The 144179-nt window shown below is 41.5% G+C and overlaps 3 protein-coding genes across 7 annotated transcripts; 1 reads left to right on the top strand and 2 right to left on the bottom strand.

Moving 5' to 3' along the window:
- Window positions 1–25512: 25512 nt before the first annotated feature.
- LOC136164016 (uncharacterized) lies at window positions 25513–26109 on the bottom strand. Its single transcript, XM_065928833.1, has one exon. It carries the CDS (start codon window positions 26107–26109, stop codon window positions 25513–25515), a length of 597 nt encoding a protein of 198 aa, XP_065784905.1.
- On the top strand, window positions 25843–82764 carry TMEM178A (transmembrane protein 178A). Of its 3 annotated transcripts, none has more exons than XM_065929396.1 (4): window positions 25843–25861; window positions 68226–68339; window positions 71406–71543; window positions 81792–82764. In XM_065929396.1, exons 3-4 carry the CDS (start codon window positions 71438–71440, stop codon window positions 82031–82033), a joined length of 348 nt encoding a protein of 115 aa, XP_065785468.1. In that variant the 5' UTR covers window positions 25843–25861; window positions 68226–68339; window positions 71406–71437; the 3' UTR covers window positions 82034–82764. The 3 variants fall into 3 exon arrangements, with proteins under 3 accessions (XP_065785468.1, XP_065785466.1, XP_065785467.1); XM_065929394.1 differs by lacking the exon at window positions 25843–25861 and adding an exon at window positions 25950–26557; XM_065929395.1 differs by lacking the exon at window positions 25843–25861 and adding an exon at window positions 62884–62966.
- Window positions 82765–103077: 20313 nt separating this feature from the next.
- On the bottom strand, window positions 103078–141064 carry THUMPD2 (THUMP domain containing 2). Of its 3 annotated transcripts, XM_065929385.1 has the most exons (11): window positions 140935–141064; window positions 135228–135363; window positions 133492–133898; window positions 132510–132587; window positions 129743–129795; window positions 126473–126560; window positions 120098–120169; window positions 119475–119589; window positions 112817–112858; window positions 110868–110976; window positions 103078–104168 (listed from the first exon to the last, which is right to left on the bottom strand). In XM_065929385.1, exons 1-11 carry the CDS (start codon window positions 141058–141060, stop codon window positions 103808–103810), a joined length of 1587 nt encoding a protein of 528 aa, XP_065785457.1. In that variant the 5' UTR covers window positions 141061–141064; the 3' UTR covers window positions 103078–103807. The 3 variants fall into 3 exon arrangements, with proteins under 3 accessions (XP_065785457.1, XP_065785458.1, XP_065785459.1); XM_065929386.1 differs by lacking the exon at window positions 112817–112858; XM_065929387.1 differs by lacking the exons at window positions 112817–112858; window positions 119475–119589 and having other exon boundaries at window positions 104032–104168.
- Window positions 141065–144179: the final 3115 nt, after the last annotated feature.

Below are 144179 nucleotides of genomic sequence, written 5' to 3'. Positions count from 1 at the left end.
ATGGCAGGCAGAGCACGCCTGGAGGGAATGAGTGCTCAGCTGAGATAAAGGCTTGGAGAAAATGGGCGCCAGGATCTAAGGAAAATTGGCGAGACATTCACTCTCCAGCTGTTAGGAACTTTAATTGTCATGTCTGTTGGAATTCAGTAGACTCTTGGAACATGATCAAAGGGATAAGTGGGTCAGAGAAGAGGGAAAATAGTGGTGAATTGTGGGCTACCATCTTACAAAGAAAGCAATTTAAAATACTGGTGTTTGCCGTACATATTGCGGTGCTCCTATGTTGGGTGCATATATATTTATAATTGTTATATCTTCTTCTTGGATTGATCCTTTGATCATTATGTAGTGTCCTTCTTTGTCTCTTTTCACATCCTTTATTTGGAAGTCTATTTTATCTGATATGAGTATTGCGACTCCTGCTTTCTTTTGGTCTCCGTTTGCGTGAAATATTTTTTTCCAGCCCTTCACTTTCAGTCTGTATGTGTCCCTTGTTTTGAGGTGGGTCTCTTGTAGACAGCATATATAGGGGTCTTGTTTTTGTATCCATTCAGCCAAAGTACGGCAAACACTAACGAGTATGAAAGAGGAAATTAATAGTAACACAATAATAGTGGGAGACTTTAATACCCCACTCACAACCATGGATAGATCAACTAAACAGAAAATCAACAAGGAAACACAAACCTTAAACGATACAATGGACCAGCTAGACCTAATTGATATCTATAGGACATTTCACCCCAAAACAATCAACTTCACCTTTTTCTCAAGTGCACACGGAACCTTCTCCAGAATAGATCACATCCTGGGCCATAAATCTGGTCTCGGAAAATTCAAAAAAATTGAAATCATTCCAGTCATCTTTTCTGACCACAGTGCAGTAAGATTAGATCTCAATTACAGGAAAAAAATTGTTAAAAATTCTAACATATGGAGGCTAAATAACACGCTTCTGAATAACCAACAAATCATAGAAGAAATCAAAAAAGAAATCAAAGTATGTATAGAAATAAATGAAAATGAAAACACAACAACCCAAAACCTATGGGACACTGTAAAAGCAGTGCTAAGGGGAAGGTTCATAGCATTACAGGCACACATCAAGAAACAAGAAAAAAGCCAAATAAATAACCTAACTCTACACCTAAAGCAATTAGAGAAGGAAGAAATGAAGAACCCCAGGGTTAGCAGAAGGAAAGAAATCTTAAAAATTAGGGCAGAAATAAATGCGAAAGAAACTAAAGAGACCATAGCAAAAATCAACAAAGCTAAAAGCTGGTTTTTTGAAAAAATAAACAAAATTGACAAACCATTAGCAAGACTCATTAAGAAACAAAGAGAGAAGAACCAAATTAACAAAATAAGAAATGAAAAGGGTGAGATCACAACAGACAACACTGAAATACAAAGGATCATAAGAGACTACTACCAGCAGCTCTATGCCAATAAAATGGACAACTTGGATGAAATGGACAAATTCTTAGAAAAGTATAACTTTCCAAAACTGAACCAGGAAGAAATAGAAGATCTTAACAGAGTCATCACAAGCAAGGAAATCGAAACTGTAATCAGAAATCTTCCAGCAAACAAAAGCCCAGGACCAGATGGCTTCACAGCTGAATTCTACCAAAAATTTAGAGAAGAGCTAACACCTATCTTACTCAAACTCTTCCAGAAAATTGCAGAAGAAGGTAAACTTCCAAACTCATTCTATGAGGCCACCATCACCCTAATTCCAAAACCAGACAAAGATGCCACAAAAAAAGAAAACTACAGGCCAATATCACTGATGAACATAGATGCAAAAATCCTTAACAAAATTCTAGCAAACAGAATCCAACAACATATTAAAAAAATCATACACCATGACCAAGTGGGCTTTATCCCAGGAATGCAAGGATTCTTTAATATCCGCAAATCAATCAACGTAATACACCACATTAACAAATTGAAAGATAAAAACCATATGATTATCTCAATAGATGCAGAGAAAGCCTTTGACAAAATTCAACACTCATTTATGATTAAAACTCTCCAGAAAGCAGGAATAGAAGGAACATACCTCAACATAATAAAAGCTATATATGACAAACCCACAGCAAGCATCACCCTCAATGGTGAAAAATTGAAAGCATTTCCTCTGAAATCAGGAACAAGACAAGGATGCCCACTCTCACCACTACTATTCAACATAGTGTTGGAAGTTTTGGCCACAGCAATCAGAGCAGAAAAAGACATAAAAGGAATCCAGATAGGAAAAGAAGAAGTGAAACTCTCGCTGTTTGCAGATGACATGATCCTCTACATAGAAAACCCTAAAGACTCTTCCAGAAAATTACTAGAGCTAATCAATGAATATAGTAAAGTTGCAGGATATAAAATTAACACACAGAAATCCCTTGCATTCCTATACACTAACAATGAAAAAACAGAAAGAGAAATTAAGGAAACAATACCATTCACCATTGCAACAAAAAGAATAAAATACTTAGGAGTATATCTACCTAAAGAAACAAAAGACCTATACATAGAAAACTATAAAACACTGATGAAAGAAATCAAAGAGGACACAAACAGATGGAGAAACATACCGTGTTCATGGATTGGAAGAATCAATATTGTCAAAATGGCTATTCTACCCAAAGCAATCTATAGATTCAATGCAATGCCTATCAAGCTACCAACGGTATTTTTCACAGAACTAGAACAAATAATTTCACAATTTGTATGGAAATACAAAAAACCTCGAATAGCCAAAGTAATCTTGAGAAAGAAGAAAGGAACTGGAGGAATCAACCTGCCTGACTTCAGACTCTACTACAAAGCCACAGTCATCAAGACAGTATGGTACTGGCACAAAGACAGAAATATAGATCAATGGAACAGAATAGAAAGCCCAGAGATAAATCCACGAACCTATGGACACCTCATCTTTGACAAAGGAGGCAAGGATATACAATGGAAAAAAGACAATCTCTTTAACAAGTGGTGCTGGGAAAACTGGTCAACCACTTGTAAAAGAATGAAACTAGAACACTTTCTAACACCATACACAAAAATAAACTCAAAATGGATTAAAGATCTAAATGTAAGACCAGAAACTATAAAACTCCTAGAGGAGAACATAGGCAAAACACTCTCCGACATAAATCACAGCAAGATCTTCTATGACCCACCTCCCAGAATATTGGAAATAAAAGCAAAAATAAACAAATGGGACCTAATGAAAATTAAAAGCTTTTGCACAACAAAGGAAACTATTAGTAAGGTGAAAAGACAGCCCTCAGATTGGGAGAAAATAATAACAAATGAGGAAACAGACAAAGGATTAATCTCAAAAATATACAAGCAACTCCTGAAGCTCAATTCCAGAAAAATAAACGACCCAATCAAAAAATGGGCCAAAGAACTAAACAGACATTTCTCCAAAGAAGACATACAGATGGCTAACAAACACATGAAAAGATGCTCAACATCACTCATCATCAGAGAAATGCAAATCAAAACCACAATGAGGTACCATTACACGCCAGTCAGGATGGCTGCTATCCAAAAGTCTACAAGCAATAAATGCTGGAGAGGGTGTGGAGAAAAGGGAACCCTCCTACACTGTTGGTGGGAATGCAAACTAGTACAGCCACTATGGAAAACAGTGTGGAGATTTCTTAAAAAACTGGAAATAGAACTGCCATATGACCCAGCAATACCACTTCTAGGCATACACACTGAGGAATCCAGATCTGAAAGAGACACATGCACCCCAATGTTCATCGCAGCACTGTTTATAATAGCCAGGACATGGAAGCAACCCAGATGCCCATCAACAGATGAATGGATAAGGAAGCTGTGGTACATATACACCATGGAATATTACTCAGCCGTTAAAAAGAATTCATTTGAATCAGTTCTAATGAGATGGACGAAACTGGAGCCCATTATACAGAGTGAAGTAAGCCAGAAAGATAAAGAACATTACAGTATACTAACACATATATACGGAATTTAGATAGATGGTGGCGATAACCCTATATGCAAAACAGAAAAAGAGACACAGAAGTACAGAACAGACTTTTGAACTCTGGGGGAGAACGTGAGGGTGGGATGTTTTGAAAGAACAGCATGTATACTATCTATGGTGAAACGGACCACCAGCCCAGGTGGGATGCATGAATCAGGTGCTCTTGCCTGGTGCACTGGGAGGACCCTGAGGAGTCGGGTGGGGAGGGAGGTGGGAGGGGGGATCGGGATGGGGAATACGTGTAACTATATGGCTGATTCATGTCAATGTATGACAAAACCCACTGAAATGTTGTAAAGTGATTGGCCTCCAACTAATAAAATAATATTTAAAAAAAAAAAATAAAAAAAATAAAATACTGGTTTCCAATTGCTGCTATAACAAATTACCAACAATTTAAGAACTTAAGACAATTCATTACCTTACAGTTCTATAGGTCTGAAGCCCAAAGTTAGTCTCAGCAGGCTAAAGCCAAGGCGTCATCAGGGCTGCATTCTTTTCTAAAAGCTCTATAGAGACACAAATGTAGAGAACAAACATATAGACACCCAGAGGGAAGCAGGGATGAACTGGGAGATTGAGATTGATTTATATACACTATTGATACTATGTATAAAATAGACAACTAATGAGAACCTACTGTGTAGTTCAGGGAACCCCACTCAATGCTCTGTGGTGACCTAAATGAGAAGAAAATCTAAAAAAAGAGGGGAGATATATATACATATATATATATATATATATACATACACACACACACAAACACACACACACATACATATAGCTGATTCACTTTGCTATACAGTAGAAACTAACATAACATTGTAAAGCAACTACACTTCAATAAAAATTAAAGATAAACCTGAATACTGAAATAGTAAAAAAGAAAAAAAAAAGCTCTTGGGAAGAATCTGTTTCCTTACCTTTTCTAGCTTTGAGAGGTTTCCTACTTTTCCCAGCTTGTTGTTTACTTCGTCTATTTTCCATTTTCCACCTCTCTCTAATGGTACTCAGGAAAGGTTCTCTGGTTTTAGGAATGCATGGGATTAGCTTGGACCCACTGGAATAATCCAGGATAATCTCCCCATTTCAAGACCCTTAATTACATCTGCCAAGTTCCTTTTGCCATCTAAGGTGACATAGTCATAGGTTTTGGGAGTGGGATGGGCAGATTATTCTATCCTACCACAGCCACAAATGGAGAAGGAAATGGCAGTCCACTCCAGTATTCTTGCCTGGAGAATCCCATGGACTGTAGCCTGTTAGGCTCCTCTGTCCATGGGGTCACAAGAGTTGGATATGACTTAGCAACTAAACCACCACCACAACCACAGAGTTGATATCCTCACTGAGATAGAAAAGGGAAGCTTCTACCTTTAGACCTACCTTTTTTTCTGTCTCCTTTGGGTCTAATGGGCCTTCCCAGGTGGCTTAGTGTTAAAGAATCCATCTGCCCAGTGGAGATACTGGTTTGATCCCTGGGTCAGGAAGACCCCCTGGAGTGGGAAGTGGCAACCCACTCCAGTATTCTTGCCTGGGAAATCCCATGGACAGAGGAGCCTGATGGGCTACAGTCCACGGGGTGACCAAAGAGTCAGACCAGACGGTGCAGTGGTAAAGAATCCATCTGCCAATGCAGGAGATGCAGGAGACCGGAGTTTGCTCCTTGGGTTGGGAAGACCCCCAGGAAGAGGAAATGGCAACCCACTCCAGTATTCTTACCTGGAAAATTCCATGGACAGAGGAGACTGGTGGGCTACACTCCATGGGGTTGCAGAGTTGGACACAACTAAGCATGCATGCTGTGCTGAGACAACCACAGATTTTAAAAAATTCTCTATTTGACCAGTTAATCTATGATAAGTGAAATTTTATTATTGGCAAGCAATAATAATAATATTAATTCCATAATAATTTTCTTTATGCAAATTATTACTTTAATTTCAGTTTTGGGTGTAACTTTCATTTCTCCTCTCCATGTCACTCCTTTGAACACCCAGGAGCTTTCTCTGCCTTCAAAATCTTTAATCTTCCTGACCTCTCTAGCTATGGAATGATTCCTTCTACAGTTGACTGCCAAAGTTCTCTGACAGTTCATCAACATGTGTTACTGTTTTTTCACTCATCTTCTATCCATCCCTCAGATCCTAGAGGTTTGATTCTGGCCTTAACTCCTCTATTGATGATGAGTTGCCAAAGGTCCCAGGTATCATGTCACTGAGACCCTTTCTCACTCTTCTATCTGCTGCTAGATATTCCCATGGTTCTCAACACCCTTGACCAGGCCCTTCTTGAAACGCCCCATCCTTGGTTTGTGTGGCTCTCCTGACTCACTCACAACATGCTGCTAGGCCATGGTTCCTTGTCCTCCTCCCAGATCTAACCTTCAGACACAACCTCTGCTCTTCTACCCCAGTTAACCACGGACTCCTCAACATGTTTGCCTCTATGTAGATATCTGCCAAATCTGCTTTTCTGACTATCTGGCAGACATTTCTATACAGGTATCCTTCTGTCCTCTCATGTCCAAAAGTCCAGAGCTTAAATCTCCAAAATCTGTTCTCCCTCCTGTTTTATATACCCACTTACTTATATAAAGGTTGTTCATTTACTTTCGTCAACAGATCCATTATGGTCCTAGTCATCTTGGTTTGAACCTCCAGCATTGGTGTCTGACTCTTTTAATCCCCTCTAGTTGACTTATTCACTATTTTTATTCCTAATGTTTCTGGCATCTTTTCCTTTGCTTCCAGTACTGCCCTCCTGATTCTCATCACACATGCCTGGGTGATCTGAAGTCCTTCTTGGCACTTACTTCACCACCACTTGCTAGTTCAGTTCTTAATCTCTCTTCTTCCATTATGTCATCCTTCTTTTTTTCATTGCCTAAAATCTTAGTGCTGTTTGAACCCTCTACTCTCTAAATCTAATCAGTATTTCTACACTTATCTTAAACTTTTCATTACAAAAATTCTAGGAGGACCAGGGTGTTCATTGTGAGACTGTCACGGCTAACGCCATGACAGGCAGCCTAGATTAGGAGTAGGCCTGGTTTCCCGGGGTAACATAATTATCAGGCTACCTGGAGCCAGCCAATCAACATATGCCTAGCAAGAAAAAAGGGAACCTATCAGGCAAAAGCTGAAAGCCCCACGTTGGGCCAACAAAAATTACCTTGCAACTGTGTAACCAATTTGCTTGCGCCAACTACCCACTGTGTAACCAATCCGCTTGCTGCGCCAACTACCTGCTCCTTTTTTTGACCTAATAAATACCCGAGAGAACTGGGACTCGGGGTCTTTTCGTCCTCACACCCTTGGTGACGGCGGGAGGCCCTGGCTCGAGTCAGTAATAAATTCCCCTATTGCAAGTTGCATTGTTTCGAGGAGTCTTCTTTCCCGACCGGGGACTCGGACTACGGGCAGAACATTTCGGGGCTCGTCCTGGATCCCTTGACTGGGGAAGAACGCTCTTTGGAACAAAGGGGAAAAAGGACAGGTAATAGCACCGGTGCTCAGGCAGGTCTGGAAAAGCCCAGTGTAAATCCGAAGCCCTGCTAAAAGGCAGGAAGGTATCTGGCGTGAGGGAAAGCTTTCCATGAAGGAACGGATTGGCCATTCCAGCTGGCGTGAGGCCAAGGCCAGCGAGCTTGCTGGAAGGGAGCCAGCTCTGCAAGAAGGAGACCTCCTCTCCTAAGCCCGAATCTGGGGAACAGTGGACGCCATTCAGTAAGGTGACCCTTGTTCTAGAGGATCTGTGTTGTCGGCCGATGTGTGTCTGTCTATGTGTTTTTCTGTATAACTGCCGGCATTGTCTCCTGTCTCGTTGTTCTCTGGTGTGTTGTTGTCTACTTCTTCCTATAAAGCCTTGGAGCCTCATTTCTGTTTCTGAGAGTTTCAGTGAATAGGCAGACAGTTGTCGGGGCCACTGACGAGTCCTGGCCAGGGCTACTCCCTGGCGGATTCTGAAGGCCTCCCAACAAGTCAGCTCCAGTAACGGGAGCCTGAGAGGGTGAAACTCTTTCCTTTTTTCTTGTATTTTAAACCGAAAATCTGGCCAAATAAAAACCCATCTGTGTGGGCACGGGACAGGCACTTAAGAGCCGATAGGGCGCCTGCCACTGGAAGACCCCGTGAAAGGATAAGGGGGTCACAGAACGGGCTAGAAACCCTTAGGGTGCCCGCCCCCAACAAGAAAACTTCCGTGCAACGACGCAGGCACATAAGCAGTTCCAAAAGCATACCACAAGCCCAACCTCCTGGCCGCCACCACCCCCGATAGGATTTTTTGGTGGTAATTCTCGGTGACTTTCTTCTGACTCTCGCTATGGGGCAAGGAGAATCCACCCCACTCTCTCTCATGACTGATCATTTCTCAGATGTCAGGGCTAGAGCATATGATCTGTCGCTACTGGTTACCAAGAGTAAATTAATAACCTTTTGCTCTGCAGAGTGGCCCGCCTTCCAAGTTGGATGGCCTCCAGAGGGAACTTTTCAACCTTCTATTATTCGGGCGGTGAAAGAGAAAGTTATGGCTCCTGATCCCTGGGGCCACCCGGGCCAAGTCCCATATGTTATGGTCTGGCAAGATCTAGTAGAAGATCCACCCAAATGGTTAAAACCTTTTGTTCACAAACTCCTTGATTCTTCTAATGTACAGGCCCTGGTTATGGAAACTCCCACTCCCCCAGAGGAAGCCAAGAAGAATAAGGGCCCCAAACCGGTCTTGCAGGAATCCTTGTACCGGAACCTGATTGACTTGGAGATGGGAATTAGGCCTCCGCCATATGCCCCTCCTCCGTTGCAGGTTCCCCCGAGGGGAAGAGCCCCCCCACCCCGATGCACTCATAACCCCACCTGGGATGATTGTCAGCAGCTGTTGCAGGTGCTCTTCACTACGGAAGAATGGAGGCGAATCCTGGCAGAGGCGCAGAAATGGGTCCCGGGGGTCGACGGGAGACCAACCGCCCAGCCTCATCTCGTGGACGAGGGGTTTCCTCTGTTGCGGCCTAACTGGGATTTTGAGCAAATGGAAGGTAGGGAGCGTCTCCGAGTGTACCGCCAGACTCTAATGGCTGGCCTGCGGGCTGCAGCTAGGAAGCCGACAAATTTGGTGAAGGTAAATTTAGTAAGGCAAGAGCCCACTGAGAGCCCGTCAGCCTTCCTAGAGAGGCTAATAGAAGCCTTTAGGCAATATACACCCATGGACCCCCAGGCTGAGGAATCACGCGCTGCAGTTCTACTAGCATTTGTGAATCAGGCAGCCCCAGATATCAAGAGGGAATTACAAAAGATAGAGGGGTTAGGAGAACAGACAATACAAGACTTACTGAAAGCAGCTGAAAAGGAATTTAATAATAGGGAGACCCCAGAAGAAAGGGAGGAACGACTTCGTCGGGAGGAAAGGGAACTAGCTGAGAAGATCAGGAAAGAAGATAGGGAACATAGGGCAAAGGAAAACCAGAAGAACCAGAGAGAGCTAGCCAAGATTCTTTTTGCGGGGATGAAGGCCAAACAGAATTGAGGGAGCCTCGAGGCCCCCAGATGGGAGAAAAAGAGAGACCAAAAAGGCAGGCCCTAAAGAAAGATCAGTGCGCTTACTGCAAAGAATGGGGACACTGGAAAAATGAGTGCCCTAAGAGGGACCTGAAGAGAGGAACAACCCAGAGAGAGAAAGTTTCCCCTGGAACTCGAGTTCTATATGCGGGGGAAGACAGTGACTAGGGGAGTCAAGACTCGGCACCCCTCCCCGAGTTCTAGGTAACCATTCATGTGGAGGGGAAACCCGGTGGCTTCATGGTGGACACTGGCACCCAACACTCTGTTTTAAATTAAAAACTGGGACCAATGTCTAAAAAAACCAGCTTGGTGCAGGGAGCCACAGGGACAAAAAGATATTGTTGGACCACGGAACGGAAAGTAAATCTGGGGACCCACCAGGTGTCCCATTCGTTTTTGGTGATACCAGGATGCCCAGCCCCTCTACTTGGATGGGACTTGTTGACTAAAGTTAATGCTCAGATCCATTTTGACCCTGGGGGAATGTCAGTCACGGATGGACTTGGACAGCCGATACATGTCTTGTCTCTAGCTTTAAGAGATGAATACAGACTTTTTGTGCCTAAGCCCTCAGAGGTTATAGCACCAGTTATACAACCGTGGGTCCACAAATACCTGTTGGCATGGGCAGAAACAGCAGGAATGGGACTGGCTAAATAGAGACATCCGGTCGTCATCGAATTAAAAGCCGAGGCGACTCCTGTGAGGGTGAGGCAATACCGTATGAGCCAGGAGGCTCGGCGGGGGATCACTCCCCAGATTCGACGGCTCATGGATGCCAGAATTCTCAAGCGGTCCCAATCCCCTTGGAACACCCCCTTACTACCAGTGAAGAAGCCAGGGAGTACGGATTACAGACCTGTCCAGGACCTACGAGAAGTCAATAAGCGGGTGAGTGACATACACCCTACTGTCCCCAACCCGTATACCCTCCTGAGCAGTCTGCTGCCTGAGTACACTTGGTACACTGTGTTAGACTTGAAAGATGCTTTTTTCAGCCTACCCCTGGTGGCCCAGAGCCAGGAAATATTTGCCTTTGAGTAGACTGAGGGGGGAAGGCCAAGCAGTAGTACAACTAACTTGGACCCGCCTCCCACAGGGTTCAAAAAACTCCCCTACCTTGTTTAATGAGGCTTTGAGTGAGGACCTCTATGAATATCGGACTCACCACCCAGAGGTCATCCTGCTGCAATATGTGGACGACCTTATGTTGGCTGGAACCATAGAGGAGGCAAGCAGCCGTGCCACCGGTGACCTCTTACAGACTCTAGGCACCTTGGGATATCGTGCTAGCGCGAAGAAGGTGCAAATATCCTGGCAAGAGGTCACCTATTCAGGGTATAAGATCAGGCAGGGGCAAAGGTGGCTAACTCAGGCCATGAAGGAAACAATATTGCAGATACCAGAGCCCAAGACCCCCTGCCAGGTGAGAGAGTTTTGGGGGACTGTTAGATATTGTAGACTGTGGGTCATGGGGTTTGCTGAGAAGGCCTGGCCCTTGTATGAGAGAAGTAAAGAGACCCCAAACTGGACTTGGACTGAGCCAATGAAACAGGCTTTCCAGACACTCAGACAGGCGCTACTAGAAGCGGCCAGCTGGGACTACACCACCCCCATATTAGCCATGGGATTTCCACCTCTTGGTATGGGGGCTTTGCCGCCAGTCCCCGACTATTTCCTCCCTGACCTCGTTTGGATCAACGAGGATACCACCCTCCAGAAGGATGACAAAGATAGATGGTACCGAGATCAAAACAACAACCTGATATTACCTGCCATCTGGGTCATCACCTATGTGAACACCTGCACACAACTACACACTTGGGGGAGAAAAAGACCTTGACACTTCTCCAGATGGCCTGCCTGAGGTTCCCTCGACAAAATGCAACTGTACGAGAGATAATCAAGGCTTGCAAAGCGTGCCAGCTGATGAGGACAGGGAAAAAGCAGCACACGGGAACGAGGTACTGAGGGGAAGAGCCAGGGCAACACTGAGAGATAGATTTCACTGAGGTAAGACCAGGCAAGTATGGGTATCGCTGACTGTTGGTTCTAGTAGATACCTTCTCTGGGTGGGTAGAAGCCTTCCCCACTAAGGGAGAGACAGCAACAGTGGTTGCTAAAAAGATCTTAGAAGAGATAGTGCCTAGGTACGGGCTGCCAGTGACTATGGGCTCTGATAACGGACCTGCCTTTGTGAGCCAGATTGTACAAGGGCTGGCCCAAGCTCTGGGGACAAAATGGAAGTTACATTGTGAATATAATCCCCAGAGCTCAGGACAGGTTGAAAGAATGAATCGAACCCTAAAAGAAACTCTGACAAAGTTGGCAATAGAGACTGGCGGGGACTGGGTGACCCTCCTTCCCTTCTCGCTCTTTTGAGCGCGTAACACCCCTTATAAGCTGAATCTTACCCCTCTTGAGATTCTGTATGGAAAACCCCCTCCTGTGTGTCCTATATTCGAGGGAAAATGCCTACCACCCCCTACCTTGGGACAATTCCAGCAAACACTGATGGCATTAAGTAAGGTGCATAGCCATGTTTGGGAATTAATTCGAGAGATACACGAGGAAACAAGCAAGGGAACCACCCCCTCACATAATATTGGCCCGGGTGATTGGGTTTGGGTAAAACAACACCAATCTAAAGCATTAGAACCTAGATAGAAAGGCCCTTATGTTGTTCTCCTTACCACTCCTACTGCTGTTAAGGTCGACGGGATCGGGCTCTGGGTTCACTGCAATCACGTGCGGCAAACCACCCAGGAAGAACAAGAGAAGGCGCAAGCAGGATGAGAGGCAAGACCTCACCGGTCAAATCCTTTGAAACTGAAACTCGTACGACGGGAGCCCTCTTAGCTCTCCTGCTGATAACAGTTTTCATCGGCCCAGGAGCAACCAGCCACAACCCCCATCAGCCGGCTAACCTGACTTGGGTGATCTACAATCCTGAGACTGGAAAAGTGCTTAATTCGAGCTCCAACGTGGCCCACAAAGGAAAATGGTGGCCAGTACTGACCTTTGATTTGTGCGTGCTGGCGGCTGACGGTAATGGGTTTGGTCCCCACCAACTGACCAGGTTCTTTGCCCACGGCTCTTTCAGTGTGTTCACCCGTAACTGTGAGCGAAAAGGCCCACAGTACTACGAACAGGTGCCAGTCTATGTCAGCCCGGAAGGAGGAAGGGATCGGAACCAAATTGAAAAGTGTGGGGGAGTTGATTCTTTTTATTGCGCCGCTTGGGGTTGCGAAACCACGGGGACAGTCCATTGGCTCACTAACTCCGACAAGGACCTGATTCAGGACCAGCATTAGCAGTCCAAGGTCCATGCATTTTAAACCGTCTGGTCTCATTTATTAGGGAGCGCCTAAATACCATCCAAATTATGGTACTGAGACAACAATATCAGTCAATTTCACAGGGTAAAGAGAAAGATTCCTCTACAAAAGTACAAAGACAGGGGGGAAATGTGAGACTGTCACGGCTAACACCATGACAGGCAGCCTAGATTAGGAGTAGGCCTGGTTTCCCGGGGTAACATAATTATCAGGCCTCCTGGAGCCAGCCAATCAACATATGCATAGCAAGAAAAAAGGGAACCTATCAGGCAAAAGCTGAAAGCCCCACGTTGGGCCAACAAAAATTACCTTGCAACTGTGTAACCAATTCTCTTGCACCAACTACCCACTGTGTAACCAATCCGCTTGCGCCAACTACCTGCTGCTTTTTCTGACCTAATAAATACCTGAGAGAACTGGGGCTCTGGGCTTTTTCGTCCTCACACCCTTGGTGAGGGCGGGAGGCCCTGGCTCAAGTCAGTAATAAATTCCCCTATTGCAAGTTGCATTGTTTCGAGGAGTCTTCTTTCCCGACTGGGGACTCAGACTACGGGCAGAACACATTCTCCCATGAACATAACTTGTTCATTACTATCTCTGGGTTCACATGGTTTTCCATTCCTGAAATTCAATCTCTTTCTTCACTAGTTTACTCTCATAGACCTTTCAAAGCTCAAGCCTCAATTTCCCCATCAATACTTCTCTGGCCATCTCTGTTTTAAAGACTTTTTTCTTCCTCTGAACACATTCACATTTGCAGAGCACATTGCAAATCAGCAGAGAATTTCCATAAGGCACAGTCAACCACTTATCTGTCTTTCTGCAACTGTCACCATGTCCTAAATTCTTTCCACTGTTACTGTGGATGAACTCTGCAGGTATCTACCTAAGTCTCTCCACTTATCTACCAGATTCTACTTCAGCATTTCTGCTTCTCTTTTCTATATCAATTTATCCATCCCTCCTGGATAATTTCCAACAGTACCTAGCATGCTGTTATCGTCTCATTTTCAAAAAACCAAACAAACCCTCTCTTAATCCCACTTCTGCCTCTATTAATTTTTTTCTCTTTCCCTTTACAGCAAAACTCCTTGAAAAAGTAGTCTGTCTGCACTGCTCTTAACTTCTGTCTTACTGTTCTGTCCTGAATGCATTCCAGACGAGCTTGCATCCCCAATGATCTGTTGAAAATGCTGTTAGTAAGGTCACCAAAGACCTCTTTTTCTTAAATCCAATGCTCAATTCTTATTTCTCATCTTATTTGACCCATCAGAAATGATGCAACCTTGGTGACTTTCTTCTATTTGAAACACTGTTTCCACTGTTTCCGCTTGGCTTCCCAGACTTCACACACCCTTATCTCTCTGGCCATGCCCCTCTAGTCTTTTTGCTAGTTCTTACTCATCTCCAGGACTTCCTGATGGCTCAGACAGTAAAGCATCCGCCTACAATGCGGGAGACCTAGGTTCGATCCCTGCGTCAGGAAGATCCTCTGGAGAAAGAAATGGCAACCCACTCCAGTACTCTTGCCTGGAAAATCCCATGGATGGAGGAGTGTGATAGGCTATAGTCCATGGGGTTGCAAAGAGTCGGTCACGACTGAACGACTTCACTTTTATTCATCTCCTAGACCTCAACTTGTAACAGTTTTCTATGTCTCAGTCCTTGCCCCTCTTGTCTCATCTCGTCTCATGGTTTAAAGTACCATCTATAAGTGAATTCTGTTAGCCCCCAAATTTATAACTTTACCTGAACCTCTTCCCTGAGCCTTAATGTGTGTATCCAGTTGCTCATTCAGCATCTCCACTTAGACATCTAATAGGCATCTCAGTGCATCCCAAACCTAGCTACCAAAACTGTTACTGCTCCAACCTACACTTTCCATAGCCTCCCTGTGTCCATTGCTGATAACTCCACCCAGTCCCTTTCTTTCTCTCTCACTATACATTGTATACACTAGCAAATCCTCTAGGTACTGCTTTCAATATCGATCTGGAATCCAACCACTTATCATCATTCTACTATTATCACCCTGTTTAAAACACTGTCATCTCTCTGCTGCTGCTGTTGCTAAGTCACTTCAGTCGTGTCCGACTCTGTGCGACCCCATAGACGGCAGCACACCAGGCTCCTCTGTCCTCCCTGAGAATCTCCAGGCAAGAACACTGAAGTGGGTTGACATTTGCTTCTCCAAGTCATCTCTCTATGATGACACAGATAACAGGTAAGGGTGGAGGTCCTGGAGTCATAGCATGCAGGCTTCAGTCCAGGTTCTGCCACTTACTGAGGGTATGGTCTTGGGCAAGTTATTTACCCTTTCTGTGATTCAGTTTCCTTATTTGTAAAATAAGGATAATGATGATGATAATTGGTACAAGGTTAAGTGAAAAAAAATAATAAAGTGCTTAGAACAATGCCTGGCAAATAGAAGGTGATCAACACATGTCCGCTACATACCATTATGTATGTATTATCTATAAATCCATAAAAGCTCCATGACCATAGGTGGGAAATAGTAGGCAAGAAGACAAGGGGAACTGTCAAAATGGCCATTCTCCTAAGTATCAGCCATCCAAATCCTTAAATACCCAAACCCTTACTGAACTAGGCTGGGGGATAATTGTTCCCACATACTCTGTGGACTGTGCCTAATGCTTGATATATTGCTTATTTTGTGAAATTTTTACCTACAGATTTATAGAATAATGACATGTAGCGAACATCTGATCATGCTGTGCTATGCTTAACTGTTAGTTACTGTCACCTCTTTTACCTTTGTCTCGAGAGTACTTCCTATGCTACTCTTCTTCAAATCTCCTTTCAGTTCCCAGGAATCCCAGACAACCTTAGTTCTGATCCTGGCTCTATTCTGGGTTGACCTCCTCCTTTCAGGATTCTGTATGTAGTTTGCTGTCATTGCTACCAAATATAACATTTAAAAGCGTGTTCTATAAACCCAGTTAACAATGCTGCCCTGAGAGCCATTTTCAATTCTCATTTTATTGACACAAAGAACCTGGGCTTCTTTGCAAAAGTGGTTGATATGGAAAAGGCTGAACTGCTGAGTGAGGATGGAAAAAGCAAGTAATTCAAACTATGTCCATACTATTCAGGACCAAAAAAACCAGGTGGCTGTCAGAAAGGGAAATTGAGAAATGAAAGAATTCCCCTAAATATTCAGCAAGTCCTGAAGCAGGGATCAAACTTCACTGTTTAAAACTCCAGTTATTTCTTTTGGCTAAATTCCAAGATTCTTTGGCGAGAAGAATCTACTGTGTTTTTCTTTCAGTGGGCCTCATAAGGGCACATGGTGGCCTGGCTGGAAAACACTAAGCAACATCTCCCCCACCATCTGCCCCCTCCATGACTTGCCACTTGTTCAAGGCTCTTGATCACATGCAGATGGCAGACACCAAATAAATTAGGCAGATGGAGCTCATACATCAAAGCCACCTACCTGGACTCCTTTTTGGCCATTGGTGCCTTCTCTCTCTCTCTCTCTTTTTTTTCAATCAGCCTCATAAATCTGACACTGACAAGGTCTTACCTCTCCATACCAATAGTCAGAGGTGAAATGGTAATTTGTCCTCAGGCTTTCATCTGCTTCTCCACTTGAGTGACCATCAGTGCCATGTGATAGGTGGCTCAGTGGTAAAGAATCCACCTGCCAGTGTAGGAGACCCTGAAGATCGGGAAGATCCCTGGAAGGAGGAAATGACAACCCACACAGATTCTTACCTGGAAAATCCCATCAACAGAGGAGGTTGGTGGGCTACAGTCCATGGGGTCACAAGAGTCGGATGTAACTGAGCGTCCACAGACACCCATTTGTTACAGGGGCTCAGGTGTAGCTGTGCAGAGATGTGTGCCAAGTCCTGCCAAACTGGTGAGTCCTTCCAAAGGAATAGGATGGTTCTCCAAGCACTGTGCACATCTGATGATTACACTGCCAAGAGCTGTAAAGAACACGATACATTGTTATGTCTTCTTCAGAATATCTGCTTCGTAATAGCTCTTCATGTACTGGCTAATGATTACCTGGAGTCAAATAATTTTTCAAGAGGTTTATCCAAATCAAGGACTGAAGGAAAAAAAAAACAGAGTTATCCAGGGTGGTGACATTGCTCTCTGAGGGGAGGGGGACAACTGCCTCTGTGTTGAATTCACCATGTTCAGGGACATTTGACTCAATTTTTGTGCCCTGGTCTTGAGCCTGGGAATCTGGGATGTCAATTTTGATCATGTGGGCAAAGTTTAGATTCCTCATCACCTGTGGAGAGCTGCCTTCTGCCTTCTGGGAGCTGCATCTTGGCTGGGTCTTGGGTCATTTCTGAGTCTTTACCTTTTTCTGCCTGACCTTCTTAGAGGAGGCTGCATCTTTTTCTCCTCTCATCCAGATGCTATTTACATGTGGCTTATGTTCCCCTGTCCTCTCTGGGTTTCCCCAGCTCCTTGCATGGGGAAGGGACACCCAGGTTCTCCCTCTGCTCCTCTGATGTGATTTGTATCCATAAAAATGGGCAGCCATTTTCTACAGAGGCCTTTCTATCTAGTCCATTTTAGAGACCTTGAGGGTTGGAGATACCTTATCATACTCTGGCAGCTTATTTTGGCTATTTACAAAATACCATTAAACCTCTTTTACTGGTTCATAATAAAATAACCTATTGAAAGAGCATCATGCTTTCTCAAACTTTTGAATGCCCATCATTCCACCAATACTATGGATGATTTATGTTTGCTGGCACTTTATGGTAAACTCCAGGCTTTTCACTGGGCACAGTCCTTGGGAGAATAATGTTCTGTACCCCATGGAGACTGTGGCCTGCAGATGTGAACAGCCACCAGAAACTTGTGTTGGAGATGGTAAATAACAAGTCTTAAGTGCTGCCATATACATGGTGCATTTATTACAGGTCAGCCTTTTCATTCTCTATAAATTCATTACGTGTTTGGTTCTCATAGCAGCTCTAAGAAGGATATTATTACTCTGATCCCCATTTTACAGATGAGGAAACAAAGGCTTGGATATGCTAAGTAAATCCTGCTCCCCACGAAACAGAGGAGCCTGGCAGGCTACAGTCCATGGGGTCGCAAGGGTCCGACACGACTTAGCGACTAAACCACCACCACCACCACCACAAAACAATCACATAGAATTTGAACCCAAGTCCCTCTGACCTCACACCCTGGACTCCATATGTCTTGCTGCTATGTCATCAAAGCATATCACTAGACTCTCCTGGCTTGGCTTTGGGGACAAGAATTTTATTGGTTTCCTTCCTACCTTTCTTCGTGTTCTCCTCTGTGGCTCTTCCTCTCCTTGTGGAGCTTTCAATGCTTGAGAGTCTTAGACCTTGACCAGAACCTCCTAGTTTTCCTAGCTACACTCTCCCCTAAGCAATCTCACCTAGCTCTGTGAACTTAAATATCAACATGCATTTAACACCTATCTGCTGACATCTCTACAATCAAAACTTCCTTCCTTGACTCTCAGATTCATACATCCAACTGAGATTTCTAAATGGCACCTCAAACTTTTGTCATTATTCAATTGCTCAGTCATGTCCAACTCTTGGTGACCCCATGGACTGCAGCACGCCAGACTTCCCTGTCCTTCACTATCTCCCAGAGTTTGCTCAAACTCATGTCCATTGATGTCAATGATGCCACCCAACCGTTTCCTCCTCTGTTGCCCCCTTTTCCTCCTGCCCTCAATCTTTGCAACCATCAGAGTCTTTTCCAGTGAGTCAGCTCTTTGTATCAGGTAGTCAAAGTATTGGAGCTTCAGCATCAGACCTTCCAATGAATATTCATGGTTGATTTCCTTTAGGATTGACTGGTTTTATCTCCTTCCTCTCCAAGAGACTCTCCAGAGTCTTCTCCAATACCACAGTTCAAAAGCATCAATTCTTCAGCACTCAACCTTGTTTATGGTCCAACTCTCGCATCCATACATGACTATTGGAAAAACCACAGCTTTGACTATATGAAACTTTGTTGGCAAAGTGATGTCTCTGCTTTTTAATACACTATCTAGATTTGTCATAGCTTTTCTTCCAAGGGAGCAAGTGTCTTTTCATTTCATGGCTGCAGTCACCATCTGCAGTGATTTTGAAGCCCGAGAAAATAAAATCTGTCACAGTTCCCATTTTTTCCCCACCTAGTTGTCATGAAGTGATGGGACCAGATACCATGACCTTAGGTTTTTGAATGCTGAGTTTTAAGCCAGCTTTTTCATTCTCCTCTTTCATCTTCATCAAGAGGCTTTTTAGTTCCTTTTCACATTCTGCCATAAGCATGGTGTCATCTGCATATCTGAGGTTATTGATATTTCTCCCAGCTATCTTGATTCCAGCTTGTGCTTCATCCAGCCCAGCATTTTGCATGATGTACTCTGCATAGAAGTTAAATAAGCAGGGTGATAATATACAGCCTTGATGTACTCCTTTCCCAATTTTGAACCAGTCCACTGTTTCATGTCTGGTTCTAACTGTTGCTTCTTGACCTGCATACAGGTTTCTCAGGAGGCAGGTAATGTGGTATGGTATTCCCATCTCTTCAAGAATTTTCCACAGTTTGGAAATGGCAACCCACTCCAATATTCTTGCCTGGAAAATCCCATGGTCAGAGGAGCCTGGCAGGCTACAGTCCATGGGGTTGCAAAGAGTCGGACACAACTGAAGCATCCTAGCACACACACAGTCAAAGGCTAACATGCCCCAAATAGAATTTTTTATTTCCTTTCCAAGGACATCATACACCTCAATACATAATACCACCATGCAAACACTCAAACTGGTAGTATCTGCCTGGTTCTTGATTTCACCTTTTCTTCATCTAGACTCCCAGGAGTTCTGTGAGTTCAACCCTGACCCACTTTTCTTCCTCCACTGCTGTGTCTTTAAGCTACTAACATCCCTTGTCTGAACTATTGCCAATAGCCTCCTTTCCCTGGTTTCCCTGCTTTCATACTTGCCATCCCCAGCCCCAATTCATTTCCCACTTAATGATGTTTAAGATATGAACCAGGGGGTTCCCTGGTGGCATAGATAGTGGCTAGGGGTTCATGCTCCAAAGCAGGGGGCCAGGGTTTGATCCCTGGTCAGGGAACTGATCCTGTGTGCCACAACCGAAGATCCTTTTTGCCAGAACTAAGACCCAGCACAGCCAACCCAATGAATTTACTAAATATTTTTTTAAAAGAAAGAAGAAAAGGACTAATTACATATACCTGTAAGTCCAATATCGCCCATGGTCCACCAATTTCAAATAATAATAAATACAATTAAAACAAAATATAAATCAATTTGGGCCCCTCCCCTTGAAATTCTCCAAAGATTTTCTTTTGACTGAAGTCCAAACTCTATAGAATGTCCTTCAAGGCTATGTATGAACTGGTAGCTCACTAACTTTGCAACTGAATCTCATACCTCTCACTGCCTCATTCACTGCTCTTTAGCTACAGGGGTGTCTTTCCAGTTCCACAGTGATACAAAGCCCTTTCATGCCTCAGGACCTTTGCACTGGCAGTTCCCTCTCCTTGGAACGCTCTCTCCCTGGCCCACAGGTGCTCACTACATGTTAACTGAACAAATGAGAAGAGGATTGATAGATTGCCTCTCCTACAAGAATAAGATGAATAATAACATGGAAAAAATATGTCATTAATAATTTGTTTGGCTATTATTAGTATTTATGACATTTAAGTGATATGGGCTTAGTATGATTAGGCTATGGGTTTTCTGAAGCATGTTTTAGGGAGGAGTGGGAGGAAACATATTTAGTTTGTGTTAACGATGACTCATTAATCCTGAGAGGTAGATGCTGATATCCCTGTTTTTCAGAACTTGTGTGGCTCGGCGAGGTTAGGTAACTGGCTAAGTATGAGTGGGTGAGAAGCAGCGGGTCTGGAATTATAGGTGGTCTGACTCTAGTGCTTGTGTGTTCCCTGAATCCTGGTGCCTTTGGATGGGTAAAACTCAGAGAAGAGATTCGAGGTAAAGGAAAAGGAGAGACCCTGGAGACACTAGCTTTTCTTGTTCACCTGGACAGCCTCTCTAGCTGCTCTTTCTAGTCCAGAGAGACTAGGTATCTCTGCCTTGGTTGTCAGATATGGCCTGAGTGAGCTGAACTAGCCCTCAACTTAGAAACCCAGTAGCCATACACACAGATAAAGCAGGGAATTCAGTTAGGTATGGCAATTAATGAGCCACCATCTGCTAAAACATCACACTCTGAGTGGGACTTAACATGGTTATGGGTTTCTTTGAACGTGTTCCCCCCCCCACCACCATATGTGCTTAAAGACTCTAAAAAGGAAACAGCTTAATCCAGGAATGTGAAAAAGAATGGTGACATTCCGTGGTGTGTCAGTGAAATGAGAAATTTATCAGGCACCATCTATTTTGGGGCTTTGTGGTATTTTCTGGTTCCAGGCTTCCAGTTAGTGACAAAATGGCAAGATGAATTACCACATGTGTGGGGTAGGTAGAGAGGAGCACCATAGTAGGTGCTACTTCTAAAATTTTCTTTTGGCTTTGCCCTGGACTCAACTGACACATATACAGAAAATACCCTGTTTCCTCCAAGGCCTCTCTAAGATAGCATGTATTCCACTTGGCTTAACCATATTCTTCCCACTGAAAATGGATCTGTCTGTGCCAGATTTCCCTATTTGTCTGTGTTGAATATTGTTTGCACCTCTGTGATAGCACTCAGTCCAAGCATCTCTCTTTATAGCCTCTTGCGTTTCTCTCTTCCTCCTCGTCTACTGACCTAAAGCTCCCTGAGGGCACAGGCCATGCTTTTCATCATTTCAGCATAATCCAGTACGACCTGGCAAAATGACTTACACTGGGGGTGCTCAATAAATATTGAATTAAAATAAAGTTGTTACAGGGGAACAGTTTAGAATGATGACATTAATGTAAGATACCTCAATTATTTACAGAAATGACATATTGTAAATCAACAACTTATTGACTCTATCTTTACATTAAATGCTGGAAAAATGTCTGATAGTACCAAGAATAAACCCCTACTCATTATGAAAGCCAGTGTGTGGTTTTGGTTAAACTTCACAGTTTAAAATCTGTGGAATTGAAACGTTTGAGATGAGGAAAGATATTACTTTCGGTCTCAGCACTGGGACAGAAGGGCCTTTTAGAATATTCATAGTTATAACATGGTTAACTTAGCATGGGTATGTCAATAAATCATTGCCATAGCTCTGTGATGATTGGGTATCTCTCTCTCCCTGTGTGTATGTACATTTTTGTAAGAAAATTTAAGAACTTCCTGACTATATAGAGAAATGCCATGAACGTCATAAAGCACCTAGATATTATGATAAGTGTGAGAAGGCAAAAGTGTTTTGTTTTCTAAATATTTAAAGATGGCCAACACATCAGTTGGTATGTTTAAATGCTATGGGAATATTGACAGTAACAAAGAAGGCTCTAGAGTAATAGAGAGGATATTTCTTTGTAACCTAGAAAGGAGAGTTTGACACTGAAGAATGAAAGTCATGAAGACAATGCTGGAGGAAGATGCATTGGGCAACAGTGTCCAGGACAACTTCAGGAAGAGCTGCCCACGAACCCAGATGTTCTAGAATTATGGGAGCCAAGGAGGGAGCTGGAATGATAATCCATATGTGAATGATGAGGCACAGTTGATAGCAAGAGGTAGAAATGTAGAGGACAGATTGGCTAGAAAGTTGTTTCAAAGGAAGAATCCCTACCACTTTGTGAGTATGATAGAGAATTCTAAAATATCGCCTGATTTGTCAACACCAGAAAGAGGGATAAGTGAGGAGGGGCAGTTGAGCCACAGGGGAAATATAAGAACTGACCTTTGAATGTACTGAGTTCCACAGCACAGTGAGATGCCCAGGTGGAAATTCTCTAGCTCTGTCCCCGTCATTTTAGGATAGTGTTATTCTACAAGGGAGATACTGGTAATGACAAATCTGGAGATGGCAAAGGGAAATTTAAGACAAGTGAAGAACAAGCTAAGTTTGCAAGCACTGGGCACAGCACTGCCACAGCCAAGACATGCCTTGGTGTTCCAGTTGGATATTTGATCTCCCATCATTTTGACTCCCTGCTAGGCTAAATGCTCTCCTAAATTGGCTGTATTCTGGCTTAGGCTTCTGGGTAGGGTAGGCTTTTCCTGGTCTGCAACTACTTAGCTTGTGTTCAGGAATTAGAAGATGTCAACTTTATGATTTAAAAATGTAGAAAAATATCCTTCTTTTACAGTGGCCTCAAATATGGAAGCCTCCAAATCTTTCATGCAGATATATAAATCAGAATTATATTGTGGCCACAATGCCAGCATCTTTGATCTAGTCCTCCTGGCAAAGCTTAACATATCCTTTGAGAACTTACTCAGAAGTTACTACCTCTAAGTAACCTTCCTGACTCCCCCAGGCAGTTAGTCTTTTCATTGTCCACATTACCACACACTTCGTTCTGATTTCTATACTAGAGGGCATAGAAAAAGCTGTGTGTCTCTCTCACTACTAGTCTGGGAGCATCCAGAAGATGGGAACCATTGATTCATCTTTGTATTTCCCACTTCCCCAGCAGAGTGGGCCTAGTGGATGATAGTTCATTGTTGGAAATATCCAAAAGAGAAATTTTAAGAACATAGATGGAGCGATACTCAGTTACTGTAGCGAAACCTGTGTACACATCACATGTCACATTCCCGCTGATGCCGTTAATGCTGCACCAGCAGAAGCAGCGCTCTCATTACATGCTGCTGGCCCATATTTGTAATGTGTGACATTTTTTATGAAATACTGTCAAGGGTAATCCATCATATAGTAACCTTTGGATTATATGCTGAGACTGGTCTTAAACATAGACATAAATGAACTTCAAGGATAATGCTGTTTTTGGAGAAGGGTATGATCAAAGGGTTCTGGCTAGGAAAATGAAGCAGAACATTATTTTCTTTTAAGTGAAACAGAAGTGCCTAAGAAAGAGTTTTCCTTCTGTTGGCTCCAGGTGGGGACAGGGTTATTGTGTGAAGATAATCGGGTGACTCTGAAATGTGGCAGAATATTTATTTGTTGGAGTACATCAGGATTTGTAAAGGGAGGGAAGAGTTGCTTAAGGTTTGACTATCCTTGGGACTTGCAAGGTTTGTAATATCTTGATCTCAAGAGGCATTTTCAAAAAATAAAAGGACATATGACAACTAGAGTGAGTTTCAGATATCAGCTGCGGGTTCACAGTGAAAGATATTCTTTCTGTGTATCCATAAAGATAGAGGATTTTACACATATTATAGAGTATAAATAAAAACAAGCTTCTAAGTCTTATCATTTTTTTGTGTAAATCCAGATAAGACTCCTTTGATGAGCTTAGTGTTTCCTGTTAAGGAAAAGCTTATAGGTGAGAGGAACACTAAAATTATAATTCTTTGTCTTCCTTAATTAGACTGAAGCTCACCATAGATCTTGCTAAGAAAATCCAAGTAATAATTCATATTGTCAGGTCAGCAGAAACAGGCAGGGGGTGCCCAATATAACTGAAAGATTTGCTCCAGTGATCTATCTGTGAAGGGAGGTACACAGTCTTCATGGGCAATATACCCTCTGAAGATGCTGAGTGCAAACAGCAATGAAAACAAATCCCAGAAAGATTTTTATACCACCTTTACAGATGTCACTTCAGAGAAAACATATAAATCATATTCATACCAACTGATGTGGGGCACTAGTTAATAAGTCCCATTAAATTGTGGAGTAATGACATTTAGCATCTAATGAATGCCTCATCATCTTTCGATCATTAATATAGCAAAAGAACACAAGAGTTGGTATCCCTGGGCTCCCACAGCATGGTTTTCTGTCTGTGATGTGACCCCCTGGGCATTAAGTGGCAGGAGGGTATTGCTCCTCTATCATCAGATTCCACACAGCACAGCGATTAACTCTTTCAGGACCCTGAGTCCTAAGGTTTCCTCATTTTAGAAAATGTGAATCTGCCTGCCATTCTCAATTACTACCTCCGAGTGCCCTAGAAAACAGAAACAAGCTGAGATGTTGACTTTAATGTGTAATATTGCTACGCTGTTGACCCTCCCAGCCCATGTAAGTTGCACAGGAGGAAAAATAAAAAATCATCCCCTTGATTTATTACTAAGGACTTTCTTTATCTAAGGACAATAATCGCCTCACAGACCAGGTGCCATTGCAAGGGCTTATTGATCACTATACACTTGTAGAAATTCCAGGAGGCCGTCATTCCAGCGGGAGATGGAGGTGGTCAACGAAAAAGAAGTCCATCTCTGAGCAGGCTGGGGTGGGAGAAAAAATCTCTGACCACTGGTCCATCGCTCTAGTGACATTCGGTGCCTTTTCTTTCAGAAGAGGGTCTGGAGTGGAGGGAGCGCTGAGAGGTTGCCCTGGGCGAGAGAGAGGGAAAGCGGGGCATGACAGGGTGATGGAGCAGCCCAGGGGTCTGAGAGGCTGGGTTCTTCGGTGGAGGGAGAAAGGGTCTTCGGCTCCGGCTCCAGATCGAGATTCCTGAGTTTAAGTATCACCGCGCAGCCCGACCCAGATGGGATTTGCTTCTGGTTACAAAACGGGACACTGATCAACATCAACTTGGACAAGTGACAAGACTGAGTCTGATGTGGGTGGATGTCTTTTCAGGTCGTCGGAGGGGAGAGGACGGCTGAGCGCTCGTGGGAAGCTGGGGAGAAGCGTCGCATCCAGGGCAGGGACAGAAAGGGACCAGGGCGGGGAGACAGGGACGCAAAAGAGGGAGGACGAGTTGAAGAAAAGTAGGGGCAAAGTCGGGACTGGGTGAAGGGGAGCGAGGAGGAGACAAGGGAAAAGTGAGGGCTTGCGAGGAGAGGGATTCGGAAGGGAAGAAGAGTCACGGGCGGGCGAGCAGGGCGGAAGGATCGGTGGACAGCTAGGGGTGAGCAGCGTCCAGGAGGGAGGGGAAGGGGCTGCGGGAGCGGCGGTGGAAGCGGGGCTGGGGGGAGCGAGAAAGTGCTCGAGGCTCCGGGTGGCGCGGAGCGGCGGCCCGGGAGGAGGCGGGCGCGCGGTCGGAGGGAGCCGAGGAGGGAGCGCGCCGGGCCGGGAGTCGGAGGCCGCGGGCGGCAGGGGGCAGGTGGGGGAGCGCGGGAGAGAGAGAGACGGCGGAGCTAGCGAGGCCAAGTGCATTGTGTCTGGCGGCGGCGCGCGGGCCCACCGGCGGCGGGGCGAGCAGCCATGGAGCCGCGGGCGCTCGTCACGGCGCTCAGCCTCGGCCTCAGCCTCTGCTCCCTGGGGCTGCTGGTCACGGCCATCTTCACCGACCACTGGTACGAGACCGACCCCCGGCGCCATAAGGAGAGCTGCGAGCGCAGCCGCGCGGGCGCCGACCCCCCGGACCAGAAGAACCGCCTGATGCCGCTGTCGCACCTGCCGCTGCGGGACTCGCCCCCACTGGGGCGCCGGCTGCTCCCGGGCGGCCCAGGGCGCGCCGACCCCGAGTCCTGGCGCTCGCTGCTGGGGCTCGGCGGGCTGGACGCCGAGTGCGGCCGGCCGCTCTTCGCCACCTACTCGGGCCTCTGGAGGAAGTGCTACTTCCTGGGCATCGACCGGGACATCGACACCCTCATCCTGAAAGGTGAGCGCCGGGCGCGCCCTGCGCCCCAGGCGCCCGCTCGCGGAGCGCAGCTCGGGGCTCCCCAGGGGCGCCGGTCCCCACGGCCGCCTCCTCGCCGTGTCCCCGGCACACTCTTTCGTCTTCCCTGCCGCCTCCTTTCTTTCTCCCTCTCCCTTTCTTTCTCCCGTCCCTCCCTTCTCTCTCGCTCTTCTTTCTCCGACTCTTCTTTCCTCTTCATCCTCTTCCTTTCCCCCTCTTCCCTCAAGTCCTTTCAGCCCTTCGCCTCTGTCTCCTTTCCTTCCTCGACCTCCTTCCAGCCCCTCTTCTCTCCTCTCTCGTCCTTCGCTCTCTTTGTACACCTGCCCGACTTGGAATGCATGTGTCGATTGCCGCTGGCGAGGAAGGGAACCGTCCAAAAGACCTGACCTTGTCCGGCTGGGCTCCTTCCCTCAAGTTGTGCTTTCCTTTTAGAAACACGTTTGGAAGAAAAGTGGTGCAAATCTCAGAAGAGGAGGAAAGGGCTTTATTCTTGTACTGCTGTAATGTTGGTAGCAGACGGGACTGATGTGGTCATGCCAGCCTGACAGGCTAATGGGGAGCTCAGCAGGCCGGAGGAACCTTCCTCTGAACCCCGAAGTGCGGGGTTCCTTTGGGTTAGACCTCAGACGAGAGTAATGCCTTGGTGGAGGCAGCTGAAGGCAGCTAGGACATGGACTGTTTTGCAGCCTTCCTCCTGATGACTGGGCACACCATACTCAGTTGAGGGCAAGCAGAGTGGAAACCCTGCCCAAGCCTTTTAAGGTAGAGCTTTTGTATTTGCACACGGAGTCTGTACAGAATCACTCTCTGAGATTTTGATACCTCGTTAGGCTGTTTTGTTGTTGTTTTCTTATTTGACACTGAGTTGTAGAACATCAGTTTACAATTCTGAAGTCTAGGTGATACCTGGCTCCCATGCGTGTTGGATCCTTTGAATTTATTTTTTTTTTTTGTAATCTCATTCAGTGTGACAGTCCTATTGCTGAAGCTTTCTTCTAGCTGTCAGAGCTTGACCCTTATGATAAATTCTTTTTCTCTGAGATGAAGAAAAAACAAAACCAAACCTTCATTCTTCCCTTGAACTCATTATTGCAAAAGAAAAGAGAAGATGTCTAAAATCAGTTCATCTAAATTTTTAGTAGCCATTCAGAAAGCAAAGAAGCAGATTTGTGTTGAATTCTGGTTTGGAATGGAATTACATAGAAATGAGGGAGTTAATAACATATTGGCCTCAGAGTCTTGTTAGTTGGCGTATTCCTCATTTCTCAAACATGTCAACTTCCTCCTTCCCATGGCTAGCTCAGCTGGGGACTGCCATCTGAAATCTGTGGTGGAAGGACTCCAGTGCTCTGGGGAGCAGGGAGCAGATACAATAACCTTCTTTTGGAAACTGCGCTTTATTCTTTCCTCTCCTACCTCACATCCAAATCTGGTTTCTCCTCATGAAGATGCTGCATAATTAATGCTGATAGTAGCATAGTACATGAACAAACTGTAAAAGCTCAAAGTGGAGGCTCAGTTATGGAATGCTCATTTAGGCAATGCAGTTTTGAAAGCTAAGCAGTGTAGTCTGTCTTTGGGAATGAACAACGGAGCTGCATTTCCTTACACTCTTCCTGTGCCTAGAGTATTTGATTGCATGTAAATTGGATATGGAATAATGCCTGAAACAGCAGGGTAGAGTTCATTCAATCCAAGGGCAGGAGAGGATGCCCCACGGGACACCTGCACATTCCCCACCTCCTCATCCGCCCTGGCTAGCTGAGGTGTTCAGCTCCAGGGAAGTTCAGAATCCAATAATCCTAGAGGCTGAAGGGACTTTAGACGTCATTCAGTCCAACCTCCCACCTATTACTTGAACTCCCTTCTACATCTTTCTGACATGGTTGTCCAGCCTAGCACTTCCATAAGATGGAACTTGTGTACTAGTTAAAGAATTACAGTTTTCTCATCATAAACACAAGTTTAGGTTAAAATGATCTCAGCTTTGTAATATTGATGGTGTTTAGCTAATTCTTTGTGTGGAATACTAAAGAGTTCTAGGTTGTCATCAGAAGACCTGGGCACCACTGTTGCCCGTACCACTAAATATCAGCCTTTCCTCCAACAAATCCAGGCCTTCTTGGTCATCAGTTTTCTTGTTCCTTGTAAGAAGGCTCAATGTCCTTTAGGGGATTTTTTTCTAGTTCTGAAATCTGTCATTTTTGTACTAATAGCAATGTAAATTTAGCTTCCTAGGAAGTTAATGAGCTGCCATTATTAAGACATGAAGAGTTTGGAGAAAATGACATTCAGTACATTGTAGGATCATAATTTGTTGTTTGGGAGATGGCCAAAAGGCCTGCAATACTTCCAATATTGCTCCCCATCTACCTTGGGTTATTTACATAACTCTTTTGGATCTCAGTTTTATCACCTGTGAAATGAATGGGTGAAATGAATAGCTTTAAAATTTTGTGATTCCAAGAATAGTTTGAACAGATGATTTTGACACCTCTATTAGGTAAACATTACTTTTGTTTTGGCATCTGTGGTATAATTTGGTGTTTGTGGTATGTGCTGGCATCTGTGGTGGTGTATGAATTTCTTAAATGAGCCCCCTATAGCTAGAAATTGACATCACATCTAATTTAAAAATTTGGACCACTAGTGTCCCATGTTTCATCCTTGCTTTCTTCTCTGAATTACCTTATGAGTCCTAAGATTTAGTAGACTCAGATAAGAGAGAGGGGAGGGATGGGAAGGGCCACAAGAAGTACCTGACTTGTTTAGTGAACTTTTGAGAGAAAAAGAGATCAGCTTTCTTTGTGTGGATTTAGAGCACAAAGCCAGGAGTTGGGTGAAAGTTGCAGAGGGGAAAGTAGAGAATTGTTAATATGGAAGACTTCTCACAATTGAAACTGTTTCCATTTCCTGTTATGAGAGGCTGGTCAAGTATTTCTGAGAGATGTAGAGGAAAAATAAACAGACAATGTGGACTATAAGAGACTGGCTTAGGAATGCAACATATAAATCTATAGAATGTTCATCTACTTTAGAGAAATCATATGAGCCAGAAAAGCAGCCATCTTATTGGGACAGGTATTTGGGGAAATTGTCAAACTCTGAACGTCACCCTTTCATTGTGATTCTAGTTTACTTTTAGCCCAGAGTGACCCTAGAAGGTCTAGATTGGACCTCCAACCAGGACCTTCAATAAGAATGGAGGTAAAGTTATTGATTAAACCCATTAAGGACCAAGATTAGAACTCGATGCTACTCTCTTAGGCTGACAAAGGACCAGTCACCAACACAATTTGAATATAGGTTTTCCAGTACCAAGTCCTCTCACTATATTGACTAATCCACATTTTACTATCTTGCCCACTGGGATAACATGGGAACTTACAAATGCTGTAGAGATATTAAGTTTGCACTGCATTGTAGTTTACTAGCCAATAAAAATAGATGCCCATCAAAACACTATTATTTGTCAGTTAATAGTAGGAAGATTTCAGCTACACATGTGAGGGTTCTTTTGTATTTGAGTTGGTCAGTTGACTAACTTATTCTTCCTTGTAGACCCTTCTTGCAGCTAACTTTTGTTGCTAACAAAGCTTTGCTGTTCAAAGTAAAGACAGTCTCTGGTAAGTTGCAAACTAATCATCCTCCATCCAGCCGTAGGAGGGCTAGAACAGCTAAAGAAGCCTTGAAAGATTGGGTTGAAAGAGGAGGGCCTCAGGCCCCTCTGTGCCCCTGGGAATACCACACTGGAAAGAAGCCCTTATGTATAAAAGAAGGCCAGGAAGGCAGGTGGCATGGATTGTGTACAGAGCCCAGGAAATGAGAGGAGGTGACCTAAAGATAGATTCTTTTTTTCCACTCTATAAACATATATTGAATGCCAGGTATTGTTCTATGTATAGAAAATTTGACTTCCCTTGTGACTGAGCTGGTAAAGAATTTGCTTGCAATGCAGGAGAACTGGGTTCAATCCTTGGATTGGGAAGATCCCCTGGAGAAGGGAACGGCTACTGACTTCAGAATTCTGGCCTGGAGAATTCCATGGACTGTATAGTCCATGGGGTTGCAAAGAGTCGGACATTATTGAGTGACTTTCACTTTCACTTCAAAAAATACAATATACAGAAGTGAAAAAAATGGATAAAAACTCCTGCCCCAATGGAGTTTATATCAAGTACCGTAGTTATTTTCTAGTAGGTTATAGAGTAACTACTTTTAGTAGGCTGTGGGATAAACACTTTGGGCAGGCTACTAGCACTGGTAGGTAAATGACAGAAAGTGTTTCCAAATAGGAAAAGGAGTACGTCAAGGCTGTATTTTGTCACCCTGCTTATTTAACTTATATGCAGAGTACATCATGAGAAACGCTGGGCTGGAAGAAGCACAAGCTGGAATCAAGATTGCCGGGAGAAATATCAATAACCTCAGATATGCAGATGACACCACCCTTATGGCAGAAAGTGAAGAGGAACTAAAAAGCCTCTTGATGAAAGTGAAAGAGGAGAGTGAAAAAGTTGGTTTAAAGCTTCACATTCAGAAAACTAAGATCATGGCATCTGGTCCCATCCCCTCATGGGAAATAGATGGGGAGACAGTGGAAACAGTGTCAGACTATTTTTTTGGGCTCCAAAATCACTTCAGATGGTGATTGCAGCCATGAAATTAAAATATGCTTACTCCTTGGAAGGAAAGTTCTGACCAACCTAGATAGCATATTAAAAAGCAGAGACATTACTTTGCCAACAAAGGTCTGTCTGGTCAAGGCTATGGTTTTTCCAGTGGTCATGTATGGATATGAGAGTTGGACTGTGAAGAAAGCTGAGCGCCGAAAAATTGATGCTTTCGAACTGTGGTGTTGGAGAATACTCTTGAGAGTCCCTTGGACTGCAGGGAGATCCAACCAGTCCATCCTGAAGGAGATAGGTCCTGGGTGTTCATTGGAAGGACTGATATTGAAGCTGAAACTCCAATACTTTGGCCACCTCATGCAAAGAGTTGACTCATTGGAAAAGACCCTGATGCTGGGAGGGAGAAGGGGACGACAGAGGATGAGATGGTTGGATGGCATGACCGACTCGATGGGCATGAGTTTGAGTGAACTCCAGGAGTTTGTGATGGACAGGGAGGCCTGGTGTGCTGTGATTCATGGGGTCACAAAGAGTCGGACACGACTGAGAGACTGAACTAACTAACTAACTAACTAACACTGCAAAGTAATGGAGAGCCGGATCCTTTGGGTAACACCCAGCCATTCTGTTCCAAGTGCGATTCTTATGTTTAAACTACTTGATGAACAGTAAAATAGGAGGACAGATGGAAAGAGACTCAGTTGGAAACATTCTATAATGCTTCTTTCAGTTACCGAAAACACTGACTTTAATAAATAAACATTGATGAGTCTTGTGAATACATTATATGGAACTTTGGAGAAATTAATTTTGAGTAGGGATTAGTCATTGAAATGATATCAAAAGTGCCAACTGTTCTTACTAGCCTTAAGTTTAATTGAAAAAATTTTTAATTAAAAATTTTCATTAAAAACAATCCACATTACTTTTCAAATATATGTTCCTTATTTATGTAAACTGAATCCTAATGTTATATATTGCCTGCAATAAACAAAAGGGAAATGAATGTTGTAGTGTTTTGTTTTTATGAAGTTAAGAATGACAATTTTAGAAATGTGAAGATTACAATTCTGTAGTCATATTGTTCACTTATATAAATCATTTGGGATTGAATTCTTAAAACTTGAAATAGAACATGTCCTTGTGGTTTCAGAAGCATTTTTCCTTTAATGAGATAAACAGAGATATCAAAGACAGTGGGACATAAATACTTTGTCATTTTACTCTCTGCAAGAAAGAGAAAGTAGGAGGATTGGTAGGAATTCATTGGGTCTCTTCCTCACTCTGCTAATGATTTATCTGTTTTCCCTGTTGGCTTATTTTCCATGAAATTAATAGTCTGTACAGGACCCACCAAGTTCTACCTGACACAAAAATAGATTGATGATTTTCTCCAGCTCATTTGTAGACCAAAGTATCATTTGTGTTAGAATAATTATCTCCCAAGAGCAGATGTATCTGGGAAATCTGAGAGGCGAGCACTGTTTCTCCTTTCTGACCCATTAGTTTACACACTGTTCTCGGACCTTCTCTTGGACCAGAAAATGCTGCTGGCAAAGGGATTCTTCAGTTTTGGGAGTGCTGGGGATATCATTAAGACTTCATTTTTCTCGCTTTACTTTTCAAGGCAGTGGTCTCTGAAACTGTCTGAAGCCCCACTCTATGTAATTTATATTTTTCATTTAAAAATCAGGTACAGGGACTGTACTTCCATGGGCTTCCCAGATGATGCAGCGGTAAAGAATCTGCCTGCCTATGCAGGAGCCGCAGGAGACGTGGGTTTGATTCCTGGGTGGGGAAGATCCCTTGAAGGAGGAAATGGCAACCTACTTCAGTATTCTTGCCAAGATAAACCAATAGATAGAGGAGCCTGGCCGACTACAGTACATGGGGTCACAAAGAGTCAAACACGACTGAGCAATTGAGTATGTGTGCACACTCTGTGCTGAAATATATTGGCTTGACCAAAAATTTCATTTGTTTTTCATACACGTGTGTGGAAAACTGAACGAACTTTTTGGCCAACCCAGGACATCATGAAACATGAATAAACACAAACTTTGAAGGGATGGGGTAATATTAATAAGTAGATATAAAAAAAAGTTTATCTATGTTCCAGGGGGTACATAAGACGACTGCTTATGTACCCCTGGCATATCCCCCCTTCTCTTGGAAGACTGCTTCTCTCATTGCCCATCAACAAAGCCCGAGTTTCTCATCTGGGCAGAAGATGGATTGTTTCTTTACTATCGTGGCTGACCTCTGTGGTGGGTCTCCCAGCACCATTGTATCACATATTCATCTTGCACAGGGGAGAGAAGAAGATGCATTTTATTTCTGTATCATTTCTGACATGAGACAGTATTACCTGCAACTTTATGATTAAACAACTGCTAGCTCATATTACACAGCTCTTAATGACTAGATTTGTAGTTTTGTGCTGCAGTGTCTTGAGGCTGAACATACCTGAGTGTGATATCCTATGCTTCAACACATCCTATTGCTAACACTCCTGAAGGTTATCTTGCATAGAAATTAAATTCTTACTTGCCTCTCTGATATAAAAAAAGACATTTGCTTCTATTCTTTCGATCTGCACAAAGAAGTCACCTTTTAATAGTGATTCATAAACACAAAAGTGGATGGTGCTTTAAGTGGTTTGTGATCAAAATTGCCAGAGTCAATGACATTTGTATCTACCATGTCTCGTGGATTACATTTAGCAGTAGCCTTGAGGGGAACAACAGAAGAGTTTTTTGCTATGCCATAGAAAGTTCACATCCAATCATACTAGAGTTGCTGTGATTTTTTTCTTAGCTCCTGATTTCTCTTCTTTAAAGCTCAGAAAGAGCCCTTAAAGCACATCAGGCAGACTACTCATAACTGCAAGTGTTCTTGATTGCAAGAGAGGACAGCTTTTGTTGGGGGAGCATCCGGGAGTTGCATTTCATTGAGGGAGTAACTGAGATGCCCAGTGTCAGTGGTAAATGGGAAATGATGGTGAGTGGCCACATTGAAGGAATTTAGGCTGGGCCAACAGTTACCAAGAATGAACCCTCCTTTCCTCTTTGAGTGCACCTGCAGTGCAGTATGCCCCAGGTAACTGAGCCGTGACCTCTGCCCAGCGAGCTGTGACGTCAGGTTGGCAGTGTCCTTGAGCTCATCTTTCTTGTGTCCATCTTATCTTTCAGAGAGATTCCATTGTCCTTCTTTGATACTCAATTATGTGACCATTTGAGGCCTATTTTCCTGTACTATTTGCTGGTTAAAAGAATAAAAATAATCTGATTTGGTCATCCCCTTCACTTCCCTCTCCCTTGCAGAAGCAACTGGTGAGATGGAAGGAAAAAGTTGAAAACAACTAAGCTGGAGGTTTGGCAAATAGTACAAGTAGCAAATGTATCTCCTTTGGAGCAAAACATTAGCTCAATAATTTGGGAGCAATTCAGATAAGATCATCTTAACCTGTAGACTTGCTTTAAGTGTAACAAATTAGTTTTTTCTACTATATATATATATACACACATATATATGTATTTTAAAAACAGCATACCATTGCTATTGTCTAAAGCTTTGCACAACTGGTTGTAAAGATTTTTTATCAAAATAAAGGCAGATAGAAAGACAGTAGAAAATGGACTTTATCTTCAAAACCTGGTAAAATTGATGCTGGTTTATTTTTTTTTCACTTTCTTACAGTGCTTACCTGCGGTTAAAAGTGATTGCAGTGATTAATCTGTTTTATTGCAAGTTTTAACTAAAAGGATGTAACTGAACTTCTTGGAGCCCGAGAGAGTCCGCATCAGCCCTCGCGAAGCTGACAGCCTTTGTTTGCTGCAGAGTACCAGGAAACTCCAGGCTGCACTCCATCTTTCTTGTAACTCAGCCAGATAAGCTGATTGCAGACCAAACAATAATGTCATGGGGACACCCATCAGGAAATGCATTAGCAAGTGAAAAAAGGGGAACATTACAAACCATATTTCAGTTTCCGTTATCTTGACTGACTGAAGACACAGTGAATTATTTTCTACAACTTGCTGGATGTCCCCCAGTGTTCAGACTTTTAAGTATTTTGTTCATAGAAAAAATCAATCATCTCATTTCTCATCTAAGGACCAAAAGGATGTAATATGTTCCCTTTTGGTTCCACCAGGTGGTTTGGTACCATACAGGTAGACAGAAATATGTGAGAAATTTTGAATGTATAGATGATTCTGGAAGACTTTACTGTCCCTTTCCAGTAGGTCCTTCAACTGTAAATCAGCACCAAAGCTTCCATCTGCCATGCCAGAAAGCACTGACGTGTATTCTCAGGGTCTTTAACTGGCAAGATTGAGAGAGTGAGGGTGGGGGTAGGGGTAGGAGGCTGTATGTGACTTGGATCTCTTTTGTCTATATTTTAAGGAATTTTTATTTGGTGTGGGGGATGTAAGCATTTGCTTCATTCAGAAATCAGTCAGCAAATGTTACTGAGTGTTGAAAAGAAATGCTTTTGAAAATAAGAGGCTGCTTAGTGAAACACTTGGGTGCTGTGTCCTCCTTGCCCTGAGAGGTTTTGCTGCCTCTCAGGACACTCTCACTAGTGAGGAAGAGGGTCTGAGGAGGTGGGTTGGGGCTTTTGGTTAATTTGAGTTTGAATGCCATTCCTTATGTTCTCACAGTTTTGAAAACTCCTTACGGTAATGTTTATAGTTGTCATGGAATTTTTAGCATGGGCATCCCATTAAATGGTATTCAAGGAAGTTATCCTGAAAAACAACAGAATTGATCACTTGTCATGGGATTGAAAGATTATGAAACTGATCATCAGAGCAACAATTTGACCCAGCAGAAGATAAATTGTAGGAGAGAAAAAACTAAAAATATAATGGTCAATGGCAATAATGGAGTCTGGGTCAATAGAAGTTCAGTATTAGTTTTATGCCACAAATACTTAGTCACTTATTCCTGGTGGTTTGATCCTTAACATCTAATGTATTTTAGGGAAACTTTGATGTTCAGACAATGGAAATGTTGGTTGAAGGAAGCTAAAACTGACAAATACTAGAGAAAGAAAGAGCTAGGCTTAACTCAAGTGGCAGGAGAAGCGACAGTGACTGCCGATAAGAACGTTTCTGAAAAATGTTGTCTTTTTGTATTGTCTTTTTGTTCAGTTTTTTGAAACAAACAAAACCAAAAAGGCACAAGGAAATTGCTTACTATTCAGCAGTAGAAGATAGAATCCAGTCAGAAATGTCTGCTGAAGAAGCATCAAAGTCATGTATTTCTTTCCTTTTTTTCTCAAGGGTTACCTTTTGTTTCTGAAAGAAACTCAAATTGGTTGGAGGAAAATGGATAAGCACATGTAGAATTAAAGATTCATAGAGTTGAAAGGAACTTTGAGCTGTGATCCTCACCCAGTTTTTTTACTATGGTGCTGTAATAAAGAATTTTCTTGTGTGCTGCACACTTCTGCCCATTACATGTAATTCCTGGCATACAAGCTCTAACTCTGTTTTTCGCTCAGAAAGTGTGTTTTCAGAATATCTGTGAAGGAGGGAATGTTGTCATCAGCAAAATCTCGAATACGTTTTAATTTGAAAAACAGACTCCAGCTTTTGCACAGGGGGGGCCCTTTGATCTTCTATAGAAGAAACTTAGAGAAAGCAATCTGGCTGTGGGAGTGGAGGCTTTATCCAGTTTGTGTATTTTTTAGGGGTGAGGCTTGTACAGGAAGCTGATGGATACCATGAGCATGTGTACTTCAACCTCCCAAAGTCATCCCCAGGCACCACCTCTGATTTGGAAATTGGGAACTTTATTAAGAACTCATTACCTGTTAGTCTTCTGAACCCATCCCAACATACCTGATTTGAGTAAGTTAAAAAAAAAATGACAGGAGGAATCATAAAAGGTCATAGTTTTGTTTGCCCTCCAAGTGTAACAGAGTTATTGAAATAAATCTGTCTAAGAGACCCTGAGAGACATTAAACAGAGTTCAGTATTCAGTAAACCCATATACAGATGATTCTGACAATCATATTTGAATAGGCCATGGGGAAAATTGAATGTTCCTTACTAATATGCCCCAGATTTTCATTTTGTAAATTTGTGGCATGGGTGTTTTTTAGAGCATGTTTTTATTTTTTCAATTATCACACGGTTCTTGTTTTAGCACTCTTCCTGTTCTATTTGCAGGTTATAATGGCAGACTTATTCCTCCCCCCATCCCCCTGCTAAGTACTGTCCCATATATGTAGGTTTCTTGAGTTTTTAATTCCTGAAAAGCTCAGGTATGACACATTATAATTTTGGTTGTGAGTCTAATTTTTAAAAATGCTATAAATAAAATGCTTGATAAACATTTATCCACTTGCGTAAGCAAGTTTACTAAAGATCTTTTAGTGCTGAATAATAGAAAACCCAAATAAAAATGACTTAACCTGCAAGAAAAATGTGTTTTCTCCCATAACAAGAAGTCTAGAGGAAGCCTGTACCTAGGCTGGTCAATTGAAGATTGAATTCTGTTAGGCTTTAGTTGTTGCAGCATGGGCAACTTTGCCTTCAGGATTGTCTCTTCCTGGTCACCAGCAGGACTGATGGTCACTTCCTCACACAGCAGTATTTGAAAGGCAAAAGCAGGAAAGAGGCCATACCTCTTTTTCCCTAAAACATTCTTAGAATGCATGTAATGCCCCAGAAGTCTCCCAGATTTCCCACAGACCTCATTGGTTAGAATTATGTCACATGACCATTCCTAAACCCATCCCCAGTGAATTGAATGGAATTATCATGATCCCCTTAGACCAATCAAGCTTCTCATGACAGAGGCTAAGATTTCAGTGTCGCCAGGAGGCACCTGCCTGCCTGGTACCTGAACGAAGTCTGACTGTTCGCTAAAGCAAGTGTGGTTGCTTTCGTGCTGCTGCAGCACCAAGTCCAGACAGTGGTCCAGTCCTACCTGCGATTGTTTCACGGGGAGACCAGGACTGAGAGAACCCAGATTTCTTGCTGGCTCTTCCAGATTTACCACGTTCACTCTCTACAACCTGCCCTGATGGGAATGGGGAAGTAAAAAAACATCCTTTTCCTCTATATCCCTAAATTCTCAGATTGTTGTTGTTGTTCAGTCACTCAGTTGGGTCCAACACTTTGTGGCCCCATGGACTGCAGCATGCCAGGCTTTCCTGTCCATCACCATCTCCTGGAGCTTGCTCAAATTCATGTCCATTGTGTTGGTGATGCCATCCAATCATCTCATCCGCTGTCATCCCCTGCTCCTCCTGCCTTCAATCTTTCCCAGCATCAGGGTCTTTTACAATGAGTCGGCTCTTCACATCAGGTGGCTTTGGCATCAGCATCAGTCCTTCCAGTGAATAGTCAAGACTGACTTCCTTTAGGATTGATTGGTTTGATCTTCTTGCAGTCCAAGGGACTCTGAAGAATCTTCTCCAGCACCACAGTTGGAAAGCATCATTTCTTCAGTGGTCAGCCTTCTTTATGGTCCAACTTTCACATCCATACATGATTACTGGAAAAACCATAGCTTTGACTGTACGGGCCATTGTTGGCAAAGTGATGTCTCTGTTTTTTAATATGGTGTATTAAAAAGCTTTTCTTCCAAGGAGCAAGCGTCTTTTAATTTCATGGCTGCAGTCACCATCTACAGTGGTTTTGGAGCCCAAGAAAATAAAGTCTGTTACTGTTTCCAATGCATCCCCATCTATTTGCCATGAAGTGATGGGATCGGATGCCATGATCTTAGTTTTCTGAATGTTGAGTTTTAAGCCAGTTTTTCCCTCTTTTCTTTCATCTTCATCAAGAGGCTCTTTAGTTCTTCACTTTCTGCCATAAGGGTGGTGTCATCTGCATACCTGAGGTTATTGGTATTTCGCCTAGCAATCTTGATGTGAGCTTGTGCTTCCTCCAGCCCAGCATTTTGCATGATGTACACTGCATAGAAGTTAAATAAGCAGGGTCACAGTATACAGCCTTGATGTACTCCTTTCCCTATTTGGAACCAGTCTGTTGTTCCATGTCTGGTTCTGACTGTTGTTTCTTGACATGCATACAGGTTTCTCAGAAGGCAGGTAATGTGGTCTGGTACTCCCATCTCTTTAAGAATATTCCAGTTTGTTGTGATCCACACAGTCAAAGGCTTTAGCATAGTTAATGAAGCAGAAATAGGTGTTTTTCTGGAACTCTCTTGCTTTTTATGTGATCCAGCGGATGTTGGCAATTTGATCTCTGGTTCCTCTGCCTTTTCTAAATCCAACTTGCACATCTGGAAGTTTTTAGTTCACGTAGTTTTGAAGCCTGCCTTGGAGAATTTTGAGCATTACTTTGCTAGCGTGTGAAATGAGAGCAATTTTGCAGTAGTTTGAACATTGTTTGGCACTGCCCTTCTTTGGGTTTAGAATGAAAACTGACCTTTTCCTGTCCTATGGCCACTGCTGAGTTTTCCAAATTTGCTGGCATATTGAGTGCGGCACTTTCACAGCATCATCTTTTAGGATTTGAAATAGCTCAGCTAGATTTCTATCACCTCCACTAGCTTTGTCTGTTAAATTCTCAGGTTGGGTTCCTGTTAATTGACTGATAAAAGACAGATGAAGAGAGAAAAACAGAAGTTAACGTGTGCTTCACGCATATGGACCCTCAGAGATTGGTAGCTCAAAATGGTGTTTAGGACTTAGGTTTATATGGCATCTTAATGAAAGAACAGTACATTTTTAGAGAAGTGGTAAGACAAAGGAAAAGGACTTTGAGTTTCTAGGGCTGACAGGTTGTGGGAAGGCAAATATTAGGAAAGACTGGTAGTAAATCAGGGCTAGAATTAGCAAGGATTTTTATGTAGATTCTTCTGCTACCATCTCTTCACTGATGAGAATCTAGAGTTATCTCTGGTAATGAACTTCCATCCTTCTTTGTAGAAGGAGGAGGCAGCATCTTTATAAATTTATGTCCTACTTTTAGGCAAGTAGGAGAAGGGCAGAATTTTTCTTGTATCTGCTTCTTCTCGATTGCCTTCAGCTCAAAATGATTCTTATATCAGAGTGGCATGTTTGGGAGCGGCATATTCTATTTTTCATGGGCATATCGAACACCCTAAAAGCTCTGTGCTTCGCTTTTCTAAAGGCCAGTTGGTGACTCTTTAACCTCTAGTAACCCAGGGACTGCATGGTGGTTTTTATGGAGGCTTCTTCATAATTGCACTTAACAAAATGGAATGTGAAATTTTCAAAACTGTACATTTTAGAGAATTTTGATGCACTCTTAAGATCTGATAGTGCAGTTGCTATAAATTTAATACACATGGGGTTGATGAGGTCAGTGTTGTTCAAACCTGGAAGGTCACCTAAGGAAGTGGTTGTTCAGCAACATGTAATTCTGGGTTTGGAGGAGTGGGATGGAGGGAGAGTGTGTTAAGATAAAGCTCAAGAATCTCAGCAGGAATGTTCAAGTCACAGCACTCCAGGGCACTTCACCTTTCCTGATGGAATTGCTGTGCTCCTCTTGGACCTCTTATTTGAAACTGAGAGGCCTATTTATTAAAGCTTGATAACTCTTTAGAGCAGGAATTACAAAGCAAGAAAACAATCTGAACTACTGCAGATGGGCTGAGCTAGCAGGATTTCAGCCCAGAAGCCTCAAAAGATGGTGTAGAACCACAAGGTATGTGGGAGGACATATTTTAGGACCACCAGATTGCATGCCAATTTGCAGGTTCAAAAAGAAAAAAAAAGCAAGTGGAGAGGCAGGAAATAAAGGAAAGGAAAGAGCAAATGAACAACTATTCGGTAGATCTTTGGGGAACCAACAGTCTAAGATCTTGTTTCTTTAAATATCTATCAGGTTCACTTATCTTTCTGAAATACAATCTTATCATGCCTTTACTTTGATTAAAAATCACTGTCTGATGGATTCCCCAGTAAGGTAAAAATAGACTGATCCAATGATCCAGCAATTCCACTCCTAGGAATATACCCTAGAATGGAATATACGCTAGAATGGAAAACAGGGGCTCAAACAAAAGCTTGTACATGAATATTCATAACAGTTCTGTTCCAAATAGGCAAAAGGTGGATACAGCCCAAGTGTTCATGAGCTGATGAATGGTTAAACAAAATATGCTATGTCTATATAATGAAACATTAAAAAGGAATGATGTACTGATACATGCCACAACATGGATGAACCATGAAAATACTTTGCTCAGTGAAGGAAATCAGACACAAAAGGCAAAGTATCATATGATTCCTTGAATATGAAATATCCAGAATAAGCCATAGAGATAGAAAAATAGGAGGGAAGAATGGGGAAGTGACTGATTCATGGATATAGGATTTTCTTTGGGGTTGACAGAAAAGTTCTAGAGATAGATGGTAGGAATGGTAATAAAATGTACTAAAGAACAAGGAATTGCATGCTTTAAAATGACTAATGGGGTCAAAACCAAGCAAAATCTAAACAAAATCATTACACTGGCCATATCTAAAGTCTAAACTTCTTCGAAGTTCATGAAAAGGCCTTCTCCTTGTGGCTCCAACACCTTTCCTTGTTATGTACTCAGACACTTCCCCTTGAAATCTGGGGTCAGGCCTCACCAGATCATTTGCTCTTCTTTCAGTACATATGCCCTTAACTCTGTGTCACTGTGGAATTTGTTTCTTCTGCCTGAAATGCCACTGCTCCTTGTCCATTCGGTCACTCCTTGAAGGCTTCCATTGCTATTTCCTCTCTAGATTTCCTTGACTCTCCCCTAAGTCTCTCATTGCCTGCAGAATTAATTGCTTTACTAGTTAGGACCCCAGTGGGCTTTGTATATACCTCTGTATTATTACTTTCTACATTGTATTGTGGGGTTTCCCAGGTGTTGCAGTGGTAAAGAACCACCTGCCAATGCAGGAGACACAAGAGAAACGTGGGTTTGATCCCTGGGTCAGGAAGGTCTCCTAGAGTAGGAAATGGCAACCTACTTCAGTATTTTTGCCTGGAAAATTCCATGGACAGAGGAGCCTGGCAGCCTACAGTCCATGGGACCGCAAAGAGTTGGACACGACCGAGCAACTGAGCACGCAGGCACATTATATTGTGGTTTATTTCCTTGCCTGCTTTGCTCCCTACCTAGGTTGGGAACAGATGCCACTTAGCTCAGTATCTGGCACATGGCTATCTTCCCATGGACTAGTTGTTGAAAAAATTCCACTGGATTGATTCAAATCACCGTCATATTTGGTCCATTCTTTTTCACCCACTTATTCAATTCAAGGAAAGGGAGAAGAGAAACTTATTCTGAGCTTTCAAAGACTAGGACACTGATAATTCAAAGGAGGCAAAGCAATTGGCATTTTTAAAAAGCAGTAATAGTGTTATGTAAAACAAAACATGTATGGTTGCTTTTGTTTTTGATGTATTTTAAAAACCCTATAAAACTAACAGGGTGCTTCTTTATGGAGGATTTTCCTCACAAAATGTTCTTAATCCTTAACAAGAGGATTACATTTTTTGTTATGATTTTCTTGTCTTTCAGCTTATACCCCATAGCAGGAAGTCCCTACCTTCAAGGAACTTTTCCTTTATTCTCTCACAGGACCTGATTTGGTGGTTTTTCAGATACTAGGAGCTCAATAGATAGGTAGTGTTTTCCCAGGTTTATTCTAAGTATTTCCTTGTACAGTTTGGGCTTACTAAATGTTCTGTTTTTCAGTAACACTGTTCAAGTCCAGTTACATACTTCCTTTCACCAGAAAGCACAAGAGCGAGAATGAATCGCGGAGACTCTTGGTGGCTGCCCTTCGTCGGCTCTTTTCTGAGCTGTTTGGATGTTGTTAGGTGTCTCAGGCAGGAGGCTGTTTGCTGACAAAAAGCCTAGGAGACCACGTCGGGTTCAAGTGTGCTCTTCGGACTCTTCACGCTGAGATAGCTCTCCAAGAGACTGGCGGCTTTTCTGGCATGCTGAAATCATCTCCCTCTCAGCGAGTTTATTTTGCAGTTTATTGAGGTGACAGGAGCCAGAGACTCGGGGCATCTCCTTGCTCTGCTATTAACTAGCTATGTGACCTTGGGCGAGTCACCTCACCTCTCAGATCTTCATTTTCTCGTTTGTGAATATAGGGGTTGGATCGGTGTAACCTGCTGGGTCTCTTGCAGCATTAAGTGGCAGTGATTATAGGATACCCAGCAAACAGCAGCTTAATTAACTCAGCAAAGTGTAAGGATAGAGAAAGGTCATTTCTCTCTAGAAGCAGGTAAGCATTAGGACAAGCCAAATCTGAGAACCTTTCTCTCTTTTCAATTGTTCACCCACATTTCTTTCCTTTGCTCTTTTGAATGTGACATGCTTTCTTTCTGCTAATTTTCTTTTTCATTTCCTGAAAGTTTCAAAGGAGAAAGCAGGACTTTCCATATTGTTCCAGGGATTCTTTTCTGCTGGAGCAATATTTGCCATTTGGTTGGAAGGACTCAACTGTATAGTTTTTTTTCTTCTTAGATAATTTCACCGGGAATTGGTAATAATAAGTTATTCCTGGCCTTAGGAACTGAAGTTAGAGTTTATAATAGAGAGCAAAAAAGAAGTGCCCTTTAGAAAATTGTATCATATAATTTAAATTTTGCCTTACTTGCTCATTTTTAACTTCTTTGAAGTTTGAAAGATTTTGATGCAAGAAAAAAATCATACACATTTTTTTGTTACTACAGGTAAAAAAAATCCTACATTTATTCCTTTTTTGCTTCATGACAGTATTTAATACTCATAAGCCATGTGAAGTCAGAGAAATCCACAGTTATCTACTATGATTCATTTTGTTCAAAGGTTTTAGAGATGTACTCTCTGAATTTAATAATCCACTGTGTTAAATACCTGGAAGTTATATTTGATCACTTTAATTCGTACTATGAATCTTGATTATTCACTTGGTGTTTTTTCTCCCCTCAAATGATATTTTAGGTGGCTTGCCACATATTGTAACTGGCATAATAGTTAATTTCACTGGCATAATAGTTAATTTCATTGGCATAATAGTTAATTTCACTGAAAGCTCTATTCAAAAAATTTGAATTTGAGATGACTTTCCTTGCCCTCAAATTTTCTCTTTTATGTAGATGAAAGGATATGCCCAGTTAAACTTTAGGCATCCATGGCAATGATTATAATGGTAGATCTGTTGCTCCACTTCTGATGTTTGATTCGACCAGTTGGTTTCACTTAAATCCTTCCTGACAAAGAAGAGATGGGTAAACAAGATAATCATCTGAGTTATCCCCATCACAGTCAGGCTGATTCTTACTGAGAGAGAGCGTGAGATCCAGAGGACAGTGTGCATATATGGTCTGGAGGTTGAGCATACCACCTCACCTTTCCCCATCATAAGCATTTGGGTCATTTGGAAGATTTAGAAGTTTATCTAAGAGGAAGGAAAAAAAAAGAGAGAGAGAAAGACCTGTTTTGATTGGTGATGGTGAAGATGGGGGAGACAAAATTCCAAGGAGGAAAGAGTCATCACGTAATGGTCTTCAGTGTGGTCTGTTGATTTGGGGATAGATTTCTTAGAAAGTCTCTTCGTTCTTTTGGAATTTGTTTGTTTCCTTTTACAAACAGTAACACTAGGAAGACTCTTACAAAATCCATGGGAGATAATGCACTAGGAAACTGAAATTACTCTATAGAAGCCATATGATGAGGAGTGTGATATTCATGGAATTCATGAGAAAAAACACCTTACATTTACACAGCAGATTCCTTCCATATAACTCACAGCAGTTTTTACAATAAGAAAAAGGAGACGTGTTCTCTGACTGAGCATTGAGGAGAATGACATAGGGATGCTGTTAATCACGGTTTGTATACGGAGGGGTAGATGGCCACGTGGAGTAGGGAGGAGATGAAGAACCCTGGGAACTGGGGACCGTGGGTCTGGTCCTGGCTTCTGTGCCACCAGGGGGACCTTCGCAAGTCATTTAAACCTCTCTAAATCCAAGTTTCTCATTTTTAAAGTTGAACTTCATGATTTCAGAGTTTTCCAGATTATTGCTTTTTTATGATTTATTGATAGTGTCAGGAAGGAAAAGGTGAGTTTTCCAGAGAACTAAAACCTACCTTTCTGTGCCTCAGAAACTTGTTTTTATCTAACTGGATGGATGTATTATTCCATGCATTACACACTTCTCATCTGCCTTCTGAAACGAGAGCACTAAATTTAACTTTTGCTGAATGACTCAAGGTTGTTGCTATGAACTATGATATAATAACTGGGATATAGCATATTAATATGATATGTTCCTCTTAGGGAGCATAGAGGTATGTGGAACTATGTGCCTCAAAACCAAATGACGCAGTGACACTATACTTTTCACGAAAATGATTGTGCTGGTTCTTTTTTTTTTTTTTAATGCTTGCTGCTTTCTAAATATCACCTCCTTCTGTTTCCATTGTCTGTCTTGAGCTGCCCGTTTCTATATTCCACCTTACTGCTTTGAATGGACTAGGAATAGGGAGCTGTAGGTGAGGCAAGTTGGAGTTAGGTCTGAAGTTTGGGCAAATAGTCACAGGTGAGGTTGCTGGAGGGACTCCTGCATGTGAAGGTTTGGAGGCTTCCTTGGGTCACTGCCCAAGGCCTTTGGGGTGTTCTGTGTTGCAGTAAGAGACCCTTGGATAAAGTGTCCAGCTCTTCTTGTTTATGGAATGATCTAATGTTTGTGACCATCCTTCGGGGGGCAAAAGTAAGACTGAGAGCTGGGCAGAAATGACATAGCCCAAGGGACTAAAATGGGTTCAACAATAGAAAAAGGTCACTGAGAGGGCAGATGTGTGGGTCTGTGAGAGTATCCAGGAGACTGACAGACAGGGCTAAGTCATGTTTGTAGGGCATCTCACAAGGTCATCCTGCTTACAGCCTTGAATTACCAGCCATTCTCCACCATGATCTCCCATTTCCACCTTCTTTAGATGAAGTATGTACAGGGGGGTCTGCTGTGGCAAGGTTAATTTAGGATGCCTGGATTTTGAACTTCCAGTTAATTGTTATTCTATTGATTTTCAGGACCACTTGCCAGGTGGATTGAGAAAATGTAAATTGGTTATTCATTTTCTGTATATTTACATGTAAACGCCACTTTGTTAGCTTGCAAAATACAGTGTTGTCCATTTTAGCATAAACTTGGACACTGACTAATTTGTGCTTCTTTAATCTGCAAGCTTGGCAATTTGGGGCAGCCTCTTCCCTTTCCCATTCCCCCTCCCCGTGACCTCACCCCCTCCCATCCAGCAAAGCCAAGAATGTTATTTTAGGCTGTAGGAATTATATTAAAAAAATACCACTGGGCTTCTCTAAACTTTTCTGAAGTTTTAAAATAAATAAATAAATCAGGATCGCATGGGCCAGTCTCCCATAAGGCTGTTTTTGCTGTGTTTTCTGGGCACTCATGGAAGAACAGCAAGCAGTCAGGCCTGGTGCTGTCCGGGGACCACGGCTGCCTGGCCCAGGAGGGGGATAGGAACTCATCCTAGGGAGGAAGGAGCCAGGAGGGTTCGATATATGTCACTGCGGCTTCAGCCAGGATTATGTAGCTCCTGGAGCTGTGGGGAAAGCCAGGAGATGAACAGTAATTAGAGAAATAGAACCAAGCTACCTCTTCTGGCATGGGAGTTAAGTGGGCAACCATTGTGTCCTACTTGTGTTGGAGTTTTCCTCTCTTTTAACACCATCGGGAGGCATGAGGATGCGCACAGCGTGGAAGCAACTTCTGCTGTCTCCGCTTATAAGGCTGGCCTCTCCTCACTTCTAGAAAAACACTGTCATACTCTCACTCAGGATTCTGGAATCACAGTCCTGGTAACAGTGTAGCCTGTGGCCTTGTCTGTCCATGGCTTTGCATTGGCTTCTTCTTTATTGATCTGGGCTGGTAATCATGCAGTCTGTTGGGCTGGTTCTAATTATTCTGGCTGTCTTAATTATGGGATTGTTCATGATCTGTTGTGTTCAAATAATTTCTCAGCAAGAAAGGAATTGAACCAGCTCAAGAGTCCATGTGTCTACCTTGTTCCTATCTGCTTCTGCCTCTAGCCCTTTGTGTCATGTTAAATGAATCATTTTGCTTCCTTGTTTTTCATCTTCCTCTTTGTGAACATGGAAAGAATGATATTTATCTTGTGGCTTAAGATTTAGGGTCACTAGGCATCATGCACTCACAAAATGTAAATTGTTGCCATCAGTGTGATAGGATGGTTCATGCTGTCTCCGTGGTTTATATCTTTCTTTCTTACTATGAACTTTCATTAACATGCGCTAGTTATAGAAAATGCAGAAAACTGCAAAGAAGAAAACAAAAATCAACTGTAGCCCTCCAACTTACTTATATATTTCTGTTCAAAGTTTGATATCTTTTCATCCAGTCTTTATTCAAATATATAAAGACATATATATATATATATATATATATATATATTTACTTTTTATGTTATATGGGAGTAGAGTTGATTTACACTGATGTGTTAGTTTCAGGTATACATAAAGTGATTCAATTATACATATATGTGTATCTATTCTTTTTCAAGTCCTTTTCCCATTTAGCTTGTTACATAATATTGAGCAGAGTTCCCAGTGCTATACAGTAGGTCCTTGTTGGCTATCCGTTTTAGACATATCAGTGTATACATGTCAATTCCAAACTCCCTAGCTGTCCCTTCCTCCCACCCTTCCACCCTGGTAACCATAAGTACAGAGACATATTTAGATAATATGATATATAGTGCCTTGTATGCAGCATTGAGCCACAAGAGTTTTCCAGTTTTCATCTCTTTTTAATATCTGCAGAGTATTTTAGTGGATGCATAGCCTTCTAGGTGACTAATCTTTCCGACTCTTGTCTCTCCTCCTATCCCTTTTTTTGTCTGTCTGACAGAATCATCTACGGAGAGAAAACTTGATCCTATCACTTCCCTGCTTAAACCCTTCTGTGCTTCCTGATAACTTGCTGGATGAGGCCTTGCATCATGGGGGAGGGAGCTTTTCCTGTTTGGTCTCTGACAGGCTCCCCTCTTAGCTCTTTATTTCTCATCATGCTTCATCTCACACAGTACTGAATCTCCTGTCAGTCCCTGGAAACATCCCTTACCTCTCTGCCTTCCCTTTTGCTGTTCTTCTGTCTGGAATGCCCATTGCTGCCTCTGATGTCACCACCCCTGTGACCTGGCTGACTGGCTCTGTTTTAAGATTCACCGCAGGAGATCTTCTCTGCCTTCCCCTGGTCGGGAACCTGTTTCTCTGGGCAGTTCTGTAGACACCTGCTTGTATCTCCTTTACTCAAATGACTGCATCCCCTCCAGTCCATTCTCCACACTAGGGGAAAAAAGGGAAGTGTTTTCTGGTTGTTTTTTCTTTTTTTTTTTTTTTAAATCAATTCTCATCATCGATTCTGGTCATTTCCAGTCTGGGGTGGTTCCACTGAGGCTCACAGTGGATTTTCAATCCACCTTCAGGCTCTCTGTGATCTAGCCTCCACCTCCTCTCTGGTACCATCTCCTCTGACACCTCCTCAGTCTCAGCACCCCAGTCTCACAGGCCTTCTTCTTCAAAACCCTCGTGTGTGCCTTTCCTTCTGCTCCACGAGGATAATCCTGCTCATCCACGAGACCTCAGTGTTCTTGGACTGTCTCCCCCTTGTCCTCAGCACTCAGACACCCTCCTCTGTGGTTTCCAGTCACTGTGCGCATCTCCTTTATGTCAGAGTCATAATTTTGCATCTACTTGTACTATTAATTTCAACAATGCCACTGTCCTTCACTAGACTCTCTGAGGGTAAGACTTGTGTTTGTTTTCACTTATAGGTAGGATTGGATTGGGGGGAAGTCACAAGATTCATTTGCTGATGTTAGAACTGCTCCCAACACTTGAAACTAGATAAGGTCAGGTCAGTCCCATGCCCCCAGGTGGGGGCAATGCAGCAGGTGATCAAGCAGCAAAAGTACCTGTGCTCCCTACAGTCCTTGGAATAACCTGTGAAATCAAAGGTAGCAGGGGGTGGGGCCATAATTTAATATTAAACCAATTGTGAGGAAAGGGCGCCGAGTGGAATGAAGACCGTGCTGGCCCAGGCTGTCTGTTGGGAGCTGATGGATCACCTGGTGTGTGGTAGTGGAGCCCCGGGGGGGGGGAGCGGGGGGTGGTGGTGGTGGTGGTGGTGGTGGTGGTGGTGTGTGTGTGCGTGTGTGTGTGTGTGTGTGTATTTTGGCAGCTGGCCGGCTCTGTTTATGGTTTTAAGCCAGCCAGGCAGCTAAGTGGCGCAGCCAGAAGCAGGGAGCATGGCACAGGCTGATTTTATCTCTGCACATTGGCGCTCCTGGGGGTTCATGGGGTTCTCTGAGTCCTTTTGCATTGCCTGATAAAAGTGGGGGCAACTGCTGGCTGGGCTGCCAGGGTCCTCAGAGGCTACTATGCTAAGTCCTGAGCAAGAAGTCTCCAGGTGCTCAGACTTGAGAAAACTCAGATACTTCTGAGCCTGGAGGAGGAACGGAAGTGGCCTTTCTGCTTCTAGTCCAGGGCTTTTAAGTTACCCCCAGAGGAGGCTGGGGCCTGTGGATGCCCTCAAACACTGGCGATCTAGCCCTGGGCTTTGAAAAGCAGACAAAGGCAAAACCGAGGTCTCTGTAAAAGAGGATAATCCATAAAGGATGTTGCCAGAGAGTTTTAAAGCATTTCTTCTGAATTTTCTTAAATTAGGTTTTTCTTTTAATTACCTAGTTATCCTTCAGAAACTTGGAACAGTCCCACTCCTTATCAACATATTCCTTGTCAATTATGCACAGGCTCAGGCTTATGGTGCTGAGGGTGATGCTTAAGTATGAGGCAGCTGGAAGTTTTTCCCCTTGGGTTGAGGAGAGTGATAGGAATGCTAATGGGCTATAGCTCTGGGCTGAGCTGGTAGCTGAAGGAGAGAATTCACTGAGCACAGGGCTGGCGGGCCGGGTGGGAAGCAAAGGAGAGGTTCATTGCTTGGCTGCTGACCCGACTAGGTGAGTGGGGGCTAAGGGTTAACCTGTAGGTTTTGTCATTCTGATCAACTCTGCCTACTTCCTGGATTCTTAGCTCCATATCCACAAATAACTGATTGAAGTGATACTTAGCAGAACTGCCTACTGGCACTTTTTCTCCCCTTGCCCGGTTGTCTGTGTCTTTTATTCTGACTGATGTAAAATTAGGGCTGGAAACATTTGGTGGGGATGTTCGGATGAGATGTGGGCTGAAATCTGGCAGTGTGTATAAGTGTGTGTGTGTGTGTGTGTGTGTGTGTATGTGTATGTGTGTGTTATAAGGTGCAGTGAGAACCGTAGTAAATAAGGTACAGCCCTGGACTATACTCAGGTCATCTCGTCCTATCCTCGTCCTCTAGTAAGGACTTGTGATGACTAGATGTGATAAGCACAGGTGGAAACAGAAAGAGAATTACAGCTCTCCTTCACACTATCACTGGAATTGGACAGAGGTACATTTATGTTTCAGGATTAAGCATCCAGTGGTTATTTTGGCTGCTTGGACTATGTGGGTAGGTGGTTAGTTCTGGTAGGAGGAAAGATGGGGACTTCAGTTTAGAGTGGGGAGCTCGGGCCTCCCCTCCTCCTGCCTATTCCCCCTCCCAGCCCCCACAGAGGTTCCCACCAGAGGTGAGTTCTCTTGGTCAGGGGGGAAGTTTATCCTTTCCATCCTCATTTTAGGTATTGAACCCCAATACCCCAACTCCCCCCGCCCTGCCATCACCAGATTTGGGACCCGTGAGTGTCCAGGGCTCTGAGGTGGAATCTCTGCCTCGAATGGCCCTCCTTCCCCTCCCATCCTTTCTACACCTTCCTATCTCTCCCCAGCTACTCCTGTGTTCTTTTTGTTTTTCCTCTGCCTCTGTAGGCACCTGAAAACCTGCTCACCGAGCAGGGAGAGAAATTTTGCCTGCAGAGCTTTGGATAATGGTTTCCTTTGGTCTTTGTTTCTGCTTCCTTGTGAGTAAAGGGCAGTGTGAGGGCAAAGAGGATGGAAATACACAAATTAATATTACAATAAAAGCAATGCCATATGTCCATCCATGCCTGCCTGCTTTGTCCTTGTTCATGTAAGAGGACTAATTAGTTATGATCAGATGTGATCAGATATGATCATAGTGACGCTCATCTGACAGAGTCTGTTAAGATATCTAAGAACTGGTTTTGGAAGCAGATGCAAATTCAGTGCCAGCTCTGTCACTTGTTAGCTGTGGGACTTCAGGCAGATTATTGAACCTCTGAGGCTCTGTTCTCTCCTCTGTAAAACAGAACCCATCTCATGTGGGAAATGTGGGTTAAGATCTCAGCATAGACCCTGGCACAGAACAAGTCCTCGGTAAACTATCATCATCACCATTTAGTTGTGTGGCCTAAGGCAGACCACTGTGCCCTCTTTGTGAAAGGGACAGGATAGGTGCCTTATGTAACTTATAAGGATGCATGAGAAGGCACGTTGACTATAGCATCACAGGCTATATGATAAATAAGGGCATGATTATCATTTTCCTGTAACTACACTATAGCAGTTCTGGGGGGTCTCAACAGTGTACTATCTGGCTGCAGATTTATGTCATGATTTGGAAATGCCCATGGAGCTATTGGAGGAGCCAGAACTCGTGGGAAATAGTGTAAAAGCTGCTGGATACAGGGGATCTTGCCCTGCCTATTGTCTTCCTGCTGCTGCTATAAATGACTTTGAGATTTGGCTTCTTCTGCCATAAAGTTCTTGCCACTGGAAGGTGGTGAGTGCCATCCTCAGCTCTTGTTGGAGTGAATCATTGTTAATTCATCCAATGTGGAGATTTTCTTGCTCCTTTGCTTCCTGCCTCTGGTACCTACCAGGCCACCTAACTATGAGAGGGTGGACTGAAACAGTAGAAGGGAATGAAGTTCAAACCTGTCAGTTTTGCTTACAACAGTTCAGTTCAGTTCAGTCACTCAGTCATGTCGGACTCTTTGTGACCTCATGAACCTCAGCATGCCAGGCCTTCCTGTCCATCACCAACTCCCAGAGTCCACCCAAACCCATGTCCTTTGAGTCGGTGATGCCATCCAACCATCTCATCCTCTGTCTTCCCCTTCTCCTCCTGCCCTCAATCTTTCCCAGCATCAGGGTCCTTTCAAATGAGTCAGCTCTTCGCATCAGGTGGCCGAAGTACTGGAGTTTCAGCTTCAACATCAGTCCTTCCAATGAACACCCAGGACTGATCTCCTTCAGGATGGACTGGCTGGATCTCCTTGCAGTCCATGGGACTCTCAAGAGTCTTCTCCAGTACCACAGTTCAAAACCATCAATACTTCTGCACTCAGCTTTCTTTATAGTCCAACTCTCACACCCATACATGACTACTGGAAAAACCATAGCCTTGACAAGATGGACCTTTGTTGGCAAAGTAATGTCTCTGCTTTTTAATATGCTATCTAGGTTGGTCATAACTTTCCTTCCAAGGAGTAAGCGTCTTTTAATTTCATGGCTGCAATCACCATCTGCAGTGATTTTTGGAGCCCCCAAAAATAAAGTCAGCCATGATTTCCAATGTTTCCCCATCTATTTGCCATGAAGTGTTGGGACCGGATGCCATGAACTTAGTTTTCTGAATGTTGAGCTTTAAGCCAATTTTTTCACTCTCCTCTTTCACTTTCATCAAGAGGCTTTTTAGTTCCTCTTCACTTTCTGCCATAAGGGTGGTGTCATCTGCATATCTGAGGTTATTCATATTTCTCCCAGCAATCTTGATTTCAGCTTGTGCTTCATCCAGCCCAGTGTTTCTCATGGTGTCCTCTGCATATAAGTTAAATAAGCAGAGTGACAATATACAGCCTTGACGTACTCCTTTTCCTATTTGGAACCAGTCTGCTGTTCCATGTCCAGTTCTAACTGTTGCTCCTGACCTGCATACAGGTTTCTCAAGAGGCAGGTCAGGTGGTCTGGTATTCCCATCTCTTCAATTTCTGCTTTATTGATTATGTCAAAGCTAAGGCATAGTCAATAAAGCAGAAATTGATGTTTTTCTGGAACTCTCTTGCTTTTTCAATGATCCAGTGGATGTTGGCAATTTGATCTCTGGTTCCTCTGCCTTTTCTAAAACCAGTTTGAACATCTGGAAGTTCACAGTTCACGTATTGCTGAAGCCTGACTTGGAGAATTTTGAGCATTACTTCACTGGCGTGTGAGATGAGTGCAGTTGTGAAGTAGTTTGAGCATTCTTTGGCATTGTCTTTCTTTGGGGTTGGAATGCAATCCTTTTCCAGTCCTGTGGCCACTGCTGAGTTTTCCATATTTGCTGGCATAGTGAGTGCAGCACTTTCACAGCATCGTTTTTTAGGATTTGAAATAGCTCAACTGGAATTCTATCACCTCCACTAGCTTTGTTCATAATGTTGCTTCCTAAGGCCCACTTGACTTCACATTCTAGGATGTTTGGCTCTAGTTGAGTGGTCATACCATCGTGATTATATGGGTCATGAAGATCTTTTTTGCACAGTTCTTCTGTGTATTCTTGCTACCTCTTCTTTTTTTTCATTTATTTTTATTAGTTGGAGGCTAATTACTTTACAATATTGTAGTGGTTTTTGTCATACATTGACATGAATCAGCCATGGATTTACATGTATTCCCCATCCTGATCCCCCCTCCCACCTCCCTCTCCACCTGGTCCCTCTGGGTCTTCCCAGTGCACCAGGCCCGAGCACTTCTCTCATGCATCCAACCTGGGCTGGTGATCTGTTTCACCCTAGATAATATACATGTTTCGATGCTGTTCTCTCGAAACATCCCACCCTTGCCTTCTCCCACAGAGTCCAAAAGTCTGTTCTGTACATCTGTGTCTCTTTTTCTGTTTTGCATATAGGGTTAACATTACCATCTTTCTAAATTCCATATATATGTGTTAGTATACTGTATTGGTCTTTATCTTTCTGGCTTACTTCACTCTGTATAATGGGCTCCAGTTTCATCCATCTCATTAGAACTGATTCAAATGAATTCTTTTTAATGGCTGAGTAATATTCCATGGTGTATATGTACAACAGCTTCCTTATCCATTCATCTGCTGATGGGCATCTAGGTTGCTTCCAGGTCCTGGCTATTATAAACAGTGCTGCGATGAACACTGGGGTGCATGTGTCTCTTTCAGATTTGGTTTTGCCACCTCTTCTTAATATCTTCTGCTTCTGTTAGGTCCATACCATTTCTGTCCTGTATTGTGCCTATCTTTCCGTGAAATGTTCCCTTGGTATCTCTAATTTTATTGATAATATTTCTAGTCTTTCCCATTCTATTGTTTTCCTCTATTTCTTTGCACTAATCACTGAGGAAGGCTTTCTTATCTCTCCTTGCTCTTCTTTGGAACTCTGCATTCAAATGGGTATATCTTTCCTTTTCTCCTTTGCTTTTTGCTTCTCTTCTTTTCAAAGCTATTTGTAAGGCCTCCTCAGACAGTCATTTTGCTTTTTTGCATTTCTTTTCCATGGGGATGGTCTTGATCCCTGTCTCCTGTACAATGGCATGAACCTCCATTCATAGTTCATCAGGCACTCTGTCTATCAGATCTAGTCCCTTAAATCTATTTCTCACTTCCACTGTATAATCATAAGGATTTGATTTAGGTCATACCTGAATGGTCTAGTGGTTTTCCCCACTTTCTTCAATTAAGTTTGAGTTTGGCATAAGGAGTTCATGATCTGAGCCACAGTCAGCTCCTGGTCTTATTTTTGCTGACTCTATAGAGCTTCTCCATCTTTGACTGCAAAGAATATAATCAATCTGATTTTGGTGTTGAACATCTGGTGATGTCCATGTGTAGAGTCTTCTCTTGTGTTGTTGGAAAAGGGTGTTTGCTAGGACTAGTGCCTTCTCTTGGCAGAACTCTATTAGCCTCTGTCCTGCTTCATCTATACTCCAAGGCCAAATTTGCCTGTTACTCCAGGTATTTCTTGACTTCCTGCTTTTGCATTCCAGTCCCCTATAATGAAAAGGACATCTTTTTTGGGTGTTAATTATAGAAGGTCTTATAGGTCTTCATAGAACTGTTGAACTTCAGCTTCTTCAGCATTACTAGTCGGGGCATAGACTTGGATTACCGTGATATTGAATGGTTTGCTTGGAAATGAACGGAGATCATTCTGTCGTTTTTGAGATTGCATTCAAGCACTTAGCCTTGATCTTTACTCAGAAAAAGTTGATAATATTGTTTTAAAATAGTTTGTGTTGTTTTTTGAAATTGATTTCAATCATCTATCAAAGCCCAAGAGTACAACCCTGTCAGTAATCAAGCCAGTAATAGAACAGGCTCTCTCTTGATATCCTGAGGGCTGGTTTTAAAGGGGCTTCTAATTTCCATTTATCTCGATGTGTGTCTGTGACACATACCAGCATAAATCCAGCAGCCCGTCTGGTGAAGGGGACACGAGAACATTGTTCATGGTAGTAAATATGTTTAGATCTTTTTCACAGTCTGAGTTGAGCTATTGCCCTTGTCTATATTTTCATAAATTAGTTCTACCAAACATTGCTTTCCTTATCTCCATGTATAGTAGCAATTAGTCAGTTCAGCTCGATCCAGGGCTTATCTTCACGGAGGAAGCAAACTTTTGAAAATGCATCTCAATTTGAAGAATGCTATGAAGGCACCTGGAAAGGGCCAAGAGTGCACTGTTTTTAAGGATAATTTGCCCTGGGTCACTGCCAACCCACTCTACGATAGGCAGCTTTTCTCCAGAAGGTTGCTCTTTTTTGAGTGGTTGGGGAATTGCTAAAGTCATCAGTATTTATAGGTCATCAGGTGGCCGGTGGGAGATTGCTCCCTCTCTCTCTCCCCGTTCATCCTCCGCTCTCTCCCCCTTTCCCCATTTTAGAGCTGTAGTTTGGTTTCATTTTGTTAGTTTTCAGTTTCTGTGGAACCATGTTCTAGATTCAGAAAGCAGGTTCTCCATCTAAAGGGCCCTTGCTGAATGAATGTTTGTTAAATGAATAAGTGAAAGAAAGAATAAATGATGAGGTGATTGACTCTTGATGGCAAAAGGTAGTGATTGACACTCAGGCAGTGTTTTTTTTCCCAAGTGCTGGAGACGAGGATGAAATTCCTGCCATCTCTCAGGTCAGGACTCACACTGTAATGGTCCTGCTTATGAAGAGGGCGGGAAGAGAGGGGTGTGAATGGATACTGGCCTTTATGAAGCATCAGTTATGGGCTAGGCAGTGTTAGAGCACTCCTTGTATGTGACCCCGTTTGACCCTCGTGAACAGATCTATGAGGTTGTATCACCTCTGTTCCACAAATGAGGACATGGAGGCTCAGGGTAGTCAAGTGTGTTGTTTAAATTACACAGTGTGCTGGTTCCAAAGCTGATATTCTAGTTTGAACTCTTGCATGCTGCTTCTTTGTGGGGCTTCCCAGGTGGCTCAGCAGGTAAAGAGTCAGCCTGCAATGCAGAGATGCAGGAGATGTGGGTTTGATCCCTGGGTCGGGAAGATCCCCTGGAGAAGGGAATGGCAACCGACTCCAGTATTCTTGCCTGGAGAATCCCACTGACAGAGGAACCTGGCGGGCTACAGTCCATGGAGTCACAAAGAGTAGGACAAGACTGAAGTGACTGAGCATAGTACTGCACATACTGCTTCTTATACACATGTATTAAATGTACACACGAAAAACCACATATTCCCAAGTTTCTCCCAATATTTAGAGTGTAAAGGTTTAACCTTCTGATTAAAAAATATATACTCACTGACATTCACATGAATTGAAAAAGTCCTGGGGGCTGGAGAGGGAAGACAGCTTGGATTTGCTTCCCATCCTGACTGTTTGGATGCCTTCCTGAGTCCAGGAGATTTTAACTTCAAGTATGTATTAACAACAGACCCAGGTACTATTAAGACAGCTATTGTCCCGACTGTATTGATCTCTTTGAGGTCGGCATGTTGTGACCGGAGCAAGAGTAACTAGAAATGACTGTTGGCCTGTCCCTGCAACATGGTATCCCCTGTGGGTGGAAGGGAAAATACCACAGTGTGTGATGCTCCTGTATCCACTAGTTGATGGCTGTATTTGGTTTCACATGAGCCGGGCCTCAGGGAATAGGGCGAGGGAGGGGGTATCGGTTACTAGTGCATCTGCCTTCTCTCCAGTGGTGTAAACCCGTTTCCCATACTGGCACCTCTGAGATGGAAAAAAAGAGGCCAGGACCTGTCTCTACATTTCAGTTCTCTCATCTGCTGCTAGAGAGAGAGAGGATAGAGGAGGGAAGAGAAGAGGGAGGGAGGGAGGAAGGAAGGGAGAAAGGGTGGTAGAGAGTGTCCAGCTGGGCTAACATCCCGCATAAGCCACAGAAAATCACATCCTCTCTTCAGCCTCTAATTGTATATCCCCAAACCACCAGACACATCCCTGATGGTGTGCCATGATGGTTCGAAACTGAGAATCCCTGTTTTGCGAGTTTTAAATATTTTGCTATGTTTTAGACCCAGCAACATAACTAAATTAAAGGAAAGTTAAAGTCAGCAGACCAGTCATCACCCTAACTCAGTAACAGTGTCCACCTTTACACAGGACTGGGCCTGTTTGACCAGTATTATTTCTGGTTTTCTCACTGCCACTTTTTAAAAAAATTTCCTGTGTTGGTGTTCACTATCTCTGCAGTAGGTTGAATCCATCAGACTTGGCACTGAACCTTCCCTCTGGCATTGAACCCCAGAGATCATGTGTTTACTACAGTTCAAAGAACTCATCTGAGTCTTACCTTTAATAGTATGGTTGCCTGGGTTTGTTCAAAATAGCAGCAGTAGAAGTAGTAACAGCAGTAGTATTAACAATAGTAATAATAATTGCACTAATAGTATTACATAAGTGTTGTATAAGTACTATATATTTAATCCTCTGTGAGATAGATGAACTGTCATTGTCTATATATTACAACAGAAGAAATTGATGCCTAGAGAGGTTAAGTAACTGGCCAAGGGCACATAGCTAGGAGTGGTGAAGCCAGAATACAAATCCAGGCTGTCTGGCTCCAATAGAGTGAACACAAAGACAATTCCACACTGCTAAGAAATTGATGCTCCACTAGTATTAATCATAAGTAATTAGAGTAGAACAAGCTAGTATATTGTAGAGAAAGAGTCTAAGCAAAGAGTAACATTCACATCTTTCAGACACTTCCAGTATCCAATCTTCTTGCTCTTAGTTGCTTTTATAGAGTCTTATTCACCTTCATCAGGAAACTTCCTCTCTCCAGTAAAAGAGGCACCAGCCACACGAGACTTATGGGTTCTTGAAAGGAGACTTCCAAAAGGAGATGTGCCATAAGGGAAAAGCAAACACCAGGTTTTGAAGACTTGGTGTAAAAAAAAAGCACGTCAGATATCTCATTTATAATTTTCAAAATCTTGATTACTTGTAAAAATATATTAAAATTAATATCCCCTGTTTATTTTTATAATGTGACTATTAGAAAATTTAAAATTATTTATGTGACCTGTGTTCCATTTCTACTGGACAGCAACACTATAGGTTTACTGATTTTATATCTTTCTCCCTTCAGTTCTGGACACTTCATGATGGGTTTGGCCTTCAGGACTGGTTTTGGTCATTTTGGGCTTAAAAGTCAGCTTTAAGCTACTGGGCTTACTATACTTAGTTTATTTATCTAAGTGAGAGCTGATCATGCTGATTCAAGGAGGTGATGAGGAAAATCTTTCTTTCCTTTTTTCTGTTTAGCACCTGACTTCCTCTGAAATAAATCTCTTAGGTAAGAACATGGTGGCCACCCTGCCCTGTGACCCCACAGTTGATCTTTCCTTTTAACCTGGGATGTGTGCAGATAGAGCTGTTGGGGAAAGAGTTCTTCATTTTTCTGCCCCCGGGCCAGTTATGGAATTTCAAGTTGCTTTTGAAATGTTTTAGGAAACCATGCACACTGTTCAGCAACCCTTTCACCTGCTCGAGGACCCGGAGTGTCAGTTACACTGCATTCGTCAACAGCTGTGGCTGATGTGCGTCTTAAACGTCACAGACCCAGAAGGGAAGTCGCAGTCTGGCCCTTAAGGAATTTCAGATTTTCGGGAGAGGCAGACTTGCTGACTTGTTAGGAAATAAAGACTGAGTGATTAGAGCTAGATTGTGTGGCTCAGCCTTGAACATCAAAATAAAGCCAGAGAAGGGGGTGAGTTGCATGGGCCATGTGCTCAGGGAAGACTTTTTGAATGAAGACTTTGAGCCTGGAGGGTTTAGTGGGTTGTGGGCTGTTCTAAGGGGAAGGGTGCATGTATAGGAGGAGATGAGACATGTCTGGGAGGGGTGAGGGGAGCCACTGGGGACCAGTTACAGGTAAGTGTGAGTGAGCTGGGGTCAGGGACAGAAGGTAGGGGCTTGTAACCTGGGCTTGACTCAGGGGGAAGCTGAGTATGGTATAGTCTCAGAAGGAGCAGGACAGAGTTGGACAATGAAAACTTTGAGCTTATTGCTCTCAGAGTCCCCTAGAAATGTTCTTATCTTCTGTTTGCCTAAATGTGGAAGCTGCTACATTGGCACAGCTTCAAAGCTATTCATTATACAATTATATGGCACCTACCTTGTGCAAGGCACTTTGTTTTCAAATAAGTACAGGATTCTAAAACAAATACAGTGTTACAGGATGGCAAGAAAACTGTGTCCCACTTCACTTCAGTTCAGTCGTGTCCGACTCTCTGCGACCCGATGAACCACAGCATGCCAGGCTGTCACCATCACCAACTCCTGGAGTCCACCCAGACCCATGTCCTTTGAGTCGGTGATGCCATCCAACCATCTCATCCTCTGTCTTCCCCTTCTCCTCCTGCCCTCAATCTTTCCCAGCATCAAGGTCTTTTCAAATGAGTCAGCTCTTCCCATCAGGTGGCCAAAGTATTGGAGTTTCAGCTTCAACATCAGTCCTTCCAGTGAACACCCAGGACTGATCTCCTTTAGGATGGACTGGTTGGATCTCCTTGCAGTCCATGGGACTCTCAAGAATCTTCTCCAATACCACAGTTCAAAAGCATCAGTTTTTCTGCACTCAGCTTTCTTTATAGTCCAACTCTCACATCCATACATGACTACTGGAAAAACCATAGCCTTGACTAGATGGACCTTTGTTGGCAATATAATGTCTCTGCTTCTTAATATGCTATCTAGGTTGGTCATAACTTTCCTTCCAAGGAGTAAGCGTCTTTTAATTTCATGGCTGCAATCACCATCTGCAGTGATTTTGGATAAATCAATCAATTTTGGCTCAAAAAATAAAGACAGACATTTTCCCACTGTTTCCCCATCTATTTGCCATGAAGTGATGGAACCAGATGCAGTGATATTAGTTTTCTAGAATGTTGAGCTTTAAGCCAATTTTTTCACTCTCCTCTTTCACTTTCATCAAGAGGCTCTTTAGTTCTTCTTCACTTTCTGCCATAATGGTGGTGTTATCTGCATATCTGAGGTTATTGATATTTCTCCCGGCAATCTTGATTCCAGCTTGTGCTTCATCCAGCCCAGCGTTTCTCATGATGTACTCTGCATATATGTTAAATAAGCAGGGTGACAATATACAGCCTTGACGTACTCCTTTTCCTATTTGGAACCAATCTGTTGTTCCATGTCCAGTTCTAACTGTTGCTTCCTGACCTGCATACAGGTTTCTCAAGAGGCAGGTCAGGTGGTCTGGTATTCCCATCTCTTGCAGAATTTTCCAGTTTATTGTGATCCACACAGTCAAAGTCTTTGGTAGAATTATCAATTTAAAGAAACATAGTAAGTTCATGATACTGTGAAAGGCAGGTGGATGTAGCAATAATAATAAATGTTTTCATATCCTATCTTACAGATGGGCATCTAAGGCTCCAGAGGCCCCACACCTTAGTGGCATGCAGGGTGGGGTGGAAGGTGGGGAAATAGTCGCAACGTGGCCAGTTAGCCAACTGTTCAGGTGTGAAGATTCGATAGGAGTCTTGAGAGGTGGTGAAAGAGGAGCGGGAACAGGAGAGCCACTGGTTAGACCATTGTAAAGTCAGGTGTTTCATGAGTGTGTGTATTCCTCTGTGCACTTGGGTTGATGTGCAATGCTCATTTAGGGTTCATACTCCTGGCATGTCTGATTGTTCTGGTGGTGAACATGGGCAGATGCCGAGAGAGAACTCATAATCCAGTGCTGATGTTTCCTCAGCCTCAGAGTGGGCCACATCCTGTGCTACATCTCTCCGTTTCTCACAATAACCCCATGAAATATCTGCCATTGCTCCCACTCTTTTACAGATGAGGGAACTGAGTCTCAGAGAAGTTAAGTAATTCGCCCAAAATCATACAGCTGGGATTCAAATCTGAGTCTGGCTGACTGCAAGGCCTTTAGCCACTGCATGTACTGCCTCGTCATTGACTCTGATGATTTTTTACAGCATCTTCTGCTGTTTCTCAGTCATTTAACCTAGAATGTGAGTTTCTGTAACTTAGCTCAGAATTTGATTCATTTCTCTTAAGCATCAGAAACAACAGAAATTCACCAGTCCCTAAGCCCCATTTTTAACCCTTGTGCAGCATAGTCTATATATCTTATTCTGTGGTTTATATCATTAGAGTGGCTCTATTGGCCCTTTAAGAAAGCTAATTAATCACTAAATATAGACCACGAGTTGTTCTTTTCAACCCCCTGCGTGTCTCTTCCCCCCATTGTGTGATGCCATCTGGTGCTATGATCTCATGCTTTTTGTGTTCCTTTCCAGAGAACAAGATTCATTGCTCTCTAAGCCCGGAAAGCCAGTTAATTTCAAAGTTTGCATGCATGGCTTTGAAAAAATTTGCATCGAATGCCTCCTTGTGGATTTTCAGAGTATCACTCTTCAATATATCTCATGGAACTTCTATCTTGACCCTCTATGTATATACGTATTCTTGTCTTTTTATCAAAAGAAACTTAGTTTGTCTTTAGTAAACCATCAAGCAACTACAGGTCTTCTCCTGTGTGATTTTTGTGAAGTTTCATTTTGTCAGTTTTATGTGTGTGCTATAGGAAGCCAGAACTTAATAATATACTTTCCTCTTCAAATTGATTTGACTTTCTGCTGTGACGGTGGAACAAATATTTAAAGGATATACAAGAGCTAATGGCAGGCCTCTGACCCTACTGCTGTCTGTCCTTTACTCCATCTTTACCCCGACTTCTGCCTGAAATCTCGAATAATCTTTCAAGGGAGTGTAACTCCAGGGCTGTAGAGCATTTTCTTGCAGACTCAAGGAAGTTGCTCTGGGTTCCCCACCATACTCCTAATCTTTGGGATTTTAGATGCTCCATTCAAACCTTGTCGCTCTCCCCACTTCCTTTTTCTTCTCATTTCAGAGTTCTCGCGGTTTAAATTTAGCCTGTAAGCCTCCTGGGGAAGGAAAGGTAATTCGGTTGCATGTGCACTGCTTACCTCATTCCTGGCACGTGTGGGGAGCAGAAGAACCCTGGGCTGGCCGCCCGCCTCCTTTCTGCTATGCCTCTGCCCCCTGGGATCACACCCATTTCCAGCAGGGGTGGAGGAGGAGATGGGCTCTGAGAGTATTAGTCATGATGTTTAGCAAGGGACCAAACATTTCCTCAGCACAGGAGTTGGTAGAAGGCCAGCCCTCTGAGTCTGAGAGAATTTCTTCCCAGTCCAACCCCATATCTAGCCTTAAGCAGCTTCTGTGAGATGCAGGAAGGATGAAGCCACTGAGTCAGCCATGAGCCAATCCAGTCTCTGAATAATGTGTGTTGAAAGGTATGGATAATGTACAGACAGAAGCCTCAATTTAGGTATCAGGTTTGTTTCCAAAAGAACATATGCTTGTACTAAGCTGAAAAATTTGTTTTTCACTTCAAACTGACAGTTCATTTAATAACTACAGTTCTTGAATTTATGATTACCAGGGGGGAAGGGTGAGAGGAAAGGATAGATTGGGAGTTTGGAATTGACATGTATACACTCCTGTGTTTAAAATAAAATGCCTTTCCATGAAAACAAACTAACTACAGGTATCCCTACCCACAGAATTAAGAGGCATTTCTAAAAGAGTAAGGATTCCTAACTTTCCTGAGTGAGCATTATGCAAAGTTTGGGTGACATCATATATGTTAAAGCTTGGTTATTGCTTTGTACTTTGTACTATGGCTTTGGTCTAGTCACTTAACCTTTGTAAGCATCAGATTTTTCTTCCCACCTAATGGAGTTAATAATACCTATTTTATATCTAGTTCTTAGGGGAATTGGTGAGTATCAAATGAATTTTGACAAATGCTTTTTTCTTCATCTATGAGGTGGTTTCTGCACTTCATTCTATTGATAAGGCATATTATATCAATTCATCTTCTTATGTTGAACCAACCTTATCATCCTGGCATAAATTGCATTTGGTCATGATGTTCTATCCTTTTTATATGTTGGTGAATTTGGTTTGCTAGTACTTTATTGAGGACTTTTGAATCCATAGTTATAAGAAATGTTTTGTAATATTCTTTCCTTGTGATGCCTTTGTTTTTTGTATCAGGGCAAAACTGGCCTCATCAATGATTTGGGAATTTATCCCTCCTCTTTTTTTTTTTTTTTAAGAGTTTATGAAACATGGTTAATTCTTCTTTAAACATTTGGTAAAGTTCACCAGTGAAGCTCTTTGGTTCTGGACTTTCCTTTGTGGAAATTTTTTTTTACTACGTTGATAACTAACTCAGGCTCTTTAGTTGATATTGATCTGTTTATATGTTCTATCTCTTCTTGAGTTAGTTTTGGTAATTTGTGTCTCTCTAGGAAGTTCTCATATAATCTGTAGCATCTAATTTGTTGACATATAATTTTTTCACAGTATTCTCTTGTTACTATTTTTTGTTTTTGTAAAGTGATGTCTTCTATTTCATTCCTGAATTTAGTAACTCAACTCTTCTTTCCTTTTGCCTTGAATGGTCTAGATAAGGATTTTTCAATTTTATTAATCTTTTCAAGGAATCAATTTTTTAAAAAAACTTTCCTCATTTTTCTAGTCTCTACTAAATTTACTTCTACCCTAATTATGTAATCTCTCCTGCTTTGGGTTTAGTTTGTTCTTCTCTTTTTAGTTTCTTCAGATAGAAAGTCAGGCTGCTGATTCGAGACTTTCTCTTTTAATGTAGGCATTTACAGGTGTAAATTCCCTCTAAGCACTGCTTTAACTGCATCTCATAGATTTTCACATACTGTGATTTTGTTTTCATTAATCTCAAAGTGTTTTTAAACTTTCCTTGTAATTCCTTTTTGACTCATTCATTGTTTAGAAGTGTTACTTAATTTCCACAAATTTCTGAATTTCCAAAATTTCCTTCTGTTATTGATTTCCAATTTCATTATATTGCGGTCAGAGAACATACTTTGTATGACTTTTAAATGCATTGAAATTTATTTTATTGCATAAAATATGGTGTATGCTGGGGAGTGTCTGACGTACGCTTGAAGATTACGTAGATTCTGCTGTTTGGTGGAGTGGTCTGTAGATGTCTGTTTTGTCTAGTTGGTTTATAGTGTTGTTCAAATCTTCTGTTTATTTGTGGACACTCTGCAGTTCTACCGTTATTCAAAGTGGAGTACTAAAGTTTCCAACTATTATTGTTGAATTGTCTATTTCTTCCTTTAATTATGTCAGTTTTTTTGACTATTTTGGGGCTTTGTTGGTAAGCGGATAAAATGTGGTTAAAGTTGTTATATCTTCTTAGTGAGTTGACCCTTTTATCATTATAAACTGTCTTTCTTTGTCTCTAGTAACAGTTTTTGTCTTAAAGTCTAATTTTGCTTGATATTAGTATAGCTATTCCATCTCTCTTGCGGTGACTATTTTCATGGTGTATCTTTTTCCATCTTTTACTTCCAACCTACTTGTGTCTTTGAATCTAAAGTGTGTCTCTAGTGGCTATCACATAGTTGGATCATGTTGTTTTATCTATAACGCAATCTCTGCTTTTGTTGGAATGTTTGGTCTATTTATATTTAATGTAATTCCATTTATGTGTCCCTGTTTTGTAACATTACAGATGTTTTTGTTTCTCTGTGTGGATTCAGTTACTGTTATTTCATTCAGCCTGAAGGACTTCCCTTACTATTTCTTATAGGGCAGTCCTGCCAGTGACACATTCTCTCAGTTTTAGTTTAACTGGAAATGTCTTCACTTTCTGTTCATTTCTGAAGGATAACTTTGCTGAATTTAAAATTCTTGGTTGACAACCTTTCTTTCAGTGCTTTGAATATGTCATTCCACTCCCTCTGACCTCCATGGTTTCTGATGAGAAAATAGCTTCTAATCTTTTGAGGAGTCCTTACTTATGATACATTGCTCTTTTTCTTGTGGTTTTCAAGAGTCTTCGTCTTTGGTTTTCAACAGTTTGATGATGGTGTGTCTGAATATGAGTTTGTCCTTTTTTTTTTTTTTTACTTCATCAAACTTCTTAGATGTATAGATTCATGTTTTTTATCAAATTTGGAAAAATTTTGACAACTATTTCTTCAGATACTTTTTTTGTCCCTTTTTCCTCTCCTCCTCTCTGGGACTCCCATTATATTCCTCAGACTGGATAATATCAATTGATTTATCTTCAAGTTGGCTGATTATTTTTCCTGCCTGCTCAAAACTTTGTTGAGCCCCTGTAATAAATTTTAAAATTTCAGTTATTATAGTTTTCAACTTTTGAATTTCTATTTATTTTTCTTTTCATACATTTTATCACTTTACTGATATTCTCTGTTTGGTGAGACATCATTCTCACACTGGCCTTTAGTTCCTTGGACATGGTTTCCTTTAATTCTTTTAACATATTTAGAACATTTGATTTAAAGTCTTGGTTAGGGACTTCCCTGGTGGTCCAGTGGTTAAGACTCCACATTTCCACTGCAAGGGGCACAGGTTCAATCCATGGTTGGGGAACTAAGATCTCACATGTTTGGCAGTGTGTTAAAAACAGAAAACAAAAACCAAGAAACAAAACTTTGAATTATGAAGTCTTGGTTAGGTAAATCCAGGGTCTGGGCTTCTTCAGTGATAATTTCCATTGACTAACTTTCTTTTTCCTACGTATGAGTCATATGTTCCTTTTCTGTGTTTGCTTTGTACTTTTTAATTGAAACTGGGCATTTAAAATTATATAGCAATTCTGGAAATCAGATTCTCCCTCCTGCTCAGAGTTTGTTATTTTTCGTGTCATTGTTTTTTTTGTTTAGTGACTCTACTGACCTAATTCTGTGAAGTCTGTATCCTTTGTCATATGTGGGCCCTAAAGTCTCTGCTTGACTAGCTTAGTGGGAAGCTAATGACTGTACAGAAATGCCCTTAACTGCCTAGAACCACTAAGTCCCCAGTCTTTGCTGATGGGCCGCGGGTGTGTTGGGGCACGTCGTTCAGCTCCTCCTCTAGCCCTTCAGTTCCTGCTTACACAGAGCCTCAAAGTTAGCCCAAGGATGAGTATCAAGTAGAATGATAATTTTGAAAATCATAAGTGTAAACCATTAATACATTTTCAGTCTGTTATCTATTATTATTCTCAGCCCAGATCATTTGTTCTTTGTGAGCACAGGGATTTTCTGACTTATAAACACATAACATATATAAATACTGAACTTATATGTCTTATAGACCTCACAACCAAAGAGAAAAATAAAAGAGAGCTTTGAGCTTTTTGGAGAATCTGCGGTTTCATAAGGAAAAGAAAAATAAGCTTCCAAAAAGCAGAGATAGTGTTGGGTAGTGTTTTTCAGCTGCTTGTATCAGAATTACTTGGGATGTTTGTTAAAAGTCAGGTTTGTGGCTCCGTCCCAAATCTTTTGATTCAGAGTATCTTTGGTGAGGTCCAGGGTCTGCATGTTAAACTATCTCCCCAGGTGATTCTTGTGTACACTAATGACTGAGAAACTATTTATGAGAAATGATCCTGTAGGTGCCTTCATATCAGGGGCTAACTGACTCATGATATTAACTATGCTCAAATATTAATCTCCCTTTTCAATATCTGATCTTTAAAAAAATTTCACTTTATTATTACATTTACTCGAAGTCTACCAATTAGAGATTATTTGCATCTATGAGAATTTTTTTTTCAACAGCTGCCTGAGTTAAAGGATTAACATTTACTCACAGATCTTTAAAAATTAATCTAATCAGTTTGCATTTATCCAAACAACTGATCACAGTGATTTACAAGGAAAGAACAAAGTTTTGTTTTATTTTAATTTGAAAGGAAGATAGATACTTTTGTTGGATTCAGCAAATTTTAGGGGAAAAATAGGCCTGTGTTAATCTATGCAATAAAAGCATGGATTGGAAGGGAATGTAGGAGAAGTTGCTAGATAAAGTAGTGGGTATTTTCCCCTTTCAAAATATTATGCAAACAACCAGAAAAGGGAGGAAACACATTTCTTTCTTTTTTAAATATCACCCTTTCTCTTAGGACCTTGACTTCAGATCAATAAAATTTGTATTAAGGAATTAACATCAGCTACTCTAGGGCTAGTTAGGCTCTTGTGGGTTGTCTGGAGACCTAATTACCACTTAAACCATCATGTGGAAGGCTCTTTATGGAAAAATGTCTTCTGGTTTACAAATAACACACTTCCTGATGTATTTTTTGATTCAGCCTATTTGAGAGTTTGAGGTTGAATCAGATTTGGATGCATGGAATTTATCTGTGTTAACATTCCAAGCTGATTTCTCCCAATCCTCTGTATACTTTTAGGCCATTTCTCCTTGAGGAGTTTTGTGTTTAATTAACACAAATTCAGTGTTGAAAAAACAATTAAGGGAGTTTAGATTCTTATCAAATTTAATACATTCAAATATAGAAACATGATTTAAAAATTATTTCATGTTTTGGGTTTTTACTGCTTTGACTTGTCTCTATTAATGAGAGTAATCAATAGATTCTTCTCCCTTGTCCCTTCAAGTCAGTTTAGGATGCATTATCCTGCCTTCAGTTTCCAGAATTCTATTACAAATGCACAAACTAGTAGCTTACATTTCTTATTTCCTTCAAGGTATTGCACAGCGATGTACAGCTATCAAGTACCACTTTTCTCAGCCAATCCGCTTACGAAACATCCCTTTCAATTTGACCAAGACAATCCAGCAAGATGAATGGCACCTGCTTCGTGAGTATTTCCGGGAAAGGGTCAGAGAGGAAGCGGTGTCTTTCTGAACAAAAAGCATTCCCACCAGCCCTTTCAGATCTGGACTGAAAGATGCTGTGCTGATCCTGCGTGGGCCTCTGGACCCCACCTGACTTGGGCAGAGACCCAGAGGGTCATCCCACCGTACCGAGGTCACAGCTTGTTTGCAGGTCGGACGTGTGAGAGCCAGGCGTGGGGCTCTGGGAGACAGTGCAGCGAGCTTGTCTGTCCTGGTGGCATCTGCATACAAGCCACATCCTGGGTGTTTCCTTTAGCAAGTCATGGGGTACAAGGCCCTGATCTGGCAACTGTCTCAGTGAGCCCAGGAGATTATACCTTAGGTGCTCTTATTTTTGTTTTGTTTATCCAATATTCATTTTAGTTACCGTTTCTATCTCAGACCTTGGTGTGTCTGTTCAAATATCTTTATGAGTGTATGTTATAATTTTCTCAGAAGATATCTGTTACCTCCACATCTTGATGGCAGGAACTCTTTTGTTACTGTTAGGAAAATGTGAAAGTCTAGAAAGGATTGTGCAATGTGACACCAAAGAAAACTGATATTTACCTGAAAACTATTGATTCACGTTGCCTAGGGATAGATAACCCAGAAAAGCAAAACAAAAACAAAAACAGCTAGGCCTAATTCTTTTTAGTGTTTACCCCACTCAGAGGTTGACATTGTCATTTCCAGTGCAATCAGTGCAAGGACTTCAGTGATCTTGTTTGGTGACCAAAGTCACTACAAAGGCAGAGTTTCATTTTGCAAAGTAAAATCTCTCTGCAGGGCAAAGGCTCTATTTTGAATCTCAAACACATAAATGGAAGCTCTTAAGATTCTGCCCACAGCAGTGGTATAATATTATAAATATTGTGATTGGCACATTTAGAACTTGGAAAGTCCTTGGCTTAAATGTGGTTTATTTCTTAATAAACCTGAAAATTCCTAAAAATTATTTTTGGCTGGCTGATCTTAATGGTCATTTCTCAACAGACCTTAGTTAGAGCCTTATCTCCGTGTTCTTATAATTACTTTTGAGCATGTTTGGGGTTCTTTGCCTTAATCATCTATCCAGAAAGCCACAGAGTCATTGGTTTTAGGTGAGAAAAGATCATTACAGGGTCCTGAAAAAGAACCTTGTCTCTTTGCTCTAAGAGTTTGTACCCTGTCACTGCCCAGCAAGACCATGTTGAGCATTGTCCTCCTAATCTTCTTTGAGGTTCTCATGGAAAGATGCTTTCAGCGGTCTCAGGCATGGCTCTTTCCAGGACAGTCACACTTGGTGATCTGTACCATGTTTAGCAGATAAGCTTAACATGTCTGGTACTAATGCAAATCCCATGTGGATTATATCTGAATCTTGTGTGTGTACGTTTTCATGGCCATAGAAAATAAAACTTGAATCACAGGGAATTTAGGAGGTTGTGAGATTATGGTGGCTGAGCTATGATGACATTGAATGTCTCAAAATGACTTACACTGTAATATTAAACAGCCCCTTTAAATGAACTGTGTCTGTGACCCCTAGCTCTGTGATGTATATACACTTTCCCTTCTAGGCTGCAATGCCCTGATTCAATATAGATGCTCTAAGCTGGAAATAAGAAATTCTTTTGAAAGAAAGGGATGAACCATGTGTGACAAGGCCAAGACTGGAAGCTACCGTAATCCACCCTGTATACACTACCCTGCGTTGCCCAGGAGCCACAGGAACACACAGGGAGGTGGTATCAGCCTGGGCACCTTTGCAGAGCAGCCCGCATTCATGCAGCAGGGCGTGCCTATTGTCTGGGCTCTGTATGCGCATAGGTGTGCATGCTCTACCTTGCCCAGGACTGTTGACTGGTCTCAGGGTCAGCCTTATGTTTGGGATCTATTGCTTTAAGAGGGGTCAGAGAAATTTAGCCACAATTTTTAAAATTATCTTCATTCAAATTAAAAAAAGGAGAGAGGAAAATAGAAAAAGAAAATAACAGGAGGGTGGGCAATCAGAGTTTTCAAAGTGTTCATTGCTCAGTCATGTCTGACTCTTTGCAACCACATGGACTGTAGCCCACCAAGCTTCACCGTCCATGGAATTCTGTAGGCAAGAATAGTGGAACAGGTTACTATTCCCTTCCCCAGAGCATCTTCCTGACACAGGGGTTGAACCTGGCTCTCCTGTATTGTAGGCAGATTCTTTACCATCTGAACCACCAGGGAAGCCCAGTGTACCCAAGTACATGAAGTCAGTCAATCTCTTGGTTATGGCGCAGAAGGTGGGGAGGCGTTGGGCTCCTGGCCCAGTGATCACAACCGTGCTGGTTTTGTGATAGACCAAACTTGGCAGTTGCATATACAGTGGGGTTGGCCATGAAAACAGCTCTTCCTTAACCTGAGTACTTGGATGCTTGGGTTGTAGGACCTGTGTTTAAGGGGAGAGGGCCTTTATGGGCAGATGTCTTATATGTGCATCTTGGGTCCCATTTTAGGTACAACTGCTTTCACTTTCTCAAATCCTTTTTGAAAATAGGCAGGAGGAAATATAGCTGAAAAATAAAATAATTGGCATCCTTGCTGCGCAGGTAAAACCATGTTTCACTGTAGCTGACTTTTTAGACTTTTCCCCCAAAGTCAAATTAATTACAGTCACTGCAGTTGGTGGTGACCCAGGTTTCTGTTCCTCTTTGCAGGATAATAAAGATCCTTTGCAAACCTTCTTCAGTTTGTTCAGTACAACCTTGTTTGTTTGCAAACAAACTCTTAGTTTGTTAAGTAACTCGTTATCTATAACTCTTGCTTGCCTGGTGTCCTCTGGTCTGAGTTCTATTTGGTATGGACTTTTCCATGGATTTAGAGAAGGCAGATGCTGATACCTCAATTGGTTATACCCCATCTGTCCTCTTACTAAATACTTGGGAAGTTTATTTCCTAAATCACCTTGGCCCTGTAGACGCTATGCCTATCCATGCAACTTATTAATTTTCACAATGTATACAGAGCTCTTCATTCTCTCATTTTCAATAACTCTCCTTCTTGTCATTTTGAATGTTTGTATTTGAGATTAGATTTAAGAAGAATCACTGCTGGCTTCCTGGGCATGGCTGTGGCTGTCCTGCTCTGTGGCTGCATTGTGGCCACGGTCAGCTTCTTCTGGGAGGAAAGCCTGACCCAGCACGTGGCTGGACTTCTTTTCCTCATGACAGGTAGGTGGAGCCCCTCTGACACCTTTCCCAGAAAAAGTGAAGGCTATTCTGCAGCATGTAGCTTCACTTTGTTATCTCTCTGTTAATTTTATTTTCACTTGTGAGGAAAGCAACCAAAAGGTTCTTTGGCTTTGGTGGGCAATACAGAATTAAAAGAAAACAGCCATGTTAAAAACACAGGCCTGATTTCTCTATTGTGGTCCATTACAAGATTAGATGGAGATGTCTTGGGTTTAGTCTCTGTCTGAGGCAGATCTGATTTTTCTGTCCCATTCTTTCATCTTGTCCCCCTAGCTCTGACATGGACTCTTAGCAAAAGTGAACCATTGGTTCTCAGGAACCCTCCAGCAGAGGATGATAGCTCAGCACAGTCCACGCCTCTGGGCAAGTCAGCTCAGTCCATCCTTAGTGATGGAGTCACTGGTGTCATTTTTTACGCACAAAAAACATTCATTCATTTTATTCTACAGATATTTTTTGAGGACTTCTTATGGGCCAGGCACAGCTTTACATACTAAAGACACACAGAGATTAAGGCAGATAAAATCCTTCTCCATTTCTGTTGTGGGGAGACACAAATGATCATTTGTGACAGTCATAAAAGCTGTGAGAAGGAGAACCAAGATGGCAAAGGGGACCCTATTCTAAATGGGGAGTGTGCTGCAGGCAGAGGAAGGCCCAATGCCAAGCCCCAAGGAGGGGTGGGTTGATGCTTGTGTTTTGAGCTACAGAGAGACCAGTGTGGCCGGAGAGCAAGGAGGGAAGGGACAGCATCCTGTGAGGCAGAGAAGCAGGCAGTGGCTTGGATTTTAATCCAAGAGTGATGGAATTCACCAGAAGGTTTTAAACCAAGCAGTCACTTTATTTTAAAGCAGGAGGTTGGGTGGGGAGTGTGTGGAGACACAGCTAGTCTTACCGATTAGCAGGTGAAGGACATTGTTGTCTAAGAAGGAGCCAAAAGAGCTGAGCTCAAGGCTGAAATTGACTGAACGTGGCTTTGGGGAAAAAACCTTTCCTCCTGTTTCTTCTCAGGACAGGAGTGTGATAGTGATTAGTGCGTGCCAAGTTAGCAGTCTCACCCGAGTACGCTTAGCATCAGGGTGCTGTTACTCTAGATTGCTGGCACTCTGAATAAGGTTATTTTTGCTTCTCTGTAGTCCTGTTACTCAAGTGAGCATGACTGGGTCTTCTGACACTTCTCACCGTCAGGATCACTTACTCAGGCCGGTGTTAGCTGGAGGCAGCACCCCTCTGTGGTTGGCACTGTCTCTGTCTTTCATGACTGACAGGTAGATGGTCAGCCAGTCAGCCTGCCTAACCCAGTTCTGCCACAGAGGCTCTTCTTTCTAAGTTCTGTGGGTGTGTTTTCTACCCAATGATATGGGGCTGTAACTGGCAGTGAGCTAGAATCTGGATGATCACTGTGAACATTTAGCATTTAGAGCATTTAGAAGTCACCTGGGTCCTGAAAAATTCTTAGCAGAACATCAGCTTTTCCAAATTTGGGGGATTACACAGAGACTGAAGGATTGTAGCCCTGGGAGGCTAAAAATCTTCCCCCCTTTCTTCCCTTCCTTTATTAGCTGAGCCCTCCTTTTTCTAACTCTCGACCTCATAGACATCAAAATACAGATTCACTATCCCCAGCCCTGAAAAGGCCCCACGTTGTATCCTTAGGAAAATGAAAGGAGCTGAGGGTCAGACAAAAGCCTCAGTAGTACTAGTTTTTAAAGGACACTTTTAATGTGGGTAATGCATGAATAATTTAGGATGCTGTTAGATATAAAACAATTGTTGGCATTAAAATAAATCATAGGACCATAAAAGCCAGCCTCAGTAAGCATTTCTTGGGAGGAGGAGGGGCTTGTTTAGTTTTATATGAGAGGAGGTGGGAGTTCAGTCTTGGGTTGGCTCAGAGCAGAGTTAGGAACCGAGTTTCTTGAGCCAGCCCCACCTGCCTCTGCTCAACCCTAAACTGAGTGTGTACCTTTGGGCCAGACTGACTCAGGGCTCAGCAGGATTTATTATTTACAAAGTCCCTGTGCAATTGTTAAACAAGAAAGAACAAGCAGAACAATAGCCACAATAGCAAAACCCCACTGCAACCCCTCTCCAAAATCCCAAACTTGTAAACTTGAAGTTTGATGACCAGTCCCGGAGGATAGACAGACACCACATAACATTGTTTGGCCTTTTTGGTTTTGATTTTGATTGCCCAAACGACATTTTTTTTTTTTTTTGGACTAAAGTGGACTAAAGGGGAAATCCACTTACAAATGTCACCATCTAAAAAATTAGGTCGTTAAAATATTTTCCTTATCCTAAAGAAGTCTTGCCCACATCTTTGTCTCATTAAAACAAAAGAAAACAAAGGGGAGAGAAGTGGCTGTGGCTCTAAAAGGGTAGATAATTCAGGGCATTCTCATGATGGAAATGCCCTGTATCTGGACCATGAAAGTGGTCACATAATCTGCACACATGGTGACATTCCATGGAGCGAAGTGTGCGCACACACAAGGGAGTGTGTATAAAAATGGTGAAATCTGAATCAGGCGGATGGACTGTGTCTTTGTCAGTTTCCTGGTTGTGCTGTTATACTAGGGTCATATAAGACATTCCTGTTGGGGAAATCGAGTGAAGGGTGTGTAGGATCATGCCTACATATATGTTATTTTTAAATTGGGTTATAATTACAATGTTGTATTAGTTTCTGCTCTACAACATGGATCAGTTGTAAGTGTACATATATCTCCTGTTTCTTGAGCCTCCCTCCCACTCATCCCCCACTCATCCTGCTCACCATGTTACTTCTTTCAACTGCATTTGAGTCTCTACAGTTATTTCAGAAGAAAAAGTTTAAAGAAAAAAAGAAGAAAAATGTTTGCAACCTTCATCATTTGGGAAGTATTTTGTTTTCTAGGCTTCTATTGAACATTATACCAAATCCATTCCCGATGTCCCTATATTGTTTTGTGTTCTGTTTTTAATCCATTTTAATAGCTGCATTTTCTTCCATGGAGGGGATTTGCTGTGCTGTACTATGGGATTTAGGGAGGTTTGTTTCCTTTTTGCCACTACAAATAATACCTTTCCATTTCCTTGTAAACACTGAGATAGCTGTGTTAATCCACTGCATGAGATAAATTAGCTATAGGACCTTTGCATGTAGCTGCAGGAGATGAGAGCAAATAAGGGTTAAAAGAATTGATTTTAATTAAGCAGAAATGTCTTCGGCAGTCCTAGTCAGCGTCACTCCCACCGATTTCTGTTGCTAATCTTAGCCTCTTCTAAGGCGCTGGCATCTTCACTCTACCTGAATTTATTAGTCAAACCTTCAGTGAAGATCATCAGTGATGTGACAGTTTGAGATGTTAAAATGGAAACTTGGAAACAATCTCTCCTTCTGCCGTATTGCATACAGACAGCTCTTGATTACCCACATGTGGAACAGCAGGGCTGTAACTGCCACTGCTTATCCTAATTCCCTGGGGGCTCTCAAGCAGTCCTCCAGCTGGGCCAGGGGCACAGGGCCCCAGATAGAGCCTTCTGACTTCACGTCCTCTGAGGTTACACACCCTGTCACCGAGGCATATGCAGAGGACTAAGGAAATGAGACTAATGATCCAGGGTGAGGGGCTGCCCTTGACCAGACAGCACTGTCTTCGGGCACTGCTAGTGAGTATGTGCATCAGCTTCAAATGATGCTTTCATTATATCACCATTGTGATAGAATGATGATTATCATTTGTTAGACATATAAATATCTTCAAAAGTATATTTATTCAATGCAAATATTTTGGGGCCTCCATTCCCCTTCATAGGCTGTGCCAGGAGTGACCACTGCTAACAATACAGGGCTTTTGGGACAGCAGAGAAAGAAGAAACAGTCCAGGCCACCCCAGCCAAGCTCCGGGATGGGTAACACCCACATTAGGAAACCCATTGTTTTGCTTCAATACATTCAATTTTTTTTTTTTTTTTTTAAAAAAAAGGCCTCCTCTGTAGGTATATTGACTTATCTAGGGTATCCATTGATTACTACCTAAAACTATAGGTTCTTAATGCTATATCTGAAACTCTTGGGGCCAGGTGCACTTTGGAATTCAGGATTTAAAAAATATTTTTTTTTTATATTTTTAGAAAGGTAATATAGCGCATGTATTCTGTATTATCTAACACCCTAGGCAGGGTCTAAAATCAAATACATTAACATTTCTGCAGCCAAACATATGAATATTCACACCAGGCAGGATCAATAAGGACTATCAATAGCCATGTGTCACATCAGACCAAGATTTGCTGGTCAATGACATTGCTGCAATCTCTCAGAAGAAGATTGGACGCTTTCTGGGTTTAGTAGTTTCAGACTGTGGACCATGTATTTGATTTTTTCAAGACGTGTCATCTGTCTCTCTTAGTCCTGCCCAGTCATTTAGTTAGGGCAACTTAGCAATGGCTCTTTGAGTAATCTGTGTGAAAGTAGCGTGAGGCATTTTGTGTGTGTGTGTGTGGAATTGCAGAGACCAGAATGATGGGCAGGCCATCTTTTGAAGGAGTGAAAAAAAAAAAAAAAAATCAATGTTTATGCCTTTGGGTGTTGCAGCTATGTTATTTATCAAACAGGCTAACCAGGATGCAGCAACTTCCACTTTCTACTGCCTTTCAAGCACATCAAAGGAGGATGGTCAGAAGAGTGGGCCCAGTTACCCGAATTACACTGTACTGGCTGGCCAGGGGCACTGGGAAGCGTTTAGGGAAGGAAATTAGGTTGATGATCTGTGATGCAGCATACATTCACTTCTTTCCCAATCCGAAACTATCCCTTCCAGTCTTGTAATTCTGTGATATCACCATATCTTCTAATTAAAAATTTTGGCAGAAAACCTTTTAATATTTTATAAGAAAAGTAACTGCTTACAGGGCTCTTCAGAACCAGTAATTATTCACCCTTTTGAGGATGCTACCAGCAATAGCCAGGACAGAGGCTTGGGACTTATAAACTCCTTTCCCTTGGCAGCACCAGCTGGGCTGAAGAGAATCAGTGGTGGTTGCCCCAGGGAGCTCCTGTTGGTCAGGAGAGAGGGGAAAAGGAAGGAAACGTCTAAGAGAAGAGGGAGGAGAGGTGACCTCTCTCCTCGTGGATTTTTAAGAAGGATCATTTGATTTAGAACTTTGAAATGCAAGGCTGGTACCTTATCTTTCCATGTCCTCATCCCATATCTTGCATTAACTAAGTTGCTACTGACAAAAAAGCAAAATTATCTGAAATAACTTGCTATCTAGATAAATCTCACATGCTAAAAGTCGCTTCAGTCATGTCCAACTCTTTGTGACCCCATGGACTGTGACCCGCTAGGCTGCTCTGTCCATGTGATTTTTCCAGGCAAGAATACTGGAGTGGGTTGCCATTTCCTTCTCCAAGGTAAATCTTACAGAGGGCAGTTTGGGATGGATTGGTTCTTAGGTGTGTCGAACTCACTGCATTGCAGAACTCAGTTCTGTTCAGCAGGTTTTGCTGACTCCCATGTCCTCAGTGCTATTAGGCCCCATGTGAAACTAACAGGAAGTCTGGGGTAGGGAGGGGTCTCTACTCCTTTTCCCTGAGATGCGTGCTTGGAAATGAATGGAAAGAACATTTGGGGTTCATGATCGTGTCAGTGTCAAGAAAATGATGGCTGTGACCATCAAGAACCCATTCAACTCAGCTACCTCTGATGATAATCAGAACTGGGTCTGGAACCTAGGAGGGGCTTACAAATAATTCTTTTTTATTTTTGGGCTACACCACACGATCTGTGTCCTTGGCAGTGGGAGTGCAGAGTCCTAACCACTGGACCTCCAGGGAATTCCACTTATAAATAACTCTTGAGCAACTGAGTGAAAGAGAAGAAAAGTGAAAGTCGCTCAATCCTGTCTGACTCTTTGAGGCACCATGGACTATACAGTCCATGCAATTCTCCAGGCCAGAATACTGGAATGGGTAGCCTTTCCCTTCTCCAGCGGATCTTCCCAACCCAGGGATCAAACTGAGTAAATAACTCTTAAAATAGTAAAGTTTTGCTTAGGCCTCTAAAAGGGATAGAAATGTACTTCATACATTGAACACATGCACACCATGTTATTGGCTAGATTATGTGGCCCCCCTCCCATTCATATGTTGAAGTTCTAACCCCTAGAACCTCAGAGTCTGAGTGTATTTAGAGGCAAGGTCTTTAAAGAGGTAATTAAATCTAAATGAGGTCATTAGGGTGGACCCTAATCCAAAGTGAATGGTGTCCTTATAAAAGGAAGGAATTTGGACACAAATAGTTACCTGGGGAAGGATATGTGAAGGCACAGGGAGAAGACCCCCAGCTTTAAGCCAAGGAGAGAGGCCTTGCAAGAAACTCACCCTTCTAGGACCTTGATCTCAGACTTTTAGCCTCCAGAACTGTGATAAAGTAAATTTCTGTTGTTTTAGCCATCCAGTCTGCTGCTGCTTTCTTAAGGCAGCCCAGGCAACTAACACACATGAAGACGACAAGACATGTGTAGGGAACTAAAATAGAATTCAGCAGGGTCAAAACTGACCAAGACTACTAATCTAGCTACACCCAAGATGTTTTCATCCTCTAAACACTTTACCTTAACATCTTTGAAGTTAGAAGGGTTTTTCTTTCCTCTTCTTAAGAGCTCTTCTTAAGATGTATAATACTGCCCAGCCCATGAAGAAGAGCTATGGCGGCTATGTATGTGCAAACTTCCTTAGAGCTGTGAGGGTCCAGAAAGGGGAAATTCCTAGGTATGCTCTTTGGCTTGTCTTTACTTTTCTGTCACTCAGAACCACTTCAAGAGCATCTTGGAGGGAGAAAAAAATGTCCCCAGTAGAGCAGCCTCTGGGGACAGTTGTGGGGAGGGGGAGGAGCAGACACCAGGCATATTTATGGGCTCATGGAATCTCCTCTACCCCATCTCAGCTGAGAGAGTAAAGACAGAAGGAAATAAAGCAGGTTTTCATCAAGGTTTGGTGATGCCCTATTCCAGAAAGAACTTAAGTGGCACAGAAATGTGTATATTTCAAGATAAGATAAATAAAAATAAGGAATACATATAAGACAAAGGAGCAATCAAGTCTGCGAGGCAAGATGGATCCAAGGGTAAGGTCAGTAGCCAAAAAGCATGCCATGAATTTGCCAGTTTTTGCTCCTGGGTGTGGGGCGTGGGTACAAATGTACCTTTTAGGGGAGTTTCAGCTCTCTGGCAACTTGGTGAAAACAAAACAAAACAAAACCTTGTATTAGTGATATCATTCACAGTGTCCATGAGGTAAGCACAAACAAAGTCCCCTGGGCATGACACTCAGGGCAGAGAGAGTTTAAACCCTCAGGTTGTAATCTTTTTCCATTCAGTATGAGCTGGTGTTGTTATGCTAAAATTCATTTCACTCAATAGATGACCAGCCCAAGTTTTGATGCATGAAGCAGGGCTCTTAAAGCTGGTGCACTGGGATAACCCAGAGGGATGGGATGAGGAGGGAGGTGGGAGGGGGCTTCAGGACGGTGGGTGGGGGACACATGTACACCCGTGGCTGATTCATGTCAATGCATGGTGAAAACCATCACTATGTTGTATTATGTGTATTATTTCTAATTGTTGTATGATCATTGTTTATACAATAAAATAAGGAGAAACCCAGGGGAAAAAAGTTCATTTCACTCGAAGCAGTTTTGGGTGATGGCAGGGGAGAGATGCTAATAAAATCGAAGTTTAGTGTAAAATCAAAAAGAGTATGTGCAAAAAGAAAAATTCATGACTCATTCAATTTTTTATTTAGCTGTATAATATTGAGTACGAGATTCACTAGGAAATTTTGGGAAATGGCCTGGCTCTATGCTATATTGTGGAATAATAGAGTCCCTGAAAATTGACACAGCGAGGGACTTCAGAAACCAAGCCCCCATTTTTTTTCCTAGATGAAACTCAGAGAGGTTAGGTAATTTCAAGGTCACACAGTGATTAGTAGTAGAGCTGGGGACCAGAATACATATTACCTTCATCCCAGCCCAGTGCATTTGGACATCAAAGGATGCTTAAGAGTCTTAGTTTGAACTCATACTTTCTGAGGTCATTAAACATATGTTACTCGTAAGAAGCTTCACTTTCAAGCACTCAGCTGTGTGCAGACAGATAAATGCAGATTAGAGTTTGTTCTCCTGTGAGAAGGTTACTGTTCTATTTTTAATATTTTACCTGTTGATACTCTAGAGATCAAATTCTTCTGCCTATTGTCCTATTACCAGCACTCATTAGACGGACCTTGTTACATATAAAACATTGTCTTTGTTTTGCTGCCAGTGAAAACATTCATGTAGATGCAAGAACATTTGCTCTTTATATGGTTTGAAAAAAGCAGAGTAGTATTCTGTTTTTAATTGGACCAATCCTTTATGAAAGACTTATTTCCATCATGATCTTTCTTTAGTGAACTCAAAAAGCAATGTGTTTACCATAATAATTTGGAGCAAGAAGTCAGAAAACAAGATTTTATAAAACATAATCGCTTTAGAGTCTAAAAATAGAATTATACCAAGAGTAGGAGATATCAAATCACCTCAGATCAAGTGTCCTTTTAATTTAGAACATTTCTAAATGTACATTTGGAAAAGGATTCAGGCAATGTGTCCTTATGCGATTTAAGTGCAGGCACATTCTAGCACTTAAAAATGTCATTTCGGGGGAAAAAGGAGGCATTAAGGTGATCTTTATTTCCTCCCAGTTGGTGCCTGTTCTGAGTTTGTTTTCTTCTGGTGTTTCTGATCCCCAAAGCTCTATTAAAAAGGGATGTGGGGATCTGTTAGCTCTCACCCTCTCTTTACAGTTCCAAACCTGTCTCCGAATCCTACGGAGATGCTGCAGAGATCCCTAAGGTTACCAAAGCAATTTTCCAGCAAATGGATATAACCTCCTTTGTACACGGGGATAAACCAAAATACTAAAAAGAGATGTGTAGGACTCAGAACAGAACGAAACATTCTGATACTTGACAGGGTTTTTGTATTTATTACCCACCTTCAGCTCAACAACTGCCTTGTTGCAATCCCACGCCTACCGAAAAGGAGCGTCCTTGGGGGTCCACTGTGGTGAAATAGAAGCATCTACATCCTTGAGTACTAAGAATCCTGTCTTTTGGGCTTTTGCAGCATTTTTATCAGAATGCTGATTTTAGTGTTCTGAAAGGACAATTGTATATAGCATGTTGACATGAAGAAGTTAAATTGTTCATTTTCCTTAGGCCACCCAAATTATCTGCATTCTGAGTGGTTGAATTATAGATCTCCTATATATGATGTCAGCTATTTTACATCGACTCCAGCTTCTTGGATTTAATTTACATTATTTAAAATTTTTTTATCCATTCATTAAAAAAAAAGAAAAGATATTTGATGCCCTAGAATATGCCAAACTCTGTGCCTTAAAAGAAACTTGTAAAAATTAATTTAAGATATTATTCACAGACAACCGGATAAATTTCAAGGATAATGTTAATTGAAAAAGAAAGACTTGGTATGATTGCAGCTCTCTAAAAATGCATCAACTTAGGTACAGAACAAAGGGAAATGAGACTTGGGACTTTCTTGATGGTCCAGTGGTTAAGAATCTGCCTGCCAATGCAGGGGACACAGGTTCAATCCCTAGTCCAGGAAGATCCCACATTCCTTGGAGCCAGTAAACCCGAGCACCACATCTACCAATCTGGCACCCTAGAGCCCAAGCACCACAACTAGGGAGTAGCCCTTGCTTACTGCAATGAGAGAAAGCTTTCACACAGCAAAGAAAATCCAGTGAAGCCAAAAATAAAATAAATAAAAATAATACAAAGGAAATTAAAATTGTTTGTATTAGGGTTGAGTGATTATAGAAGATTTTTTCCTTAAAAATAATCAAAATTTCTAAGTTTTTAAGAGTAAAAAAAATCATATATACATACTGTTTAATTTAGATAATTCTGAATATTTCAAGTTACCAGAATTTTCCCCTATCTGTCTTTTTCACTCCTGTGTCTCCAGAACCTAGCATACAGTCTGGCACATAAAGGTTTTGCCAATGTTTGTTGAATGAAGTAATTCAAGTGAAAGAATTGTGGCTCTTTTATTAATTTGGACTCATCATCTCATCTGTTGATCTGATGTTCACAAAGGCCTGTCTGGCATTTGCCTGTAGCCGGCAAAACTGTAACAGATCACTCTGCTCTCTTTGTATTATTTATAGGAATATTTTGCACCATTTCCCTCTGCACTTACGCTGCCAGCATCTCCTATGATTTGAACCGGCTCCCGAAGCTAATTTATAGCCTGCCTGATGATGTGGAACATGGCTACAGCTGGTCTATCTTTTGTGCCTGGTGCAGTTTAGGCTTTATTGTGGCAGCTGGAGGTCTCTGCATTGCTTACCCATTTATCAGCCGGACCAAGATTGCACATCTAAAGTCTGGCAGGGACTCCACGGTATGACTGTCCACACTCAAGTTCACTCCTTGGTGGCCCCGTCCACGGTGCGGACGACTCTTGAAGGGGACGGAGCGGAGTTTGAGTCAGGATCCCAAGCACAAACACCGTCTTTGACATTCCAGTCTGTTGCCTGCCAGCCCCTTGTGGATGACTGATATCAAATCATGCAAAACCTCCATACTTTTCTAAGGACAAGACTACTGTGGATTCAAGTGCTTTAATGACTATTTATGCTTTGACTGTGAGGAGTAGGGAACAGTGCCATGGAACATTTCTCAGTTTAGAAAGAGAGGAAACTGCAATGGAAAAATTTGTACGATTGCCACTTATTTCAGAAAGTTTGTATATAACAATTACCCGAGAGTCATTTCTATTTGCAAAAGGATTCATAACAAAGCGAGTATAATTTTCTTGTTGTTGTACCATGCTTCTTAAATTTTAATGCCGCACCTTCAGAACTTGTCCTAATGGTGTCTTGTTGTGTCAGCTCCAAATATTTGTGCATTATTCGTTGATGTTTCTTGTCACAGGAAGATTCTTCTGTTGCCTTATTTATTTTTAATTGAAGTCTCTTCTCCATCTTTGTACTGGAATCAAAATCATAAGAGAAACAGACCGACCGTGGAAGAGTTACCCTGTAATACTATGCAGTATTGTTTGAAGTCCTATCTGTTGTTCAACCTGTCCCTTTCTGTTAACCAGATCTCTGCATTAAATGACTGCCTCCTTGTTAATCTGGGTGTGTTTTTCTGTCTTTCAGCCGTGGCAGTAGGTCTCCCTAGCCATTTGGACAGGTGAGAACTCTTGTTTTTAACAGGCTTGTTTCATTTCAATGAGGTTGGTCATTTTTATTTATCCTTTGTGGCTCGCACACACATGCTATTTATAAAAGATATCATTTTTCAAGCTGCTTTTAAAACCTTACTGAAGTATTTTGAGTTTTCTTCTCCCCCTCTTCCTCTCTCTTTGCGTCTGCCTGGTATTTAGCCAGTGATAAGAATTTACAGTTTCTGGCCTTATCCTTGGGCCTCCTAAGCCAATGGGTTTCAACCTTGGCTGCACATTAGATGGCTTCTTAATCATCTTCACTTGTACCTAAACTGGGTCCTGTCTCAGACCAATTACCATAGAATGTCTGCAGCTGGGCCTCAGCTTGAATATTTTTGGAAAAGAAACACCTCAGGTATGAGTGCAGCTGTGATAGAGAGTCACTGTACTGGGTCAGAGCTGTGGTTATCTCCTTAATAGCTAACATTTATTTAGCACGTACTGTGTGCCAATAACTGGACTATGTTTTTTCCAGGTATAATTTCATTCAAATCCTCTCAAAAGTTCTATCAGGTAGTGTTAGGCAGCACCCTACAAGCCTTGTGGATGACCAACCTCAAGACGGAAGAAAGAGCCCAGAGACAGTGACAGAGAGACATCAACAGTTTATTGGACGTGAAATCTTACACACTTGAAGCGAAAAGGTCCTAGAGCAATACCCCTCAGTAGATGGCAGGCAGGCTGTGGCAGTGGTCTTCGCTACCTGGGGGAGAAGGAGGCTACCATTTCTAAGGGAATTGATGTCGGGTTGGCTCATTAGTTACCAGGGAAACAAGAAGCTGAGACACGTTCCCCCATAGCCCCCGCCCCGCAGATTAACAACTGTCATGAGGGTGTTTGTTTCCCTTTAATAAACTAGCAGGCAGAGCCATTCTGGCCTAAGGGGCAGGGGGCAAGCATATTCCCTTGAGTAGGGTGTAGGTACAGAGAAGGCAATGGCGCCCACCCCAGTACTCTCGCCTGGAAAATCCCATGGACGGAGGAGCCTGGTAGGCTGCAGTCCATGGGGTCGCTAAGAGTCGGACACGACTGAGCGACTTCACTTTCACTTTTCACTTTCATGCATTGGAGAAGGAAATGCCACCCCACTCCAGTATCCTTGCCTGGAGAATCCCAGGGACGGGGGAGCCTGGTGGGCTGCCGTCTATGGGGTCGCACAGAGTCAGACACGACTGAAGTGACTTGGCAGCAGCAGCAGCAGGGTGTAGGTAAAGCAGGGATGGGTCAAGCAGAGGATGTGCTGAGAGCAAGAGAAGAACTATCTTGAGTGGCCTGATCATCCAGGTAGGTATTTTTATTCCATTTTACTGATAATGAAGCTGAAGGGCAGACTCAGAGCATTTGCTTCATTTTTTTTTTTTTTTTTAATGTGTGGGTATAGGACAAAATTAAAAGTCTTCCATGGCGTTTCCTTATCTTTTGGAAGGAAGAGTGTGTATGTTCAGTTCCTAAGCCGTGTCCGACTCTATGACACCATGGACTATAGCCCGCCAGGCTCCTCTGTCCATGCGTTTTTCCCAACAAGAGTGCTGGAGCAGGTCGCCATTTCCTCCCCCTGGGGATCATCCCAAACTAGGGATTGAACCTGCATCTCCTGTGTCTTTTGCATTGGTAGGCGGGTTCTTTACCACTGTACCACCTGGGAAGCCCTAAATGGAAGGGTGGGTTTACTAGCAACTTCTATGCCTTTCCTTTTAACTATGGCATTATCTGGTATTCTACACACAACATGTGAGAAAGATGGTCTATAAAAGAGAAAAGATGTTATACCAGAAGTATAGAAGTGTTTCAGATTTTAATTTTATAAAAAATTTTTCTCTCTTCATGATAAAACCTGATTTGGTGATTGTAAAAGGACAGTGATAATCTACTTACCCCTGCCCAAACATCAAACTTGATTTCCAAGTGATGGTGTCCACATATTGTCATGTGAGCCTCTCAGAAGAGATTAGATGATCCCGGTGACCTCATAAGATCTTGCTGAGGCCCGTGGCTATATTCCCCGACAATCTCTTAGGCCTATTTAATAAACCCATCCCTCTGGATGAGATCAGAGATGTATAGAAAGGGACAATTATTTTCATTTATTACTTATGTGGGAAATTTTCAAAGCCGGAGAGCTGTTTCTTTGAAGTTTTCTTTAAAGAGCTCCATAGAAGATGTCAGGACTCTTGAGCATTTATATTCCAACCACCAGAGCAGCGTGTGAGTAAGTGATTTTTGAAGTTTCTGAGAAGCTTCCCAGGGGCTTGAGGTGTGAGTGGAAGAGAGCCTCAGAGTGACAGAAGGTTGAAGGGTTCACATACTAGAAAGATTTGCCCAGAAGCCAGGGGAGTACACTTAGGATTCAAACGTGTGTTGGCAAGAACAGAGCTTCCCTGCCTTTCAGCCAAAGTGAGCTCAGAGCAAGGTTTCTTGCTTTCTATTTACTGTCTCAGAGTGTGAGTAAATGTTGCCAAAGACGGGCATTTGGCTTCCAGTCCTTAGGCTTCTCATAGAGGTGTTTTCTTAATTGTCTTGCAAATGAGGAGTGATTGAAATGGCCACACAGCACTGCATGGGCAGAAGAATTAATTGAGATAATTTGTTGTTCTCATGTTCTCTCTCTCCCACTTGGAGTTGCATGCCTGTAGCTAGGCTACATTTGTGTGTATATATATATATATATATATATTTTTTTTTTTTTTTTTTTTTTCTTTGCCTTGGGTGTTTTTGCAGACCAGAAAGCAGAGGTAGCTGATCTCCTTGAAGAGGGGATGCAGAAGTCCAGAAGGGAGGACAGGCCAGAGGACTGACTTTGTGGGTGAGAAGTGCTCAAGGGCATCCCGGAGACTGGAGAGAGGAAAGGGTGGCAGGCCTGTGATTAGCTGGTTCTGTGCATTTCTTGGAAGGATTTCACCAATGGCTCGGTGAAAGAAACCACCTGCAGTACAGAAGACCAGGTTTGATCCCGGGGTCGGGAAGATACCCTGGAGGAGGAAATGGCAACCCGCTCAAGTATTCTTGCCTGAAAATTCCCACAGATGGAGGAACCTGGCGGAATATAGTCCAGAGGGTCACAAAGAGTCGGACACAACTGAGTGACTAAGCAGAAGCACATGGATTTCTTGAGGTTATCAGGACCTTGGGAAGGATGGCTGTGTGGGTGTCCAGAAATATTGGGGCTCTTAGTACAATGGCTCTCATGCCCCAACCATGGTTTCAGAGCAACAGAATCAATGGACTGGGGGGACCAATCCTTGGAATAATGGACTTCTCCGTGGTGGCCAGTCTGACCCTTGGAAGGTCTGGGGATGTTGGTACAGTTTGTGTGTGTCCCCAGTAATGACTGAGGGCAAATACCCCCTAAACCTGCAAGGAAGGCTTTGAATAAGAAGTAAATAAATTTACAGAACACCCGAGATTGTAGACTAAGATTCAAGTCCATCTGCCATATATAGATAACATTTACCAAAAAAGAGAGCTCTACCCAAAGCCTTGATGAGATAACCATAGGCCCCATGGGCCCCTCCTTTTATCAGTATCAGTTTTGGTTTATTTGCAATGTTAGAACATTGCTGCCCACTCAGAGGAAACCCTATCCCCTCCTTCTTTGAAGCACCATGGACCCTTAATAAGCAAGAGTCCTGGTATACTTCAAAGATTTGTTGAATTCTAAGTGGTTTTCTAGGTACTTGGGGAGCACCAATGAAGCAAAACAGACCAAAATTATTGCCCCTGTGAAGCTTTTTCTAGTAAAATGCACTAAAGTACAAACAAAAAAATCTGTTACCCTTTCAAGCCCCATATTCATGCTAAATCACTTCAGTCATACACAACTCTTATACTGTATACTGTAACTTCAACACTAAATACTGTAACTTGCCACATTCCTCTGTCCATGGGATTCTCTAGATGAGAATACTGGAGTGGGTTGCCATTTTCTCCTCCAGGGGATCCTCCCTACCCAGGAATCAAGCCTGCATCTCTTGGATCTCCTGCATTGGCTGGTGGATTCTTTACCACTAGCACCACCTAGGAAGTCCCTTCAGGCCCCACATGATTCCATAAATCCAGGATTAAAGTAATTCAATCCAGTTATTAAGTAAGTTTCTTTTGAATTATGTTTTCATTGGCTATGTACTTCACTTCATATCATTCTTATTTGAATCTATCCTCAGTAACATGAAAAGTACATTATTAATATTTTTTTTTTTGGGGGGGGGGGGGATGAGTTTGCCTCTTGAAGACTTCCCAGCCTAACTGGATGATAGACTCTTGCAAGGTGTAAACTGTGTCTTGTTTGAGTTTTGTCTCCAGTGTTTAGCTCTGGAACTCAACAGGTGCTTATAAACCTTTGTGGAATAAATGTATGCGTTCAGTCATAAAAACAAACTCTCCTCTTCCCTGGACAGAATTGACTCTGTTAGCACCAATTTTAGGGAACCCATAAAAAATAAATAGTAGTATAACAGGCTAAATGGAATGAGAATATAGCTTGGCAAGCAAGGAAGTCTCATTAGAATAATTAAAAGGACTATTAACCTAAACTAGCCCAGATGTAACTTGAAATGTGTTATGAACTAAGTACCATGGGACATTTATTTGATGGTTCAAACAGTACTACATTAGTAACTTCAGTATGGTTCTACACCTCATTTTAAAGTTTTCCATTTATGTGCTGATACGTTTCAAATCTCTAATTGGAATTCTGAAAGGAATGCTTCAAAAATGATTTCCTTTGAATGTAAATAGCTATATGGACCAAGAACCCTTTTAAATTGCATTATTTGAATTTCCCTGGGGCCCTGTCATTTGACCGGAAGTTCTCCTTGCTGTAGGACAACCACAAATGCCTGAAGATGCTCAGGTCACCCCACTGAGTACTGGGAACGTGGCTATCCAGTATATTTCCTCTTTATATACAACCTATATTTTGCCATCCTTCAAAAGCAAGATTTCTAATTGTTCTAAAACCTAATAGAATATGTCTTCTTATAGCATCTGTAAGAGGAAAACAAATTGGTTGGCTATAAAATAAAATACTTTTCTGTCTTATTTCCTATTTTTTCCTCTGTCAGCATGTACTGTACTGTAGAATATTGACTGCTATGTGCCAGGCCTTGGGCTGCACATGGACTTTTGTCAGGGTCTGTCTGCAGACAAGAAATGAGGGAGGACCATTGACTGGAAGAGTGAGAGCAAGGGGCAGTGGTGTAGGCGAGACTTCCAAGATGGGCAGGGCCTTCCTGGTCACCATAAGGAGACTAGGTTTTATTCTGGCTTTGAAAAGCAATGAAAGTCTTTAATGAAGGACAACAGTGGGATTTGATTTCTGTTTTACAATGTCAGTGTTGTTGCTGGATGGAGAATGGATTGGAAGGAGGCAAGACTTGAGTAGAGAAGCCCGTTGAGAAGAGGGGTTGTTGCTGGAGCCCTGGAGATGTGATGGTGGGTACGAATATGACGAGGAAGATAGAAGTGGGGAGATATACTTTATAGGTGGAATTGCCAAGGCACACTGGTAAGGTAGATGGAGAGGGGGAAAAGAGGGGACATGATCAAGGATGACAACTAAGTAATTTTTGGTTGTTCAGTTGCTAAGTTGTGTCTGACTCTTTGTGACCCCATGAACTGCAGCACACCAGGCTTCCCCATCCTTCACTATCTCCCGGAGTTTGCTCAAACTATGTCCATTGAGTCAGTGATGCCATCCAGCCATCTCATCCTCTGTTATCCCCTTCTCCTCTTGCCCTCAATCTTTCCCAGCATCAGGGTCTTTTCCAATGAGTCAGCTCTTCACCTCAGGTGGCCAAAGTATTGGAGCCTCAGCTTCAGCACTTCCAATGAATACTTAGGGTTGATTTCCTTTAGGATTGACTGCTTTGATCTCCTTACTGTCCAAAGGACTCTGAAGAGTCTTCTCTAGCACCACAGTTCAAAAGCATCAATTCTTTGGCACTCAGCCTTCTTTATGGTCCAACTCACACATCAGTACATGACTACTGGAAAAACCATAACTTAGACTATTATGAACCTTTGTTGGCAAAGTGATGTCTCTGCTTTTTAATACACTGTCTAGGATTGTCATAGCCTTTCTTCCAAGGAGCAAGCATCTTTTAATTTTGTGGCTGCAGTCACCATCCACAGCAATTTTGGAGCCCAAGAAAATAGGTTATTTACTAAGGAGATGATGGTTCTTACATAAAAAAGGCATATAGTAATTTGAAAAAAGAAAACAATACAAAGTTTTATGGCAAACACAGTGTCACCTAGGATGGCCCCTGGGTTAAGATAAATCCTTAACTGAGTGGAGCCCAGGATTGAAAAGCTGTAGTTGACAATGTGTTCTAGTGACTGCAACGTGCCTTCTCTCTAATTGATCCAATGGCTAGCCTCGTCCTCTTTGGTTTATAGTTGTTCTCCAGAAGCTGCTTATACCAGTGTTGGCAAATAGGATTCAGTCTGAGTGTGAACTTGATCAATTACTGGTGATTGGGAAGATTACAGTCCAGCAAGAGAGGAAAGGATGTAGTGATTGTAAGTGAATGGGGAAGGCAGATGTCACGCCCTCGCCACCCCTAGCTTAAATTCTACCTGACAGACTATTGGCCTGCTTTCATTAAGTCTCCGTCATGTCTGAGGGCTGGCATTACTGACATTCACCAAATGCACAGACCACTACCCCATCATCTGCTCGTTCTGGATGGCCAAGTCTCAGATGATGCCACCACTTTGAGAGCGTGGGTTGTGAGTATAGAGAACTGTACTCTCAAGCTATTTAGGAAACATTCTAAATCTACACAGGCCCCTAGAGGTAAATCCCCTCAATACTGCGTAGATGTGGAATGACATCCTCTGGGAATTCTGGAAAGTGCATGGAAGCTTTGCTGGAGTGGGGGTTCATGAAGGCTCCACTAGATCCTGGCAAGGAGGGCCTGGGACCCCACTGATAGTGCCCCCAGAACACAAGAGATCCCTCAGAAATCATAGACAGATGTCAGGCTCTGGATGTTTAGTTCTTGAATTATAAAACACCATTTTTTTTATCCTCCTGGCTTTGCCTGTCAATCAAGTTGACCGTGATGAGACCTCAGTACTTGCTTTGGGAATTGGGCCATGCTGGAACCTAACTTCACTGGCTGTGGCTTCAGTGGGCTTCAAACTCATTCCCCACACATGAAACACATCATAGCTCACCACACCGGTGGAAGCTGTTAAGCACTGGGCTGCAAAAGGGACCCAGACAGCTGCATCAATTGTTGAGGTTTTCTCATTTCTCCCTAAGCCCTAGTTTCCATTTGTTAGTTCTGGACTCTCTTAGGTGCTCAAAGAAAAACACTTCCCATTTTCAAAGCACTTGAATTTAAGAGGCAGGTGCTGGAATTTTATCCCTGTCAATTTCCAGGTCTCCTTCATTCTTGTAAATGTTAGATATAAATGAGAAGTGGAAAAGAAAGCTCTGATTTTTAAGTCCTCTCCAGTTCTGTCTCTTGACATTGATGAGATGCTGAAGGGATGGACTGAGTTTTCTTAGGGACTGTTCCAGGCCATGTTCCTTACAAACATTCAGTTCAGTTGCTCAGTCATGTCCAACTCTTCGCGACAGAATGGACTGCAGAATGCCAGGCTTCCCTGTCCATCACCAGCTCCCAGAGCTTGCTCAAACTCATGTCCATTGAGTCGGTGATGCCATCCAACCATCTCATCATCTGTTATCCCCTTCTCATCCTGCCTTCAGTCTTTCCCAGCATCAGAGTCTTTTCCAATGAGTCAGTTCTTCACATCAAATGGCCAAAGTATTGGAGTTTCAGCTTCAGCATCAGTCCTTCCAATGAATATTCAGGACTGATTTCCTTTAGGATGGACTGGTTGGATCTCCTTGCAGTCCAAGGGACTCTCAAGAGTCTTCTCCAACACCTCAGTTCTAAAACAGCAATTCCTCAGCACTCAGCTTTCTTTACAGTTCAACTCTCACATCCATACATGACTAGTGGAAAAACCATAGCTTTGACTAGACAAACCTTTGTTGGCAAAGTAATGTCTCTGCTTTTTAATATGCTGTCTAGGTTTGTCGTAGCTTTTCTTCTAAGGAGCAAGTGTCTTTTAATTTCATGGCTGCAGTCACCATCAGCAGTGATTTTGGAGCCCCCAAAATAAAGTCTGTCCCTCTTTCCACTGTTTCCCCATCTATCTGCCATGAAGTGATGGGATCAGATACTATGATCTTAGTTTTCTGAATGTTGAGTTTTAAGCCAACTTTTTCACTCTCCTCTTTTACTTTCATTACTTTCATAAGTTCTTCTTCACTTTCTGCCATAAGGGTGGGGTCACCTGCATATCAGAGGTTATCGATATTCCTCCCAGCAGTCTTGACTCCAGCTTGTGCTTCATCCAGCCCAGCATTTCTCATGATGTACTCTGACATATAAGTTAAATAAGCGGGGTGACATTTGCAGCCTTGACATACTCCTTTCCGATTTGGAAACAGTCTGTTGTTCCACGTCCAGTTCTGTTTCTTTTTGACGTGCATACAGATTTCTCAGGAGGCAGGTCGGGTGGTCTGGTTTTCCCATCTCTTGAAGAATTTTCCGGTTTGTCATGATCCACACAAGTCAAAGGCTTTGGTGTAGTCAGTGAAGCAGAAGTAGATGTTTTTCTGGAATTCTCTTGCTTTTTCAATGATCCAACAGATGTTGGCAATTTAATCTCCGATTCCTCTGCCTTTTCTAAATCCAACTTGAACATCTGGAAGTTCACGATTCACATACTGTTGAAACCTGGCTTGGAGAATTTTGAGCATTACTAGCGTGTGAGATGAGTGCAATTGTGCAGTAGTTTGATCATTCTTTGACATTGCCTTTCTTTGGGATTGGAATGAAAACTGACCTTTTCCAGTCCTGTGGCCACTGCTGAGTTTTCCAAATTTGCTGGCATATTGAGTGCAGCACTTTCACAGCATCATCTTTTAGAATTTGAAACTTGAAGTCCACAACCTCCACTAGCTTTGTTTGTAGTGATGCTTCTTAAGGCCCACTTGACTTCACATTCCAGGATGTCTGGCTCTAGGTGAGTGATCACACCATCATGGTTATCTGGGTCATGATCTTTTTTGTACAGTTCTTCTGTGTATTCATGCCACCTCTTCATAATATCTTCTGCTTCTGTTAGGTCCATACCATTTCTGCCCTTTATTGTACCCATCTTTGCATGAAATGTTCCCTTGGCATCTCTAATTTTCTTGAAGAGATCTCTAGTCTTTCCCATTCTACCATTTTCCTCTATTTCTTTGCATTGATCACTGAGGAGGGCTTTCTTATCTCTCCTCACTATTCTTTGGAACTCTGCATTCAAATGGGAATATCTTTCCTTTTCTCCTTTGCCTTTCACTTCTCTTCTTTTCTCAGCTATTTGTAAGGCCTCCTCAGACAACCATTTTTCCTTTTTGCATTTCTTTTTCTTGGGGATGGTTCTGATCCCTGCCTCCTGTACAATGTCACAAACCTCCATCCGTAGTTCTTCAGCCACTCTGTCTATCAGATCAAACCCCTTGAATCTATTTCTCACTTCCACTGTATAATCATAAGGGATTTGATTTAGGTCATACCTGAATGGTCTGGTGGTTTTCCCTACTTTCTTCAATTTAAGTCTGAATTTGCCAATAAAGAGTGCATGATCTGAGTAAGCTCTTGGTCTTGTTTTTGCTGACTGTATAGAGCTTCTCCATCTTTGGCTGCAAAGAATATGCTGCTGCTGCTAAGTCGCTGCAGTCGTGTCTGACTCTGGGTGACCCTATGGACAGCAACCCACCAGGCTCCTCTGTCCATGGGATTCTCTAGGCAAGAATACTGGAGTGGGATGCCGTTTCCTTTTCCAGCAAAGAATATAATCAGTCTGATTTTGGTATTGATCATCTGGTGATATCCATGTGTAGAGTCTTGTTTTGTGTTATTGGAAGAGGGTGTTTGCTATGACCAGTGTGTTCTCTTGGCACATAACTCTGTTATCCTTTGACCAGTTTCATTTTGAACTCTAAGGCCAAATTTTCTTGTTACTCCAGGTATCTCTTGACTTCCTACTTTTGCATTCCAGTCCCCTATAATGAAAAGGACATCTCTTTTGAGTGTTAGTTATACAAGATCTTGTAGGTCTTCATAGAAGCGTTCAACTTCAGCTTCTTCAGCATTACTGGTCGGGGCATAGACTTGGATTACTGTGATATTGAATGGTTTGCCTTGGAAACGAATGGAGATCATTCTGTCATTTTTGAGATTGCATCCAAGTACTGCATTTCAGACTCTTTTGTTGACTATGATGGCTAATCCATTTCTTGCCCACAGTAATAGATATAATGGCCATCTGAGTTAAATCCACCCATTCCAGTCCATTTTAGGTTCTATAGCTCCTTTCTAAATGGAGAAACTAAGGCTCCTTGTGGTTAAATCACATTCTCTAAGGTATCAAATAGCAGAGCTAAGGTTTAGATTCTGGCCTGCTGACTCCAAAGTCATTACTTTTTCCACTTTTCCACAAGACATCCGCACCACCTACCTGAGCCCCAGGACAAACACTGCCAGTACACTTTTAACTATATTTGATTTTATTTTTCAAAGTTGTATACATCTAGATGCGTTCATACTCCCCCACATTTTTTTATGGTTCCCCTTGGAAGTTATTGCTCTGCAGTTTTTAATCAAGCTACTTCATTTCTAAACCGGAGCACACACTGAACTTTGTAATTCTCTAAAGAATGCCAGACCTATTTTTACAAGCACAGAACCTCTCCTTACATGAGTGACCTTCAGCAGCCTAAAGGTATGACAGCAATTTTAATTACCTTCTTGGCACTTCCCCCACTGAACGTTTTGAGAAATTCCCATGTCACCAGAGTGTCTCAAAGATTAATATTTAAGTGGGTGGGTCTGCCTTCCTTTGTTCTGAGAAAGCATTCCTGATGGCTTTTTAAAAATTATTAAATGAGAGCAGTTACTCAGAAAGGAGGCTATATGGTTAGAGATAGTATCAGGTCTCAGAGACTCATGGATTTTAGTCCTTGTTTTGTGACTGTCTTGATGTACAGTATTGAAAACCAGTCACCTCTCCTGAGCCTCTAGACACATCCATGAGCTTATATGATTTCCAGGGATGTTGGCAATCACCACACTTTTGAGAAACCCCTGAAATACTTTGAATACTTCTGCAAACTTTTATTTATCCAAGCTGAATGCAAATTGACTTTGAAAATAGAGCATGGCAATTACACAAACAGTAAAGTAAAACCATCTGATGTTGAGTCAAAAAAGGATAGCCTCCAGGTTCTTTTTTTTTTTTTTAATCAATCAAGGAGAGTACTTCATTTTATCTTTTCTCTTGGAGAGGTTGATCACTGAGTGGTGAGTTCAAAACCAAACCAAACCAAACCTCCAGGCAGCCTTGGAAGGTCCACGGAGGCCCTCATTGTCATCCCTGTTGACAAGAGAGCAAACTGAGGCTGAGTATTAACCTAAGATCTCTCGGCCAGTCTCTGGGGAGGCGTCTAACACCCTAAATGGAAGAGCTAAGTAGATTTTGAGGTTGATCAAAGTAAGTATCTGTATTCCTGCAAACACGTCAATGGGGCGTCTGTGTCTGCTTTATATGCCTCTGCTGTGACTACAGTAAATCACTACTGTGCCAACACATTTCTCAGATAAAGTGGACTGGGGGATGGAAACTAAACCAAGTGTGAAAGGTAATCTGGGGGAGATAACACAAGTGATTAATGCAGTATTGATTCAAAGGACGAGCCAGTTCTTAAAGAATTTTCCAAATCAAGTAGCAGTTCAAAGAGTGTTCATAGGAGTAAGGAATGGTTTTCAAGGGAACTGAGGTGAAGAGGGAGTAATGAGGGTGAGCTGGAGAGAGATGGATTAAGGGGCTAAGAGTTTTGTGGAGCTGGACAGGGCCGGATGCATGGATGCCTGCTTTTCACAACCTTGTCCAAAAAAATACCAGTGACTGCGGGGAGCCAGAGGAGTGAAGAATGCAATGGGTTAAAGTGAAATTTAGTACAACTTTATTATTTTTAAAAGCAGTCAGCCTGTGGGGCTGTGATACGCCTACATAATCAAGAAGGGTGTCACAGAAAATGTCAAGCTTTTACCTAGTAGCGATTGAGCAGCTGGTTCTGCGCTGCGTGATTCCATACATTCTAATGTCACAAAGGAAAAGAAAGGAGGTGGGGGGAATTTCCCTTCAGTTGAACTTTTTTTTTTTTTTGGAGTGCATGTGTTTGTTCAGGGTGAGGGGGAACTTGGTCTAGCAGGAACATGGTCCACCAGGCCGTTCTGGCTCTGTTATTTGGTTGGCAGATGACTGTGGAATGGAATCTTCATGTGGTCTTTTTATTTAGCAAATCTACATTGAGTGCCTAGTATGTGTCAGAGACTGACTTCAGGACAGGAGAGAAACTGTGAGCAAACCAATAAGGCCACTGCCTTCAAGGACCTGCCACTGTACTGGTGGGGAGACAGCCAACAGACAGGCATGTCATACATATAAAGAGAAATGGAAAAAGCGCTCTGAGACTAGGTATGAAGGCTGAGGTGGCTGGCTTAGGTAAGGAGACCGTGGATGGCCTTGCTCATCAGAGGGCATTTCAACTGAGAGCCTGAGCAGCGCAGGCATCAGGGGAGATGCCCAGGAAGAGGGCCAGCAAGTTCAAAGACCTGAGATGGGGCAGAACTTTGCACATTCCCGGTTGGCAAGGGCTCAGAATGAGAGAGGATGTGTCAGAGATGAAGTTAGATGGGTACCCGGGGCCAGATCAAGACTTCAGTCTTTATTCTAAGGAAAATGGGAAAAATCACTGGACGGCTTTGATCAAGAGAGTCATACATACTATCTGACTTCAGTTCAGTCACTCAGTCATGTCTGACTCTTTATGATCCCATGAACTGCAACACACCAGGCTTCCCTGCCCATCACTAGTTCCTGGAGCTTGCTCAAACTCATGTCCGTTGAGTTGGTGATGCCATCCAACCATCTCATCATCTGTTGTCCCCTTCTCCTCCTGCCTTCAATCTTTCCCAGCATCAGGGTCTTTTCCAAGGAGTCAGTTCTTCACATCAAATGGCCAAAGTATTGAAGTTTCAGCTTTAGCATCAGTCCTTTCAATGACTATTCAGGACTGATTTCCTTTAGGCCACCATAGTTTGGCCTCAGGTCAAACAACAGGGAGGGAACATAGTCCCACCCATCAACAGAACATTGGACAAAAGATTTACTGAGCATGGCCCCACCCATCAGAACAAGACCCAGTTCCCCCCACCCCCCCTCAGTCAGTCTCTCCCAACAGAAAGCTTCCATAAGCCTCTGATCCTTATCTGTCAGCGGACAGACAGAATGAAAACCACAATCACAGAAAACTAATCAAATTGATCACATGGACCACAGCCTTTTCTAACTCAATGAAACTAGGAGCCATGCTGTGTAGGGCCACCCAAGATGGACAGATCATGGTGGAGAGTTCTGACAAACCATGGGCCACTGGAGAAGGGAATGGCAAACCACTTCAGTATTCTTGCCTTGAGAACCCCATGAACAGTATGAAAAGGCAAAAAGATATGACACTGAAAGATGAACTATCTGAATTACATAAAAACAAAACCAAAAAACCTCTGTCCCAGTGAATCATGTTAATACCTGGAGTCCAGGACTGGGCATTTGGGGGCCCCTGGCAGAACACATAGTTAATATGCCCACTCTTCCGAGGTGAATTCAATATAAATAGTGTAGACATATCAGGGGCAGGAGCCACAGAAGGGCAGCTAGGAGGAAAGCCACTCAATGGTAAGAAGGAATGTGTAAGAGGAGAGGACCTGGTATAACTCTTCTCATTTATTACACATTTGAGAAGGCCGTTACTTGCTGAAGGAACTTGATGAAAACTGACAGTATTAAATGATTGTGGCAGTTGGATGCAAAATGATACTTCAAATTCTTGCATCTCTTGAGCATCATAAATTCTCAGAAATTATATGAGTGAGAGGGCAGTGCCCAGGAGAGAGGAGTGGGCTTCAGTAACCCAGCTGTGCAGAACAGGGTTCCCAGCTGCAACTGACAGATTCTACTCTAGGTAGTTTAATAGAAGAGACGTCATTAAAAGATGTAACTAAAAGATGAAGCTAGCCATACCTAGGCATGTGTTCAGTTTTCTTTAACTCCCCACAAATCCATTATTTTTTGCTCTCAATCCTGGACTCTGTCCATCTTTCTCTGTCAAACTCTTGCAGAGGGTGATTTTGTCCCTCTATGTCCGAAGGTTAGCGATAGTCCTGTCATATGTGGAGACCTCTAGCTGCTGTCTTCCTGCTCCCTGCCCACCTTTTCACTTCACCAATGAGCATCCCAGAACCTGACACACAGCAGGTACTCAAGAGATGCTTGGCAGTCCAATGAATGAAGGAGCAAATGAATGAGTGAAAGAATAAGAGAATTGAAAATGCTATAAACACTATGTAAAAATATGTAGTGTTTGTATAACATGAAAATACTCAAGATTTCTTTATTACCAGGATTTTTCTGTGAAGCCCCTCATCTCACCTAATTTTTGCCTCAAAGCTTTCTTGCATGACTCCTTGAACGCTCGTATTTACCCGATATCCAAGTGAGCGGCTCCGCTTGAAAAATCAATATATTTAGAATCCCTGAAGAGGTTTAGTTTTCTAGGTTATGTAGAAAGTAGGCCTCTCCCCAGACAGCTGTCTGTCTCTCACATGGCTTTCTGGGTGTCTCTTTAATTAACTGTCCTCAGATCCACACACATCTATTTGTTCCCTTCCAACAGGAGCCAGTTCAATTTCGTTCAAGTAATATTAACTGTTCTTGGGGGCCACACCCTGTGCCAAGGGTGGGGGAAAATACTATAGAATACTGCCACTAGAAGATATCCTCAAATTTTGGAAACTTATTTTTAAAAGCTGTATCATTTTGTGCATTTGATTATTAAAGCTGTTTTAACAGACACTGAAACCATGATTTAATTCTGCCAAGTATGTAGATAGTTAGAACCACTGCCTTTGAGAATGTCCACCAACTGTTATTCAAGTCCATGAGGAAACACATTTTCTACCTGCCATTTGCTGCATCTTGGTTACACACACAAAGATGTCCAACTTTGCATGTTTCTTTTTCCTCTTCTAAATATTCAAGTAAGGTTTAGGCATAGAATGAAAAAGACTGTATTATTGTTCAACGTCTTTAAGAGGCCAAAACATTAAAAGTAATTTTGGAGAAGGGGTGGGAGGATGGAAATTATATAAAATTAAGACCTGTGGCAAAAGGACAGATGCACACCTGGCAAAAGGAGAAATGCAGAACAGATGGGAGCACCCCACCGAGAAGGAGAGGGCAGTGCCTGGAGGACAGGAGTGGGCTTCAGTAACGCAGGTGTGTGGGACAGGGTTCCTAGGTGCAACTGACAGAATCTACTCTAGGCAGTTTAGCAGAAGAGATGTCATTAAAAAAATATATATATTAAGGTGTTCAGGAGGGCAGGAAATTAGTTTGTGTGGCTACAGCGAGAAGCATCATCCAGCTGCCAGGACTGCTGTCACAGTGACCCACTGCAGCCTCTGCTGGGTACCCACACCGCAGCTGGTACCATTGCTTTTGGGCCCTGAATGCTGCCCTCTGCGCCTTCTGACTCCTGAGGCCAGACCCTTCTGCTGACACCCTTCCAGAGAGTGGATTCCATTATGAGGCCTGCTTAGAATGGGGTATGGTAACAGGCTTGCCTTCCACTTTCACCCCTCCACCCCTCCCCGCAGTCCGTTTTTCTGACTTCGGGAGAAAGAGCACCATCTATTGGTCTCTGGTTCATAGTGCACATAGCATTCTGCCAGGAAGCATCTCAGCCTCTCAAGGACTGCTCTGTGCTGGCTCATTGAGTGTCGAGTAGCCCCTCCACCCTGCCATCAGGACTTCTGTTTCAGGTGAGGGGGCAGATGGTACAAGACTAGAAATTCAATGAACATTGGCCTCACAGATCTCATAGCGGTGTGTCTCACCCAGCACTGTAAATGAACTCTGATGAGAAGTATTGTTGCAGGGAAACAAGGTCCACGAAAGGCGCGCCTGGTCTGGAGAGTTGGAGTCCAGAGTGAGCAGTTAGTCTAGTGAGGACAGATTCTTGCCCTTCCGACCTGGGAAGGGTCTCCACTCTAATTCCCCTCCTCCATGTGGTATTATGCTGCTGCTAATTCATCAGCAGAGATAGTAGGCAATCAGCCTTGGTGAGAGGCCCTTGTTGGGCCAGTGCCTCATCTGTGTCTGAAACCATGCCCACTTTGTCCATGAGGCTGTTGAGTAAAAAATGGGGAAGGCATAGGCCAGGCAATCTGCTGCTCACACACTTAAGAGCCTCATGCACAGTGGGAGTTCTTGACCATTCCAGTGATAGAGACCCAATGATTCTCCCATATGGGGGCCCATCCTGAGTGTCCATCCACATTCCTCTTCCTACACTTCCTTTCATGTTGCTCACCATCCTTTCAAACTGGTAGTCACTGCCCATGACATGGTGGGCATCCTCCTCCTCCCAGGCCATCTCTACCTAAAGTGGACATTGCAGACCACTTCAAGTGGTACTCCCTGGGAATGTTTCCTTTCCCCATCATCCCTTGACCCCAAGTGGGGCTGAAATGCTCTGGGCGTTAAATGCCAGCAGATAACAGCTAAACTGGCAGAGCCATCTACAAACCAGATTTGGCATTTTTTTCCTCCTTGGTGATCTGCTCATTGGGAATTCCCTGTGGGACCATGATGATGAGGGAGGGGAGTGGCAGGCAGGAGGCGCCTCGCCGGATGAGGACTGTCGGTCACATACAGTCAGTGCTGGTCTATGTCACAGACCTCTGATGAAGGTGTGCTGTCAGACTGAGCCCTCTTAACTTGGTGGATCGAGTCTCGGGATGGATAGTTTAGGGCACATGGTCACCTAAAATCCTATGGTCAAGCCCTTAGCAGCAGGAGTTATTTCTAAAAGGAGAATAACTACTTGCATAAGAAAGCTTGGCTTTGCTCCAAAAGCCAAGAGGCTGCAGTTGCACTTTCCCTTTTAGGACCCGTGGCAGACTCCACACAGCATCCAGGCTGATCCCAGACTGTCTGGGCATCATTCACTCTCCTGGGTCCTAAGGGCAAAATGCAGAGCTGCTTCCAGTGTGCCTGGACCAGCTAGAGAGTTGTCTCCTACCCAGGCCTCCAGGAGAAGTAAATGAGTCAGAGCAGCAGACCCAAAGCTGACACAGGTTGCATTCAGATGCCAAGTGATGGGATCTGTGCCATCGAGCATCTGTGCCTCATTCTTCTTGGTGGTAGCAAGATCTGCAGTTCCTACAGACCCACAGTGTAGCTTCTGTTTGGTCATTTTGATAGGAAGGGAGAGTCTAGGGAGTATGTAACCTTAGTCCTTCAATAATAAACACCTCAAGCCCCTGGTTTGGAACTCAGTGTGTGGATTCTTTCACTGCACAGGGAAGCTGTTCCAACCACAGACTTAGAAACTGGGGAAATAACCACATGCTTTTTCACTGAGAAAATGGAAGTGGTCGGAAGACTTCCACAGTCTTTCACCACCACATCCGCCCACCTTCCAGCATCTGCTCCCACTTACAGTCTGTTCTCCTACGCTGCGTGTTTCTGTGACAGGCATTAAATATTATTGCTAAGTAGGGGGATGATGTCACTGTAATATGGAAATTGGGTTGGATCACAAGTGATTTTTTTCCCCAGCACATTAATATTTTGTTCCACCAGATAAAAGCTGCCGAATGGGAAGGACGCCAATGGGGTGAGCTGAATGGACGAGCTGCAGAATAAGGTACTTGACGTAACGCCGCTCCTTCCTGGTCCTGGTGGTTTGGCCACAGGTTCTGTCTTGGAGGGGGCTTCCCTGATGGCTCAGTGGGTAAAGAATCTGTCTGCAATGCAGGAGACACAGGAGATGTGCGTTTGATCCCTGGGTTAGGAACATCCCCTGGGGAAGGAAATGGCCACCCGTTGGCATGACACAGCAGCTTCTATCCTTCCTTTTTCTAAATTCTAGCAGGCTGTCCTTGCCCTTTTCTTGGGAAGGTGGAGTCCTTTATTTTCTGATTTATTTATATGAAATATAAGGCTCTTAAAAAAAAACAACTATGTCAGTTTTTGCTAGCGTGCAGTTCGCAAAGTTGGATAGGTTTGGAATGGTCTGCCCCAACCCTATTTTTCCATAAATTGTTATTTTTAGTGCATGGATTTTGGACTGAAAAAGTGTTCAGGAACACGTTTATCATATTATAGCAGACATGCCTGTATGTTTCTTCCCACTTGTAACCATGGAGAAATCATTCACGCTCTTATCGAAAGCTTATTCCTCCATGTATGCCACCTCCTTATTCAAGGACGGTCTACCATTTGGCCCCCTCTTCCTGGCTCATCAGTTTTTTACCTTTCTTGGAACAGTCTCATCAACATAAAAAAAATGCTGCTACTTCTCTCATCTTAAAAAAAAATCATTCTTTCAACACCATGTCCCCTACCAACTATTACCTCCAGTTTTTGCTCTCTTTTCAGCAAAACTAGTTGAAGGAGTTGCCTATGCACACTACCTCTGGTTCTTTTCCTGTTTTCTCTGAAGCCCAATCCAGTGTGGTTTTTCTCCTTCTCTGCAACACCAAAACTCCCATTATCAAGGTCCCACATGACCTCTTCACTGTTAAATCCAATGGTCAATTTCCAGTCCTTCTCTTTCTAGGCTGGTTAGCAGTGTTTAGTAGTTGGTCACTCCCTCCACCATGCTCTATCTGTCTTCCAGGCAACTGCTCTTGTTTTCCTCCTGCCTCACGGCTTGTTCCTTCTCAGTCTCCCTTGCAGATCCCTCTTCTGTTGAAGGAACCCAGGGCTCAGCCCTGCTCTGCTTCCTTTCTTTCCTCCCCTCCATCCTTTGGTGACCCCATTCAGTTTCATGGCAACTTTATGCTGCAAATTCCCAAATTTCCATCTCCAGAACAGACCTTCAGCTTAAACTGCAGATTATTCATTCAATTGCCTACTCAGCTCCTCCACTTGAATGTTTAATATATATCTCAAAGCGAGCAAGTCTGAACCTGAACTTCTGATATCTCATACCAAGCCTGCTCTTCCCATGTTGTTGTTCCCTGGACAGTTCACTGGAAAACTCCCACTGTTCCAGGTGCTTGGCCAAATATCTTGTGGTCATTCCTGCATCTTCTCCATCAGCAGATCCTGCTGGTTCTAACTTCGAAAATACATCCAGAATCCAGCTGCCTCTTACTACCTGTGCTGCCACCATCCTGGGGCAAGCTACCATCTTCTCTTGCCTGGATTATTGCAAAACTTCCCAACTGGCCTCTCTACTTCCACCCTTGCCTCCCTACAATCGATGTGCCATACAGTAGTCACAGTGAGCCTACAAGGTATGTTAGATTGTGACTTGTTCAAAACTCTACACTGCTGTTGAGTCAAAGTCTTCCTGTAGTCTTCAAGGTCCTATGTGATTTAACCCACCCACCAACCCCTCCCACCCTCACCTGCCCCTCACTTTCTCTTTAACCTCTCATTCTCCCCATTATTCACTCTCCTCCAGCCACATGTGCTTTTCTGCTGTTCCTCAAACACACCAGGCACTCTCTCGCCACAGGGCCTTTGCAACGGCTGTTCCATATGCCTGGAACACTCTTCCATGTCCTTTAAATATTTGCTCAAATCTCACATTTTCAGTGAAGCTGGAGCTGTTGTAAGAAGAATCCAAAACATGTGCCCCCATCCTCCTGTGTTCCTGTCACTACTCTGCTTTATTTTCTCCCTGCAAGGTCCCTCCACTTATCTAGGTTATCTTTGCTAGGTTATCTTTTAACCTAGCAAATAAATGACTTATGTCTATCATATCTTATCTGTCTGCCCCACTAGATTTAAATCCTATGAGGGCAGGGATTTGCTTGGTTTACTGATAGTTCCAAGGGCTGAGAAAGTGCCTTGGCAGATAGTAGGTTTGCAACGAATATTTACTGTATGAATACACGACAGGTTACTGTCCCACTGGGTCCACTATGAAGTGCTCTCGGGTAAAAACCCCACGTATCACCTGTACCCCACTCGTCCCACACTGACAGTGGACCTTGATAACTGAGCTGAGGTTACACGTTGCACCCTAGCCAGAAAACAAGTTTTTGCTTCTATTTTGGAGAGGTGGGATTCACAAGGTGAGAATTTTCTCCAAAATGGAAACATTGCTCAAATGGTACTAAAGCAGCCATGAAGCTATGTTAGGCTATGGAAAAAAAAAAATCATATTTTTCATCAACTTCCTGTTTCTTTAAGAAGAGAACACAAAGGATGCATTTAATTTAAATAGGAATGAAGTGATAATGCTTTTAGGAAAAAAACAAAACTTTACTTTCCATCATGTTGGAGCCTATTGGTTTAATTCATATTATTATTCCCACTGATGCTTTACATAATATGGGACATAAAATTCTTTTGGCCAATAAAAGTTCTTTTCATTCAAATGGAGAATAAAATTACAGGTTCAAGAAAAATCAAGTTAAATATCAAAAGAAGTTGATATCAAAAAATAAAATTTCTGTTTCAAAAAACCTGACAGTGAAGATATTATCAAATTTGTGATGATTGAGATACACTTTACGGTGAGCCTCTGAAAACCTTGGCTTTGAAGCTGAAGCTTCTGCTTAGAAACAGTGTGGGCAGAGCAGACCTGTTCCCATTTTGACAGAAGGGCAAGTTTAAGAGTCCTTTAGTTCAAGTATCTGTTAATTATCCTCTGTCAGAAACACTCTTCAGAGTGTCAGACGGAAGTTCTTATGGAAGAACAGGCGTCCAGGAGCCACAACCCTGTTTTAGGGGAATCTGTTGACTTGGAACCCTCTGGCACTAAGATCCCTGAGACGACTGCCTTGTCTACTCTGTTCAGCTGACATGTAAGGACTCAGAAGCAGCAAGCCTGCTATCGCCAGGGGAGTATGACTTCTTATACTTGGAGATGAGTGCGTCTGTCTTCCCAAGGCTCACTCTGTAGCAGTCCACTGGCACCAAAGAGCCGAGCGGTGGCATCCTGTCCAAGCGCTCCTGGCTGCTGGCTGCGGATGAGGATGACGCTGGCTCTGATACAGCCGCTTCTTCTGCACCAGTCCAGCGCTCTTCGCCTCCAGGTTCCTCTGTGCGGCCGCCCTGGGAATCCACAGGGCCGCTACTCGCCTCACCACCCTTCAGGTGCCTGTGGTGATCTTCGCTGAGTAACAGCACGATGGTCCCACCAACACGAAGCACTCTGGGCCAAAAAGAAAAAAAAAGGTAATTAGTATGAGTATTTCTTTGTAGACAACAAACAATCCCACTTTGTTTAAAATATTTGGTGTTCTTAATTTGAAATTTAATTTTAGCCATTTAAATGCGAGGATTTTGATAATTAGGTAGTATCTTCCATAATGCATATTCATTATAGTAATTATGAAATCACTAGTACAAATCTGCTTTAATTATCTATTTTTACTCTATTTAAAAGGCAAGCCTCAAAGTAATTTGTAGTCACAGTTTAATAAGTGATTGTACAAAGGAAAAGGCAAATGAAAGGATCCTGAGGAATCTGAGTACATGAAAGGCAGCAGGCTGAACAACAGCAGAACAAAGTCCCCAGGAAGGAGTGAGGACAAATACAAAGAAAAGGCAACAGGGAAGACCCGGAAATGTCAGCCTGTGGAGGAGGACTCACTTTCTCAATCGTCTGACCCAAGTCTACACAGCACTTATGTGGAAACAGAGATGGATAATGGCATACAGTCCCGAGTTGCTAAAAAGATGACTGAGCAGTGGGAGAGCGAGGCAAGCAAGAGCTACAGAGCACGTGTGGCCAACGCCACTATCAAGGCGAGCGTGAGGGGCTCCGGAAACACCTTGGGTGGGACCCAGACCTGGGCACTCAGCGTGAGGAAGACTCTCAGGGTGGGAAGAGCTACAGTGGGCGTGACGGGCAAGCAGGAGTGAGCTGGGCCGAGGGACCGGCGGACTGGAGCAAGGGGTGTGCGAGGCAGGAAGGGAGCAAAGACAGGAGGTTGTGGAGAGGAGGAGGTACTGAAGGTAGTCCAGCTGGAGGGGGAACCAGAGCGGGCGGGATGAGGGGATGGAGGAGCTCTGTCTGGAACATGCTGAGCGTGGGGCCAACAGACAGCTGGGCGTAGGGCCTGGAGGTTGTCAGGGTTGGAGGTGGAGATTTGAGTTTCCCATAATAAATGGTAGATAAAGCCAGGTGGTGCTAGTGATAAAGAACCCGCCTGCCAATGCAGGAGACAGGAGAGGCAGGTTCGATCCCTGGGTGGGAAAGATCCCCTGGAGGAGGAAATGGCAACCCACTCCAGTACACTTGCCTGAGAAATCTCATGGACAGAGGAGCCAGGTGGGCTACAATCCATGGGGTCGCAAAGAGTCCAACACAACTGAAGGAGCTTAACAAACACAAAACAATAATGGGGCATGAGATCACCTAGGCTGGAAGAAGAGAGAGAGGAGAGAAGAGGGGTCAAGGAACAGGGACTTAACATTCAAGGAAGGATGGAGAAGGAAGAGCCCATGAAACAGCCAAGGAGAAGGTCTCAACTATGGTGATATCACGGAAGCCAGAGGAGCAGAGTTTCAAGACGGGAATGAATGGTGTCAAATGCCACAGGACTAACAAGTGACAAGCATATTAGTGACCCTGGGGCAGCACTCCTAGTTGGGGGCAGGAGCCAGCGCTGGCCTGCAGAGGCAAGGCAGGGGGTTGGAAGGTGAGGATAGCAAATGTAGACTTTTCTCTGAAGAAACTTGGTTGTAGAGGTTAAGAAACCAGGTGACAGCTGGAGGATGAAGACTTAAAGGAAGCCCTGCCCCCACCACACCCAGCAAAGAGGTCAGGGGCTGAAGTAGCTTTCCCTCATCTCAACGGTCTGCCAATCTAAACGAGTCTGTCTGCAGACGACATCACAGATTCATCCACTTCATTCTATGCTCTCCTCTGCCCACACTATCGCAGCCTGACAGGTCTTATTTCCAAATCTGTCATCATCCCCCAACCTCCCCTTCCGAGTTTCCACACCAGACACAATTGTACATCCCTGTGAATCTCTCAACCATTAAACTTCAAATAGACTCTTGACTCCCACTTGCCTGTTTCCCTTTGCTCACGGCGTGTCCCACAAACTGACCTCCCTTCTTGCCCCAGGACACCCAGCTCTGCTCTTCTGGGGCACTGACACCCACCCCCGTGTGCTTCTCATCACTCAGGTCTCAGAGTAATTGCCTCCTTGGAGAGGCCTTTCCCTGAGCATCTATTGAAGGGAGCCACTGCGGTTCTCTTAGTCACTCTCTGGCAAAAATGCCGTCTTTAGTGTTCATCATATCCATCATGACCTGAAATTATTCTGCAGATTTATTCATGATCTGTATTCCCACACTAGAGTGCCAGCCCCACATGGGCAAAAACTCCGTCCCGTTCACAGCCAGATCCCCACTGCCTAGTACAGTGTGTGGGTATGAAAGGCCACAAAAATGTCTGGGGAAGGGATAGCTGGGTCCGGACAGAATGAGGAGGTGGACAGGTTGAAGGTAAGAAGGAAATAGGCAGAGAACAGTTCCTGAGGAGGCAGGAACCAAGGGGATAAACTCTTGCTATTGGGAGAGGAGGAGGCGAGATGACAGGTGTGGCTGGACGCCAGGGGACAGAAACAAAAAACACAGTATCTCTGAACACACAGGAAAAAACACAATTAATATAATAAATGAGATATAATTTTTTACCTACCATATTAACAAAAATAAAAAGACTACCACTCTCAAGATGGCAAGATTAGGGAAAAAATGAGTATTTCTAAAGACAAAAATCGATACAACTTTTTCGACAGTATCAAAGATATGAAATGTACATAACCTTTGACCCAGCAATCTCACATCTAGGAGATTATTCTAAGATATAAGAGCAGAAGCTGTGGCAGTAGTAGAATAATAGTGACAATTAATGGCAAAGACGGCTAATATTTATTGGTACCAAGGGCTTCCTAGGTGGCACTAGTGGTAAAGAGCCTGCTTGATAATGCAGGAGATGTAAGAGATGCGAGTTCGATCCCCGGGTCAGGAAGATCTCCTGGAGGAGGCATGGCAACTGACTCCAGTATTCTTGCCTGGAGAATCCCATGGACAGAGGGGCCTGGCGGGCTACAGTCCACAGGTATTATGTATTATGTGATGAATATTGTTTTAAATGCTTTGTATATCATTTATTCCTTAGAATTGAAGTATATTCTGTTGCCATATCCATTCTGCAGATGAAGAAACAGAGGCACTGTGGTTTTAAATAACTTGATCATTATAGTCAGTTTGAAAAACTGTTTGGGCAAAGATGGCTCAGAATGTTATTCTTTATTAAAATGAAATGGTGGACGTTACCTAAATACCCATCCCTAAGTTCTATAGGCTACATAATGATATATATATATAATGCAACCACTGTGGCAACCACTGAAAATTATTATGTACATTATAACAACTAATCAGAAAGATTTATGAGATATTTCTGAGTGGAAAAAAGAAAGCAGATTATACAGTGTAGTAAATTAAGGATGATTCTATTAATATAAAATTGAAAACATCTATTTGTGTATGTGTACATGGAATGGTGTCTAACAGGACATTCACCAATTAATTCACTGTAACTTATTTCACATAATAGAAGAAAATAAGAAAGTAAAAATCACCCAGAATCCTGCTACTCAGAGATGACCATTTTTGATAAAATATCCTTCTAAGCATCTTTCCACATTCGTATACACATAAATTTCTTACTAAGAAAGCTATTCAGAAATTATAAAGCAATATGTCCCAAACTGTATTCCTCTAAACACTAGGATAGTATGAGAGATTATTTCTTATATATATAAAAAAGAAACCAACTAGAATTATGTGGTCAATAAGTTGGGGAAGCTCTGTATTAAACAACATAAAAGAGATTTCTCTTTTACATGTGAACCTGTAAGACTAGGGGTAGATGACACAAACACCCAACTTATTTGAACTTGGATGGCATTAGGCCTTTATCTTCTACCACTCATCTCTATTCCAAGCAGTCTGGTATATTCATTGTTTTTTGAACATGTGTTTTGCTTCATTATTACCCAAGAAATACTTGCTGAATATCTGCATGTATAAAACATGGTGTGGTCTTCTTTTTCATTCTTTGCAAATTTCTAAATTTCACTGAGATCATGCTTCTTCCATGAATGCACCTCAAATCTTCTGGGCCTTTAGTGACTTCTTCCTTCAAGCTGAACAAGTTAACTTTCTAATTTTGCTCATCTGGTTGAGAAGAAAGCTCAAATATTATACTTTGTATTTCTCCTTTGCATACATGAAATTGTTATTGCTGAAGTAAATTAAAGGATGAAATAATTGAGCTGAGAGTGCAGTGCTCACACCACCATAGCAATCATCTGTCCTACAAGTTAAAATTCTGATTACCTGTTCTTTCTTGAAGAATCCAGTGCTCTGTAACACTCAGGACCAAATATTTCCATTGCCTATTATAAACATGTCTATTTTGTATTTTTTCTTATTTTTAATATAATTGCCCTCCATTCCCTTCCACTTTATATCTGGAGCCTAAACTACTGGTAAATCATTGGGAAAAAAGTTATATGTACTTTAGATATATTTATATATATCCCCACCTATTTCTCAAAAGCACTGGAAGTGTTCTACACTGAAAAATCAGGCCTGAGCTAACAGTTACTGAGAGCTTTCTAGGCATCTAGCACTATCCTTGCTTCCCCGGTGGCTCAGCTGGTAAAGAGTCCGCCTGCAATGTGGGAGACCTGGGTTTGATCCCTGGCTTGAGAAGATCCCCTGGAGAAGGGAACAGCTGTTCACTCCAGTATTCTGGCCTGGAAAATCAGCACTGTCTTAAGAGCTTTAAATCTACTGACTCCTCAGGCCAGTGCTATCAAGTAGGTACTATTATTTAAAGATGAGGAACTATTGAGTATTCTGACTCCAGAGACTATGCTCTTCACCATTGTGTTACAATATGTGGCCTGTATAAAACCTCAAACCAGAAAAAGTCACAGGCCAAACCATGAAGGCTGAGGGCATGTGGCAAAGAAAGCTTGGTCATAGGATCCAGGAATGTTCCTTATGTCCAAAAGCATGATTTTTATTTTCTAAATTTTATTTATTTTTAAAATTTTTTGCTTTTTTAACTTTTACAATGTTGTGTTGGTTTCTACCATACAATTCAAATCAGCTGTAATTATATATACATCCTTTCCCTCTAGAGCTATCCCCCCTTTCCCCCATCCCATCCCTCCCCATCCCACCACAGAGCACCAGACGGGGCTCCCTGTGTCACAGAGCATCTTCTCACCAGCTATCCATGTTACACATGATAGTGCATATATGTTGTCACTACTTTTTCTATTTACTCTACTCTCTCCCTCCCTGACAGTGTCCATAAGTCCATTCTCTACATTTTCATCTCCATTCCTTCCTTGCAAATAGGTTCATCAGTACCATTTTGCTTTCTGGGAGGCACCTGAATTACATGGGAAATCTTGAATGTCTTCCTGATTCTCGCGAAAACATTTAAATTTCCCGAAACAATGTGAGGGTGGTCATATCTATTAGTTTCATTTTCAGTTACTTAGAATAAAAATCAAAATTGACTGAGAGAAAGTCAGGCTGGTCTAATTTTACTAGCAATGAAAGGACATTTTCAATGTCCTTTGGACACTGAAATGGAGGGCAATTGGACTGCCCTCCAATGACTTGTGAAGATGTTTAAAATTCACAGCACTAGACCATCAGGTAGGCTAAGCCACCACCACTAGCGGAAAGTTCCAGGTTGGGTGGAAAGTTTCATATTAAGTGTAACATGCTCTGACAGTCGTATCTCACCACCAGCTAGCTTAATAGTACAACTGGTTAGTTACCTCGCTAGGCACAAAGGCAGCGGTTAGTAATCCTGGCGGCACCCCAGAATCGCCTTGGGGGATACTAAGAAATACTGGATGCCCAGGTTCCACCCTGGACTGATTAAATCAAAGCCTCAGTGAGGAGGAGTGGAGAATGGGTATCAGTGTTTTTCAGAGGCTTCTGAAATGATGTTAATATGAAATCAGCATTGCAAAATCTCGAGGGGAATGCTCCATCAAGCAGAAGGGGATACAGGAGCTCAGAGTGTCCGAGTTACAAGTCAGGTAACTGTGGAAGAGGGTTGCGCACAGGCTCCTGACCGTGTACTATGTCGTCCTGCACCATCAGACACTCAGTTGAGACAATTTAATACAAACTGACCCCTTATCCATGTCCCTTCATTCCTCTGAGTGTTCTAGGTTCTCTCCTTTATCAACTGAAATGATCAGGAAAATTCATATTCAGGTCTCACTGTTTGAACCTCTCAAAGAAACACTTTCACTTCACTGCATTATATTCCCTGAGGTTGATCTTAGAAACATTACATGACTAGCACTTCTGCATTTTCATTTCAAACCAACAATGAAGGCATCCATTCTATATGACTGAATGTTTCGTATGTAAGTTCTCAGTAGCTCTGTGATCTTGAGAAGGATAATATTTCTGGGTCCTGGTTTCTCTCCTGTAAAATGTGGGGGATTAACACATAGGAGGCAAGGCTGGGGCGAGAATTAGAAGTAAATATGTAAATTAACTAGCTCAGTGACTGAAATATATGTCACTATTTTAGATTTTCAAATTTTTGGCTATAATGAAAAATTATCTTTTCCTGAATAAAATTTATAGTATGATGACACAGAATAACTATATCAAGTTTATAACTATATAAACTTCTGATTTGAAACCTTAGAAAATTAAGCTATAAAAACTCTAGGAAATCACTAAAATGTAATCAAATCTTAACTGAAGAGCTACAGTACATTTTGGTTAAAAGGCCCATGGCTCAAAGGTTTTGGAAATACACTTAACAACTTACCTTTCCATCTCCTGCACAGTCCTTTTGATGTCTTTTCCTAACTTAAACTTTTTTCCAAATGGAATATCAGAAATAATAATATCGACACTTTCTGAAGGCAATGGCAATTCTGAAATACAAAAATGAGAAAATTCTATCACAGTAAGTTCAAACATTTACAGCCTAAATATGAGAAAATTGAAGTACACAGGATTATTTTTGCATACTAATAAAATTTAAGGCTTCTAACATTGTTTCTAAAGAATGACAAGATCTTGAAGGCTTTCAGAATCACTAAAAATAGATGGCGCATTTGTTGTATTCTGTTCTTGAAAAGTGGTTTTTCAAGTGTAATAAAATGTGACATAAGTTAAGCAGAATTTTAAATTAACCAGAAAGTTAAACTCTTTAAAAATATTACATGAAAAGAAAATTGTTGGATCCAAGAAGAAATATATTAGGATGCCTAGAAAAGCCTTTTACAAAATTATATCCTATAACTTTCATTTTTCTTTTCACGATCATATATAAAATCTATTTGTATATCTATTTGTTTTTAAGAGAAGTGACCGATAGGTTTCATTGTATTTTTAATGGCGACCCCAAAGGTTAAGAACATCCACTGAAGTCCTAAGACTAGAGAAAAAGTTAAACAATCAAAAATCAAGAAAATGACATTGCTAAAGCAAAATATAGTGTTTTATTATCAAATCTAAATTTCTTTCTCAACTTTACATTTTATTCTCAGAAATTAACATAAGGTAATACACCCAATCTTTACTTCCACATTTTCTGAATATACTTTTCACTTTGTACTTCTTATACTTCTACCACCATCTAAATTTAAATAATTATTTTAATTTCAGACAGCACCTAATTCTATAGAAATACAATAGAATTTAAATAATCTTTACTATTCTGAATACAAATTTTTGTTGGCAGGAGATTTAAAAACAAAACAAAAATCCTATTATCGGGGAAAGTCTAATGAATGAACACTTGCTAATAGAAGAAAGAGTGGGTTGTTAAAAGACAAGTAATGGGGTAGTATTTTGTTAGAACTAGGCAGGAAATCTTTTGTTCCAAGTCATGTTTTAATGTCATGGTGGCTCAGAAGGTAAAGAATTCACCTGCAATGCGGGAGACCTGGGTATGATACCTGGGTCTGGAAGATCCCTGGAGAAGGGAATGGCAACCCACTCCAGTATTCTTGCCCAGAGAAACCCCATGGACAGAGGAGCCTGGTGGGCTACAGTCTACGGGGTGGCAAAGATTCGGACACGACTGAGTGACTATCACTTTCTTTGTTCATTTAGTTTTAGGGTATTGATATAGAATGGGGCTTCCCAGGTGGCTCAGTGGTAAACAATCTGCTTGCTGACACAAGAGATGTGGGTTCTATCCCTGGGTCTAAAAGATTCTCTGGAGGAGGAAATGACAACCCAGTCCAGTATTCTTGCCTGGGAAATCCCATGGACAGAAGAGCCTGGTGGGCTACAGTCCATGGGACTGCAAAGAGTCAGATATGATTGAGCAAACTGAACACACACACATTCATATAGGACACACCCATTTGAACACTGTAACTATACTTGAAAACTACTAAAGACAATGAGCAAACATGGTTATCAAATGTTTATACATGAGGAACCAGGCAGTAATTTACTCTTGAGGTCGAGCCCAAGTCTTTGGCTTACATAAACACACAACAAACACGAGTTGCCCATCTTCAGGTTTGGATTTTTTTCCCCTTCTGGTTAGTCTATTTTCATTTGCAACTTTTCTACTCTGTATTATAATTTACCGAACTGCTTTAAATCGTTTTAGAAGATGAAGGAATAAACATCACTGAGACAGAAGAGACTAATCTTTTACATAGAACCAGTGCCATCTTCCAGTAATAGGACAGAAAATAATCTGAGCTTTTGTGCAGGCTCTGGTGTCAGCTTGCATTTGGCTCTGCCACTTACCAGCTGTGCGACTTCGGGAAATTATTGCTTTACTTCTCTCATCTGTAAAATGGGATAAGAGTACCTATCTCAGAAGTTAACATGTGAGGAACCTGCAGAAAGTATCAACAGACATCGCCTGGCACACAATGAGCAGTCTGTAATTGTCAGCTGTTAGTATTTACAACGTCCTCTCTAGTGTGTATAAGGAGATGACCGCCAGGTGGAGCCAGCGGGTCAGAATCCTTCCAGGAGGCTCTGCAGAACTTAGCAATTCCTTCTCACGGCTCCTCAAAGACCTACTGGGGCTACTTCCAGATGGGTCTCTTTCGAACTGCCTTTCCCTTAGCAGGGGTTCTCAATGTCCGGTCCCCAGAGAAGCATCATCAGTATCACCTGGAACTAGGGCCCAAAATATTGGGCCCTACAACCAACCTTGATATTTAGTGTGGATCAGAATCAACTGAAGGGCCTGGTAGAACGCAAACTGCTGGCCCCACGTCCAGAGACGCTGATGCATAAACTCCTAAAATCACGAGCACCTGACCCATGAGAGTCAACACACAGTAAAATCTTTTAAATTATTAAATGTTTGAATCGCCTGTGAACAAAGAGTTTGTAACTAAGGAGATAAAATTCTGAAATAGAAACATAACTTAAAACAAACAAGTAAAAAAATCATCTCTGCAGAATGGAAAAAAAGGTAAAAGACTGGTATGTTTTGAATAAAACTCTCCTATTTACTCCCTCCTCTTGGGATAAGTTTAAGAACTGCTTAAAACCAGGATATAGCCCTAAGATATTTTCTCCCCAAAAGTTTTAAGAGCCTTTAAAATAAATTTCATGTATATACGTATACAAAAGACTGGGTAAACTTTTACAAGGCTGAGCACACCCTTTTTTATATTTTCTTTCACTGTACTTTGTTATTCTTTCCATCATCTAGGTTTATAAATGGCATTCTGTCTTGTAAGTCTCAGTTGCTCAAATAGTTGTATATTTGATTCAGTCCTCGTGTCCAGTCATTTCACTTTGGCTTTCTCTATTCCTCAGTTGGTTCATCTCTTAAATGTCTGGGTTTTATTAATTTTTAATAATTTTTCCTCCTCTGACATGCTTGTTAGTGAAATGTTGCCTGAACTTGTTATATTTGAAAGTATCTTTGTAGTAAAATGACATCTTGGTTGAGCATAATATTTCTGGGTTCCACCTTGCCTTAGTAACCTTCTAAGTAGCCACTATTTCATTGGCTATTGCTCTATAACTTTGTTTCCATCGTGGGCAGATTTTGAAGTTTACTGCATTAGATTATGCCTTTTCTTTACTTGATTGCTGCTGGTGAAATTTTTCTATTTATACTATTCTTTTTGATTTCATAAAATAGAGAATACAAATACTTCAATGAAGTTGAAATTTCAACGTGTATTCCTAATTCAGAAGTCTATAATTAGTCTTGAATATGCAAAATGTAGTTTGGCATCTGGGAGATGATTTTAAAGTGCTGTTGCCAGTTTTGTTTTTAATGACTGCAATTTATCAAAAATTTTTAAAACTTAAAAGTTTTTTGCACTCCATTTGTTGAATTCTTTGATTATAGCTTTCCAATGAATTCTGAAAAAAATGCAACTACAATTAGGCAACTAGTTTATTTTAAAAAGTTTATAGCATATTTATAAGATACTCTGGCTGATATACAAAGTAATTTTTCAAAAGTTTAAACATTTTTAAGAAAACTGAAGTATAGCTGATTTACAATGTTGTGCCGATCTCTGCTGTAGACCAAAGTAACTCAGTTATACACATACAGTTCTTTGCTTATATTCTTTTCCATTATGGTTTATCCCAGGAGATTGAATACAGCTCCCTGTGGCATACAGTAGGACCTTGTTGCTTATCCATTCTAAATGTAATAGTTTGCATCTACCAACTCCAAACTCCCAGTCCGTCCTACTCCTTCATCTCTTTCCCTTGACAATCACAAGTCTGATCTCCCTGTCTGAGTCTGTTTTTGTTTTGTGGATAGAAGAGTTATTTTCTGTTTTGTTCATTTCTGCCATATTTTAAGATTCCACATGTAAGTGATATTATTTGTCTTTTTCTAACTTACTTCACTTAGTATGATCATCTCTAGTTGCATCCATGTTGCTGCAAATGACATTATTTCATCTTTTTTATGGCTAAGCAGTATTTCATCCCACACACACACACACACACATACCACATCTTCTTTACCTATTCATCTGTCGATGGACATTTAGGTTCTTTCCTTGTTTTGCCTGGTGTGAATAGTGCTGCCATGAACATTCGGGTGCATGTATCTCTCTGAATTATACTTTTGTCCGAGTATATATGCCCCGTAGTGGGATTGGTGGACCATATGATAATTCTATTTTTAGTTTTCTGAGGAACCTCCCTACTGCTTTCCATAGTGACTGCACCAACTTACATTCCCGCCAATGGTGTAGGAGGGTTCCCTTTTCTCCACATCTTCTCTAACGCTATTTGTAGACTTTTTAATGAAGGCCATTCTGACCAGTGTGAGGTGGTACCTAATTGTAATTTTGATTTGTATTTCTTTAATACTTAGTGATGTTGAGCATCTTTTCATGTGTCTATTGGCCATCTACCCTCTGGAGAAATGTCTATTAAGGTATTCTGTTCATTTTTTTTTCTTTCCTTGGATTGGGTTTTTTTTTTTTTTTTGGGTGATTGTTGTTGAGTTGTATGAGCTGTTTGTTCATTTTGGAGATAAAGCACTTGTTGGATATGCATCATTTATAAATATTTCTCTCGTTCTGTAGGTTGTCTTTTTGTGTGTTTTTCTCTGTACAAAAGCTTATAAGTTTGGTTAGGTCCCTTTGTTTATTTTTATTTCTACTACTTGGGACACTGACCTAAGAAAACATTGATAACGATTTACGTCGGGGAGTGCTTTGCCTACGCTCTCTCCTAGGATAGGAGGCTCTCTCCTAGGGTAGGAGTTTTATGGTATTAAATCTTTTTTTTTTTTAATTGGAGGATAATTGTTTTACAATGTTGTGTTGGTTTCTGCCATACAATACTACGAATCAGTCACAATTATACATATATCTCATCCCTCTTAAGCCTCTCTCCCACCTCCAGGGTTATGTTTGTCTTTAAGCCATTTTGAGTTTATTTTTGTGCACAGTATGAGGATGTGTTTTAACTTCATTGATTTACACGCAGCTGTCCAACTTTTCCAGTACCATTTGCTAAAGAGACTGTCTTTTTTCCATTTTAAACTTGGATTAAACATTTTAAAACCCAACAAATGATGGGAAAACAAAAAAGCATGTACTGTCAGGCTGAACTGCTTTTTTTGCATTCAGCCATCTTTACAGATAGTCTATAGTTCAGTTACTCTGTGTATATTAAAAATTTATTTTAAGTCTATTATTTTGATAACTTAAGTTACTATTTCAATTCAGAACATCACAGCTTGTTTGGAGGTAATTATGAATTATGTAGGTACCATGTCAAATTCTAAGTACATTTCTGCGTCATAGATTTCTTTATTTAATAAGAACATTAATCTTCACCAGGATGCTGTGGTCTACCAAACAATGCATAAACAGACACAGGTTTAGTGCTGAGCTGAATCAACAGCAGCGTTCACAATAATGAAAGATGTTTCATCTCTGACGAAAAAAATTTCCTAAATTTTCAGAATTGGGAGCGGGGATGAATACTAAACCATTACTGGAATTGACTTAGCTAGTTTTCTTCTTGAAGGATCTGGTAACACTGATACAAAACTGGTAACATTTCACTTCCTGCAGAGGTCTTCTGCTAATGGAGCCAATGTATTAATAGCCATAGCTTCATTTTGTTTATATACATAAGAAAATTTGGAATTGAAAATGAACAAAATTAATTTAGAAGAGTGGTCATTTGATCTAAATGAAAAGTCATGCTTCACAGAGTGACAGTTAAATGCATTTCTTTCTGTTGCATCTGATAAACACTATTTTGGCTTGGTCTCCTTAAAATAATGACTAAGTTTTGAAGTAAATGCTAGGTGCCTCTATAAACAAGTTTATTTCATTTGGTTACTGCTATCACCATGGCCCTCACAGTGAATGATAAAAGTAAATAAACATTTTACTCCAGTTGTATGTTCATCAACAGCTTTCTTGAGCAATAGAAACTCAGTATATAATTTTTCATTAAATATGCACTTTTAAAATCTTATTGCTGCTGAAAGGGTTTGTTACAGAACAGTGTTACCAAACAAAGGGATTTATAGCATATGATATATGATATATGATAAAGCCACTGGAGCAAAAACACTCATATTCTCTAAGGTGGGCTTCTCACCCCCTATTTCCCACACATATTTCATGACACCCAACCTATCACTTCTCAACATTTCCTGACTTCCCAGATGCCAGGGCAGCCTGGCAGCTTCGTGAATTGTGCAGAATATGATGTGAACCACAACACACCTGGTAGAACGCCAAGTTTTCTGCTCCCCTTACCAGCCAAACTACCCAAAAGAATGGTGAGAACTAGCTGTCTTCAAGTTACCTTTTCCCATTCTCTCCAGATCCCATTGAGGCAGGCTGGCCTTTGTTCCTGCTGCTCCATGGAACCAGTTAGGCCTGAGTTTTGCTCCAGAGAACCGGTCAAGCCTGAGTTTTGCTTCACCAACCAGCAGCATCTGACACAGCTGCTCGTTCTTGCTCAGATTCTCTCTTTCTTTCTCATCCCTGGTTGTTCCTTTAGTAGATTCTCACCCTCCAGAACTCTAAGCATCTCATCCTCAGAGGAAGCCTCTCTCTCCTCAATTTGTGCTCATTTCCTAGGTGATCTCATGGATGTAAATGTTATTTGGACTAGTGATGTGCACCGTCTCCCCTAAACTCCAGATCTGTATGTTGACTGCTACCTTGCGATCTTAATGGTTTTAATCATCATGTGGAACTGAACAGGCCCCCAACGCTTAACTTGCTCCTCTTGCAGTTTTCCGCAACTCAATAAATGGCAATGCCACCCTCGAGCTGTTCAAGTCAGAAAGCTTAGTCATCCTTGTTCTTTTTCTCACATTTAATCCACTAACAAATCCTGTTGGCTCTACCTTCAATGTATATACATATATATATATATATATTATGTCTGTCTGTCTGACCTCTTTTCAACACCTCCACCAATACCACTTTGCCCTAAGCCACCACCATTTACCTGGATTACTGCAATGGTTTTGCAACTAGTCTCTTTGTTTCTGTCCTTGCTCTACTGTTTGTTCTTAACATGGCAGTTAGACTAATCTTTTAAAAAGCTAGATTTATTTGGCTACCAGGTGTAACAGAAAGCTTTTTTTTTAAATTAACAGTTGAGCACTAAACACTTGTTTTTAAAGTGAAATCTTATGGGAAATGCCCATGAGAAGTGATGAAAGTGGAGCTGGTAGAGCAGCGATGTTCTGACAGGCAAATTAGTACTTCCTTTCTCACGCTACCAAGGCACTTTGGGGACTGTAAAGGGTTTGAAAAACCATTGCTCTGGAACAATTGATAAAGCTATTCCATTTTTCTTGAAGATCTCAAAAAAAAAAGCTTTCTTAATTTAGGGTATATGAAAACTTGATTTCAATCTAATCATCCCTCAGCTTCCTCTAGAAACTTGTGTTGCACAGAGTCCAATTAAAAACCTCAACAGAAAGATTGAAAAGACAGTCACTGGCAGCAAATAACTGTGAAACTTCAACCAACAATATAATTTCTTCTTTGAGGCTGCTTTATTATGCACTTATAGAAAAATTATCCTAATATTTTGTTAATAATGCATTTCTACTACTTTCCTACTACAATAGAATAAATTTTTAACAATATACTGTTTCTCTAGATTACAGAGACTTATCTATCACCTATTCTCACTGTGCCAAGAGAACAGGATTTTCTTCGCTGAGAATTACATGTGGTCACTTTGAAGGGAGAAAGGCATGCTGAGGGAAAGAAAGGAGGAATGTGAGGCTGCTCTTGGTCTGAATACCATGGGTGTTAGGGAAATATTATTTTGGACTCCACAGACTTGATTGCTCATCATGTTTCTTGCTGCTGACTCCTCATCAGTAAACAGGGAGTGATGGCTTTCGTTTGCCTCACAGGGTGATGAATCCTGGTTTGCCCTAGGATTTCTATTTTAGCACTGGGAGTAGTACTGGTGTAGCAAACTGGGATGGCTTGTTACCTTAGTCATCATAACATAGGAATACTATCCAACTGAAGCAAGTGGAAGGTAAGATAATTCAAGACATTTCATATAGTTTATCACAAAGAATTCACAGATTCTCAACAAATTATTATTGCTATTATTATTATTTTTCTGTTTATTTTATGCCTATACTGAATGATTCCTGGTTATCATATGAGAAATGGTTCAGATGCAACAAACACATCTTAAGAAGACATGCTTTTACTTACATGCTTAGGGAAACTACATAAATACAGTTCTGGATAACAAATCTTTTGAAAAGTAAAAAAGTTACAATTATAATACTGGAAGTAAACTGAGTATTGGCCCCACAGATATATTACAAGGTATAAATAATTCAACCTTTATATGAACATATGAAAAGTGAGTGTTGTTCTATATTATGATTCTAAATGTGTTTATACACGTTTATTTCCCCCAAATGCTTGCATTTTTAATATCTTACCTATAACAGAGACTTTAAGTAACTCAATTTTATCCTTGAGGCCTGCAGCTCTCAGATTGTCATATGCACCCGATAACTGTGAGTCACTGACATCAGCGCCCACATAATACGCATCCTACGAGGGGAGAAATTCAAATTACAAATAAAACCATATTTTATGTAGCTAAGAAAATCTACCTGCATTTTTTCAAGTGATAGAAATGAAATTAATAGATTTGTTAATTCAGATGAAAACAAATTTAGGATATTTCTTTAAAATAACTTTCAAGGACCAAAACCTGAGAAGTTTTTGGTAAAATGTTAAAACATTAATTTTTAACATTTTACAATTAATATTTTACAATTCAAATGTCTAAGGAATTGAGGGATTCATATAATGTAGGTCATGACTAGTTATTGGAATTCTGTCATAATTTCCTAAATTTATCACAGTATTTAAAGAAATAACACAGTAATTTAATTAACCTTTCATAGTCTACTTTGACTACAATTAAATAGTAACTCATATAATTAAAAAATAATAATCCCTAAATAGACAGTCTACCTGTAAATAATTGGTAAGTGTATACACAACACACGATTAAAGTAAAACACTGCTTGGTTTACCAAACTTTAGAACTTACTGGCCATTCCTTAGCAGCTTCCAAAAGTATTGTTCCAAGTCCACACATCGGATCTAAAACAACTGCACCAGCCTATAGATAGAAATGTTGATTTGCTACTGTTAAATCTACTATAACAGGCATTATACAAGAAGCCTAAAACTTGAGGCATCAATCATTTCAGGGTAAAGATTCCTTTCTAAACTTTATGAGGAATTTCAGGTAGTTCAAGCCCCAGTGCAGGCGTCTGCTCGGCACGTTGAAAGAGTAGGCAGGAGACCATGTGGCCAAAGCGCGGTGGGTGGGGGGGGAGTGGTGATGCCGTCAGAGAGGGGGCCGGGCAGCTCCACCAGGACGGGCTGTGTAGATTTACAACCGCCACGTCCTGCAGGCTCGAAACAGTGCAGCTCATGGGACAAGCCTACAGTACGACACCTGGGGCTTCTGCTTCTTATCCGGAAGGTGAAACAGTGAAGGGTCACCAGCAGAGGCAGAGAAAACACAGCTAATCAGGCGCTGGCTTTTAAAGTGCCATCTGGAAGCGACGTACATCATTTCCACCAACATCTAATTGGCGAAAGCATGTCAGTCGCGTGACACACACAACGTGAAGAGGTTAGGAATGGGGCCACCCTCTCTGTACCTGAGAGGAGAGCAGGAAATCTGGAGGAAAAATACTAATGACTCTCCCTTCTGGGGGACAGAGGGTGTCACATCATGTCTGATCTTGTAGGTGTTACAAGGATTCTGATTCGACTCTGAAGGATGGGAAACTACGGCAGGGTTCTGAGCAGAGGAGAAACATGATGCAGCATTTCAAAGGGATCCTTCTGGCTGCCCCGTTGAGAAAGGACCACAGAAAAGTAAGAGAGTTACAAGGAGGTGAGTTAGGGAATCCAGGCAGAGATAATGGTGGCCTGAATCAAGAGTGACATTGGTGGAGGTGGGGAGAAGTGGTCGGATTATATTTTAAAGGAAGAACCAACAGGACGGATAGCAATGTGGAATATTACAAAATGACAACGGTCTGACGTGACTCAAGTTTTTAAGAGATGATAAAAAAGAAAATAAGTCTAGGGGATGCTGGTGATCCCCTAAGTACCAATGTTTGGTAGATGAAGGTTCAGCCGTGTACACTGAGTGTAGAGTACCCTGACACAGAACCTAAACTGGTCCTGAAAGGGGAAACATCCAACAAGCAGGAGTGATGAGTGTCCACGTGCTAGTAGGATAAGCAAGATGAGTGGTTTCAGTGGAGTGCTAGTGAGAAGAGCCTGAGGGGAGGGGGACACAAGAGAGTGTGGGAAGGAAGAAGTAGACACCAAATATGGAGGGATGACCGGTCCTGAGTTTTTCTCTAAAGGGAAGCAGAGAAGGGGGTGAGAGCTGATGGATCATGTGGGTTCAAGGAGAAGGTCAATTCATTTTTAAGTTGCAAGATGTTATAGCATGTACACATGCTGATGGGAATGACCCGGTAGAGAAAAAAGTCCTTAAGGACGCAAGAGGGAATGGAATCCAGCACACAAGTGATGGAGTGAGACAAGGACAGTTCATTTATTATAATGATTATAGTAATTATAATCCATTATAATTCCAATGTGTTGGTAGACCTCGCGAGGAGAACATGTTAAAGTTCTCTTTTGACGCCAATATTTATGTCACTTAAGAAGCAGGAGAATTACAAGTATGCTCAAGGGAATGCAGCATTTCAAAGGTGGTGAATAGGGCCACCTACTGGGCTTCCTGGGTAGCCCAGCTGCTAAAGAATCTGCCTGCAATGCAGGAGACCCTGATTCAATTCCTGGGTTGGGAAGATCCCTGGAGAAGGGCATGGCAACCCATTCCAGTATTCTCGCCTGGAGAGTCCCATGGGCATAGGCACCTGGCAGGCTAAGTCCACGAGGCTGCAAAGAGTCAGACACAACTGGCCTAGCCACAGCACAGGGCCACCAGTGACTGGAGGCCTCGCGGCGCTGACAACTGTGGCGGGGCACGAGAGGGAGTGAGTGGGAAGGAGGAGGAGGATAAGAGCAGCATCTTTGAGATTTGGGGAAGGTATGCTCTTCTGGCTATGATAAACTCTAGCATGTGACTAGAGCAGAGCATGAGAGGCAGGCAGAGCAAGGCACTAAGGGGTCAGACGGCGCAGACACTGAGTTGATAAGGGTTTCGGACAGGAATAATGGCGTTTGCTAGTACGGCAGTGACAACAGCAGATCTGTAGGTGACGAGGATCACTGGATGGCATGTGCTTCTAAGGCAGTGAGAGATTCTGGGCAGACAGGCCAGCGAGGTGCAAGCAGGACACCTACCCAGCTCCAGGCCCAGAGGTCCCTTGGTCTGTCTACAGAGGAGGCAGAGTGCTCAGAAGACAGCGGGGTTCAGCCAGAGCCAGGGGCTACCTGATGAAAAGAAACAAAATGTCCTTCAGAAACTTCTCCCTGACGCTAAATTCTACCAGAGTGTCATATGGATCCCCCCCATGAAGGGGCAGAAAAACAACAAAAAGAATGATGATTTAAATGACAATTTTAAGATTAATAGCGGTATGAGAACTAATTTTTATTAAGGACTTAAAATGTACCAAACGCCATGCTCTTTTTCCCCACGGTCCCTCTCTGATGAGGTGATCTGCCCTTAAATACTTTTCAATGTCCTTATTTTACTGCAGGACTTTTCTAGTCCTGACACCTGGGGGCACAGACAGTAGCAGAGACGTATTTCCAATTGCTTAAAGTAATAACCAAGATTTACATAGAACTTGATTTTCCTTGCTTTTATGATCTGTATGACGGAGAATGGTTTACATTGAACATGAGAAATACCTAACACCCCCAGGCTTAAATTTCAGTTTCCATGGCACTGGCCTACTCAAGGTTGAGCTGCTTGTGCAGAGGTTTAGGTACTAAGCTCCAAAGAGAGGCCGCCTGGATCAAGGCTGGATACTGGGATCGTTTATATGGTGGGTCACACTGTGTTCCCTCAAAAAGAACTGTGCTGTGCACATCTAAGGGAAGGAAGTCCCTCAAAAGCTAGACAGAAAATAGGCAGAACAAACAATACACATCTAGTGAGATGAAACTTCTGGAGGGAACAGATAAATATGTGAAAAAAGTTAAAGCCTCTAGAGATATCAAATATAGCATGTGAGGCTGGCTAAGTTGCCTCAGACTCTGTGTGACCCCATGGACTGTAGCCCTCCAGGCTCCTCTGTCCATGGGATTCTCCAGGAAAGAATACTGAAGTGGGTTGCCATGCCCTTCTCCAAGGGATCTTCCCAACTTAGGGATTGAATTCAGGTTTGTTCCGTCTCCTGCATTGGCAGACAGTTCTTTACCAAATATAGCATGCTGCTGCTGCTAAGTCACGTCAGTCGTGTCCGACTCTGTGCAACCCCATAGACGGCAGCCCACCAGGCTCCTCTGACCCTGAGATTCTCCAGGCAAAAATACTGGAGCAGGTTGCTATTTCCTTCTCAATGCATGAATGCTCCTCTGCATGCATGCTGCTCTAATGCACCAGGCTCCTCTGTCCATGGAATTCTCTAGGCATACACATACACAATTTTCCAAAGCTAAAAAAATCCATGATTTAAAAACTAAACATTTCATTAAAAGGCAGCACATTTTGGTGACTCTGGTTATACCTTGGAAGATAATGTCCAAGGAAAACTCAAAATACACAGGCAAAATATAAAGAGATGGAAAACATGTGAGAAAGGAAGCTTAACATGTTTATCACAGGAACTCCAGAAGCAAAAAAAACGAAGTTGTTTAAGGTAAAAAACACTAAAGCAAAATAGTTGAGGAAATAATAAGTAAATAATGGATGAAAGAGTACCTGAGCTGGAGGAGAAAAATGATATCTATAATTATTATATATCCTAAATAATAGTTATTATAATTATTATTACTGTTTAGGTCGGTCCAGGGCAGGATGCCCCAAAATGTGCTTTAATGGCATATTGATCATTTTGAATTAAAAGTTACTTAAGAAACAGCAGGTAAAAATAAATGATATTAAAAAGAAAATACACTCTGACCCACTTCTCTCCCCCTGAAAGCAGGAACTTAATCTCCCAAGTGAAGGTATCTTGCCTCTACCAGGAGGATAGAAAGCATCTTTATCACCAGAGTTAGGGAATTCAAGGCTGTATACATGAGAAAGCTGGATAAACAAACTGTTACTTCTTCACTAGTCTTCTACCCCAAGAACAAACCCCTTTGTTTTGTTAAATCTTCACAAGCATTTGTCTAAAAATAATATATAAATAGACTGCTTCCATCACTTCAGGGGTCCCACTTCTATGAGACTTTCATGCATACAAATTAAATTTTTTTTTCTCCTGTTAATCTGTCTTGTGTCAATTTAATTATGAGATCAGTCAAAAGAACTCAAGGGGGGATAGTGAGGTAATCTGTCCCTCCCTGACATTACCATAGCAAGTTAACACTTTGATATTTTCTACATGCTAGGTGTTGTTCTAATCCCTTGATAAACGCTAATTCACTTCGTCCTCACATAGTCCTAAGAGATGACTATTTTCATCTTGGAAGTGAGAAACGGAGGCACAGAGATGTTCAGTATCTTACATAAAGTTTCCCAGCCTGTAAGTGGTAGAATTGGAACGGGAACTCAGGGAGTCGGACTCACCTAGTTCTGGGCTGAATAGAAAAGATACACAAGTACATCTAGTAATATCCCTGAGATTAGAGGATTAAAAAGAAAACTCTTATAAGCTTGCAAACAAAAAGAACAAGATAGCTATCAAGGAAAAGAAAAATCATACTGGCAGGAATTGCTCCCCTAAAACACTGGAAGTGAAAGGATAATGGAACAGCATCTATAGACCTCTGAGAGAAAAGGACTGCAACTCAAGAATCTCATACCAAGCCAAAGGGGGATACCCAGATGACTGGATGAAGTGTAAGGAGATATAGGAATCCAGAGAGTATATTATTCAAACACCAAGTTTGAGAAAAGTACCAAGAAAAGACTATCCAAGCAACAAATAAAGCAGAGCAGAGACCTCAAAGGGAGAAAGATAAAGTGAAGAAGAAAGGTGATAAGCAATGCACCTCACACTATACTTCTGTGTGTTTATACAGAAACACATGTTACACATATTGCATCTTAATGACTACGGATGGGTTGTGTAATGTAAGTGCAGTATAAGAACTTCTGAAAACAGGAGGGATATACTTGGAAATGCTGATGCATAATAAATAATTTAGTTCAAGCTGGTAGTTGGGAGTGGAAGAGGGTAAACATATTTCAAAGGTCTCACTGTAGGAAGGAACAAAGGTGGGACAGAAGAAGAGAAAAAGTAGCCTGGAGGTCTCAAGGAGGAGCAGACAGAGGAGGAAGTTCAGAGTGTAGGTGGTAAAAACAGTGCGCTGGCAAAGAAGAGTTGATGTCTTGTTTTAAAGTAAAAGTCAAAGTCCCATGTGTTTAATTAAGAGAGCTGAGAGAGGGAGCCATGAATAGAATAGAACACAAAGTAAAATCTCACCTCAGGGAAAACAATATGATTCACTTGATGAAACTAGCAAAAATAGAGAGAGTAAACTGCAAGAAGTTGCTAAGTAAATCTATCATAACTGGTGTATCTATCATAATACTGTACTGAATTCTCTCACTGAAAAAGCCTATCATTGTGGGATAAAGACAGAGTTCTGTGTTTATAAGAAATATACACTGAAAACAAAGTTGAGAACAAAGAAGAACTACAAAGGAAAATGCAAAGAAAAAAGAGTGGAAATACTAATAAGACATGGTGAAATTTAAGTTTAAACTTACAAATCAACATAATGAAAACTTTAATAACAACAAAAAGGAACACTTTACCATGAGGCAGTAACAGTCATAAATGAGTATAAACCAAACTACAGAACAAACTACAGAATGAGGTAACAATGAGTAAAAATGCAAAATCTTGAAAAATATAATCTAATAAATTTCAAAATACCTCTTTCAGTACTGAGCAGACAGTAAAATAGCAAGTAAAAGATACAGAGGCCATCTCTTGACTAGAAAATAAAATTATTTTCTTATGTTCATGGAGCATTTACAAAAATTGATCAAGATCTTGGTTAAATTTTAAGAAGTAGAAGTTGTACAGGCCACATGACTGTGACAAAAAATTAGAAATAATAAAATGTAGTTATCTTTTGACTCAGCATTTTCATGGCCAAAATACTCCCATAAGTTTGACAAAAGCCTATCTCTGCAGTTCGTAAGTATAATGGCAAGAAAAGCAAAAGAAAAAACATTAAAAAAAAAGGCTAAAAGAACCAAAGAAAAAAGAAAGCAACCATCAATAAGAGGCTGTGTAAATTAATTACAGAAAGGACCTTGGTATTCAATTAAATGGGACGAGAACAGGTTCCTTACCTTGATTTCTGCGAGGGAGGCCACTGCCCAGGCTATGGTAGATCTCAACCCTGGTGTCTTGATGTAAGCTCTGCAGGCTAAAGGAACCCTAAAGTAAAACACCACCCAATGTTACTGTATGTTAACAGGATACAAACAAAAATAATTAACCCATTCATACCTGTACATCATGCACTGAAGTATGCCCTAAGTTAGAGAGTATGTAACCTTTTTATTAACACAAAATTACCTTCTCTAACCAGCACATTGTCTAACCAGCCAGTGTGGTATTTCAGAATGGAACATTTTTTAGATAGCTGAAATTTAAACCCTTATGTGTTTAACTTAAAAAAATTTAATCACATGAGGGAAGTCTTTCTAATTTTATATGCTTCCCTGACTTCCCATGTAGAATAGACCTTTTCTCACTGATCCAGAGTCATCAAGAGAAGTAAACTGCACTGTGGTATGGATGCAGCATAGGAGGCACGGCTGAATGGATGCTAACCCTTAAAGAGTATCTAAAAGGTCCCTTTTGTAAGTTTGCCTTTTGCTCATTTGCACCTTTCTCTAAAGTTGGTATAAAGCTTGACACTGCATTGTCTAAAATAATTTGTTGAATGAAATGCTGAAGCAGAGGACTCCCCAATGAGTTCACTGGTCTCCATTATGTATCACTTCATACTTGATCTTCTACCCCATTATTGCTAATATCAGTGTTTCTGATATGTGATTTGGTACAGATTTTCAAAATATTATTTCTATGTTTCTGGTGCAGTGAACAACATTTCCTTGCAAATTTCAATGCACTTATCTATTTTATCTATACAATTTATTGGTAAGACATGATGTATGATTTCAAAAATCAATGCTTGGTTGTTTTGTGGCCAGGTCTGTTTCAAAGCCACTAAGAGGGCTCTTCTACCAACATTACACAAAGCCACGGTGTTTTCCAAACCCTATTTCCTTTTATCACTTTCTTTCTGCTCTTTAAGCTATCTTGTTTTGTCTGTATTTATTGCAAGCTTCTTAAGATCTTAGAATTAGATGAGGTATGTCTTTTAAATAGAACAGTGTAATTGTGTATTTACTATTATGATAAAGAAGCCTGCATGATAAAACTATGAGAGGTTGTTTATGTTAAAAAGGTTTTTCAGGAAATAAAATTTCATACTGTAAATAGTATTATATCCAGAGATTTGGAATCTGGATATAAACTTTGTGGGTAGAAGAATTATAAAATAATTTGATCAATGAATCTTGCTTCAGCAGGCCTAGTGCAGCAATTATCTTGCTACAAAACACAATCAGTTCAGTTTAGTTGCTCAGTCGTGTCCGACTCTGCAACCCCATGAATCGCAGCACGCCAGGCCTCCCTGTCCATCACCAACTCCCAAAACACATTAGGTAAAACCAAAACTGAGAAATTACTTTCACTCTAGACACACACACACACACACAAATAGAATTGGTATGGAAAACTGTCTTTGTCCATACACATTACAAAGTCCTTTTCTACGCATAGGGGATTTATACAGAACCTTTGACATTTTTGATTATTGTGTGCATACTTTTGCTAATAGAGTTTTATTTTATGGGAGCCAACTCTATTAATATGTGAAAAAAGGGAACCGATTCTTATTTTGCTTGGACAAAACTAATCTATTACTTCAACAAAAGGGCCTCATTATATCAGTAAAATAAAATTATTCAGGGCAAAGAACTGGTCAGAAATAAACTCTTTGAAAATAAAAATAATTCTCTAATTTCACAGAACCTGGCTAATGTGTTTATTCGCAGTTTTAGCTGGCTTTTACCCCAATACAAAAATAAATGTGGCTTTTGATCCTCTTGTCCTCATATATGAATCTCTTCTTTATTCTCTTACACACCATCTATCACCAAGTTGAAGACATTCTCATCTCCATCTCTAGCCTAGATCAGTCCCCTGAATCCCAGATCTTTACCTTCAAATGTGTGTGGACACCTTTCACCTGGAAGTACTGCAAAACTTACAGATATAAACTAAGCATCCTCTCCCATCCCTGTATTTCATATCTCCATACATTTCTTCATTTTATTAGGCCATTTCCTATCTACAATATATAGGGTAGCCCCATCTACATCTGCAGGGGTTAGGGCCTGGCACTCCAAAAGGCACTGAGGTAGGGAAGCCTGGACACCTCGTAGGTGTAGATGTAAAATAGTGGGTTAGGTTTGGTCTGGGACAGTTGGGAGGATACTGGAGTAGGTGGGGGCCAAGGGAAGCCAACAGGGCCTTGAAACATGTGATGACCTCGTGTGTGTTAAAGTGACTACTGGTGCATGAGTTTTGTAATCTTGAGGCTAGTGGGGCCTACCCTATAACTAGCACACAGCGAGAACTCAATCATTCAGCATTTCCTGAACATCCACAATGTCCTCAGCACTGTGCTAATCAACTGCAATGGTGCACCGTGTGATAAAACTGTTACAATGACCTTAAGCATTCTTTTCTACATCCTGATTCGGGCTTACACATGCAAAAATGTGAGCTTAGGGTCAATGGGATCTTTTTATGATTTTAAAAATATTCCATACCTAGAATCACCTAGAGAAAAGATATCTAAATCACTCTATACTATGTAAACATGGCTATGCATATAAAATGTTTTGAAGATGCTAACAATATTTACATGCTCCCAAGAAACTGCAAATCACTATTTCCGTCATCCAACCATCCATTCCTTCCCAAAGCATCTAAGAAAGTACTGCTGTATGATAAGCATTCAATCAATATTTCTGAATAAGAAAGTGAATCAACTGCATTTATTATTGTATAGTACCCAACATAACTAGGGAGAAAACCTGAAGAAGATTTTAAAAATTGGAATTACTCTCCCAGGGGGAAAAAAAAAAAAAAAAACTGCAGTAAAATGTGAAGTATGTTCAAGATGAATTTTAAGAACTGTGATGTATTTTCTATTTTAATGAAAAATCCAAGAGGCCAATGGACTAAAATTTAAGTGTGGGCCTGTGAAAATAATTTAATTAAAAAACAGAAATAATTTTCAGTATGAAACATGTAATCAGTCAATTATTGTGATCAAATCTTTCACAACTCTAACCAGTTCAATCAGGATCCAGTAAGTTCCATGCAAATACTTTACTGGTTCAAGCAAAGAACTCAAAAGGCTTTGATTTAAGTTCCCTCTGATATATCAGTGTTTCATACTATGAATAAAAACACAAAGTTTTTAGTTTTACAAACTCTCCTAAGACACAAACCTGAAGCTTAGAAATAATACCTACCTGAACACAGGAATTCCCAGCACAGAGTAAATGTCACTTAGATGTATAAAGATCTGAAAGAACAAATACTAAAGTTAGAATGGACCAAGTAATTCATTACCCCATGAGTGACAATTTGAAAGCTATACATTTTGAACCTATACAATCTATATTTTAATAAGAAATTCTAAGGCCTCTTCATATCTGAAAAAACATTCCATAATATTTTTTATTGAACAGAGGCAAAGTAATTTTAAGTACATCTCATAGAAAAATTCTGAAGTCAATTTGGTGAACAACTTATATTGAGAATCACATTATGAAGAACTCAAGATCATTTTTCTTTACAGCTATCCTTTGAATTACCTGAATTAGATTAGATTTTTAAGCATTTCAGGTTAGAGACAACTACCTAAATCCACCCTAATTCTAGCCTCAAGTAAGACTTGATACCATGGTTAACAGAAAACCTGCTTAAGCCAAATATACTGTAGCAAGAGTGACCTTTCACTCTCTATTATTTATAGGGAGTGTCTTTTTTTTCTTTTTTAAATTTTTATTGGGGTACAGTTAATCCACAAGCTGGGCAACTTTCAGGTGTACAACAAAGTGCATCGTTATATGAAGGGTTTATTCCTTTCTATCATCTTTATTCTGTTATTTTCCCCTCAGTTTTATTGAGAAATAATTGACATACATCATTGTCTATGTTTAAGGTATATAGCATGAAGGTTTGATTCATGTATACTGTGAAATGATTATCACAATAGGTTCAACTAACATCCATCTTCTCATGTAGATAAAAAGAAAAGCAAAAAAGGGAAAAAAAAAATGTTCTCACCATGAGGACTCTTAGGATTTACTCTTCACAACCTTCCTATACCACACAGCAGTGTTAGCTATAGTCCTCATGTTAGGTCGTGATGAGGATTTAAATGCCTCACATTTAATTAGGAGCCCACATAAATTTTAAAAGAATCATACTCCTTTAGCCTGATGAGGTTTATGGAATATTCTAACTCTGCTCTTTGACCTCAACAACATTTGACTCCTGATGCTTTTACCCCAAAGGTATTTTAATATAGTTTAATCAGAATTATTCCAATATTGATAAGCTTTTACTAAAAAAATAATAATCTGGAATGAATTCCATTTAGTTTAATTCTTTGATCAGTGAAACTAAACTTTCCAATTTTTTTATCTTATTCATGTTAGCAAAGCTATTGATTGATATTGATTCTTTTCTATTTAACAGTTAAATTATGATATACTGATATTTTTATATATAAATGTTATCAGGTACAGCTTTTTGTATATGAAGTTTTCTATTTTAATTATACAGAACAAAACTTGCTAAGATTTGATTCTTCTGTCAGTTTTGGTCACACAGATTTTACTGTGTGTGATTCTGTTGTCGATTTTGTTTCATGTTGATTATTTCTACCAATAGCTACTACTTGCATTAAATGGATGATAGGAATTAAATTAGATATATTTGTTTGTGAGCTAAACTATGAGAAAACTATAGTTCTGAGACAGTGAGATGGAGTCAGGGAGAGATGAGAGGAGGAAACCAGACAGAAGATAAGAAAACTAGAAACAGGGAGATGAAGGAAGACACACTTATATGAAAACATTCTCAGCGTCAAAGTATTTTGCAAAACAGCAGTAAAGGATACACACTTGGCATGACTTTTTAAAAGCAAAAAATATCAAATAACAAAATAGAAAACAACACAAAGTCTTCTGATTTGACTGGCAATTACTCCATTTAAAGCTACATAAAAATAATCTACCAATTAATGAATCATAAAAATGACTACTGGTCAAACTTAAGGTTTTCAAAAAACATTGAAGAACATTTTTTATAGTTAAGAATTCATTTTCCCATGTGTTTACTTTGTTCCAATTAAAAATGGCACAACCTCATTAAATTAATTTTGAAAATAGAGAAAAGGGAAAGAAAAATAATCCCACAAGCCTAACAAAGCCACTATTAACACAGGTCTTTTTGTTATCCAATTTTATTTTTTACATTAACTAGACTTTCTTATTATAGACATTTATTATGTATTATAGTGATTATAGGAGAAGGCAATGGCACCCCACTCCAGTACTCTTGCCTGAAAAATCCCATGGATGGAGGAACCTGGTGGGCTGCAGTCCATGGGGTCATTAAGAGTCGGACACGACTAAGCGACTTCACTTTCACTTTTCACTTTCATGCATTGGAGAAGGAAATGGCAACCCACTCCAGTGTTCTTGCCTGGAGAATCCCAGGGACAGGGGAGCCTGGTGGGCTTCTGTCTATGGGGTCGCAGAGTTGGACACGACTGAAGCGACTTAGCAGCAGCAGAAGCATAGTGATTATAGAGAGCAACTCTAGTGTTTAGTTTAACTGCGACTAAACAATTCCATTCCAAAAGTTCAATGTGAATGAGACATTTTTACAGTGAAAACTACTAGCAAAAGAATCTGCAGTATTCTGTTGCTAAGGAGGAATCAGACTGCTGAATCCATGTAGACATGACTTAAAACTTTAAGGCAAAGTTAAAAAGCACAGTAAAAGTTGTTGACATTGCAGCTGTATTGTAATAACTTTGAATGGAGACAGATGGCTATTAGACTTGTGATGATTTTATAATGTATGCAAATGTTGAATCACTGTGTAATTCACATGAATCATAATATTTTATGTCAACTACAATTCAATTAAAAAAAAAAGAATAGTTGGCATTGTCTTAAAGAATTAGGTTATGAGCATTAAAATAAAATGAACATTCATTACCTCCAAATTTGGATTCCTCAAATCTGCTTTCCATCCAAACTGTTTCATAAGAGCAATTCCAATTACTCTTCCTACCTCCTGAAAAGGCAACAGGTTAAAAAAAAGATAAGAATACTAAAAATGAAAATTTTAAGTTTAAATGTAAGCAAAAAACTAACAGAGCTTGCAGGGAAATCAATCATACTATCTGATGTTAATTTAAGGTTACAATATTAAAATACTACACAAAAGCATTTTCTATTCAAGGTAATGAGGGTGCATTGTACCTCTTCCACCCCAGCAAATCTTACAGTATTGACGTTTACTTGTGTATAATCTCTCTCTTTGTAATTTCAGACACATGAAATAACCAGATTGTGGCCTGATAAATATGGTCATTCTGGGTTAATAGATGCAAACTGAAAGATGAACTGTTTTAGCTATGGCAATCCTGTATGTTTAAAAATTACCCGTTTAGTAGCATTGGATTCAGACCAAAGAGTCTGTCTGTTTTTAAGACTGGGCCCAAGGATCCACACCTATGCCCTGTATATCACTAAACTCTGCAGGGTCTGTTTGTGGTGTCTGCTCTCCTTTTAAGTACACCTCTGTATCTCAGTCTGGGTCCTGGGAAGATCCCACAAGTAAGACCTGGTGCAGAGCCAGTTCGGTTCTTGATCAACACAGAACCGAACGCCAAAAAGCTTAGGGCCATGATATTAGAATTTCCAAATGTAAACAGTATCTATGAGTTTAAGGAAACTTTTAGAGAGAAAGTAAAAGGAAGTCTTTATGTAGACTGGCACAGTATTCCTCTTAAGCACCTGAGATAAAGTTAAGAAGGAAAATGCATTTGTAGAAGAGATTTTAGTTATGTGCGATTAGGCTGAGCGATCTGTCTGGGCCTGGTTATGTATTCTGTGAAAGGTTTTCACCTCAATTTTGATCTAAAAAATAATTAATTCTTTTAGAAAATGGGAACCCACTCTGGGGGCAAGTGTACCTGCGCAGTAATGATCTTTGCAATGGCGCCACTGCAGCGACAGGAAACTCTGAAAGTTAAGTTGCTCTGGTTACGAGTATCAGCAGCTTCCGTTATATCATTCTGAAGTTCTTCTTGAAATTTTTCTCCTTCAGTGATAAAATTTCCTTGCTCCAATATTTTTTCTTCTATTTGTTTTTCCAGCTGGCATTCCTTAGTCTCTTGTATCTCTTGGATTTGTTCCGTTTTCAATTTCTTAGCACTGATATCATCTTCTCCCACTTTTCTTTTGAGTGGGTTAGCATTTTTGTGAGAAAGTTTTTCCTTTTCTGCATCAAGTTCAAGAAAATTCTTCCAAATTGAAATGGCATTCAACCAACTTTCAGGATCATCATTTATAAGTCTTTGCAGTTCATTAAATATTTTTCCTAAATAAGTAAAATCTCAGTTTATCCTTTACTGAAGCTATTCACACCCTCAAATCCCATTACCTTTATTTCCTTAAAATAAGAAATATTATTAAATTGTTACATGAATACTGATTTCCCTTTTATCTGGAACTTATATAATTTAAGAATATTGTGCAGAATAAAGTTCATTCATGTATTCCATACTTAACATCAAACCTGTTTTAAAATTCCTATAAGGTTACCTTTACTTTAGCAAGATTATTTGTCCTATGATAACATATGTATCTCTTCGATATACACAGAGACATACAATGTGAGTTGATCTCTAAAGTAATGCCTATAAAAAATTAAGTTTAAAAAAATAGAGTAAATTGCAAAACAGAGCTTAAAAACAGAGCAACTGAATCTTGAGACTATTTTAGACCACAAAATATTAGCACAGATCATAAAATGAGCTTCCATAAAGTAACATTTCAGATACACAACTCATTCATAATTTAGGAACTGGCAGTCATGCTTAGTAAGATGTAATCTTTTCTTGATAAACAAAAGCCATCAAGATGATCAAACAGCAATTACTGTAGTTCTTTAAAGACAAAAGTGTGTGGAATATTGGGATGAGATTATACTGACCTTACAATATAATACCTTAGGATTTGTTTTAAAACAATTTTTCTGCCCCATCTTGATTTCTCGCCATTTGAATTGCTCTTGACACAGTTTATTATAGACTATGTGATGACATGGTTTCTTGTGCACAAGCAGCAATCAAAATAATGTTTAAGGCAATGTTCTATCCAGCTGTAGCTGATTCTTTTTTTGCTTTTGTCAATATCTTTACATTATTTCAGCAGCATATTTATAAAAGTAGGGAGTGGACAAGAAATCTCTTAAGCCCTCTTTAACTCTAATGCTTTATCAATTTAAAGTTCCCCAAACAGGAAATTTTACTATGTAGTATTTTCCAATTATATCACTCATCAGGTAAAATTTTTAAGTTCTGACCAATTATTTAAATCAATGCATTTGGGGTTATTACATGCTCCTAAATCTAAATAAATGCACAAACCACATATAGCCTCAGAGAAGGTGTCTGATCATAATTCTCAAGGAAGAAACGTGACTTAGGACGCTAAAATCTCAGAAGGAAGGCAGCACATTGGTCAAAACTTGTAAAAGAGACACAATTAGGTGATAATATGCAGGAAATACAGAAAAATAACTAATTAATGATCTCAGGGGTATGAATGATTCTTAAAAATGTGAAATGACTACATATTAACTGCCAACCAAAAGACTTTGGAGTGCACTATATCATGTAGGTAAAAGCAACAGGAATACACTTACCTTTATTTACAGAAGAAACAGGAAATGGAAGCTGCTTTTTAATCAGCAAAAATAACCTTTCTGCAGATTTCAATTGTTTCAGCATATTCAAGTCAGAACAGGTGGTGAAAAAAACTTTTCCTGAAATGTATTCAACCTAGAGATAGAAAAAATACATATTAATGCAGTTCAATGTCAGAGCAAGAATCATTTCCCTTCCCTCCCCCTTAATGCATTAAAACATAGCATCTAGACTAACAATAATAAAAATGCCTATTTCTGAAGTATCTACTATCTATCGGAGAAGGCAATGGCACCCCACTCCAGTACTCCTGCCTGGAAAATCCCATGGACGGAGGAGCCTGGTAGGCTGCAGTCCGTGGGGTCGCGAAGAGTTGGACATGACTGAGCGACTTCACTTTCACTTCTCACTTTCATGCATTGGAGAAGGAAATGGCAACCCACTCCAGTGCTCTTGCCTGGAGAATCCCAGGGACGGCGGAGCCTGGTGGGCTGCCGTCTATGGGGTTGCACAGAGTTGGCCACGACTGAAGTGATTTAGCAGCAGCAGGCACTCTGAATATGTTTTTCCCCCTCATCCTGTAACAACCCTCTAAGGTAGATTTTATCATCTCCATTTTACAGATTAGGAAATTGAGGCTTAGAGTGGTTAACTAATTTGTATGAAGTCACATAGTCAGTGATCAAGACCATAATCTTTCTGTGTTACCTTTTGGAAAGTGTGTGTGTGCACACTACTAAAAAAAAAAAAAGAACACAAAATACTGATTAATTATCAAATCTCACATAACTACTAAAAGTGGGCAAAGGAAAGGCAAAATGGATAGGACAAATTAGGTGTCTAGACCAAGTTTAACCTAATCAGTAAGTATTTATTAAACATCTACCTCATGGTCTACAAAGAAGCATACAGTATAAATCCTAAAGATGAATAATAATGTAATAGGCATATGCTGCTGCTAAGTCACTTCAGTCGTGTCCGACTCTGTGCGACCCCATAGACGGCAGCCCACCAGGCTCCCCCGTGGCCGTGACAACCTGGCTGAAGTGAACTGTAAGACAGCAAGGCAACCTTTGCTGTGTGATGCTGACTGATGGTGTCAGGTAGATGGATGTAGTGTAGCTCAGCCCAGCTTGAAAAACGGTCACAGTTTTACTCCAGATGGTAATGGTTCACCATTATAGACTTTTGATGAAAACTATGACAGCACTAAATTAGCTGGAAGAAAGATTTCTGTGGACGGGACATAAAGGACTGAGTGCTGAATGTGATGCTGGAGGGAGAATTAGATTACTGAGGAAGAAATAATGAACCACTTGGCTGTGGGAACCAGACAATGGATAGAAGCAAGAGTATGCATCAAGCTGAAAGAGGCTTTGAAGACAGGATAGATATGTGGACAAAGTCAGAGAAGAAAGGAAAATGAAAAGAGCACTGATTCAGAGAGAGTCAAATGAGGTACAGCACATGATGCTCAATGCCAATGGAATCCTAAACCTTTTGGGTCAGCCCACCCCTCTCAAGTTCAGGATGGATGTGGATGACCCTAGCATTCTCCTTTTAGCAGTGGCCACAAGCTAACCAACATGGTTTTAAGTCATCTCCTAGGACTGAGGCAACCATGGAATCAGGGGTGTTCCATGTGTATAGGCAGCTCCCACTCAGTGGGAACTTGAACTCCAAGTGGATGGTATGTTTGATCTGACCTGTTCTAATTAAGCTTTTAGGATGGTAATTTCTAAAGTTACACGCTAGCTTGATGAAGAAGAATCTCTGCTGGGGAAGCCCTAAGTTGATGACAATTAAAATCCCAATACTTCTATACTTACAAGATTAACAAGTTCTGGGATTCTGATGTATAGCATGGTGATTTTGGCTAATGATTCTGTATTACCTAGCTGAAAGTTGCTAAAAGAGTAGATCTTAAATGTTCACATCAAAAAAGTAATGCTGATTACATGATGGGATGGAGGTGTTAGCTAATGGTAGGGTGGTCATCATTTTGCAACATATAAATGTATCAAATCACCTTAAACTTATATAATGCTATTATGTATTATGTCTGAGTGTGAGTTTGAAGTCGCTCAGTTCTGTCTGACTCTTTGTGACCCCATGGACTGTAGCCTACCAAGCTCCTCTGTCCATGGGATTTTCCAGGCAAGAATACTGGAGTGGGTTGCCATTTCCTTCTCCAGGAGATCTTCCCAACCCAGGGACTGAACTTGGGTCTCCCGCATTGTAGGCAGATGCTTTACCATCTGAGCCACTAGGGGAAGTTGTATTATGTTTATTATATCTAAATAGAGCTGGAAAAACAAATAAATTAAAAAACCCCCAAAGACTTTAGGTACTAGCAATGTACCTAAGACAGACCGAGAAGTAGGGAATGAAAAGAATGTTTAGGAATCAATATTTAAGGGGACAATGAAGTAACTAAAACAAGGACTTCTGGTTTTTACAATTTACTTCTTTCTCATTACAAAGGTGACATTTTCCCACTAAAGTTAAAATTGAATATATACCTCAAAATGCTTAGAACTTGGAAACAAAGTTTTAAAAGGTAAATTTTTTTGAAGTTTAAATTTTGTTACTTGATCTAAAAGTATAGTTGATATTAAGCCATCACATGAAATAGCAGGTTACGATTCTGGGGGAACTGAAATAAATATTTTACTGTAAATGTATAGTTCTAAGATTCAAGTCTTATAAACAAACTGATACAAACATCTAGACCAGTGATTTTAACCTAAGTAGTCTAGACATTAAATTAGTTATTTAATAGTACAAAGATCTTATCTTTTCTCATTTACTTGAGTACCAAGGGAGACAATTTATATAAAGAACTTCTAAAAATATTTTATTGGAGGGGGGTGTGGAGAACAAAAAATTTTTTTTGACTGAAAAATCAAGTTAATTAAGAGGACCTAAAAGGTCCTTTAATCTACTGGGGTGCTCAATCATAAGAATAGTATGTGTTTAGCCACTTAAAATGTTAAATACATTCTAGAAATCAACACCAACACTGGTTTATTCTGTTTATTTAAAAAAAATTTACATTAGGCCTACATTCCTTTTATAAGAAATGAGCTTGTAATCAGAAGTAGTTTATGAAATGGTAAAACAGCCACTGTGAGAATCAATCACATGTATGAAAGTGCTTTAATAGTTCACTTTTTGCAAAGTACTGTATCTCAAACTAGTAGAAAAATGAGTTTTGGTGTTTATGATTTCAAACACTGCTGAAGCTACTGTTACTCATTTTCTTTAGTTTATTGTTTGTAACTGATCATATTCAATTACAATAATTAGGGAGGACTGTGGCATTTTAGAATATTTCACACTAGTATTTGTTACTTGAAAATTTATTTATATATCCAATCTGCTTTTTCCATTTGGAATTAAATCATTAAAAGTGTCTAAAACCAACTGGTTTTATGTCTAACACTTCAGAAGATGAAATAACAGCCTTTATTAAAAGAAAAAACAGCTCTGTTGTCAGCTAGAATATCTAAGCAGTTAGTATTTTTGCCTTTCTTTTAAAATTTAGGGAGTCAGATCTAATAATTTTTTTGCCAAGGCAAAAAGGTAAGGTACAGTAACAAGGAGATACCAAAGTTTTCCTAATTCTACAGATGCCATTTAATTTTGGAATTGATTTTATTTATTTATTTATTTATTTATTTATTTATTTTTTCTTTTTTCTCTCTTTCTTCTGGTGGGGTGGGGGGATGGGGAATTGATTTTAAAGTGCTAGGTGAAGGACTGAGGTGGTGTGTAAGCTTTTGTGTTTCATTTTAGAAGAGAGAATTAAAAATATATTTTTTACTTAATTTTTTAAAAAGTATCCAATCTACAGGGAATGCACAGAATCTTTGGAGAACCTTATGCAATTATCCCATCGGATGAAATAACTGAAATAACGTGACTATCTGCTTAAAGCTACTATGTGGGCTAACTGTTTTGCTATGTGGGTTTATAAAGGCTGATTAATCAACTGACCGGGCCTCCTGGCTCGCTGGCATTGCAGACACTTCTACTACAGTGAATTTTATCTTCAAAATTACTGTTTCTACTTTTATTTTTATAATAACAGTATTTAACACATTAAACAGAATTACAAAGCTTAATTTTACCCAATACATTTCTTTAAGGAACGCTACACACTGCATACTAGCGTATATATTTATATGCTATAAATTAAATATTAAAAAATACCCAGGAACCTATAAACAGGCTTGACCCAACACCGGAGGAAAAAAATCAAACCTGAACGTGACCAAGTGCCAGCTATAACTTATAGGACTCCAATTTATAGGAAATACAGAAAATAGAGGAACATGCGAAACTACACCATGGAGGTGCAAATGGCGAACCCTGAAAACAAGCAGAGAGGACCAGCTTTCTAATAGTGAGGCATACGCGGATTGGGTCAAGCCTTCTATTTTTCACACCAAGAACTCTAAGTGAACATTAAAAAAAAAAACAAAAAACAAAAACTAGTGCAGGTCATGACTTCGTGGTGTTTAAGGAACTGGGACCGGGTGCCAGCCTGCCTGGGTTGAACATGATAGCATTCGTGATTTCACAGATAGCTTGGGTTTGAATCCCAGCTCTGCCATTTTCTGGTTCCATGACGTGAATATTTTATTGGACTTACTTGTGCTTCATTTTCCATTTTTGTTAAATGTGGAGCTTATCTCAAAAGAGAGGGTTGTTGTGAAAATTAAGTGTCTGACATATTAAATGCTTAACCCATGTCAGCAGTTGCTATTATATTGTTGCTTTTTTAGACTAGTTACATTCAACACTCTATGACGTTCCGTGACTAAAACCACAAAGGGCAGTTAGTCTAAGTCTAATAAGACTGATGTCATTTTTCATGATCCTCTCTATCCTCCTCTCCCCAATCATCATCACAGAAACTCCTTTTGTGAGCTTTCAACACTTCAGGAGTCCTCGGAGTGGAGTGGTCAATTTCTTTCAATAAGCTTTCATTTTCCAAAAATACATCATTCACACTGTCATATATAATCCCATCAAGACTCTGGAACCTTTTTCTATTACACCCTTTCCCTGTTTTCAAGAAACAGGCTCAGCATGTACTAGAACGTAAACTGATGTTTACAACTCTCTTCATTTCATCGAAATTAACAGCGTAATAATACCAGCAACTGCTAACATCCCTCTCTGAGGCATGCTAGAGTATTTTTCTAGCTACTATTTACTGCGGATTTACGCTGTACTTTACAAAACCTTTATCACTGAATCCTCCCAACAGTCCTATAAGATAAACACGGTGTCAGGAAACTGACAAAAATAGCTGAGCATGACGATTATATTTGCATTTAAAAGCTGAAGAAAGAATTCTTACAGGTCTAATTCTAATTATACGCACTATCAAACATTTTTCTTTTAAAGCATCTAGGAAGTAACTCGCATCAGTCACTCTTTAAAAAAAAAACTTCAGCTGTGACAGTGACAGATGTGCAGGGGGAAAGGGCTGGCGGGTCTTTCTGGCAGTTAGTAAAGGACCTGCCAGCAGCACTCCGAGGGCCCGGCCGTCGCCTGCCTGGGCTCGCGGGCAGACAGCGCGGGTTGGCGTCGCTTTCGCGGGTCGAGGACCGACCCCTGCGGGGAGGGACCGCGGGCAGGGGCGGGGCCTGGGCCGCCCGCTTCCCGCTCCGGCTCGCTGCGAGGCCGACTCACCTGGGTTGCAGCCAGCCGCTCCCGCACCTCCCGCATCAGGAAGGGCTCCAGGCCGCGGCCCGCGGTGCAGAAAAAGTGGGCGCCCGCTGCAGGCCCGGAGCGGGGACCTCCGGGAACCACCGCCATGGCAGCTCGGGGTCACGTGGCCTCTGGTGCGCGCAGCGCGGCCCCGAGGTCCCGGAGGCGGCGCGCAGGGGCCGAAGGGCCGGGTGTTGCCAAGGGCGAGCCAGGCCGGAAGGTCCCAGGAAGGTCTGACCCGGTGGGAGGGGCCCTGTGGGTCTCCTGGGTTAACTGATTGGAACCTGGTTGATTAGACATCTGGAATTATTTAGAATCACAGGTGGAAGGGATGTGATTGGGATATACAACTGGGCTATATGTACATAGACAGTGGCAGAGTTCATTTCAGAAAGAATAAAGACTGTCATTCATCTGTTAGATCCTTAGCAGATGCTATCACGGCACATCTTTGCCTCTGATATCATTACTTCGCTGTGCTAAAGAAATGAATGATGACTATAGGAAAGCAACGTAAAATGTGAAAGACTGGAGGGAATAACTGATGGCGTTGCTTAAAATATCCATTAGATTTTACCCCAGTTCTTCCCCGGTAGTGAGATAGGGGATAAGATTACTGGTTTGTGCTAATGATGAGACATCCTATTCCAACCGATTGATTGTTGGTGTATAAAATAAATGAAAAATAAATAAAATTAAAGAATAATATTTTCAAATGAATATTTTTTAAGGCAGGAAAATGAAGCCTTAAAAGTGATTTTCCTATAACATCTGTAACTGCTACTCTTTAAATGACTATAACAAAGGAAGAGGTATCTTTTGTTGTACCTTGGAGAAAACAATAAGTGGGAACTTGGATAAGAAGTTGGAAGGTGGATAAGAAGGCAAGTAAGAGTGTAAATAGTATACTCTTATTTTTAATCTTTGACTATAATAATATAAACAGGCAATAAAAATATGATAGGCATTAGCGTGGGCCTCCCAGGTGGCTGTAAAGAACCCACCTGCCAGTGCAGGAGACATAAGAGAGGTGGGTTTGATCCCTGGGTGGGGAAGATCCCCTGGAGGAGGGCATGGCAATCCACTCCAGTGTTCTTGCCTAGAGAATCCTATGGACAGAGGAGCCTGGCATCTTACAGTGCTTGGGATCGCAAAGAGTCAGACACAGACTGAAGTGACTTAGCAGGCTCGCACGCATTAGCATAACTTTAAAACAAACTATATCTCTGACATAACTTTTAAAAATAAAGGTGTGAAATATTTTTTAAAAAGGGGATATACTATCATCTCACTCATCTGCGTATTTTCAGATAGAGGAAATTGATGCTTAGAGAGGCTCAGGGACATTGAGTAAGGGACACAGCTCAGGCTAGAACCCAAGTCTTGATTTATACTGTACATACTGAGCTTTGTTCCATTCTTACCAACTCCCTCCCCTCATCTCCATCCCTCCCCACTATCCTCCTAAAATAAGGAGCCAGGCTCTGTCTTCTGCAAGCATTGGGCCAAAACTGGGAATTCCTAGGCCCAAGAGCAGATATTTCCATGCTCCAACAAAATGTCTTTATATTCATAAAACAGGTAACATTTCTGCACTAAATTAACTATCCAGTCTGGGCCACCTGATTTGATTGACTCTCTTAACAGTATTTGAAGAGGTGTTTTTTTAAACTCTCAATTTTAAATTGATAATGAATACATCACTTGAAGACTAGAATTCATATTATTTAATAAATGGCAAATTAGCTCTGTAGTTATATAAATCAGATATACAGAAACTACTAAATGTGAATCTCTATCAAGTGTGTCTCCTGTTCTTCACAATAGGATATCAAGTTCAGTAAGTGGATATTCCTCCACTCTGCCCTGCCCCCTACCCAGCTTATGGTCCTCTAGGACATATTGTGAAAATTCTTATGGAGTCAGGTTACATGAGCTTTCCAAACTTCAGTCCTTAAAACTCTGCAGCCTTGGCTCAGCTGTGGTTCTATCCAGGAGAATACATTGCTGGCCAGCCTGAGGCTGGAGGAGTTATTTCTTCTTCCGTCTTGAGCAGCATTGCCATGACCTGGCCCCTACTGATTTCTCTATCTCTTGATATCAACTCATATAATTTATGCTCTGATAATTTGCAGTTTTTTAATGTTTAATGTTCTGATAAACCGAGTGCCTGAAGAACTATGGATGGAGGTTTGTGACATTGTACAGGAGGCAGGTTTCAGGACCATCCCCAAGGAAAAGAAATGCAAAAAGGCTAAATGGTTGTCTGAGGAGGCATTACAAATAGCTGTGAATAGAAGAGAATTGAAAGGCAAAGGAGAAAGGAAAGATAGACCCATTTGAATGCAGAGTTTCAAAGAATAGCAAGAAGAGATAAGAAAGCCTTCCTCAGTGATCAGTGCAAAGAAATAGAGGAAAACAATAGAATGGGTAAGTCTAGAGATCTCTTCAAGAAAATTAGAGATACCAAGGGAACATTTCATGCAGAGATGGGCACAACAAGGGACAGAAATGGTATGGACCTAACAGAAGCAGAAGATATTAAGAAGAAGTGGCAAGAATACACAGAAGAACTATACAAAAAAGATCTTCACAAGCCAGATAATCATGATGGTGTGATCACTCACCTAGAGCCGGACATTTTGGAATGCAAAATCAAGTGGGCCTTAGGAAGCATCACTAGGAACAAAGCTAGTGGAGGTGATGGAATTCCAGTTGAGGCTATTTCAAATCCTAAAAGATGATGCTGTGAAAGTGCTACACTCAATAGGCCAGCAAATTTGAAAAATTTAGCAGTGGTCACAGGACTGGAAAAGGTTAGTTTTCATTCCGGTCCCTAAGAAAGGCAATGCCAAAGAATGCTCAAACTACCACACAATTGCACTAATCTCACACACTAGTAAAGTAATGCTCATAATTCTTCAAGCCAGGCTTCAGCAATATTTGAACCGTGAACCTCCAGATGTTCAAGCTGGTTTTAGAAAAGGCAGAGGAACCAGAGATCAAATTTCCAACATCGGCTGGATCATCAAAAAGCAAGAGAGTTCCAGTAAAACATCTATTTCTGCTTTATTGACTATGCCAAAACCTTTGACTGTGTGGACCACCACGAACTGTGGAAAATTCTGAAAGTGATGGGAATACCAGACCACCTGACGTGCCTCTTGAGAAATCTATATGCAGGTCAGGAAGCAACAGTTAGAACTGGACATGGAACAACAGACTAG

Source organism: Muntiacus reevesi, chromosome 3 (assembly GCF_963930625.1).
Source record: "Muntiacus reevesi chromosome 3, mMunRee1.1, whole genome shotgun sequence".
NCBI classification, from domain to species: domain Eukaryota; kingdom Metazoa; phylum Chordata; class Mammalia; order Artiodactyla; family Cervidae; genus Muntiacus; species Muntiacus reevesi.
Note: the sequence above shows the minus strand (reverse complement) of the source record. Positions and strands in the feature narration are given on the sequence as shown.

What these genes read in the sequence shown, in the direction of transcription:
- LOC136164016 (XM_065928833.1), bottom strand. Translation starts at nt 26,109, where the DNA reads ATGCACTTGGCCTCGCTAGCTCCGCCGTCTCTCTCTCTCCCGCGCTCC.
- TMEM178A (XM_065929394.1), top strand. Translation starts at nt 26,158, where the DNA reads ATGGAGCCGCGGGCGCTCGTCACGGCGCTCAGCCTCGGCCTCAGCCTC. An exon ending in AGATGAATGGCACCTGCTTC is followed by an intron (nt 68,340 to 71,405) that starts GTGAGTATTTCC and finishes ATTTGAGATTAG; the next exon opens with ATTTAAGAAGAATCACTGCT. An exon ending in ACTTCTTTTCCTCATGACAG is followed by an intron (nt 71,544 to 81,791) that starts GTAGGTGGAGCC and finishes TATTATTTATAG; the next exon opens with GAATATTTTGCACCATTTCC.
- THUMPD2 (XM_065929385.1), bottom strand. Translation starts at nt 141,060, where the DNA reads ATGGCGGTGGTTCCCGGAGGTCCCCGCTCCGGGCCTGCAGCGGGCGCC. An exon ending in CCTCCCTCGCAGAAATCAAG is followed by an intron (nt 120,170 to 126,472) that starts GTAAGGAACCTG and finishes TTCTATCTATAG; the next exon opens with GCTGGTGCAGTTGTTTTAGA. An exon ending in AAGCTGCTAAGGAATGGCCA is followed by an intron (nt 119,590 to 120,097) that starts GTAAGTTCTAAA and finishes CTCCCCTCGTAG; the next exon opens with GATGCGTATTATGTGGGCGC.